The sequence below is a fragment of the Podarcis muralis genome, chromosome 7 (assembly GCF_964188315.1).
Source record: "Podarcis muralis chromosome 7, rPodMur119.hap1.1, whole genome shotgun sequence".
NCBI lineage: Eukaryota > Metazoa > Chordata > Lepidosauria > Squamata > Lacertidae > Podarcis > Podarcis muralis.
Window position 1 is genome coordinate 25,092,664 of NC_135661.1, and position 144,179 is coordinate 25,236,842.

Genomic DNA, 144,179 nt, shown 5'->3' on the forward strand with positions numbered 1-144,179 from the left:
ATGAAGGAGAGCCCACCCCCTCCAAAAGCATCCCTTCAACCATGGAAGATGCTCCTAGCATCTTCCTGGTGCTCTAGATTTGGGAGAGGGACCCACCCCCTTTAAACCCTTGAATTTAATAAATGGTAGGATTTTGATGATTTCGGGTGTGAAGGGAGAAATATAAGCTGCAGAGGAATTCCTAGGCTAGCCTATGCAAAAAGTAAAAGTAAAAAAGACCTAGGGCCATTAAGAAACAATACAGAGCCATTGGCAATGCAAGATAACTGTCCTCCCCCCTCTTACCCTGAGGTGTAAACAGAGACCTGAGATTTCGAAGGTTGCCAGGGTAACTGGGTGTGAGGTGACAGGAAAAGAGAGTCTTGAGCGAAGATTGCTGGGCAGAAGAAGGAAGGAAGGAAGATTGGGATCCGTCTTGGGAGGCTGGCTGCTGTGGCATACAAGCCCTTCTTGAAATGACTAGGCTTATGAGATCCGGACTCCCTCTATGTAGACTGAAGGTGCAAATAGGTGAATAAACCACATTTCTTAAAGCTACGACAGTCCCCGCTGTGTCTCAATTCTCCAAAGGTCCACACACCCTGGGTGAGTGCCTGGGTGCTGAAATGGCTAAAAAGACCAGAAGAATCAAAAATCAGGAAGACCAAATTTTTAATAAGGAATGGGGGAAATTTATAACTTATCTTAAAGACCATTGTAAACAGCTAAAACCGTTAGTAGGATTGGAATATCACTAGTAGTTCAAGGGTGAATTTTCGATACAATGGAGAAGTAAAAGATTTTGGGTTACAGTGGTACCTCGGGTTAAGAACTTAATTTGTTATGGAGGTCCATTCTTAACCTGAAACTGTTCTTAACCTGAGGTACCACTTTAGCTAATGGGGCCTCCCACTGCCGCCCCCTCCCCCTGCCGCCGTGCAATTTCTGTTCTCATCCTGAAGCGAAGTTCTTAACCCGAGGTACTATTTCTGGGTTAGCGGAGTCTGTAACCTGAAGCGTCTGTAACCTGAAGCGTCTGTAACCCGAGGTACCACTGTATTATAAAAGATGCAGGAGGAAATGATTAACAATAGGACCCACAGAGGGGAGGAGGGAGGTCCAAGAGATTCCTTGGAATCTTTTTCTTATGTTGTATGTTGGATATGTGACAGTAAAATATTAATCTGAAAAAACCGAATAAATAAATTTTATATATAAAAAAAGAGTGCCTTGAGCCCCATGGGCTCTTGCCATCACTCGGCAGATAGAGGGGAGGTACCCAACTTTTGTAAAACTAATGTTTACTTTGAGCCTCCTTTCTTATAACACTGTGGGTTAAACCACACAGCCCAGGGCTTGCCGATCGGAAGGTTGGCGGTTCAAATTCCTGTGACGGGGTGAGCTCCCATCACTTGGTCCCTGCTCCTGCCAACCTAGCAGTTCAAAAGCACATCAAAGTGCAAGTAGATAAATAGGTACCACTTCAGCGGGAAGGTAAACGGTGTTTCCATGCGTTGCTCTGGTTCGCCAAAAGCGGCTTAGTCATGTTGGCCACATGACCCGGAAGCTGTATGCCTGCTCCCTCGGCCAATAAAGCGAGATGAGCGCCGCAACCCCAGAGTCGGCCATGACTGGACCTACTGGTCAGGGGTCCCTTTACCTTTACCCAACTTTTGTAAAACTAATGTTTACTTTGAGCCTCCTTTCTTATAATTTGAATCCATTGGTTCAGGCAGGTCCTACCCTCTGGAGCAGTGGGAGGGGGGGAGGGGGGGAGGAAGCTTGCTTCATCTTCCTTGTAATAATCCTTCAGATATTGAGAGACGGCTATCATATACCACACCTTGAGGCCATAAGGAATTATCGTCCTTTGCTCTCCATCTCTGGCCTATGCAGTGTGCCATTCTGTTTCTGGTGTTACATCAGGGTGGGTATCCTGTGGGCCTGCAGGATATTGTGAGACTACAACTCCCATCATCCCTGGCCATTGGCCATGCTTGCTGGACCCCATGGGAGTTATGGTTCAGCAATAACTGGAGGGCACATGGTCCGCCCCGCTTCTGGCTTAGAGATCTATTTGCGCTTTTATTTATTTATGTATTTATTTTTAGTTAAAAGGTGTATAAGTTCTTTTGAATGAATGAATGAATGAATGAATCAATCAATCAATCAATCAATCAATCAGGGGTGGGGATCAGCCCAAGGGCCACAGAAGAAAGCTTCTGGGGGCCACATTCCAGTGGTGGGTGGAGCAAAAAGAAGAAGAAGAGTTTAGATTTGATATCCTGCTTTATCACTACCCGAAGGAGTCTCAAAGTGGCTAACATTCTCCTTTCCCTTTCTCCCCCACAACAAACACTCTGTGAGGTGAGTGGGGCTGAGAGACTTCAAAGAAGTGTGACTGGCCCAAGGTCACCCAGCAGCTGCATGTGGAGAAGCGGGGAATCAAACCCAGTTCACCAGATTACGAGTCCACCGCTCTTAACCACTACGCCACACTGGCTCTCAAAAGTAGCAGAGTAGATAATGCTAGTTTTACCGTTGTACCGTCAGCTTGTTTCCAAACGCCCACACCCCCTCCTCTCTATTCTCCATCCAGGCACACAAAAGGCATAATGCAGGTTCAAGGACAGATTCCAGCCTGGTGAAAACACTTAAGGGTGGTGTGAAGCAGGGCTCCCTGGATCTGCTTCTAGGCAGGTAAACATGTCAGAAGCAGTATGATTCTGAGAATCTCAACTGGGAAGATTTACTGTTGCACTGTGGTCCTGTGTGCTGGCTTCCCGCAGGTACCTGGTCAGCCACTCTGAGAACAGGATGCTAGACTAGATGGGGCTTTGGCCAGACCCAGCAGCAAAGCTTCACTTATGTTCCTATGCTATAAAAAGGTAAAGGACCCCTGGACGGGTAAGTCCAGTCAAAGGCGACTATGGGGTTGTGGCGCTCATCTCGCTTTCAGGCCAAGGGAGCCAATGTTTGTCCACAGACAGCTTTCTGGGTCATGTGGCCAGCAGGACTCAACCGCTTCTGGTGCAATGGGACACCATGATGGAAACCAGAGCGCACAGAAATGCTGTTTACCTTCCCGTCGCAGTAGTACCTATTTATCTTCTTGCACTGGTGTGCTTTCAAACTGCTAGGTTGGCAGGAGCTGGGACAGAGCAACGGGAGCTCACTCCATCGTGGGGATTCGAACCGCCAATCTTCTGATCGGCAAGCCCAAAAGGCTCAGTGGTTTAGACCACAGCACCACCCGCATCCCTAGTCCTATGCTATATTCTCCTAAACTCCAGTTTAAGACAAAAGGCAGATTATTTGGCTTGAACATGGTTTGGCTCAGGTGTTAGTCTCTGTGCTGCACATAGTTAAATTATGGAACTTGCTCCCACAGGTGGCAATGATGTCCACTCACTTGGATGGCTTTAAAAGACAATTGGACAAATTTGTGGAGGAGAAGATGGCTAGAGGCAGCACTGCTTCTGAACACCTTTCTGTGGGCAACCTCAGGAGGGTAGAGGGCTCCTGTGCACTTGGGTTCTGCTTGCGGGTTTTCCACAGGCATCTGGCTTGCCACTGTGAAAACAGGATGCTGGACTAGATGGGCCACTGGCCTGATCCATTATGTTCTAACACCATCACCCTTACCTGCTTTGCTTAACATCCAGTCTATTGAAGAACCCTAGAGAAATCGCTACTTTATACCCTCCAACATTTCTCTGATGAAAATAGGGACACAACAACAACAACAACAACAACAACAACAACAACCCGTTTCTAAGCACAATTCAAAGTTTTGGTGCTGACCTGTAAAGCCCTAATCGGCCTCGGTCCAGTATACCTGAAGGAGTGTCTCCACCTCCATCGTTCTGCCGGGACACTGAGGTCCAGCACCGAGGGCCTTCTGGCAGTTCCCTCACTATGAGAAGCCAAGTTACAGGGAACCTGCCCTGTGGAACACCCTCCCACCAGATGTCAAAGAGAAAAATAACTACCAAACTTTTAGAAGACATCTGAAGGCAGCCCTGTTTAGGGAAGCTTTTAATGTTTAATAGGTTATTGTATTTTAGTGTTTTGTTGGAAGCCGCCCAGAGTGGTTGGGGAAACCCAGCCGGATGGGCAGGGTATAAATAACAAATTATTATTATTATTATTATTATTATTATTATTATTATTATTATTATATTGACCTAGCCACTCTGGGTGGCTTCCATAGGTGCCAACTCCCTGGGGCACCCACACAATTCCTTTTGAATGGGCCGGACACCCACAAATTATGGTGCCAGGGCCATGCATGGTCCCGGGCACCCATGGTTGTGAGGCCAAGTTGGCACTCCTAGCGGCTTCCAACATATATAAAAACATAATACAACATTAAACCTTTTTTTAAAAAAAAACCCCTTCCCTATCCAGGTCTGCCTTCAGATGTCTTCTAAAGGTTGCATAGTTACTTACCTTCTTGGTTCGGGGGTCGCATGACACCATGCCCCAGGACGGCTTCTGTAAAATCCGGGTCTGACCCTGGGGAAAAGGGGACACTTGGGGGGTCTGCTACTTTGCAGCATTTCAGTGCATCAAAATAAACAGGCCAAAGGTATTATTTGACCGTGGATAGAGAAGAATGTCATCGTAGATATCGAGGTAAGAGACAACCAAAGCATAAAGCAGAGTTTGAGCAGAGCAGGGGTCAACGAGAATAGCGTGGATCTTTTGCCATGTGTTGCATGACATTGTATACAGGCAACCCATTTTGCGCAGGTCATTCCAGGTCATCATGTGTATCAGCAGAGCATGCATAGCCCTGCCCTCACCCACAGCACACCCCCACCTCACCCACTTCTGGGTCCGAAAACAGCCTGCACAGTTGCACGTTCTTTGAACGCATGCAAAACGATAGTTGCCTGTATTTATTTTGCCCGAATATCAGATGTGAAGCAAGTTCTGGGAGGAAAGCCCTTTATTTTAAACCTCTCGACCCCTGGCTCCCCCACCCTAGTAGGGCTTGGCAGGGAAGCTGCAGGCCTGCAGTGGAGACAGGGCACAAGTCATGTTTTGACTGGCAGCTCACAGCAGGTGGGGAACAACAGGAACTCATCCTGTGTTCTTGAAGCCCTGACTGTTTTATTAAAATACGTTGAAAAGCAGTGGGGGGTGGGGTGAGGGCTGGTTTCCTACCTGCAAACAAATTCAGCCTCACTTCCTGGAGAGAGATAATTGAGTACCATTCCACTGGAACAACCTCGGAAATTGACGGTTTCTCAAAATCCAGGGTTTTGTCTTCGGAATAGGCAGTCAGCTTTGGTTGAACTGACACCTGTTTCTTTTTTCACGGCTCAGAAACATCATGCAACATTGGTGAGCTGTAGCACTACGGCCCTCCAGACGTTGCTGAACTACAACTCCCATCAGCCCCAGCAGGCATGGCCAATGGTCAGGGATGATGGGCATTGTAGTCCCCTGCAACAATTTAGAGGGCCTCAGGTGACCCATCCCAGGACTGGTGATCTGAGTTTGAAAATGGAATAAAAAATCCTTGGGGGAAATAATAATAGTAATAATAATAATAATAATAATAATAATAATAATAATAATAAATAAATAAATTATTTACATATCCCGCCCTCCCCAGCCGAAGCCAGGCTCAGGGTGGCTAACAACAATAAAATAATACAACATTCTAAAATCATTTCATTATAAAATTAATTCAAATCAAATTGATGGCAACCATTGGGCTAGAATTCTGTGAAGATTGCCAAAGGAGGGAGTCAGGGTGTGCCCTGGCCAAAGGCCTGGTGGAACAGCTCTGTCTTGCAGGCCCTGCGGAAAGATGTCAAGTCCCGCAGGGCCCTAGTCTTTTGTGACAGAGCGTTCCACCAGATCGGAGCCACAGCTGAAAAAGCCCTGGCTCTAGTTGAGGCCAGCCTAACCTCTCTGTGGCCTGGGACCTTCAAGATGTTTTTGTTTGAAGACCGTAAGTTCCTCTGTGGGACATACCAGGACAGGCGGTCCCATAGGTACGAGGGTCCTAGGCCGTATAGGGCTTTAAAGGTTAAAACCAGCACCTTAAACCTGATCCTGTACTCCACCGGGAGCCAGTGCAGCTGGTATAGCACTGGGTGAATGTGATCTCAAGTGTATAACAGGCAGATAAAAGTTGAGGAGGGCACAGAGCAGGTAAGGTGAGAGTGTGGTCTGTGGAAAGGGGGTGTGGCCTGTTGAGGGGCATGGTCTAGGGCATTTCCTGAGGGCCACAAAGAGGCACGAAGCTTCCGCATCTCTGCCGCATGCCTTTGCTCTGATCCAGCAGGGCTCTTCTGATGTTTTCCAATTGTCAGCTGTGTTATATTACTGTTTATTTATACTGTGCCTTTCAGCCAAAAAGGCTTCCAAGGCTCTCCGCGAGAACAAACAGATGCAGCAATACAAATACAAAATAATGCCGGCGTACGAATGCAAATGCGACGGAATGAAAATCAAACAAAATCTTAACGTTTCAAAAGTGTTCAGATGATTCATTTATCTGCCGAAAAGACAGCAGATTGTTCCCCATAATGAAACAAGGAGAGCGAGAGAGAGCAAGACTAAGTACTTAAACAGCAGCTCCTCTGTTTAAAGGTCCCAAGGAAGCAGGGTGGGACAAGGCAGGTGGAATAGCTGGTGCCCCTGAGGCTCCAGCAGACTTTCCCCTCTAGCAACCTGCATGTCCACAACAGCTGCGCCAAAATAATCTGGTCCTAAGACTTCTATTTGCTCCTTTCTATGCAAGAGAGCCATGTTTGCTCTGACGCTGCAGGTGGCTAAGCCATCGTCGACCTACCAGCAGGTGGGTGGGTGGGGAGAATAACAGTGCTAGATTTTAATTTTTTTCTCCCCTCTTGCAAATAATTTGCCCAGTGCGCAGACTGCTATTAACAATGAATGACAGCTGCATTATTTATACATGCAAGTACATGGAAGAAATATCTCTTGCCGTTTGACAAACATTCAATTTGTTGCAGTGGCCATAAAAAATAAGAAAAGAAAAATCCTCCCCAAGTGTTTAAGTATTGCAGAGCAGAGTCGGAGAGACAGGGACAGAGAGAGAGAAATGTTTAGTTGTCATGTCTTCCACTGTTTCTTTGTGTCTAGAATGCAGTTACGCAGTGACTGGTATTTATTTTTCCCCCTCCAGCAAATGTTCCTGCAATGAAGGTTCCCTGCCTAACATTGGCCAGCGCTAATTGGTGCCTGTGGAATCACCATTTTGAAGCAAGCCATTCTGCAATTTCACATTTCCTTTCTCTTTTGCTTAATTAAATCATCTAAGCCTGTAGCTAAGCTATGGAACGCCCTCCCACAGGAGGCAGTGAGGACCACCCCCTTAGATGGCTTTAAGCAGAACTGGACAAATGCAAGGAGGACAGGGCTATCAATGACTGCCAGCCATGATGGCTGAGCTCTGCCTCCATGACGAGGGGCAGTGATGCTTCTGAAAGCCAGTTCCTAGATGCTGCAAGGGGGCAGAGTGCCCAGAATGCAGCAGCCAGACTGGTGACTGGGAGCAGCCACCGAGACTATATAATACCGGTCCTGAACCAGGCAGAGGGCCTTCTTGGTAGTGGTACCTGCCCTGTGGAACACCCTTCCATCAGATGTCAAGGAAATAAACAACTACAGTGGTACCTCGGGTTAAGAACTGTATTCGTAGCTCAAGGGTGAATTTTGGACACAATGGAGAGGTAAAAGATTTTGGATTACAATGGTACCTTGGGTTAAGAACTTAATTCGTTCTGGAGGTCCATTCTTAACCTGAAACTGTTCTTAACCTGAAACACCACTTTAGCTAATGGGGCCTCCTGCTGCCACCGCGCTGCTGGAGCACGATTTCTGTTCTCATCCTGAAGCAAAGTTCTTAACCTGAGGTACTATTTCTGGGTTAGCAGAGTCTGTAACCTGAAGCGTCTGTAACCTGAGGTACCACTGTATCTGACTTTTAGAAGACATCTGAAGGCAACCCTGTTTAGGGAAGTTTTTACTGTTTGATGTTTTATTGTGTTTTTAATATTCTGTTGGGAGCCGCACAGAGTGGCTGCGGAAACCCAGCTAGATGGGTGGGGTATAAATAATAAATTGATGTTGTTGTGCTCGGGTCCTGAATTCAAGCTTCCCAACAGGGACACCTGGTTGGCCACTGTGAGGGCAGGATGCTGGACTAGATAGGCCATTGGGCTGATTGACATGCTCCTCTTATGTTCTTAAGCGTTCCTAGTAGTTTAAGGAAAGCGACATTGTTTGGAAGGCTATCTGCCAAGGTTTGTGATTCCTGCACTGCAGTGGGTTGGACTTTCAACAGCACAGTTCTATGATTAACAATGACTTTTCTCTGGTAAGCAGTGTATAAATTTTGTGAAATAAATGAATCATGGGACACTTGCAAGAAGGACTGGTGCTCAACTGCAGATCTCCTCAGTTGTGATTCCCAGCATTCAGGAGTTGCTTCTTCTTTGGTGATCCCTCGTAGCCAAGTAAGATTGTCTTCCATAAACACGGTTTTAACAGTAAGTCCATAAGTGACTGTGGAGGGCAATTCTGGATCCACACGTCCTTCTGCAGTGGGGATGTAGATTTCTGGGCAGGAGTTGATCACGGTGAGAGTTTGCCAAGCGTGCCTTCCTCTTAGCACGGTTCTCCCTTTCATCCTGAGTCCAAGCGTCTCCAAAGCCCATGACACCTTTGCTAAAGGCAAACTCCAATTGTTCTCCAAATGGAGCGCTCACAGGCCAGTGATTCCCAGTTGTCGGTGTTCATGCTACTTTTTTTTTTTAGGAGCTCACTGCCTCCAACGAGGGAGGTATAACACGGCCTTCACAATTAGTATCCACAGGTAGCCCCAAAAGGAATCTAACTCAACCAGCAGGGGTCAGCAAACTTTGACCATGTGGTGGGCCGGACTATAATTTGAAAAAAAAACGAACAAATTCATATGCCCCACAAATAACCAAGAGATGCATTTTAAATAAAAGCACACATTCTACTCATGTAAAAACACCAGGCAGGCCCCAGAAATAACCAAGAGATGCATTTTAAATAAAAGGACACATTCTACTCATGCAAAAACATGCTGATTCCTGGACCATCCGCAGGCTGGATTTAGAAGGCGATTAGGCCACATCCTGCCCCCGGGCCTTAGGTTGCTTACCCCTGCTCAACCAGGGTTGTATTCATCCTACAAACACCCCCTGCCTGCTTTTACCCATCCCTATATTCAGGTTGCCAGTGAATATCTGGGTTGTCATATTTTTTCTTGTTTCTCTTGTTGATTTATTATTATTATTATAGGGTGTGTTGTTTTTTTACAAGTGAAGGCTCTGGAATGTTAATCGGTATTCACAGCATCAACATGTAGCAATAAGCACTGTGCAATTTTGCCAAGTGTTCCTTTCTGAGAACAGAGGAGAGAAGCCGAGGGGGAGGATTCCGATAGGAGAAGAGCCAGAAATGGGTGTTTGGGGAATGCAAATGAGCCTTGGGTGACAGAATCCCTTTTCAAGGCAGGGAGGGAGAAAAATATCTTAAGTGGGAGGAGGAAGGCATGCATGGCAAAAGGTGTATAATCTTGTCGCAGAAAGGTGGCTTGCAAAGGAAACAGTTGGGGATAATTGCTTCTGGATATTATATCCCCATTCGAATCTCTTGCAAGAATTGTGAATTAGAGCTGTAATGCTGGAAGGGACCTTGAATGCAGTGGTGACTGGTGCCCATAAGAACTGGTGGGGAGGAAGGCAAGGAGGTCAACAGTAGGGGGAGCCAGAGCCCAATGGCTGCCTATGGCTCAGCATTGGTGACAACTTTTATCATGAGGACCAGAGACTCTCCCCTAGGTGTCAGGCGTCCTCTCCCTTCGGTAACTTCACAGATAAGAATTAACGAGCAGTTGATCTATTTATAGTCCTTTTATCACAGCATCATGTTGTAAGCACAAATACACAGCTCTCCGCAAGGAGGGCAGTTGGCTACACTAAATCCTCCTTCCGATTTCTGCAGCATTTTAGACGCCAACATGAAGTTCCTCCCTCCCTCTGACTCCTTTGCTCTCTGATACATTCAGACCTCCAAGTCCATGGTGGGGGGGGGGGATCCCCCACACTCTCAAGTGACGTATCAACTAGTTGCACCCTCCTTTCTGGTTCCCTTGTCATTATCTCATAGCTGGGTAACTCCTCCCTAAGCTGTTCAGCTTCTGCCTCTCTCTCTCTGCTTCTGAACACGTTGTGGACAGGGGGGGGGAGACTCTTCCCCCCCCCCCAGCTCTCCATCAGAGAGAAGCTGGTCTGCCATAGAATGCACTCCCCAGTCCTCGTCTTCAGACCGTTCCCTGACACTAGGTCTTCTCATCTCTACACTGCTGTTACCTTCTTGTGCTGGCCTTTGATCGAGTTTGGAGATACTGGAATCAAGTATCCTCATAGATGAGATTAAAGTAAGCAAATTTAGAGAGCTGGAATTAAAATTCTTTCTAAAACGGTGCAGAACTCTGGCCCAGCTGGCTAATACGGTAGCAGGTTTGAATTCTAACTGTTGGTACTGTAAACTAGCCCAAGGATGGTTTCCCCATATATACTGGGAATGCCCAGAGGTAAAGGAATTCTGGAATAAAATCCTAAAGGTTATTAATGAAATTTTTAAAGTGAAGCTTTCAATAGACTTTGATTTCATGACAATGGGTATACTTGGAAACACGGCTATAGAGAAAGGTGACCAGCTTACCTTTAAAGCTATGATATTAGTGGGAAAGGCAACAATAGCTTTAGGTTGAAAGATAGAGAAAAATGGACAGTAGAGGCATGGAATAGTTATTTATTTGAATTTATTCAGTTGGACATTGTCACAGTCATGTCACAGGAAACAACATGGAAGGTCAAGTCCACCACGATAAGGAACAGATGGAACCCCTATCTTCAATGGATAAAAACTACTGGAACAAAAGACATTCAGTGGAAACTAAAGATCCTATGCCCGTGGCTGAGGATAATTGTTTGAACCCTTCCAATGGATATGGGTGGGGCGGGGTGGGAAGGGAGGGAAAGGAAAAAATTGTACGGGAAATTTAAAAATTGGAAGGAGATAATATAATGTATGTAAAAATTCCAAACTCAAAAAAAAGAAAGAAAAGAAAAGAAAAGAAAAGAAAAGAAAAGAAAAGAAAAGAAAAGAAAAGAAAAGAAAAGAATCAAGTATCCTCAACCTGCTGTTTTTTTTAACCTGACTGCCCCAGGGAGCTTCATGGCCAAAGGTATATTTATTTCTATATTAAGTTATGAAGGTTGCGCCTATGCCATTAAAGCAGTGAACTAAATTTTAGTTTGGTAAGTACTTATTGCCTGTATTTCAATCTTTCCAAACGATTTCTATTTGTGTGTGTGTCTGTGTAAAAATGGTAGGAAACACGCCCCGCCCAGTCTGTTTCTGAACGTGTTGCAACTCTAGAGTTGATCTTCACAAACATGAAAACCTCTGTTCTGCCTTGGTCAGACCCCACCTGAAGTCCTGAACTCTTTCTTCTTTCCATTGCACCAGAACCATTTACAAGCAGAGCTGACACATTCTAGTTTTGTCCCTGTCCTCCTCCTCCCTGCTGAGTCCTACAAGGACAAAACAATGGTACCTCGGGTTACAGACGCTTCAGGTTACAGATGCTTCAGGTTACAGACTCCACTAACCCAGCAATAGTACCTCGGGTTAAGAACTTTGCTTCAGGATGAGAACAGAAATTGCGTGGCAGCAGCGGGAGGCCCCATTAGCTCAAGTGGTACCTCTGGTTAAGAACAGTTTCAGGTTAAGAATGAACCTCCAGAATGAATTAAGTTCTTAATCGGAGGTACCACTGTACTGAGATTGAGGAGGAGGAAGCTAGCAGCCAGAGTCATTCCCTTGAACAAAAGCATCGCTCAAGTGCCAGTCTACTCAAGACCTCCATAATTCAAAATATGCATTTGGAGTTTGGTATTTGCCTTTTGCTCTTCGTTCTGCTTCGCTGGCTGGTGACAGCAGGCCAAGAACTCCAAAGCCTTTCAGACAATCAGGGAATAATAGACCTCGCGGAGGCTGGCTGTCCCCCAGACAGAATTTACAGGGCCCGAGAGAGTCTCCTTGGTGTTATTTAACACCCTGGTAATGAGCACCTGAACAGGGAAGATTGCTCAGGCGGTGTCACACAGCCTAGACAAACCACCAGGAGCTCCAAATGGAACCATAAATTTAAAAAACCACTGGGCTAGGTGGCCAACCAGATTTCATTCTGTCAGGAAAGATGAAGGTGAAGGCCATTGTGAGGATGATGATGAAGAAGTTGGCCAGGGATCATGGGAAATGGAGGAAGTTGGTGACAGAGAGCAACAATTATAAAAGTGGGGTGGGTGCAGGATCAATGGTCTTTTATTGGCAGCAAGAAAGATTGGGGGGAAAGGGACATGGGGTGGGGTGGGGGGAGGCAAAGTACATCTTTGCAGCTCAGTGGCTCCCAAACCTCCTTAGTTCCGTAAACTCATCCCCAGTGCTCCCTACCCTGTAAAAAGCTTTATTCAGAATAGTGCTTTGCACAACTCACTAAGGAAGATAATAACACAATATAATTCAAAACAGTAAGTTAATTGCACGTTTATTCAAAATCCAATAAGTTTCATTAATTGATGAACTTGATCCAGTGATGCCAGCTTTTCAAAGTCTGATAGTCTTTTGCAACTCCAGGGGTACCTGCAGCCCCCTTGTCCCTTAGTGCCTCCCCAGGGAATCCCACTTCCCCTCAGGGGGTGGTACTCCCCAGTTGGGAGCTGCTGTTCTAGCTGTTTTATCCTGAGTTCTCTGCTACAGATCAATAAATGATTTTTTTTCTTCCTATCCAAAATCCTAGTGCATTTCCTTTTTTAGATATTCATTAGGAATTGAGAACCTCGGGCTTTCTTGGCCTCTCAATCCAGCCCTTGGACCTCTCCCTAGACCATGTCCCATCCCCTGGGCACACCTCTTGCCATCTTTGTTCTAGGCCCATCCTCATCCATTGGCCGGGCTGGAATGTGCCCCTCATCCTGCATGCATGAACTCTGCTTTTTGTAAGTCTGAAACGGAGTCTACTGTGTAAAGGTAAGAGTCACATCCCTTGCTTCACCCACATTTTTCTCAGGCTCTGCCCACCACTGTCAAAAGGATGCTTGGAAATGTGATAGCCTAGGACTCGGACTTGGAGGCTGAACCTGAGGAATCCCAGCCTGCACAGGAGTCCCTGCCTCTAGGACCAGCTGAGCCACGGCTGGGGCTTGAGCCTGAAGGGTCCTCACCTGTGCCGGATCCTCAGGAGGAGACAGCAGCTGAGTCTGCTCTGGCTCCTGAGATGATGGAGGACCCATTGCCTGCAGGTGCTCCACTCTCTCTCTCTTTTTTTTTATTAAAATTTTTGGTTTTTCACAGTTTTTATTTTTGGTTTTTCACAGTTTTTATAAACACAAACAATACACAATACAAACAAACAAGCACACGAACAAACATATATAATTTCATATCCCTTTTTTCTTAAACCTTACTTCACTGACTTCCCCATACCTCCCCTTTCTACCTCCCAATTTCCAGAATTCTTTCAGCAAATCCTAACACTTGGTTTTATCAAATTTTTCCCTTATTCTTTTCTTTTACTTAATCTTTTACAGCTGTAGTCCCCTTTTTCCCCCCCTAAAACCTCGACATTTTAGCACTCATTAATTTTACAATGTTTCTTAAGATAAACTTTAAATTTCTTCCAATCTTCTTCCGCCGTCTCTTTCCCCTGACCACGGATTCTGCCAGTCATTTCAGCCAGCAGGTGCTCCACTCTCAGCCCCGTCAGGGGAAGCTGAGGTTGCCTCTGGGTCTGATAACCCTCCAGCCTCTCCTGAGCTGCAGAGGCTCAGGGCAGAGAGGCGGAGGGAACTACGTTCCTGCAGGAGGAGTGCTCACCTCCAGGCCAGGAGAGGCGAGTCACCTGTGGACCGGGGCCACCCTATGCCTCGGGGCAGATAAAAGCCAGTCAGCCCCAGTCCCAGGTTGCGGGAGCAACGTTGTTGCTAGCCTGTTCCTGCCCTGCACCCTGTCCTGCTCGTTTGCCAGAGTTCCTGACCCCACCCGACTCCCTGTCTTGGACCCAGCTACAGCCTTGATGGACAGCCTCCATACTGCACCATCGACCTCGGACTGGACTCGGACCTCGACTCTCGGTTAGCCCCCGGGACCATCACAGGAAAGTTCCTAACTAGAGAATGAAATTGTACTTCAATCTCCAGTTATCTTCAGATAGGACTAGGAAATGTATCACATTTGGAGCTGTTCCAGGTGCTGAAACTCAAACTATTGCCCACAGAACAGGGCTGGGCCCTTCAGAAGTTGTTGAACTCCAATTCCCATCAGCTCCACCCAGCATGGCCAATGGTCAAGAGTGATGGAAGTTGTAGTCCTGCAGCGGCTGGAGTTCCCACCATTGGCTGTCCTTGCTCTTCAGCATATCAGGGTCCACAATTCCTGGGATGCTGGGAACAGGACTTTGCCCCCAAATCTATTTTGACACAGCTGTGGAAGGAATGTCACTTTGCAGTAGAGTAGAGCATCTTCTCTGCATGCAGAATGCACCAGATTCAATCTCCAGGCAGGGATGGGAAAAGACTCCCTGCCTGAAATACTGGAGAGCTGCTGCTGGTCAGTGTGGACAATACTGAGCTAGATGGACCAATGATCAGAATCAATATAAGGCAGAGTTTCCTATGTTCATGCAATGTGATGGTGGGTTTTGTGTGTGTGTGTGTGTGTTTTATTACACAGGGTTCCAACAGATAATAATAATAATAATAATAATAATAATAATAATAATAATAATAATAATTTATTATTTGTACCCCACCCATCTGGCTGGGTTTCCCCAGCCACTCTGGACGGCTTCCATAAAAACCAAAGATACATTAAAATACGGTATCCAGTGAACAATTGGGCTCAAATAATGTAAATCTACAAGTATGGACTAAAAAGATGCAACAAATCACACATGCTTTGTATTGTCTTGCTTAATCCAGAACTCCAAATCCCAAGGAAATGGTCCAGGGATGAAAACTGAGGTATTCATATCTGGAACATGGTAGAAGATTGCAGGGCCACAGGTGAGGAGATGTCCTTCCTGGGGCGAGTTTGGGACATCTGTAAGGCTGCCTGAGGCTTTTTGCTGGAGTCATTACCAACAGCTGCATTGCAAGTGGAATATGGGGGCATTGTGGCGCATGCTAATTTAAGATTGTTTACTGGCCTCTCGGTTTGATTGATTGATCACTGTCCCTCACACCCACAGGGGTTCCACTCGCTTGACTGCACTGCCGCATTTTCCATTTGGCCCCTAAATGCTCTCTATATTTCCCTGTGTGGAGTTGAACATCAGAAGAGCCTGCTGGATCAGGCCCAAAGCGACCCATCACACCCAGCGTCCTGTTCTCACAGTGGCCAGCCAGATGTCCCTTATGGGAACCCTGCATGTAGGACCTAAGCACAAGAGCATTCTCCCCCTCTTGTGGTTTCCAGCTACTAGGATTCAGCACCTTGGTCAGAGAGAGAGAGAGAGAGAGATGGTGGTACTCACATCAAAGCCCTGGGTCTGGAGATGCAGGAGACTGAACCAGAGATCTTTTGCATGCAAAGTAGATACCACTGAGCTACAGCAAGTCTCCCTCACTACCAACGCCTCAATATCCAAGGATGTGTACCCAAACTCTGCCCTGAAGATGACATGTAATTCTCTGTACAACTGAAAGATAAATTCTGGGGAAAGTGAGGGTTTGCAGGTGGGAGCAGCCCCTTGCCTTCTGTAACAGCGGCCCCCAGGTCCTTGCTGCATCACATGCGTGCAGATTCTGTCTGCCCCTCCTTTCCTATTTCCCTCTGTTTTATGTATATTTTATCATTCAATATTTTATCAGCTCAATATTCACATGATCCCTGCACTGAGACCAGTCAGGTCCTAAGGGTGTTCAAGGGGATATTACAGTGCCAGGCCTCTCATGTGGCTAGTCCTGAGTGAGGTTCTGCCCCAACCCTTCCCTGTCTTTGAATCTTGCATTAGACTCCAAATTCACATTAGTTTAGCAACAAAAAAGACTGTATTTTGGTGGTTGGGGTGGTGGTTTAGACTTCCTTTAGCTCCATTATATCATTATTTTTATTTATTTATCACCTACCCTTTACACTTCCTGCCAACCTAGCAGTTTGAAAGCATGTCAAAGTGCAAGTAGATAAATAGGTACCACTCCGGCGGGAAGGTAAATGGTGTTTCCGTGCACTGCTGTGGTTCTCCAGAAGCCGCTTAGTCATGCTGGCCACATGACCCGGAAGCTGTACGCCGGCTCCCTTGGCCAATAAAGTGAGATGAGTGCCGCAACCACAGAGTTGGCCATGACTGGACCTAATGGTCAGGGGTCCCTTTACCTTTACCTTAAGGGGAAAGGGAGTCCTCAGGAAGGGGGTTGTTGAGCAAAATGAGGGGCATCAGCCTCACGTATGTCCAAGAGACAGGAAGCAGTTGGGACAAAATCTCACACAGGACTAGCAACACTGGAGGCCCTACAGAACCTCCCAGGTGCCAAGATAAGCAGAGGGAACCTTCTTGGCAGTTCCTCTGCTCTCAGAGGCTCAGGGAAGGGGATGGCCTTCTCTGGGGTAGCCCCTAATCTGTGGAACCCCCTCCAACAGAGATGCATCTGGCACCTTCATTATACAGTTTCTGGCAAATGCTGAAGACACACCTTTTCATCCTGGCTTTATGACACTTGAGGTTATGTTTTTGAGACCCACTTAATTTTTATGTTGTTTTAAATTGTTTTTAATATTGTGTTTTAATGGTGTAACCCACCCTGGTATCTTAGTGTGAAAGGTAAAAGTACCTATTTATCTACTTGCCCTTTGACGTGCTTTCAAACTGCTAGGTTGGCAGGAGCAGGGACCGAGCAACGGGAGCTCAGCCCGTCGAGGGGATTCGAACCGCCAACCTTCGGATTGGCAAGTCCTAGGCTCTATGGTTTAACGCACAGCACCACCTCTTTCCCCTTACTCCTTGTCAAAGCCCACTCCCCCTTATTCACTCCCCACACCCTCATGTCCCTAGGCCCCAGGGAATGTTTCTCACAATCGCCTTTCAGCCTTTTGTCGCCCTGCCACTTGTCTCTATATATTTAATCAAACATATGACTCAAGATTCACATGATTTCCAGAGCCAGAGCAAGTGGCGTCTGAGTCAGAGGACAGGCTGCATGCCGGCTGGTTTACCAGGAGGACTAAATGATGCAAGGATGCTGGGGGTGGGGGTGGGGGCTGCTCTCGCTCTCTCACCCTCCTCCGCTGCAGCTTAAAACTCATCCCCGTCTCATCTCTCTTCATTAAATTTCTCATTACTCAGCATTTGACACTGCGCAGCCCTGATACATCAGGCGATTATAGACTGCAGGCATCTCCTCACTGACTTCCCCAGGGAATGCACCCCCACCTCCCAAACCAGCAGGCGAGAGAAGGGAAGGCTGCCTCCAATGCTTGCCCTACTCGGAGTAAGCATGCTGAAATTGATGGCTCTCACGTAGTTTTACTTATTTCAATGGGTCGACGCCAAGTAAAACTTTGTGGGTGGCAACCCAGAGTTTTCTAAGTTCCCAAGGTCCGTGGCTGCAGATGCTTCTCTGGTCAGACCTCCACAGGAACAGTGTAGTGTAGTGGTTAGAGTGTCAGACCAGGACAAGCATGCTCGGTCTTTTGTGTGTTTCAGGGTTGTTTACATATGGGGAGGAAAGGGTTAAAAGCTCCAGCCAACAACAGCCCCATCTGCTGCATTTAGGCTTAACATCCCCTGTCACACACACCTGTTCCAATAGGAGGCTGTTTTTAAGCCTTATTGCAGCTGCCATTGACAAAGGGTTGTATCGAGAGAGTAGGCACATTCAAATTTATGAGCCTAAGTTTGTAAGGCCCATTGATTCAATGTGGCTCTCAACCTAACCTACCTCACAAGGTTGTTGTGGGGATTAAGTGAGGGGTGGGAGAAATACTTACACCGCCATAAATGCTCACCAGCAGCAGTCACTCTCCAGGGTTTTGAACCTGGAACATTCCTCTCCTACCTCTATGCCTACAGAACCTCTGGAGCAGCCTTTCTCAGCCATGGATCCCCAGATTTTGTTGGACTACAACTCCCATCATCCCTGACCACTGCTAGCTAGGGATGATGGGTGTTGCAGTCCAACAACACCTGCAGATCTAAGGTTGAGAAAGGCTGCTTTAGTGTGTTAATATCAGCAGAGAGGACTCCTATTCTGCCATCCTCAGAAGGGCTGGGTACGGTTGTTTGGGAAAGGGCTCTCTCTGTAGCAGCCACTAAGCTGCTTGTCTAGCATATTCGTTGCATAGCTTTCCCTGACTCATACAAAATCAAACTGTGCAATGCATAAACTTGCAGGTTGAGCCCTAAGCATGCCTACTTGGATGCAAGCCTTAGAGATCCATAAGGATTCTAAAGAAGCATGCAGAGCAGAGGTTGAGAACCTGTGTGGTCCTCCAGAATGGTGTCATTGGATTCCAACTCCCATCTGTCCCAAAAGCCAAGGATGATGGGAGTTGGAGTCCAGCGGCATTTGGAAGGCCACAGACTCCCCAGCATAGGAAAAAGATCTTCTTCTGAAGATCACAGGAGGTCTAGCATGAGTGGCAGAGCCCAGGTTCAATCGCCATACCCGGAAATGACCAGGAAAAGTGACGTGCTCGGAGCTGTCCCAGGTACTGAAACTCGAACTACCGAGCACAGAACAGGGTCGCGCAGGCATTCGTGGCCCTCCAGGTTGAACTCTAACTTCCATAGAAAGCGCGTGTGGTGTAGTGGTTAGAATGCCAGCCTAGGACCCGACCTGGTAGTCCAGAGTTCAAATCCCCACTCGGCCATGAGGCTCACTAGGTGACTTTGGGCTAGTCCCTGTCTCTCAGCCTAAAGTACGTCACAGGGTTGTTGCAGAGATTAAATGTGGGGCGAAGGATTGTTCAACTGCCCTGAGCTCCTTGGAAAACAAGGTGGAATAGAAAAGCAATAAATAAAACAATGAATCAGCCCCAGTGAGGGATGATGGGAATTGTAGTTCGGCAACATCTGTATGCCCACAGCCACTGTCGAAAAGCATTTTACCTCTACTATACAAAGACCGGTTCCCCCCGCCGCTTTCCCCCCTTCTTCTCCCCCCTGGTTAAAATCCCCCTTTCCCCCTCCACGCCGAGGGCTCCTCCTCCTCCCTCCCGCTCAAAAGGCTATACCATCGCGCCCGTCCTTGCAGGGGGAGGCGAGGGTCGTGCGTAAATGAAATACACCCCCACCTCCATCCCACTTACGCGCGAAGCTCTCCAATTTGGAGAAGCTGGAGGCGAGCCGGGCGCAGGAGGCGCACAATCCGGGAAGGGGTTCGGCGCCCCTTCTGCCTCCCCTCCTGCAGGCGACGCGTTGGTAGAGGCCAGGGTTCTCGGAAGCCAAGCAGCCGAGGCGGAGTATAAAAAGCTGCGGCAGGAGCCGGTGGAAGCTTGTGAGCTGGGCGCTACTTCCCGGCGTGGAGCCTGGAGAGAGGAGCGCGGGTGGATGGCTGCCTGACTTGCCTACGCGCGCCCTGGCCGTGCTGGGGGAAGGCGCCTTTGTCCCGTGGTGTCTCCCCACCTCTCCTTTTCATGAGGGAGTGGTCCCTTGAGCGCCCTCACACCAGCACTAAAGAGGTAGCGGTCTCTGGTCGTGCTCTGCAACGGAGTGCCTTCAGATTTATTATAATTAGTTTGTGGGAGGTGGGTGCTTTTTTATTTGTTGCCCGCTTCTGAGCCAGCGATTGTAGTGGAGATCGGTTTGCTGGTCGGGACGAAGAGGCAGATTTCCTTGGTTCAATTTATGCCCTATGTATTTTTTGGGGGGGGGGGCGGCGGCAGGCTAGGCTATATACCTGTTCCTAGAGAGTGAGCAAGCTTTCTGTATTTCAGCTGGGGAGAGAGAAGGGGTGTTTGTGTGTGCCCATTAGTGGTATCCATTGATTCCCAAGTGCTAACTGGCGTTCCTAAGTCTTCGCAGCTGGAGGGCGGGTGGTTTATCCTGAGTCTGCATTGGAGGTTATTATTATTTTGATATCATACTCCCAATGCTGTATAAGGAACCTTCAAGCGACTTACAAAAATTCAAAAGCATAATATGAAATCAGAGGTCTTGCCTCAAATCTGTGCCCAAGGTTTTTTTTGCCATTGTCTATGGGATTTTTTTTTGGGGGGGGGTGTCAATGTGTTTTCTACACTGTAGCTATGCTGGGAGTAGATAATTATAGCCTAATGCTTGTGAGGCATTAAGGTTATCCTGCTTTCTGTGATTCTAAGTGTCCCCATACTTTAAAAGGGAGTGTTTTGCTTGCTAAGGGTTTTGTTTGTTTATTAGTGGGGTGTGCCTTCTGGGATCCCCTTGAAACCTGCCTAGAGATTAAATTTCTCTGGCACCTTGACTCTGCTCTAGAGGAAGGGAGGAGGCTGGTGCCCTGATCCTGGCTCAAAAGAGTGTTGTTGGCGTGTGTGCTTTGTGGGAGGTTGTTTGCGGCACCCCCCACTACCCCAGCTTCTGCTGAGAAGAGAAGTTTTCCCCTTGCCATCTTCTGCCGGCTTCAGCTAAACAAAAGTGATCCTGTGTCCAACCAAGAGGTAGGAATCAAACTTGATATTTAAAAAACAACTTTTTGGAGTAAAGCGAGAGGTGGAGGAAAAATGAAGATGCGTGAAACAGCACTGGTGGGGAGAGGGTGTCCCAAGGGAGGCAAACGACCACTAATTCAAATCTTTCAGTAACATGAAGAACGGCACTCCTCAATTAGAAGCTCACTAAATGGGGGGGGGGGGTAAGTCACTTCCCCAGTTCCCAATAGGGCTCTCCTGCGGAAGAAGACCATAGCTCAGTGGTAGAGCATCTGCTTTGCATGCAGAAGGTTGCAGGTTCAATCCCTGAAATCTCCAGGTAGCACTGAGATTGTCCCCTCTCTGAAAACCTGGAGATCCATGGTCAGTCAGGGCAGACAGTCCTGAGCTAAATGGGCCAGTGGTCTGATCTGTTGTACTTCCTATGTGCCGACGCCGGGTAAAAGCTCTCACCTGCTTGCTTTATTTAAAGACTCTGAACCGAGCAAATATGTTTTATGAAGTGTGGACGTTTCAGTGGCATATGTTTGATGATGCGGAGCCTGGCTAGGAGATCGCTGTTGCCTTCACCTTCTGCTTAGTCTTCCCAGAAGCGTCTGGTTGGTAGCTGTGGATAGCGGGGAGGATATAAAGAGATAGGTGGCAAGTTAGCTTGATCCAGCCATGGCTCAGTGGGAGAGGAACCACTCTCTGTGCAGGATGTCCCCAGGTTTGATCCCTGGCATCTCCAGGTAGTTCTGGGGGAAACTGTTTGAAACTGGTCAGTGCAGAGCTCAATGGACCATTGGGTCTGACTCATTTATTATTATTATTATTATTATTATTATTATTATTATTATTATTATTATTTATTATTATGTATACCACTGATATGCCAAGACTATATAAGGCAGCCTCCTTTGTTTCTGATTTAAATCCAGTCGATGAGGACTAGAACCTTGTGTTATTTTGAAGGGAAAGGGTCTGAGCTCAGTGTTAGGAAAACGCGTTTTGCATGTAGGGGGGGAGGCCCCAGGTTCAGGTTCTGCGCAGGGCTGGGGGAGATTACAAAAAAGGCTAGAGAGCTTCTGCTGGTCAGTATTGACAGCATGGAACTAGAATCATAGGACTGTAGAGTTGGAAGGGACCCCGAGGGTCATCTAGTCCAACCCCCCTGAAATGCAGGGATCTCAGCTAAAGCATCCATGACAGGTGGCCATCCAACCTCTGCTTAAACCATGGAAGGAGAGTCCCCCGCCTCCTGAGGGAGTCCTTTCCACTGTCGAACAGCTCTTACTAGGCGGGCTAATAGTCTTGACTTGAGATAAGGCAGCATCCCTTGGGGACAGTGGGATTAGTTGTGGTTTCCCTTTCCACCCCAGCTCCCTCTAAGCATCGTCCTGCTTGGGTGTCTGGCTATGTTTGAGGTTTCCCACAGAGAAAGTGGAGTGGTAAGCGATGTGCAAGTTGTACGAACACAGAAAGCTGCCTGAAACCCTTGGAGAGCTGTTGCCAGTCAGTGTAGACAATACCAAGCTCTTTGGACCAGCGGTCCGATTCTGTATCAGGCAGCTAGCTTCATTTGCCCCCGTCTGAGTCATCCCATCAGAACCATGAATCTTATTTTCTTTCCGGTGGGGATCTCAGCAGAAGATCACCTGCTTCGCACGCAAAAGCTTGCAGGTTCCGTCCTTCACTAGGGCTGGGGAAGCCCCTGTCGGAACCTTGGTGTGCTGCTGCCAATCAGTGTGGACAGTACTGAGCTAGGTGGGACAGTGGTTTGATTTCGGTATAAGCTTCCCATGCTCTGTGTGGCAGCCATTCACCCATTTGAAAGCTACGGTTGGGTCTCCCCTTATCTTCCCTGCCATCGGAATCAAACTCGGCTAGCTTGCAGGAGTGTGTGTTTGTGTGCAACAAGAATTGACCATCTGGCCTATAAAGGCATTAAGATCAAGAAATGCAACCCAGTTACGTTTGCCAGTGCCTGGTGATTATCAGCTTGCAGTAACTTGAAAGCGGGCTTTTCCCCCTGGTAGTGCCAGTGTTGTGGATTGGCCTCCCCGTTGAAATATGAGCGGCCCCATCAGTGCCGGCGTGCTGCAAGGATACACCTGCTTTGACAAACCTTTCTCTGATCTGGTTTGAGTCTCCTGCTCTGATTGTTGTTTTGTTATTCTGTGTTCATAGGCTCGCCTATTACATATTTTAATTATGGGTGTTGCAATGCAGCTGTTTATGTTTAATAAGATCTCTTTCAATTACGGGCAGTTCTATTTTTGCAACTTGATTTTTATCCTTGTTATCTTGCTGCCGGCTTTTATCGGTTCCACAACCCACTTAGTATTCCTTCTTGAAAGGAAAGGTGGTGTGTGTTCTTCTCAGTTATCCTAATGAGCTCAGCATTGCAAATCTAACCACAGGTCCTTCACCCACAACACCTACCCATGTATGTTCCTGCACTCCCAGTTTAGAGCTTCCTAAAAGCTGTGACCATAGGATCAGCCCCCAACTCTTCCCAATATCCCCTTTCTTCATTAGGAAAATTCTCCCGTCCGGTTTTTCCTCCCGAAGCCTGTGCTTAATTACTCACCTTGCCCACCTCCCTGTTACGAGCCTGCATAAATCACAGGCAAATACCTGTGATTAAAAAGTGATCACCTCTGCTAATGTTGGAAGACTCGGGATGGATAAGAGAAAGTCCTCCTTCACACAGCGGATATTTAAACTGTGGTACTTGCTCCCACGGGAAGCAGGGATAGCTGCCAACTTGGATGGCTTTAAGAGAGGATTAGGCAAATTCCTGGAGGATTTATTTAGAATTTTATGTATTTATTTATAGTTCATAACTATATGGACTATAAATAGTTCATAAGTGGAAATAAAATTCCACGGGGGGTGGGGGTGGGAAGGAAATTCTGGGGGAGGGAATTCCCTAGAAAATTCCCTGTATCACTGACTCTGGGGTGGAATTTGCTGGTTGAGAGGTTGCCCTACTTAAAGTGAAATATGTGTAACTTGTTTTTTCTTGGCTATGTGGAAAGGAGCGCACATCAGGACTCCGGTGCTGTCTTCTCTCACTGCCTCTGTCAACCCTTCTCTGCCTCCCCCCCGGTAAGAATTCTAGTTTTTCAGTCCATCCATTTGTATTCCTCCGCTTCCGAGGCAGAAAGCCAGATTTGATGACAAGCTTCCCGGTATGATAAAAGACGGAGAAAATCAATCTCCCTTTTCTCACTCTCATTCTGTTTCTCCCGGCCTTTTCTAGGCAATAGTGACTTCAGTTGCTAGGCTTCCATCTAGGTTTGTGCTGTTATTTATTTAAATATGGCATAATCATCAGCATGTCTCAGCTGCGCCCGTAAATATGAACCCCGCAGAGAATAAAGGAAATAAAAAGTCGCGGTAAAACCAGACGCTACTTTAAAATGCCTGCTGGAATGAGAAAGCCTTTGTTGTGCGCTGAAAGCTAAGCAGAAGAGCGTGCCTGTCTAATCTCAAGTGGGAGGGAGTTCCACAGGCTTGAGCCCAATGTACCAAATGCACGGCTTCTGGTAGTTGCAAGTCATGCGGTTGACCCACAGGGGGGCAGAAACGGAGACCCCAGCTACATTACACCATACATTTAAAGTGCCATGATGACACTTTAAACAGGCATGTCTCCCCCAAAAGCGTTCTGGGAACTGTTTTTTTTAGGGGTGCTGAGAGTTGTTAGGAGACTCCCTGTTCCCTCCCCTGAGCTGCAATTCCCAGACCAATTTAACAAACAATCCCATCCAGAATGTTGTTTATAAGGCCCTGTCTGCACCATACATTTAAATCACTATCATACCACTTTAAATAGTCGTGACTTCTCCCCACCCCTCCAAACCACCCTGGGAACTGTAGCTTGTAAAGGGTCCTGAGGGTTGTTAGGAGGCATCTATTCCTCTCCCAGAGCTACAGTTCCCAGAGATCCCTGGGAAGATGGATTAATTGTTAAACCGTTCTGGGAATTCTAGCTCAGGGAGTGGGAGGGGTTCCTCCTAGCAGCTCTCAGCACCCTGAACAAAGGAGAGCACCCAGAATTATTTGGGCATGAGTGTTTGAAGTGGTATCATCGCACTTAAAATGTGTGGTGTGAATCTGGCCTCATTCAAAGACCTCACTGATTGTTCAAGGATATAAGGGATCAGGTGGTCCTTAAGCTATCCAGAATGACCCTTAAAATATGCATGGAGTTTTGGAACGCAGAGTTTGTGTCTCTCTATTGGCATTTGACCAGGAGGTGGAGGGTGAGCTAGGAAGAAGCTTGACTTCAGATAACTCTGAGCTGCAGAGGGGGAAGAACAAAGCAAGGCTTGGAACAATCTCCTTTGCTTTTGAAGACATGTCCAGAGTACAAATTTAGGAACATAAAAGAAGAACCTTCCTAGATCAAACACGCTCCGTTTCCCCGCTGCCGATCTAGGACCAGCATCTAATTTCCAATGGATGACTCCAGGAGGCTTTGAAGGAAAGCACGATGAGGATAGCTTTCTCTCCTTTGTCTGTGCAGGATCTGGCCTCCGGGGGTAGGCTGCCTTCAAGGTGGAGGTTCCATGAGGCTGTTAGTTGCGAGCTGTTAAATGAAACCATCCTTGCCGAGTCTGCCCAATCCACAGGGAGCTTCTGTGAGATATCATCCAGGTAGATAGCAATATAAGAGGCAGCGAGGGGCACAAACGTGGATGGCTTTAAAAATCATGAAAGAGGATAAGGCTATCAGTGTCTACCAGCCACAAGGGCTGGGTTGCCCCTCTACCATCGGAGGCAGTGAACTTCTGAATGCTGGTTGCTGAAAACCACAGGTGGGGTTTACTTGCCTTTTGCCCCCAGCAAGTACAGGTCTGCCCTTTAAAGCACCCTTTCCGAGCACTTTTTTTTTGCCCCAGTGCTTTCCCTGTGAAAACCTGCTCTTCGCTGCCAAATTGGAGCAAATGGCAATTCAGGGATTGCTGTTTGCTCCGATTCAGCAGCAAAGAGTGGATTTTGGCAGGAGCAAAAAATGTTTCAACTGAACGTTCAGACAGAAAGCTTTGAAGTGCAGACCTCTGCCTAGAAATGTGACACAAATTGAGGTCTGGATGAGCTCCAACTGTTGCACTAAGGTCTTGCTTGTGGGCTTCCCATTGGGGCAGCTGGTTGACAACGGAGAGACCAGGAAGCTGGACTAGATGGGCCTTTGGCTCGATCCAGCAGGATTCTGGATCAAGGTGGGGGACTCTCCATTGGGGGCTTTTAAACATAGATTGGATGGCTGGCTGCCCGCATTTCCAGGTAGGGTAGGAAACATTCCCTGCTTGAAACCCAGAAGACTTGCTGCCAGCCAGTGTGTTCAGTAATTTTAAAAACTTGTAGCTTGGAATTCTTGGCTAGAAAATATTAATGATAGATTCATTCTGTCAAAACAAGAAGCATGTAATTTCTTTTATTTGGCTGCTTAGGAAGGATCTGTGGGTAGGGGTTGCTTTTTCAAGAAAGAAAAAAAATTCCCCCTGCATAAGCAAGGCTAAATTAAGTACCGAAAATAGAAGTGGCTTTTACTGTGGAAGCTTCCCCGAAGTGTTTCAGCGAATGTAGGATGTATCGACAGCAAATGAGATCAAATAGATTTCACTGCCAGCATCTTAAAAAACAGAGAGAGAAATGTCCCTTTCAGATTAATTATCCATGTGCCTAAAATACTAGGGAACAATCGGAGCTGTTCTTTGGGGAGAAATGAAGTGGTATCTACATATTTATTTTCCTGGCTCTTGTAGAACTGTGGAATGCCAGTTTGGAGCCGAAGGCAGCTTGAATCGTTCTCCTCCTCTCTGTGAGGAGAGGTTTGTCCTCACAACAACTCTAGGAGGTAAACAGAGACAGATTAGCCAATGGCCATCCAGTGAGCTTCGTGGCTCAGAGCGAGATCTGAACGTGGGTTCTCTCAAACTCCTACACCGGTGGTGGAGAACACAAGGCCATGGGTCTAGTTAGGAGTGAGAGACCCTGATTTAGCCTATGAAATCATTTCCCACAAGCCCACCCACACACCTGGTATCATATATTACAGGTTGTAATGCTCACAGTAGACTGTTATAAGAATTTTAAGGTCTCAAATATAGAATAAATATTCATAGATGCACACATACCTAAATATATGAACCACGTGTCTGAAATAGGACGGGAGAGCAATCCTGAAGCCATTTTGACTCTCCCAATGACTTCAAATATTCCTCTGCAGTAAGGGAGGCAAATGGGGAAAGCCTTCCCATTGGCTTTTTGCTTGCAAATCCTGTCTTTAAGGGTGTATGAATAGGGTGAGCCTGTGTGTATGAATAGGGTGAGCCTGTGAACTAAAGTATTAACCATCACAGAAGAATGGCCAGACTGCCAATGGCAGAGCAAGCCGACCGGGGTCCTGGGGCGACACGTGTGCCCTGTGCCCAGGGGCAGGGCCAGCTGGGGCAGCACGCTCCATGGGGCCTCCAAGGAGTCTGCCTGCCTCCTCCCAGTCAGCCACCCTACAGCTTGGGGGGGGGGGGAGGCAGCTGGCAGACTGTTTGGGGCATCGCGGAGCCTGCAGGTGCCCCAGCTACCGCTTCACTCCCAGGAGAGACTTGTGGCTCGGGCGTGTTGCAGGCCCCACGGTGAGTACCGCCCGCCGTTTTGTCACCCCCTCAGTGGTTACACCTGGGGCAACCTGCCCCTACCGCACCCCCTTTCTCTGCCCCTGCAGACTGCCTAGGTATTGCAGTCAGTGACCATTGTCAGGTATCCTGGCAGGCAGGAATTCTGCTGGCGACTGCCTCCTTCTGTGATGTATGTATGATTTTTTTTTGGGGGGGGGGAGTGGTCGGGCTACAGGTTGGGCAATTTCAAAAGTGTGCATAAGGGCTTGCACACCATTGTTCAGGGTTCTCCTCCCTCCTGCATGTGGTGAGTGAGGACCCTGTTGCAACAGTTCCTTGAATAAAGATCAGGCTTACTAGTCGCTTTGCTTCTCAATATACTCTGGTTGGCCTCTGTTTCTTCCTACCGATAGGGAACCCACTTAAGGACTCTATACGTGCTCCAGAATACCCCATAAGTGAAGGGGAACAGTTTTTCTTATAACAAGACCATTGAAGTTAATTGGCATCCTTAACTTAGGCCCATCCTGCTCTCACAGGGGCCATGCAAATTCCTGTGGGAAACCCACAAGCGGGACATCAGCACAAATGCCCCCTTCCCTCCTGTGGCTTCCAGTAATAGGTATTCAGAAGCATCACTGTCTCCAAATGTGAAGGCAAAGCAATGTTCATCATAGCTAGTTTCCATTGATAGCCCTTTCCTCCATGAATTTGTCTAATGCTCTTTTAAAGCCATTGACAGTGGTCGCCGCTGCCTCTTGTGGCAGTGAGTTCCATAGTTTAATTGGATCTACCCCGGGCTTCCTCAACCTCAGCCCTCCAGATGTTTTTGGCCTGCAACTCCCATGATCCCTATCTAGCAGGACCAGTGGTCAGGGATGATGGGAACTGTAGTCTCAAAACATCTGGAGGGCTGAGGTTGAGGAAGCCTGATCTACCCAGTGCTTTTTTTCTAAAATAAAAATAAAAATGTTTAGAGGTACCTCGGGTTAAGAACTTAATTTGTTCCGGTGGTCTGTTTTTAACCTGAAACTGTTCTTAACCTGAGGTACCACTTTAGCTAATGGAGCCTCCCCCTGCCGCCACGCCACCGGCGTGTGATTTCTGTTCTCATCCTGAAGCAAAGTTCTTAACCCGAGGTACTATTTCTGGGTTAGCAGAGTCTGTAACCTGAAGCGTCTGTAACCCGAGGTACCACTGTACTCTCATTTTGACTCAAGAAAATCACCATTTTATAGTTCAAATTGGGGGAAATAAATACAGTAAAGGGACAAAACATTCACAAAATGTTTAGGGGTATGTGTACCCCTGCGTCCCCCCCAGAAAAAGCACTGGATCTACCATTAATTGGATACAACCACTTCCTTTTTTCTTTTCTTTTTAAAGAAAAAGGTGCCGTTACTCCACAGTTTCAGTAAATGCCACACTTTTGACATTGGGGGGTAGATAAGGCTTAGGAATAGCCTTCCATTGAAACAGTAGAAGGTGTGTCTGAATGTGTGTGTGTTGGGGGGGGGAGCCTAAATGGGTCTGGTTTTGAGTGGAGGTGTTAACCTTTCCCTCCTTGACCATAAACACCCCCCAAATCTTCACATATTTCAATCAGGCTGGCGGAAGCTCCTTTTGTTTTCGATGGCATGTTTTCTTCCAAGACTTATTCCAGTGCTGGATAATGAGTAGGAGCGGGCGAGCCAGGGAGGCCATGGGCCAGATGGGGAGACCCTGGGGGGGGGCACTGTTTTTTCACCCCTGCTCTGTTGGACGCTGAATAATGGGTTTTGATAGACGTTTGTTTGGGGTCCGGCAAGCCAATTAATGCTGAACAGCGGCCCTGGCATCCACTGCCCATGAATAGTTCATTGTATGGTTTTTTCACCTGATGCACCCCTTGCCTGGCTTTTACTCGGTAAGAGCCTTGTGAAGAGCAAAGGTCTTCATCCTGCCCACGGAATATGAGGCACTGCTTGCTGCATTATTATTATTCAGACTGATACGGCCAGCCCATCCATAAACATTCCCTGGGTGACTTACAGTGAAATATTAAAAACCGACTACCTCACACTGGGACATGGTCACACTGGCGGAGGCTGAAGTCCTACTCAGAGTAGACCCCTTTAACTTAATGAACCTAGGCTTGTCATGTTTGCTAGCATCAGTGGGTTTACTAGCATTACACACAGCCTCTAATATTTATTTATTACACACACACATATATAATTTTTATTAAATTTTCTGTTTTGCAATTTAAAATACTCATTTTACTCATCCTTAAAATATCAGTGACTTCCCTTCTCTTTCCGTGGTTCATTTTACATATCACAAATCCCTGCATATTTTACAAAAACTATACCAATCGGTATTCCATTATTGCATCCATCAAAACTTATTTACACTCTTGAATTTATCTTAATGCTGCCAGCGTTTTCAGCTGTAACAATTATTTCCCATATATTCAATAAACGCTTTCCAGTCTTCTTTAAACGTATGTTCTTCTTGTTCTCTTATTCTATATGTGAAGTCTGCAGGTTGTGCAGATTCCGTCAGCTTAAGTTGCCATTCTTCTTTGGTTGGGACCTCACTCGTTTTCCATTTTGGGGCTAACAGAACAAGGGCATACATAAATAACCTTTTTTGACACCTGGGAATTTCAGCTTGAATTATCCCCAACAGAAAGTACTCTGGTTTTTTGGGGGGGAAAGTACTTTGAAACATTTTTTTTCAATTCATTATGGATCATTTCCCAGTACAGTGGAACCTTGGTTTACATACCATCCTCCTTATGAATGCTTCAGGTAGCGAGCTCCGCTTACCTGGAAGTAGATGCCCCTAGTTGCAAACTTTGCCCCAGGATGAGAACGGAAATCACGCACCGGTGGAGCGGCAGCAGTGGGAGGCCCCATTAGCGAAAGCGCACCTCATGTTAAGAATGGTTTCGGCTTAAGAATGGACCTCCGGAACGAATTAAGTTCATAACCGGAGGTACCATCTGAAGGCAGCCCTGTTTAGGGAAGCTTGTAATGTTTGATGCATTACTGTATTTAAATATTTTGTTGGAAGCTGCCCAGAGTGGCTGGGGAAGCCCAGCCAGATGGGCGGGGTAGAAATAATAAAATTATTGTTATTGTTATTACCACTGTACTCTTTTACCCTTTTACAAGTCCACCACATGCGAAGGAACGTTCCCCCCACCTCTTTGCATCTCCAGCACTTATCTGATTCAGTCTTATGCATCTTAGCAAAGTCACTCGGAGTTAAATACCATCTGCAAATCATTTTCAGGTAGTTCACCTTCAAAGAATAGCACGCAGTAAACTTCAAGTCGCTTTTCCAGAGTTTTCCCCAGAGGTTAAAATCTATATTGTGTCCTATATCTATTGCACTTCTATCCCACTTTTTCCTCCAAGTTGCTGAGCTCCTGTGTAATGCGCTTCCACAGGAGGCAGTGACCAACACCAAAGCTATCAATGGCTGCTAGTCAGAATGGCTACGCTCTTCCTCCACGGTCAGAGGCAGCAATGCTTCTGAACACCAGTTGCTGGAAACCTCAGGAGGGAAAAGAGAGCCCAGATCCTGCTTACAGGTTTCCCAGAAGAGGCATCTGGTTGGCCACTGTAAGAACAGGATGCTAGACTAGTCCATAGGCTGGATCCAGCAGGCTCGTCTCAGGTTCTTATGCCTTCCCCCTTGAACACCTGGTCATATGTGGGTTGTGGTGTGTGTTTGTGCATTTTAAAAGCAAAACCACTTTGCTAAGCACACAGTGGCTCCACACCTTTCCCCTGCCATCTGCCCGGGGGCCGCACGCTCTGTGAGCTGGCACAACGAAGGCCTTGAACTTTGCCAGGCCTTGTTAATGGAGAACATTCCTTGCAGCCAAAAAGGTGGGGTGATCTCTCTGCTGAAGCATTGTTGGAAGAGGACTGCAGGCGTGCCGAGGCTGGGCGAGAAGGAGCAATGTTCTCTGGCCATCTGGATGCTCCAGAAGCATCAAGGCTGGCGTTTGACACACCTGATGTTGAGGGCGAGGAGGAAGGGAGAGGAATACCCGGCCGAGCTTCTGAGGATGTGAGTTCAAGCAGATCTAGGCTGCAAAACCAGAGAGGCTTTCAGGCTAGTTCAGCTGTCTGCGGGCATTGGGGGACATCCGATAAAGCTGAACGTTGGAAGATTCAGGATAGTTAAAAGGAAGTCCTTCTTCATGCAGTGCAGATGCGGGTTGGCGCTGTGGTCTAAACCACTAAGCCTCGGGCTTGCTGATCAGAAGGTCAGCGGTTCGAATCCCCATGACAGAGTGAGCTCCCGTTGCTCTGTCCCAGCTCCTGCCAACCTAGCAGTTCGAAAGCACATTGGTGCAAGTAGATAAATAGGTACCTCTGTGGCGGGAAGGTAAATGGCATTTTCGTGCACTCTGGTTTCCATCACGGTGTTCCATTGTGCCACAAGTGGTTTCGTCATGCTGGCCACATGCCCTGGAAAGCTGTCTGTGGACAAATGCTGGCTCCCTTGGCTTGAAAGCGAGATGCACACCACAACTCCATAGTCGCCTTTGACTGGACTTAACCATCCAGGGGTCCTTTACTTTTGCCTTTCACCTGGTTAAACTATGGAACTAACTCTCACAGGAGGCAGTGATGGCAACCAGGTTGGATGCCTTTAAAAGAGGATTAGACAAATTCACAGAGGAGAAAGCTATCACTGGCTGCTGTCCGAGGTGCTACGCTTCTGAATACCAGTTGCTGGAAACCACAGAAGGGGAGAGTGCTCTTGTGCTTGGGTTCTGTCTAGGGCAGGGGTTGGCAACGTGCAGCCCATGGGCTGGATGTGGCCCATGAAGACCATTTTACCAGCCTACAAGCCACCTCCGAACTGAGCTGCCCGCTCAACAAGTCCCACTGCGTGCTGCTCTAAACTGGCACAGCGCGGCACGGGGACTTGCCGAGCAGTGCCGGAAATTGTGTCTGCACACACGAAGATACAGGAAATCACTTCTGTGCATGCCCAGATGCCAAAAATCGCACCTGCTCAGGGGCGATTTTCGGCATCTGGGCATGTGCAGAAGCGATTTCCAGCACCGCAGACATGCGCAGACTCAATTTTCGGCGTCGCGCTGCACCGGCCCAGCCCACGGATGATCTCCATGGGAGTGATCTGGCCCATGGCTGGTAAGCCTTGCCGACCCCTGGTCTAGGGGTTTCCCACAAGCCTCTGGGGGCCCACTGGGAGAACAGGATGCCAGACAAGATGGGCCAATAGCCTGATCCAGGAGGCTCTTCTTACGTTGTGGTGCCTACCTAAATAGCAACACCCTAGTGGTCCCGGGCCCTAAGGAAGTTAGATTAGCTTCAACCAGAGCCAGGGCTTTCTCAACACTGGCTCCAGCCTGGTGGAACGCTCTGCCTCATGAGACCAGGGCCCTGCAGGATCTGATCTCTTTCCACAGGGCCTGTAAGACAGAATTGTTCCGCCTGGCCTTTGGCTTGGAGCCAGTTTGATTCCCTCCCCCTCTTTCTTTTCCCTTTTCCCTTTTTCCTCCTGTGATGAGGCTGCATTTTAATATTTTGATGTTTCAATATTTTAATGCTGTATTTTAATCTTGTTTTTAAGTTGTATTCATTCAACTTGTTTTTATTATTGCTTGTTAGCTGCCCTGAGCTTGGCCTTGGCTGGGGAGGGCGGGGTATAAATAAAAATTATTATTATTATTACCTTTTGAATTTCCCTCCTCCTGGTAAATATTACACAGTCTGTTGTCATTTCAGCACCTACCAAAGACCTTCCTCTTTTGGAGTCGGGGACACAAAACCCTTTTAAGTTGAGATCTTCCTGGTCGACATCTGTACTGGAATTCTTTTTCAAATATTTTATCGCTTGTTGCTTGCCGCCCCAGGCTCTTTTGGAAGGAAGGGTGGGGTAGAGATTTGACACAGAAAGAAATAACACTAGGCAAATTCATAGAGGGCAAGGCTGTGAATGGCTGCTGGTGTTGACAGATGTGTGCTACCCACAGTATCAGAAGCAGTAAACATCTTGAAGGTCCCAGGCCACAGAGAGGTTAGGCTGGCCTCAACTAGAGCCAGAGCTTTTTTGGTTGCGGCTCCAACCTGGTGGAACGCTCTGTTGCAAGAGACAAGGGCCCTGCAGGACTTGACATCTTTCCGCAGGGCCTGCAAGACAGAGCTGTTCCACCAGGCCTTTGGTCAGGGCGCAGCCTGACTCCCTCCTTTGGCAATCTTTAGAAAACTTTAGTTTATGGTTGCCATCAATTTGTATTTTAATTAATTTTTATAATGTTTTTATAATGTTGCATTGTTTTAGTGTTGTTAGCCGCCCTGAGCCCAGCTTCGGCTGGGGAGGGTGGGATATAAATAAAATTTATTATTATTATTATTATTATTATTATTATTATTATTATTATTATTTCTATTTCATCTTACTAGATTTATAACCTACTGTCCAATTCCATGGTTCCCAACTCTGATAGCCTTGAAGCACTTTGAATGCTCCACTAGATATCACAAACTCGCTGGCCACTTACGGGAGCGGGATGCTGGTAAGGTGCTCTGGTCCAGCATCCTCCTCACAGGGGCCACCTGGAAACCCTCAAGCCCAAGAGCCCTCTCCCCTTATGCAGCTTCCAGCAACTGATATCCAGAAGCATTACTGTCTTTGTCCGTGGAGGCAAACCATAGCCAGGATGACTAGGATATATCAGTATATCATGCAAAACCATTTTGAAGTCGTGATATCTGTTTCATAATTTTTGACCTGGCAATATATCGTGAATCATGCATGATTTTGTGTGTGTTTGTGTGTGTGAACGCTACGCAAAAAAATCACAATGTGGGAAAAACCACAAAGCCAGACAATGCCTCTCCATAGCTCCATCCTTTTCTTCTTTTTTCCTCTTGCCAATTATTTTTTTCCCATTTTCAAATTTATAACACATCCAAACCAAATCAAAATTAGCGTAATCCAATTTTTCTTCAAAAACTGGCTTCCCACTCTCAGATATATTCAAATTCATTCCCTTTTGCATGCTGCTTATTTTGCAGATTTATCTCTAATTAACATCCATTTCCTAGCAAATCGCTCATCCTTCAGCTGTCCCTTTACCGACTCCTGCATATAGATACAACAAAATTACATAGCTCCATCCTTATTTCAGGCATTGTGATATATCACTATCCCATGATGTTTTGTTGGTGATCTATCACAATGTTAAAAACCAGACGTCAGCCATCACTAGTAGTAACCATTGATAGCTTTATCCTGACTGATCCTCTTTCTGATCCATGGAGGCTCCTCTTAAATTAAAGCCCGCAGCCCAGTATACCTGAAGGAGTGTCTTCACCCCCATCGTTCAGCCCAGACACCGAGGTCCAGCTCAGAGGGCCTTCTGGCAGTTCCCTCACTGCGAGAAGTGAGGTTACAGGGAACCAGGCAGAGGGCCTTCTCTGTAGTAGCGCCCTCCCATCAGATGTCAAGGAAATAAACAACTACCTGACTTTTAGAAAACATCTGAAGGCAGCCCTGTTTAGGGAAGTTTTTAATGTGTGATGTTTTATTGTGTTTTTAATATTCTGTTGGGAGCCACAAAGAGTGGCTGGGTAAACCCAGCCAGATGGGTGCAGTATAAATAATGCTGTATTTTTGCTCCATAAGACGCACTTATAGAGCAAATGTGTGGTCGGTTGCTGGCTCCCTTTTTGGCCACACCCCCTTGCCCAGGCCTCCATTGTTGAATGTTCTGCAGATGGAGGCCATTTGTTTCCCCAGTGATATGTGACTGGCTGATTAGATTATCTGTCTTGAAACTGTAGAAATGGCTCCCTTTCCTTTCCTAAAGAAGCTGCAGAACTGTGAGTTGAACCCCATAAAACCAGGATTTTTTCCCTTTGCAAAGTAAGCTCAACAACTTTGAGCTTATCCTCAAAAAAGGGGCTTTTCCCCCTTTGCAAAAGAAGCTGCACAACTGTGAGCTGATCCCCTCCAAAACAGGGCTTTCCCCTCCTCTAAAAATTAGGTGCGTCTTATGGAGCGAAAAATACTGTAACTGATGATGATGATGAATACTTAAAAACATGAAAGTCTTTTTGGATCAGGCCAGTGATCTGTCTAGCATCCTGTTTTCACAGTGGCTAACCAGATGCCTCAATGGTTAGCCTCCAAGCACAACAACCCTCTCCCTTCCTGTGGTTTCCAGCAACTGGTATTCAGAACCCTTTACTGCCTCTAACTGTAGAGGCAGAGCACAACCATCATGACCAGTAGCCACTGATGCTGTGTGTGTTTGTATGTGTGTGTGTGTTGATCTGGTCTTCCTTTATGGAAAACACATGTCACTCAAGTATAATTGGATAGACTGGGAGGGGGATTAAGAGCTTTCTGCTCAAAGGCAGGCAGCATCAATTGGAGCCCGTTATTGACTCTGATAGAGATCAGGAGGCTGTTATTCAATTGTCTCGCCTCCTTCCCACCTCTGAAAGAAATTCTCTCTCCTCCTTTGTAGTTAAGCCCCTTCTTTTTTCTGAAAAGTCTCTGGCAATTTCCAGTCTTTCCGAGTGCCAAAGATGCCTCCTGCAATCAAAGGAATATCTCTATGTGCTCTTGTGTGTGTGCGCGCGCTGTGCTTTTTTAAAACAAGTCCCACAGCTTCCCTGACCAAGAGAGAACTGTAGCTTTAAAAAGGTGAACCTGGAAGGTCTCTATGCGTGGGAAGAAACCCTCCAAGCCCATACTGGGAAATGGAAAGCAGCCTAAAATGCGGTGCTCTTGAAATGTTCTCCTCACTTCCTCCAACTCTCCGTTGCTCTTAAGCTCCTGGCTCGGCACGCCAAGTCGAATCTGACAGCCAATTTTTACAGCTGAATTGAAACGGAAAGATGGGCAGACTCGGGAGAGCATGGAAAAAGACTCAGTAAAAAGTGAGTTTCCCACCCACCCCCCTTTAAAATGAAGCCTGTTTTGTTTTGTCTTTTTTTAAAAAACCATCCACCATAAACCTTTTTAAAATCGCTATCCTGCAATAGGAAGCTGCTCTTTGGTCCATCTGGCTCAGTACAGTACTGTTTACACTGGCTGGCAGAGGCTCTCAAGTAGCTCCGTCCGTAGAGCATAGAATCATAGAATTGTAGAGTTGGAAGGGACCCCATGGGTCATCTAGTCCAACCCCCTGCAATGCAGGAATCTCATCCAGACCTCTGCTTAAAAACCTCCAAGGAAGGAGAGCCCACAGCCTCCCAAATGAGCCCGCTCCACTGTCAAACAGCTCTTACTGTCAGAGAGTTCTTCCTGAGGTTTAGTCGGAATCTCCTTTCCCATAACTTGAAGCCATTGGTTCGAGTCCTACCCTCTGGAGAAGGAGAAAACAAGCTGGCTCCATCCTCCATGTGACACCCCTTGAGATATATATATATGTGTGTGTGTGTGTGTAATTTTAATTTGATTTTACAAATATAGAATTATGACAATCCAAATTACATATCCATATTTAGAGATATCTTCAAATCTCTGGACTTCCCACCTTCCCCTCCATGAGTCCTATTGTATACCTTCTCAACTGGATATTATTTCATAATACATATCTTATATCTCTATATTGTCCATAATATTTGCTACATTGCAAGCGTTATTAGAATCCTACAAATGTTTTCATCAGCTTACAGTAGTCTCCTAGATAAATTATAAATTTTCCCCATTGTTTAGTGAAGTTTTGATCCTCTTGGTTCCTGAGCTTTCTGGTTAGTTTTGATATTTTGGCATAGTCCAACAGCTTGGTTTGCCCATTCCTCTCTTGTCAAGATGTTGTCTTCTTTCCATCTCTGGGCTAGTAGCATCTTTCCACCTCTGGACTAGTAGCATTTTATGTGGCTGTTGTCACATGAAACATATGGGGGGGGGACTTTCTGACAGTAAGAGCTGTTTGACAGTGGAATGGTCTGCCTCGGGAGGTGGTGTACTCTCCTTTCTTGGGGGCTTTTAAGTAAAGGTTGGATGGCCATCTGTCAGGGATGCTGTAGCTGAGTTTCCTGAATTGCAGAGGGTTGGACTAGATGACCCATCGGCCCCTTCCAACTCTTTGGGTCTATGATTATATGAATCCAGCCAGGCAAAAGCACTTGAGACTGATGAGAGTGTGGTCGGGAGAGAGTCCCAAGGACCAGATATAGAGGTCTGGGAGCCACATTCATCCCCTGGGGCTGAGGTTAGGGCATCCCTGACTTAGGTCATTTATCAAGGTCTCCATCTGACCCTACAAGTTCGTTCTCTCTCTCTCTCTCTTAATTATTATTAAATTGTTCTAATTTACATTTCAAAATATTCATTTAAACAACCTTAAATTAATGACATCCCTTCTTCTCTTTCTGTGGTTCATTTTGCATACCATACATCCCTGCATATTTTGTATAAACTAAACCATTCAGTATTCCATTATTACATCCATCAAAACTTATTTACACTCTTGAATTTATCTTAATGCTACCAGCATTTTCAAATGTACAAATTTTTCACCTATATATTCAATAAACATTTTCCAGTCTTCTTTAAACGTATGTTCTTCTTGTTCTCTTTTTCTATAAGTCCGCAAGTTGTGCGTATTCTGTCAACTTAAGTTGCTATTCTTCTTTGGTTGGGACCTCGCTTGTTTTCCATTTGGGGGCTAGCAAAACACAGGCTGCAGTAGTGGCATACATAAATAATCTTTTTTGACACCTGGGAATTTCCCTCTGAATTATTCCCAACAGAAAGGACTCTGGGTGTGTGTGTGTGTGTTTCGAATGTGCTTTTAAACATTTTTTTCAGTTCATTATATCATTTCCCAATACTCTTTTACAAGTCTGCCACATACAAAAGAACGTTCCCTCCACCTCTTTACATCCCCAGCAATTATCTGATTCGGACTTATACATTTTAGCAAGTCTACTCAGAGTTGAATATCATCTATAAATCATTTCCAGGTACAGATATTGGTGCTCCTTATAGCTTGTAAACCATCGTTGTGTGGGATGTTGGTATACAGAGATTCCACATCCATAGTAGCTAGTATCTCCTGGACAATTGACATTGTCTCCTGGACAATGACAGTTCTCTTTCTCAAGCTCTGGGAGGAAGACCTTTCATTGCCTACAGACAGCCACCCAATCTTAAACAACTCCTAACCCACAATAATACTACAACCAGACTTAACACGGACACTGGCACCAGAGCCTGCAATAAACCCAGATGCCAACTTTGCTGCCACATACACCCGGACAACACCATTACTGGCCCCAACAACATCACACATACCATCTCGGGACTATTTAATTGCTCATCGTCTAACATTGTGTATGCCATCAAATGCCAACAGTGTCCTTCAGCTCTCTATATTGGACAAACAGGCCAAACCTTACGCCAAAGAATAAACGGACATAAATCTGACATCAAGAATCACAAGACAGAGAAACCAGTAGGAGAACACTTCAATCTCCCAGGACATTCTATACAAGATCTCAAAGTAGCTGTTTTACTACAAAGGAATTTCAGAAATAGACTGGAAAGAGAAGCTGCTGAATTGCAACTCATTACCAAACTTAAAACCATGGAGAGACCTGGTCTGAACAAAGACATTGGATTCTTATCTCATTATACATGACAAAGCCATTTTTCACCTTCTCACCCCTTGCTTTTTCCTGTAAGACCTATTGCAGTCGTTAAGAGTCGTCAACAGGCTCATCACAGCAATCTGCCAATCACCCATTTCCACCACCCTTCTGAGTAATACCCCTCCCCACCCTCTCACTATATAGAAGGATCTGGCAACTTCTGTTTCAGTGTATCTGAAGAAGTGTGCATGCACACGAAAGCTCATACCAAGAACTAACTTAGTTGGTCTTTAAGGTGCTACTGGAAGGAATTTTTTTTGTTTTCATTTCCAGGTAGTTCTTCTTCAAGGAATAACGTGCTGTGAACTTCAAATTGCTCTTCCAAAGTTTCCCCCAGAGATTCAAATCTGTATTATGTCCTGTGTCTATGGCAGGGGTAGGCAACCTAAGGCCCGGGGGCGGGATGCGGCCCAATCGCCTTCTCAATCCGGCCCGCGGACAGTCCGGGAATCAGTGTGTTTTTACATGAGTAGAATGTGTCCTTTTATTTAAAATGCATCTGTGGGTTATTTGTGAGGCATAGGAATTCGTTCATTATTTTTTTCAAAATATGGGATTTGGGTGGCGCTGTGGGTTAAACCACAGAGCCTAGGACTTGCCGATCAGAAGGTTGGCGGTTCGAATCCCCACGACGGGGTGAGCTCCCGTTGCTCGGTCCCAGCTCCTGCCAACCTAGCAGTTCGAAAGCATGTCAAAGTGCAAGTAGATAAATAGGTACCGCTCTGGCGGGAAGGTAAATGGCGTTTCCATGTGCTGCTCTGGTTCGCCAGAAGTGGCTTAGTCATGCTGGCCACATGACCCGGAAGCTGTACGCCGGCTCCCTCGGCCAATAAAGCGAGATGAGCGCCGCAACCCCAGAGTCGGCCACGACTGGACCTAACGGTCAGGGGTCCCTTTACCTTTACCCTTTACCACATGGTCTGAGGGACGGTGGACCGGCCCCCTGCTGAAAAAGGTTGCTGACTCCTCTGGTCTATGGTATTGCGCGCGCTCTCTCTCTCTCTCACTCACACACACACACACACACACACACACACCCCTCCAGGGCCAAGATGGGACCTGCATCTGTTACCTGCCTTTCTCTATTTGTGTACCCTGCATAACAGGTAGCTTGAAGGCTGCTTCTCCTCTGTCCTTTCCCTGCCCCTTCTAAACCCTGCCACACGTCATTCTTTGAAGGGAGCCGCAATCTTTAATGTGTTGTGTTTTCTTCCTCCCTCTTTCCCCCCCACTGCCGCCTCCCCAATTGTCAACAACCTGCCCGGGATGCTTAGGGAGACAGACTTTCCTCTGTATCAGACCTGGCAGCGTTCAATGACAGCTAAGGAGCAAGATCATCAGCAGGTGAACGCTTTATTCCCAGACGATCCACTTAGAGCAAAGATAAGATGTTCGCTCCTCCGAAATTTGATGCCTTCCATGTACAGAACCAATTCCTCAGTTAAGCCAGCTGCCAGTTAGCCTAGGAGTTCGTTAACTCACTTCCTCCCAACTATGTACTGTGGAAGTAGGTCTGTCACAAGCATTTTGGTCTTATTTTAGGGGTCAACGGTGGAGGGTTGTGTGAAGGCGGTGGTGAAAAAGAGGCTTTTCCCTCCCAAGGGCCACAAACCCTTGGGGAGACAATCCTTTGAGGATTCAGTGGAATCCTAGAATTGTAAAGTTGGAAGGGACCCTGAGGATCATCTAGTCCAACCCCATGTTATGCAGGAATATGCACTTGCCTCATACGGGAACCGAACCACAATCTTGGTGTTATCGGCCCCATGCTCTAACCAACTCAGCCATCAAGGGAAAGCTGCAAAAGATTAACCCCTGACATCTTTCTTTCTTTCTTTCTTTCTTTCTTTCTTTCTTTCTTTCTTTCTTCTTTTTTGAGTTTATGCATTTCACTAATTTTGCAATCATTTTAACATTTCCAAACTTGACTTCCTTCCCCCTCTTTCTGCGGTTCCTTAAATTTCTTTTTAATATCTTCGGCATATCCAAATTAACTCGCTCATTTATTCACCTTCTTTAAATATATACTCTTTCGAAGCTGCAGGTTATTACGAAAATCCTGCCAATGTTTTTATCTGTTTACAATTTATCTGTAAATATTCAATAAACCATTTCCGTTCTTTTATTTAAAAATTGTTATCTTGATTTCTTATTCTCCCCGTAAGTTTTGCCATTTCTGCATATTCCATAAGTTTTTGTATGCATCCTTCCTTTGCTGGGACTTCTCCTTCTTTCCATATTTAGGCGAGTAACATTCTTTCCGCTGTGGTCACATACATGAATAAGTTTCTATATAGTTTAGGTAGTTCTGTCCCTACAATTCCCAAAAGAAAAGCTTCTGGGTTCTTTTGTTTGTTTTTAAACAAAGGTTATTTTAAACATCCTTTTCATTTCATTGTATATCATTTCTCTGGCATCTTCAGATAAGTCTGGGAATATATCCAATCTTGAATCCTGGAAAGCTGCCGCCAGAGAATGTAGACAATATGTAAACCAGGCATAGGCAAACTCGGCCCTCCAGATGTTTTGGGACTACAACTCCCATGATCCCTAGCTAACAGGACCGGTGGTCAGGGATGATGGGAATTGTAGTCCCAAAACATCTGGAGGGCCGAGTTTGCCTATGCCTGACGTAAACAATATGAGATGCTGAGATTCCTGCATTGCAGAAGGTTGGACTGAATGATCCTTGGGGGGGGGGGTCCCTTCAAACTCTGCAATTCTATGATTGTGTGACCAGTTTCTGGCTTGGTATAAGGATGGGGGAAGATGGACTTGAAGATCCCATGAGGCCCCTTTCAGCGGTGTCTTTTCTGGCACCTACTGGCACCTTGGCCCAGTAGGAAGGCCTGGGGTCACCAAGACCTCAGCCACAAAATTGAATTTGCCAGTCAGGCGTGTTTTGCTCAGGGAAGCCATCCTCCTCCTCTCCCCCACTCCTTTTCCTTTTTTTAAAAAAATTATTAACAATTTCAACATCCAAACTATCAAGACATATCACATTCGTTATTTTTTCCCCTTCCCCCCTTCAAACCCTCCCCCCCCCCGACTTCCCTCAGCTCCTCTCTCTGATTTCTCAGCACATATTGTTCTCTGCGTGTTATAAAATTGTGCATATCCTTACGTTCTCTATCATGTTATCAAACCAATAAATTTGTGTATGTTTATTCAAACCCTGCCAAGGAGTCCAGTTCATTTTGTTGTCTTTTTAGATCATTTGTAAAAAGCTCCCATTCTTCCTTAAAGTCACAGTTGTCCTTGTCCCGCAGTTTGTATGCCAATTTAGCCAGTTCTGCATAACTCATCAATTTTGATTGCCACTGTTCTTTCTTTGGGATTTCCTCATTCTTCCATTCTTGTGCTATCAAGACTCTTACCGCTGTTGTAGCATACATAAATAAGTGCTTTATTTTTCTTGGCAGGTCTTGTCCTAGAATCCCTAACAGAAATGCTTCTGGTTTTTGGTTTTTTTTACTCCTTTTCCAGCCTAATGCCTGCTTTTTTTCCCTCCCTGGCATGGCGCAGGCTTTTGCTCAGCGAGGCGAGCTAATGTTTTAATGCTTTTCCCCTGTTCTTGCTTGGCTGATGCCCCTTGCAAGAAGCACGAAGCCAGAATCCTCCGCTTTAGATCAGACAACATTCTCATCTTCCAACCTCTTTTTCTCTCCTTCCCCTAAAACACACACCTGCCTAACCTCCTTGACTGTTTTGGGAATAAGAGAGATAGAAGGAGGAAATCCATCCATTTGCTTTCCTGATTCTTCCTCGGGAGCAGTAGCAGCCTCAAAACCTCCTCTTTCTCTTTGGGTTTCCCCCCCGATCCCTTCCAGAGCTCAGGTGTTGTTGTTGTTGTTTAGTCGTTTAGTCGTGTCTGACTCTTCGTGACCCCATGGACCAGAGCACGCCAGGCACTCCTGTCTTCCACTGCCTCCCACAGTTTGGTCAGACTCATGTTCGTAGCTTCGAGAACACTGTCCAACCATCTCATCCTCTGTCGTCCCCTTCTCCTTGTGCCCTCAATCTTTCCTAACATCAGGGTCTTTTCCAGGGAGTCTTCTCTTCTCATGAGGTGGCCAAAGTATTGGAGCCTCAGCTTCACGATCTGTCCTTCCAGTGAGCACTCAGGGCTGATTTCCTTCAGAATGGAGAGGTTTGATCTTCTTGCAGTCCATGGGACTCTCAAGAGTCTCCTCCAGCACCATAATTCAAAAGCATCAGTTCTTCGGCGATCAGCCTTCTTTATGGTCCAGCTCTCACTTCCATACATCACTACTGGGAAAACCATGGCTGAACCATGGGGAAGGGGCATGGCTCAGCCGGAGAGCAGCTGCTTTGAATGCAGAAGGTCCCTGGTTTGCTTCCAATACATTTTAAAAAAATTTTTTTCAGGGGGTTGGACTAGATAGTAGAGACACAGGTGGCGCTGTAAACCACGAGCCTTGGGCTTGCCAATCAGAAGGTCAGCAGTTCGAATCCCAGAGACAGAGTGAGCTCCCATTGCTCTGCCCCAGATCCTGCCAACCCAGCAGTTTGAAAGCACACCAGTGCAAGTAGATAAATAGGCACCACTGCGGCAGGAAGGTAAACGGTGTTTCTGTGCGCTCTGGTTTCCATCACGGTGTCCTGTTGCACCAGAAACGATTGAGTCCTGCTGGCCACATGACCTGGAAAGCTGTCTGTGAACAAACTCCAGCTATCCTTGAGCTGAAAGCAAAATGAGCACTGCAACCCCATAGTCTCCTTTGACTGGACTTAACCGTCCAGGGGTCCTTTACCTTTACCTTACCAGATGGTCATATGGGTCCCTTCCAACACTACAATTATTTGATTCATGTTCTACCTAGACGCGGGTTGCGCTGTGGGTTAAACCACAGAGCCTAGGACTTGCCAATCAGAAGGTTGGTGGTTTGAATCCCCGCGAGGGGGTGAGCTCCCGTTGCTCGGTCCCTGCTCCTGCCAACCTAGCAGTTCAAAAGCACGTCAAAAGTGGAAGTACATAAATAGGTACCGCTCTGGCGGGAAGGTAAACGGCGTTTCTGTGCGCTGCTCTGGTTCGCCAGAAGCGGCTTAGTCATGTTGGCCACATGACCCGGGAGCTATACACCGGCTCCCTTGGCCAATAAAGTGAGATGAGCACCGCAACCCCAGATTTGACCATGACTGGACCTAATGGTCATGGGTCCCTTTACCTTTATGTTCTACCTTGAAGACAGGAGTGCCTGGCATGCTCTGCTCCATGGGGTCACGAAGAGTCGGACTTGACTAAATGACTAAACAACAACATGTTCTACCTCGGCTGTCTGGGGTGGTCTGGTCCTGGGAGGAATCAGAAGTTGAGAGAGCTGTTGCTTCTACTGCATTTAGGTCCTGCTTTCTGGCTTCCCACTGAGGGGCTTGTGACTGGTCACTGATAAAATAGGATACTGGACTAGATGGGCCTTTGGCTGATCCAGCTGCAGCCCTCTTCCTACAATCTTATGAGTATCAGAGAAGGAGGGCTATTACCTTCGCGGAACGACTTTTCTGATTGGCCACTGGACTAAATGACCCAGCAGGGTAGTCCCTATGACGGAGGAGAAATCCGTTTTTTAAAAAAAGAATTTACTGTATACATGGAATTTGGTGGTTCTGACACAATTGATGTTTGCCCGCATTAGACCGTTTCTTTCTTCTGTCTGAGCTACTGTGCCTTTTTTGCTTCTGGAAAGCCCTACTAACAAAATTACAAGCAAAAAAAAAGAAAAAAGCCTATAAAGAGAGTCAAGCTCCGTGCAACACCATATTTCTGCAGCATAATTTTATAAATATTAATGCATAGGTGTTTTTACATGGCTGTGTGCACTGCCAATGCAGGCAATGATTCAGATAATGTGTGAGAATTGGTCATATTTTCAGCGGAACTGGTGGAAATTGTTTTTATCTATATAATTGTTATATATACACCCACACCCCTACCTGTGTGTTTTTATTGTATTGTGAAATTGCTTTGAGATGCTCTCTATAGGAAGCAATTCAGAGTTGAAATAAATACATAACTCACTTCTCATTGAGCTCAAGGAATGAGCTGGGCATTAGGGAAGGGGGGGGGAAACCCATTTGACATTGGGATTTTCAGGCTTGTATGCTGTGTTGGCCTTGCTCAGAGTAGACCCACTGAAATTCATGGACCATAGTTATGTCAAGGGATGGGGCAAATTTGATTTGGTGCGCATTTAAAGGCAAACCCCATCCAGTCCACACTTTCCAAAATGATAGGAGATTCAGAATAACCATCCTTCAAAATCCACACATTTCCGAATTTTGCAATGCAGTTCTCCAACGAAGCAAAATCCACAAAACTGAATATCTTTGGGGGCAAAGTGTCTGTTAAATGCGTATTTTAGTGAAAGGGAACATGCAAAGATGTGCTCTTTTAATGCAATTAGTTTGCTAAAAGAAATGAAAAGAAAAGTATCTTAAGCAAAAATTGCATATGAATGTGTATATGGTGGATTTCCATAAGGATTTTGAAACAAAAATTTCACAAACTGCTAACAGCCTGGATAGCTCAGTTGGTTAGAGTGTGGTGCTGATAATGTCAAGGTTGCAGGTTCAATCCCTGTACGGGACAACTGCATAGTCCTGCATTGCAGGGGGTTGGATCTGATGATCCACAGGGTCCCTTCCAGCTGTACAACTCTAGGATTCTATGATGTGGAAATACAGGGAGCTGAATTCATGATTTGGGGGACTAGAAACTGAAATGGACAGATTCACTCATCCCTAGCTGTGTATGTTAATTTCAATGGGTCTGCTCTAAGTAGGGTTGGAACCTCAAGCTTTGAAATAATTCCCCCTGCCCCAATGAGGCCACCAGTTGTTGGAAAGCACAGGAAGTTATCATGCTATTATCCTGCTCTGGTCCTTGTTGCCGGTTTCGTATTAGATGTCTGGTCGTCGACTGTGAGAAAAGGTTATTGGACCAAGTGGGTCATTGGAAGAGCAGGGCTCTTCATACAAATACAAACACACACACACACACACACACACACACACACACACACACACTTTTTTAAAATTACTTTTTCTGTTTTACAAGTTAAAATACTCATTTTACATCCTTAAGATTGGATGAACTCATGGAGGAAAGGGCTATTGATGGCTACTAGCCAGGATTGCAATCCTCTATGCTTCTGGATACCAGTTGCTGGAAACCACAGGAAGGAAGAGTGCTCTTGAACTCAGGTCCTGCTTGCAGATATCCCATAATGGTCATCTGCTTGGCCACTGCGAGAACAGGATGCTGGACTAGATGAGCCATTGGGTGGATCCAGCAGGCTCTTCTTATGTTCTTATGCCAGGCTTCCTCGCTTTGGGGTTTTCTTCTTCTCCCTTTTCTTTTCTTCTCTTCTCTTCTCTTCTCTTCTCTTCTCTTCTCTTCTCTCTTTTAAATATGATCTTTATTCAATTTTCCGTTCTACAATTTCAGATAAACAATCTACATACTTAAGGTATCAGTGACTCCCCTTCTCTTTCCATGGTTCATTTTACATATGAATCCCTGCATATTTTACAAAAACGGTACCAATCAGTATTCCATTATTGCATCCATCAAAATTTATTTATCTTAATGCTGCCAGCGTTTTCAGCCGTACACAATTATTTCTCATATATTCAGTAAATGTTTTCCAATCATCTTTTAAACATATGTTCTTCTTGCTCTCTTGTTCTATATGTTAAATCTGCAAGTTTTACATATTCTGTCAGGTTACCATATTTTTCGCTCTATAGGACGCACCCGACCATAGGACGCACCTTGTTTTAGAGGGGGAGAACAAGAAAAAAAATTATCCCCCTCTCTGCTCAGCGCCCCTTCAGTGAAGTGGCAGGAGAAAAGGAGCCCCTTCCATTTCTCCTCCCGCTTGGCTGAAGGGGCGCTGCGCAGCTCTCCCTCTCTGCTGAAGCCAGGAGAGTCTTGCTCTCCTGGCTTCAGCAAAAGGAACCCGAACCCTCCAGAACGCAGTGGGAGCTCAAGCTGTGCTCCGAAGGCTTCAGGCGGCTATCCCCAATACTCTTTCACCCTTTTACAGGTCCACCACATATGAAAGAATGTTCCCTCAACCTCTTTGCATCTTCAGCACTTATTTGATTCAGTCTTTTACATCTTAGCAAGAGCAAGGCTCTTTTTAGGTTCTTATGATGCTGTTTGCCTGGAGGTCCATCAAAAGACCTTGCAATGATCCCTTGCAATGCATCAGCTGGGTCTCAAGAAAATGTCTAAGAAATTTCTTGAGCATGATTCTTTCAGAAGTCTCACTTGGCCAGCAGCGTTCAGCTGCTGAACTTGGATGCCGCACTTGTGATTTTACAAAACAGAAGGATCCTCTTTAGTAGTAAACACTTGAGCTAGGTAGGGCATGGTGCTGCCGCTGCTTCTAGAAAGATTTCATGAACCCTATCAGATGTGCGTCTCCATCCGAAGAAGGCTGGCGGATGCTTCTCCCTGTCTGGCAAGGAGCCATCCATCTTCGTTACCAGCTGGAACGGAAGAGTTGTTGTTGTTTATTTAAAGCCATTTAGAAATCTCTTCTCATAAAGTATTTCAAAAGCAATTTCACAATAAATGCATCAGCCATGGGGGGAGAGGGAACAATTACATATAAGAAAAACAATCCTAACTTTTCTGCTAAGAAACCCAATTAAAAATTGGGTTTTGAATAAACATACACAAATTTATTGATTGTTAACATAGTAAAGGTAAAGGGACCCCTGACCATTAGGTCCAGTCGTGGCTGACTCTGGGGTTGCGGTGCTCATCTCGCTTTATTGGCTGAGGGAGCCGGCGTACAGCTTCCGGGTCATGTGGCCAGCATGACTAAGCCGCTTCTGGCGAACCAGAGCAGTGCACGGAAACGTTGTTTACCTTCCCACCGGAGCGGTACCTATTTATCTACTTGCACTTTGATGTGCTTCTGAACTACTAGGTTGGCAGGAGCGGGGACCAAACAACGGGAGCTCACCCCGTCGCAGGGATTCGAACCACCAACCTTCTGATTGGCAAGTCCTAGACTCTGTGGTTTAACCCACAGTGCCACCCACGTCCCTGTTAACATAGTAGATAGATAATATAAGGATTTATACAATTTTACAGTATGCAGAGAACAATATTAGTTGAGAAATCAGAGAGAGGAGCTGAGGGAAGTCTCGGGGGGGGGGAGGGTTTGATGGGGAGGTGGGGTGAAAAATGGGGAAAAATAATGAATATGAGATTTTCTGATATTTTGATATGTTGAAATTTTTAATTAAAAAAAATTATAAAAAAGAAGAAATCTGACTTGGCAGGTAGCTCTGTTGGTAGAGCATGAGACTTTTCATCTCAGGGTCAGCGGTTCAAGCCTCATGTTGGGCAAAAGATTCCTGCACTTTGGGGGATTGGACTAGATGATCCTCAGGGTCCCTTCCAACTCTGCAATGCTATGATTCTATGAAATGTGGATTAGACAAATTCATAGGCAGAAGCCTATCAAGGGATAGTAGCCTGGCTATACTCTGCATCCATTTTGTTGTTGTTGTTTAGTCGTTTAGTCGTGTCCAACTCTTCATGACCCCATGGACCAGAGCACGCCAGGCACTCCTGTCTTCCACTGCCTCCCGCAGTTTGGTCAAACTCATGCTGGCAGCTTCGAGAACACTATCCAACCACCTCGTCCTCTGCCATCTCCTTCTCCTTGTGCCGTCTATCTTTCCCGACATCAGGGTCTTTTCCAGGGAGTCTTCTCTTCTCATGAGGTGGCCAAAGTATTGGAGCCTCAGCTTCAGGATCTGTCTTTCCAGTGAGCACCCAGGGCTGATTTCCTTAAGAATGGAGAGGTTTGATCTTCTTGCAGTCCATGGGACTCTCAAGAGTCTCCTCCAGCACCACAATTCAAAAGCATCAATTCTTTGGCAATCAGCCTTCTTTGTGGTCCAACTCTCACTTCCATACATCACTACTGGGAAAACCATAGCTTTAACTATACAGGCCTTTGTTGGCAAGGTGATGTCTCTGCTTTTTAAGATGCTTTCTAGGTTTGTCATTGCTTTTCTCCCAAGAAGCAGGCGCCTTTTAATTTCGTGGCTGCTGTCACCATCTGCAGTGATCATGGAGCCCAAGAAAGTAAAATCTCTCACTGCCTCCATTTCTTCCCCTTCTATTTGCCAGGAGGTGATGGGACCAGTGGCCATGATCTTCGTTTTTTTGATGTTGAGCTTCAAACCATATTTTGCGCTCTCCTGCATCCATTTCTGCATCCATAGTTGGAAGCTTCTGAATATCATTTGCTGGAAACCACAGGAGGGGAGATGGCTCTTGTGCTTGGGTGCTCTTTGCAGGTTTCCCATCGGGGCATCTGGTTGGCCACTGGGAGAACAGGATGCTGGACTAGATGGGCCATTGGCCTGATCCAGCCGTGAACAACTTGGCTGGCTTTAAAAGAGAATTAATCCGAAAGACACTTTATTTAGGGAGCGGTTGAGCTCTATTACACTCACAAACGTTCCAGAAAGATGCCTATATAATGAGACATTCTAAATAGATGAAGAGAACATGGACACATTTTCAAAACAAAAAAATTTCCTTCCAGTAGCACCTTAAAGACCAACTAAGTTAGTTCTTGGTATGAGCTTTCGTGTGCATGCACACTTCTTCAGATACACAGTGCATGAAAGCTCATACCAAGAACTAACTTAGTTGGTCTTTAAGGTGCTACTGGAAGGAATTTTTTTTGTTTTGACTATGGCAGACCAACACGGCTACCTATCTGTAAATGGACACATTTTGTTAGACACCCGCAGTTCTATTGACTGATTGCATTCGAATCATAGCATTGTAGAGTTGGAAAGGGACCCCAAGAGTCATCTAGTCCAGCTCCTTGCAATACAGCAGCATCTGAATCTGAAGCAAGTGTCTCTGGAGCAGGGTTGGAGAGCTCAGAACTGGCCAGAAGCACGTTGACATTAGCAAATGCACAATTGTAAAATACAGAAGAAGAATAAAAATTAACTGGTTAGAATCAATCAATCAAAATATTTTGGAGCACATTTAGAACCAGCATAATTAAAGGCCTTTCTGGATGGGAAAGTCTCTGCCTGTACAGTGGTAGCTCAGGTTAAGAACTTCATTTGTTCTGGAGGTCCGTTCTTAACCTGAAACTGTTCTTAACCTGAGGCACCACTTTAGCTAATGGGGCCTCCTGCTGCCACCGTGCCACTGGAGCACGATTTCTGTTCTCATCCTGAAGCGAAGTTCTTAACCCGAGGTAATATTTCTGGGTTAGCAGAGTCTGTAACCTGAAGGGTCTGTAACCTGAGGTACCACTGTAAATGGAAAGATAGCAAAGAGTGATTCAATGTAACCTCTCTCAGGAGGGAATCCCATGATATGGTTGCAGCCACAGAAGAGGCTCTCTTTCCTCTTTCCTCTTTCCTCTTCCCTCTTCCCTCTTTCCTCTTCCCTCTTCCCCTTTCCTCTTTCCTCTCTCTCTCTCTCCCTCACCAACGGTGCCTCTCATGCTGAGAGGACCAAGACAAGGTGCTCACCTGAGGATCTTAGCACTCAGACAGATTTGCAGAGGGATATACGATCTTTCAGGCAGCATGGATAATAATGATAGTTATTAGTAATAATGGATGTAGATAGGGTATATAGGGTAAAGGACAACTGAGAAAATGGGGAAAGAGGTGGAGAGGACAGAGAAGGGGGGGAGGGGTGGCATTTTTCTCTCTGTGTGGCTTTCTTTTCTCTGTGAGGTTAAGTTGTAGAGATGCGGGGGGGAGCAGTGAAAGCTCAATCTTCTGGATTTTCTACAGCTGGTGTGCCACCCCCTCCTCAGACCCAGTTGCCTTCCAGGTCTGCACAAATAATTTCTCTTAGTGTGTGTGCGCACGTGTAAGATGCTTTTCCCTGGCTCTGCAGAGCCTTAAAAACAACTAATGAAGCAATTATTCCAATCAGTCTGGGAAATTGCAACAAGGCTGCAGGGATGATGGCTTAGTCAATTTTGCCAGCGAAGAGGAGGAGGAGGAGGGGTGGGTGAGTGGGTGGGTTTATTTAAAGTCTCCAAGGACTCAGGCGCCTGCAAGGCCAGGAGGGGTTGTGAACAGTCACGGTGCTGATTTTCGGGTGGGGATGAGGGAGGCGTTTGCCCAGGCTACTCATAATAATAATACTAATAATAATAATTTTATTTATACCCCGCCCTCCCTGGCCAAAACCAGGCTCAGAGCGGCTAACATCAAATATATAACATATTAACATAAAATCAGGCAATCAAGTAAAATACATCCTAAAATCAGATCAGAATCAAAGTGAAATCCAATCAGACGGCAACCCACAGATTAGGGCTGGGGACCTTAAATGCTCACTAGCCTAACTGTTTCTACTGGTCTTATATAAGCCTGTGAGAAAAGTTGGAGGGCCACTTTCATACAAGTTCTTATAAGGAGAGAGGGGAAGTCAGGCTGAGCCCTGACCAAAGGCCTGGCGTAACAGCTCCGTCTTGCAGGCCCTGCGGAAAGATATCAGATCCTGCAGGACCCTGCTCTCTTGTGGCAGAGCATTCCACCAGGTCGGGGCCATGGCCAAAAAGGCCTTGGCTCTGGTCAAGGCCAGTCTAATCTCCTGGAGGCCTGGGACCTCCAAGATGTTATTATTTGGGGACTGTAAGGTCTTCCATGGGGCATACCAGGAGAGGCGGTCCTGTAGTTATGGTGGTGGCTCGGACTGGTGGGGCAGAATTGACTGAGCCAGAACCCAATGATAAGCAGAGATAACTCATTCTTGTTTTTTGTCCCCATACTTCACCCTGCCAAGTTCTACAAGGGGCAACAGGAGGAGGAAGCTGGTCACGCTATTGGCAGCTGCATAATCTGCAGCATGACGACAGTCTTACCTTTTTATGTATATAGGCGGATATGTATATACAGTGATGTATATGCAGTGAGACCAGTAGGACAGAAGGCAGAGAGGCCAGCAGGAGGTGAAACCAGAGCAGGTGACAAGCAGAGCAGATTCTTCCTTTCTCCTGGCTGAGTTCTATGAGGGGCAACATTGAGAATGAGGAGGAGGATGCTGATAGGCAGGGCCACCCCCATTCCCCCAGGGGTGGCTGTAAGTAAGAAGGCAGGCAGGCAGGCGGGGGCTGACTGAGGGCAGGCTTAGTTTTGGCGGAAGCACAGGGCCCCATTCATCCTAATGGACTAGCCTCCACTATATTGCCTGGATCAGCATGCTGTGGCATTCCCAAACCTATTTGACAGCACCTACCTATGGCGCTGTGGGTTAAACCACAGAGCCTAGGACTTGCCGATCAGAAGGTTGGCAGTTTGAATCCCCGCAACGGGGTGAGCTCCCGTTGCTCAGTCCCTGCTCCTGCCAACCTAGCAGTTCGAAAGCACGTCAAAGTGCAAGTAGATAAATAGGTACCACTCCGGCGGGAAGGTAAATGGCGTTTCCGTGCACTGCTCTGGTTCGCCAGAAGTGGCTTAGTCATGCTAGCCACATGACCCGGAAGCTGTACACCGGCTCCCTTGGCCAATAAAGCGAGATGAGCGCCGCAACCCCAGAGTTGTCTGTGACTGGGAGCTGACAACACCTCTGCTCCCTAGAGTTGGCGCGCCTGCGGGGACCCAAAGTTGAAGGAGGCTGTGCTCTAAATGTTCACCACTCTCAACATAGCTGGACTCCAACTCCAATTGGTCCCAGCAGGGTCAGAGATTATGGGAGTGGTAGTCTGAATGTCAGCAGATTCAAGGCAGATGAAAGAAAGGACTTCTTCATGCTGCTGCTTCTTCGACGATCCCTCAAAGCCGAGTAAGATTGCCTTCCATGAACACGGTCTTAACAGTGACTCCGATAGTGACTGTGGAGGCCAGTTCTGGATCCACACGTCCTTCCACAGTGGCAACATAGGTTTCTGGGTGGGAGTTGATCATGGTAAGGGCTTGCCAAGTGTGCCTTCCTCTTAGCACATTTCCCACTTTCGTCTTGAGTTCGAGCGTCTTCAAAGCCCATGACACCTTTGCTAAAGGCTATAGGGACATGCTCTTGTGCTTGGATCCTGTTTGCAGGCTTCTCATAGGCATTTATTTGGCCACTGGGAAAACAGAATTCTGGACTAGATGGGTCTTTGGGCTGATCCAGCAGAGCGCTTCTAATTTATTTGTGTTCTTAAGCATTCCTAATAATTTTAAGAGGAGCCTCACTAGATCAGAGAGAGAAACACAGGAGGGGATAAAGCGATCAATGGCTCCTAGCTGCAATCACCATATCTGCCTCCACGTTCAGAGGCAACCAGGTTCGTGCATTCCAGTTGCTGGAAAGGAGCAGAGAGTGCTCTTGAATTCTGCTTGCGAGTTTCCTAGACAATGGACCCTCAAGGTTCCTTCCAACACTACAGTTCTGATTCCAAGATTTGATGAATCCAATGAAGGGCTCCAAGGAGAAAATTGGAGCGTTCTATTGTGTTTTAGTTTTGCTAAGCCTGCCTCTTGGAAGTGTTCAGTCCGGTGCCCTTGAGCAGGATCTGGCGGAAGCTTTTCCTTTTTTGAGTCTCATCCAAACTGGAGGCTCCCCCCCCCTCCTCCCCCAACGCCTTACATGCACAGGCACTTCTGCCGAGGGGGTAAAAAAAGAGGTGAAACTCCAAATTGCTTCTTGGCTGTGTTTCGAAATTGCTTGTGACTTTCAGGGTCAAGCTACAAAGCAGGCTTCTCCGGCACGGAAATTGTTGGGGGTTGGAGCAGATAAAGGATTTTGCTCGGGGGGGGGGGGGAAGGAAGGCTTTCGGAGGATGGAAGAAGTTCTTCCATTTTCAAGCTTGGAGGGACGGAGGCTGCAGGACTCGGGATATGTGGTCATAGGCTTGCAGAGCTGGATTTCTGCAAAGGCAGGTGCGTGGGGGAAGAGCACAAGGTGGCACAGTGGTTAGAGTGCTGTCTCTCGGTCTGGTCTACAAATGCAGGAGAATACAGTGGACAATCGGGTTGCGAACGTGATCCGTGCGGGAGGCACGTTCGCAACCCACAGCGCTGCATCTGTGCACACACGGGTTGCGATTTGGCGCTTCTGTGCATGCGTAAAGCGCCATTTAGCGCATCTGTGTATGTGCGAGTGCCGAAACCCGGAAGTAACTCATTCTGGTACTTCCTGGTTTCAGTGCATCCGTAACCCAAAAAGATGCAACCTGAAGCGTCTGTAACCCAAGGTATGTATGACTGTAATAAGGTGCTGGGAGTCCTGAGCTGTTTGTTTAGAGAAAGGGTAGGGAGCCTCTGGCCTGTGGGTCTAATCAGGACCACTAAGCCTGTCCTTTTGGCCCATGGGGCTATTTTGCCCAAACTTGCACTCACCTGCCGTATGCCTGGCAGACATGCTTTGGGGCAGGAGTCTCTCTTACTGGGAAATGATATACAATGAATTGAAAAGGATGTTCAAAATAACTTTTGTAAAAAACCAACCAACCAGAAGCTTTTGTTTTGGGAACTATAGGGACAGAACTACCTAAACTGAATAGAAATTTATTTATGTATAACTTAGTCATGCTGGCCACATGACCCGGAAGCTGTACGCTGGCTCCCTCGGCCAATAAAGCGAGATGAGCGCCGCAACCCCAGAGTTGGTCACGACTGGACCTAATGATCAGGGGTCCTTTACCTTTACAGCAGAAAGGACGGGACAGAGGACGAGTTGGTTGGACAGTGTTCTCGAAGCTACAAACATGAGTATGACCAAACTGCGGGAGGCAGTGGAAGACAGAAGTGCCTGGCGTGCTCTGGTCCATGGGGTCAGACACGACTAAATGACTAAACAACAACACAGCAGAGAGAATGCTACTTGCCCCAAAGTGGAAAGAACCAGAAGAAGTCCCAGCAAAGGAAGAATGGATATAAAAACTTATGGAATATGCAGAAATGGCGGAACTTACCAGAAGAATAAGAAATCAAGATAACAAACTTTTGATAAAAGAATGGAAATGGTTTATTGAATATTTACAGACAAATTGCAAACCGACAAAAACATTGGCAGGATTATTGTAAAAACTTGCAGTTTCATAACAGTACATATTTCAAGTACATAATGAAATGAGCAAATTAAATGAATTTGGATATGCAGGCCTTCGCGGGCATTTCCCCAACAATCTTTGTGAATACCTGGCTTCAAGAAACTCCATCAACAGACATCTGTCTGGTCCATTGATTATGGAGGCAGGGGGAGGCCTGGATTCCCCTCTTCTAGAGTGGAATCATTAGCCACTGGAACCAAGGAAATCTTTGGCATTATTTGAAGTTTCTACAGTTTTCTATATTGGATAGTCAGAGGAAACAGTACTATACATGGTGTTATAGGAATTCTAAGGTCTCATATATATATAAATAATATGTTCATAAATTTACAAGGCAAACACATGCATAGGTATATAAACCATGTGTCTGAAATAGTACAGGAGAGCAATCCTGAAACCATTTTGACTCTCCCAAATTGACCTCAAATATTTCTCTGCAAGGAGGAAGGAAATGGGAAAGCCTCTCTGTTGTATTTTGCTTGCAAATCCTGTCTTAAGGGCGTATATGTGTATGAATAGGGTGCGCCTGTGACCTGGATTCAGGAATTAAAGCATTTACTATCACAAAAGAATGGGCAGGCTGCCCAGGTAGAGCAATCACTGGCCATTATCAGGTGTAATAATAAAATTTAAGGTCTTATATATATAATCAATGTTCATAAATGTACCAACCAAGCACGTACATAGATCAGCAAAGGAAGACCGTCCTGAAACCATTTTGACTCCCAAGCTGACCAAATGTTTCTCTGCAAGGAGGAAGGAGGAGGTGAAAAAAACCTTCCTTGTTACAGGAATTTAGAAATCACCATCGCAAAGGAATGGGCAGACTACCAGAAAAGGCAATCAGATAAGGACTGATCAGATAACCTGACAGACAGGAAAAACAACAACATTCAAATTTCTGTTGTAGACCACCTTTTCTGTGATGTACGTATGATGTTTGTGGGGGGTGGTCTTGGGTTACACCCCTTCTGTGATGTATGTATGATGTATGGAGGGGTGGTCTTGAGCTCCAGGGCAGGGAATTTAAAATGTCCATATAAGGGCAGGCACACCTTTGTTCTGGGTCCTCCTCCTTTCTCCTGCGTGTTGCAACCCTGTTGCAACAGCTTTAATAAAGATCAGGCTTACTAGCCACTTTGCTTCTCAATATTCTCTGGTTGGCCTCTGTTATTTTCTCCTACCAATAGGGAACCCATGTAAGGACTCTATACGGGCTCTTGGATACCCCATAAGGGAAAAAGGGCAGATTTTGTTTACGAAAGAGGTATCCTGACAAACAGGATTTTTGTTGGAGATTTCCCCCTTCTGTGATGTATGTATGATGTTTTTTGGGGGGGTCTCTGGCTACAGGGTGGACAGTTTCAAAAGTCTATATAAGAGCTTGCACACCATTGTTCTGGGTTCCTCTCTTCGTGGGGGGAGTGGGGGACCCTGTTGCGACACTTTAATAAAAATCAGGCTTACTAGCTGCTTGGCTTCTCAATATTCTCTGGTTGGCCTCTGTTATTTTCTCTTTCCAATAGGGAACCTGCTTAAGGACTCTGTACAGGCTCTTGGATACCCCATAAGGGAAAGGGACCCCTGACCATTAGGTCCAGTCATGACCGACTCTGGGTTGCGGTGCTCATCTTGCTTTATTGGCTGAGGGAGCCGGCGTACAGCTTCCGGGTCATGTGGCCAGCATGACTAAGCCGCTTCTGGTGAACCAGAGCAGCGCACGGAAACGCCATTTACCTTCCCACTGGAGTGGTACCTATTTATCTACTTGCACTTTGATGTGCTTTCGAACTGCTAGGTTGGCAGGAGCAAGGACCGAGCAATGGGAGCTCACCCCGTTGCGGGGATTCGAACCGCCAACCTTCTGATCGGCAAGTCCTAGGCTCTGTGGTTTAACCCACAGCGCCACCCGCATCCCACATAAGGGAAATGGGAGCAGTCCCCTCCCCCTTATAATAATGGTATCTGCTTATTGCTACAATTTTATGGACTGTTTTTCTGAGCCTTTTTGCTATTGTGTATGTATGGTGCCTGTGTCAACGGTCATTGTCCTGGCCTTAGTTATAGGCTGTGGTGGGGACTTGGGATTTTGGGGGGGTGTCATTAAACTGCCCCCCCCATTCCTGGTTTTAACAGGCGAGACCCATCCCTTGCCGCCTGTCAAGAGCATTGCTCTCCACCCAGTGACAAGCCATGGCGGGGCAGCTGGTGGAGGAAGGAGAAAGCAGTGGTCTTTGTCTGTGTGTGTTTGTTCCAGCATGGAGAATAAATAACAAGGTTATAAATACCGGAGGGGAGTGTGGGGAGGGGATGAGGAGAGGAAGATCCTCTCTCAGCCTTAATGAGAGGGAGAAAGGAGCCTTGATATATTTCATCCTGCAGCGTAAAAAATAAATTAAAAAAATCTCTTCCGTGCCAGACAGTCTGGACAAGGCCACTAAACTAGATGCCTCGATGGGATAGTGATCCAAGCCGTGAAGCGCAGGGGAGAAAGGATTCACTTCGGTGCCTGTAGGGATGGTCAAGTGAATGATTGAGGGCTCCCTCTGGAAAGGGCTTGGAAAAGGAGTCAAATAAAAAAAAGGGCAGAGAACAGAAGAGTCAAGGCTGCTGTCTGGATCTGGCAGCTTGCCACTTTGTGGTACTGAGACAGTTTGTAGAGGAGCATAGCGAGGGTACCTGTGATGGGATGATGAGCTGCTTGTGCGTAAAATGCAAGTCCCTCAGAGTTTGGTCAAGTCCGCAAACCTCTGCCTACGAAGGAGCCCCTCCAGCATGGCTCCGTCAGTCGCTAGCAGAATCCGAAAGTGGTCTCTTACGGAATCTCTTCCAGCATAAAAGCTCCTTAACAGAAACACGTCTTCTGGACTCTCGGCGCGACAGTTTCCGGCGAGGAGTGGGTGTCCCTATAGGAGGTCTTGAAACCTCCCCACTGTTTTCGCTGGAAGTGTCTCTGAGCCATCCCTCCGACTCACTTTCCCCTGGAGCCCCTCCTCTCCCCCTGCTGGTTTTCAGCTGCTAAGTCTGTCTCAACCTCAGTGAGCCCTTCCACCTCCTGTCCTTCCGATGGCAGTTCCCTGACAGTACCTTTTTAAAATTAAATTAAATTAAATTATTTATTTAATTTAGGTATATACAACCCTTCATCCAAGGATCACAGTGGTTTACTGTGAGTGTTGGAAATGTAAAGAAAAAGAAGGTTCTTTTTATCATAACTGGTGGTCTTGTAGTAAGGTTGATGCTTACTGGGAAATGATATATACAGTGGTACCTCGGGTTACATATGCTTCAGGTTACAGACTCCGCTAACCCAGAAATAGTACCTTGGGTTAAGAACTTTGCTTCAGGATGAGAACAGAAATCGTGCAGCGGTGGCTCGCTAGCAGTGGGAGGCCCCATTAGCTAAAGTGGTGCTTCAGGTTAAGAACAGTTTCAGGTTAAGAACGGACCTCCGGAACGAATTAAGTACGTAACCAGAGGTACCACTGTATAATGAATTGAAAAGGATGTTTAAAATAATGTTTGTAAAAAAACAACAACCAGAAGCTTTCCTTTTGGGAATTATAGGAACAGAACTACCCAAACTGTACAGAAATTATTCATGTACAGTCATACCTCAGGTTACGAACGCTGCGGGTTGCAGGTTTTTTGGTTGCGGACCGTGCCAAACCCGGAAGTACCGGAACAGGTTACTTCCGGGTTTTGGCACTCGTGCATGCACAGAAGCACAAAATGACATCATGCGCATGTGCAGAAGTGCTGAATCGCGTCACGTGCATGCTCAGATGCAGCGCTTCAGGTTGTGAACATGCCTCCCGCACCAATCACGTTCACAATCCGAGGTATGACTGTATGCGGCTATAGCGGCAAGAATGTTACTTGCCCCCAAATGTGAAGAATCAGAAGTCCTAGCAAAAGAAGAATGGATACAAAAACTTGTGGAACTGCAGTTTTATAAGCGTATATATTTAAAGTAGTTAAATAAATGAGAAAGTCAAGTTAATCTGGATATGCAGAAAATATTAAAATTTTACAGAACTGCAGAAAGAGGAGGAAGGAAGTCAAATTTTGAAATGTTAAAATGACTGTAAAATTATTGAAGTGTGTAAAACTGAAAATCATAAATAAAATAAAAAATACAGTATAGAATGCCACCCAACATTTCTCCAATGAATATATTATTATTATTATTATTATTATTATTATTATTATTATTATTATTATTATTATATTTATATTTATACCCTGCCCATCTGACTGGGTCGCCCTAGCCACAATGGGTGGCTTCTAACATATATAAAACATAATAAAACACAAAACATAAAAAACCTTTGTATAGTTGTATAGTTCCTTATCTCCTTGGCTTGGGGGTCACATAATTCCATACATGCCAACATTGCTTCAGTAAAAATAGGGATGGCCTAAGGAAAAGCAGGACATTCCGGGATCAAATCAGAAACCAGGACGGCCTCTGTAAATCCGGGACTGTCCCTGGAAAATAGAGACACTTGGAGGTTCTGACATATGAGGATTGCCTTTGAGGAGCAGTTTGATTATTTCAGAGATCTGGGGCCCTAAGTTGTTGATGGAACCCCAGCTCCCATCAGCACAAGCTGGCATTACCAAGAGTCGTCGTTGTCTTCTTCTTCGCCGATCATGTAACTGATGACAGCAGTTGCAGTCTTTGATATTCATTTCGTTTCTTTCAGGGACAGGAAACCTCTGCCCCTCCAGATATTGTTTGACCCCCCAGCTGCCTTGACCCCCAGCCAGCATGGCCAATAGTAGAAGAAAATGTGCGCTATGGTCCAGCAACTTTCAGAAAGGCTCCCAGGTTCTTGTTTATTTGTTGCTGTTGTTTTAAATTGGTCTACCACCCACACCAAATTGGAACTTCAAGGTGGTTTACACAAATGGAAAAAGAACTGTTTGACAATGATGCAGAAATATACCCCCGAAAGCAGCAGATAAAAGCATGATTGCAGATTTAGAATCATATCACATTTGGCCGTGGGAGATGCGCCAACTGCAATTTGAAGACTCAATTAAGAAGACAATTTTGGACACTTTTGCAGAGTTATTTATGTATAATGCACAGCTTTTGACACGACACTCTCCTCTCCTTGTGCTATTTCTATAGCTGAGTAATATTTTTTACTGGTGATGAGGTTATTAAGGCTATAATCTGGTATATATTGCCATTGCCCTCAGTAGGGTTTTTATTGGGTTCTACCGAAGGGACACGGGTGGCGCTGTGGGTTAAACCACAGAGCCTAGAACTTGCCGATCAGAAGGTCGGTGGTTCGAAACCCCATGATGGGGTGAGCTCCCATTGCTCGGTCCCTGCTCCTGCTAACCTAACAGTTCGAAAGTACACCAAAAAGTGCAAGTAGATAAATAGGTACCACTCCGGCGGGAAGGTAAACGGCATTTCCGTGTGCTGCTCTGGTTCGCCAGAAGCGGCTTAGTCATGCTGGCCACATGACCCGGAAGCTGTACGCCGGCTCCCTCGGCCAATAAAGCGAGATGAGCGCCTCAACCCCAGAGTCGGACACGACTGGACCTAATGGTCAGGGGTCCCTTTACCTTTACTGAGGATACCGTACCTGAGAGACATCAAAGATTTGGAGTTCTAGTCCTGGGATTGATGGGAGTTGTAGTCCGACAACATCTGGAGGGCCGCTGTTTCTGCATCCCTGATTTAAAAATGGTTTCTCCACCAGACTATGGAACAAACCATGGCTTGTTTCTCCAAAGTTTGCTTTGTTTTCCAGCTGTTCTTGCCTCATTCCTTACTAGTTTGGTGTCTGAGGCAGGATGGTCAGGCACACCACAGTTAAGAATGGGTATTAGGTTCACATGAGTCATGATTAAAGTAACCCAAGGCTCATAAACCAGAAACAAACCATGGTTTCAGATTGTTGTTTGTCAGCAGGAGACAACCCTTGCTTAAGCTGCTGGGCAATGCTCACACATAATGCTAAGCTACATTTGAATGCAGCACGGTTTAATAAGCTATGGTCTTGCATTAGAATAATAGAATTGCCGAGTTAGAAGGGACCCTGAGGATCACCTAGTCAAGGAGAACTACTTGAAAATGATTTACAGATGGTATTTAACTCTGAGTAGGCTTGCTGATGTATAAGACTGAATCAGATAAGTGCTGGAAATTGGAAGAGCTGAAGGGAACATTCTTTGATATGTGGTGGACCTGAAGATGGGTAAAAGAATATTGGGAAATACAGCGGTACCTCGGGTTACAAATACTTCAGGTCACAAATGCTTCAGGTTACAGACTCTGCTAACCCAGAAGTAGTACCTCAGGTTAATAACTTTACCTCAGAATGAGAACAGAAATTGTGTGGCGGCAGCGCGGCGGCACTGGGAGGCCCCATTAGCTAAAGTGGTACCTCAGGTTAAGAACAGTTTCAGGTTAAGAACGGACCTCCGGAACGAATTAAGTTCTTAACCAGAGGTACCACAGTAATCCATAATGAATTGAAAAAAATGTTTAAAAGTACAGTGGTACCTCGGTTTACGAATTTACTACGTTCCGGAAGTCCATTCTTAAACCAAAGCAGTTCTTAAACAGAGGTGTGCTTTCCCTAATGAGGCCTCCCGTCACCGGTGCCCTTCCACTGTTTGGTTTCCGTTTGTAGACCAAGGTAAAGTTCGCAAACCTGGGCACTATTTCTGGTTTTGTGGAGTTCATAAACTGAATAGTTAGTAAGCAGGGCTGTTCTTAAACTGAGGTACCACTGTACTTCCTCCAAAAAACACTGAGCCCTTCCCGTGGGGGATAATTGGAAATTCCCAGGTGTCAAAGTTTTTTTATGTATTCCACTACGGTGGCCCATGTTTTGTTAGCCCCAAAATGGAAAATGAGCAACTTAAACTGATGGAATATGCACAGCTTGTGAACCTAACATATAGAATAAGAGAAGGGGAGAACATACGTTTAAAGAAGATTGGAAAACATTTATTGAATATTTTTTTGAGGGGGGAATTGTGTACACTTGAAAACATTGGCAGCATTAAGATAAATTCAACAGTGTAAACAAGTTTTGATGGCTGTAAATACTGGAATACTGAATGGTTTAGTTTATGTAAAATATGCCGGGATTTATGATATGTAAAATGAACCATGGAAAGAGAAGAAGGGAAGTCATTGATATTTTAAGATTGCTTAAATGAGTATTTTAAATTGTAAAACAGAAAATTTAAGTGTGTGTGTGTGTGTGTGTGTGTGTGTGTGTGTGTAAAAAGATTATCTAGTTCAATGCCCTGCATTGCAGGAATATGCAGCTGTCCCATGCAACCTTGGAGTTATCAGTCCCTCGCTCTAACCAACTCAGGTATCCAGTTATGTGTGTTCTAAACAGAGGGAGGGGGGGGGGTTGACCTTTTGGAATTTTATATGGTAATGTTCGGTTATGCCACCAGAAGAACAGTTGCACTATGGTCCAAGGTCCTATTTTATTGCAGGGAATCAAATCCATAGATTCTAAAGTGTTCTATAGCCATGCCTGTACTCCTTAACATTGTTTCTGTTGTAAGGGCTACACACGGGAGACAAAATAACTACCCGCAGGACAGTGATAAGGAAGGGCACACATTTTATTCACACATGCTATCAGCAAGGATGTGGGCTCAAGCCTGACAGAAATGGTTATGCAAAACACTAGGATGTGCCCAGACTTGTTCCGAACAGGAAAAGCAATTAGTGCCTCTAGCAATGTCACACCTGTGGGGAAGTAAGCAGATGGAAAACTATTAGCACGAGTGGCATAGTGGGTTAAACCACAGAGCCTAGGACTTGCCAATCAGAAGGTCGGCGGTTCGAATCCCCATGATGGGGTGAGCTCCTGTTGCTCGGTCCCTGCTCCTGCCAACCTAGCAGTTCGAAAGCACGCCAGTGCAAATAGATAAATAGGTACCGCTCCAGCAGGAAGGTAAATGGCGTTTCCTTGCGCTGCTCTGGTTTGCCAGACGCGGTTTAGTCATGCTGGCCACATGACCCGGAAGCTGTACGCCGGCTCCCATGGCCAATAAAGCGAGATGAGTGCCGCAACCCCAGAGTCGTCCGTGACTGGACCTAATGGTCAGGGGTCCCTTTACCTGTTAATCCCATCCAAAACAGAATGCCAACCTCTTAAGCTCACACCCTTTTCTCTTTCCTTTTGGCCTCCAGGTATCAAGGATGGATGCTGAGGATGACCCGTTGTTGCAAGATGCTTGGGTGAATGAGGAAGAGGAGGTAACCACCGGCCCCCGCAAGAGAACAGAAGGGCTCCAGCTCTGTGGGAAGTGCCAGTGGAATCCCAGGCCACGGACTCCGGCCACAGCTCTGCCTACCTCTAGTTTTTGGAATGCTGTGGGTTGGATCTTCACCAACCCCTACTCGGCCAGCCTCATCCTCTTCTTGGGCTGTGCCATCCCAACCACCCTAGCCATTGTCATGTTCCTGCATTACCCAGCTCTGGATATCGACATCTCGTACAATGCCTTCGAGATCCGCAACCACGAGTCCTCGCAGCGCTTTGATGCCCTGGCCTTGGCCCTCAAGTCCCAATTTGGCTCCTGGGGCCGCAACCGCCGGGACCTGACGGACTTCAACTCAGAGACTTTGCAGAAGCTGATCTTCGAGCAGCTGCAGCACCTTCACCGCAATGCCTCGCGGCCGGCTGGCGCTGCCAGGCGGAAGCGCAGAAGCCTAAACCAAGAGAGGACTAGCCCCTCACTCCAGGGTCAATCCGGTTTGGCCAACCAAACCTCCCGCCAGCCACGGAGCGCCCTGTCCCACTGGGAATACTCAAATGCAGTTGTGAGCACCAACACACAAACCCATGCACACTGGCGCATCGAGCTCATTTTCCTGGCCCGTGGAGACGCTGAGAACAACATCTTCACCTCTGAGCGCCTGGTCACCATCCACGAGATTGAGCGCAAAATCATGGACCACCCTCACTTCCGGGACTTTTGCTGGAAGCCCCATGAGGTCCTCAAGGATCTCCCGCTGGGTTCCTACTCCTACTGTTCCCCTCCTAGTTCTCTCATGACTTACTTCTTCCCCACGGAGCGGGGTGGAAAGATCTACTACGATGGCCTAGGGCAGGATCTGGCTGACATTCAAGGTGAGAATTGTTGGGTCAGGGCACCGGCCCAACCATCGGGCAGACAAAATGCTTTGCTTTGAGATATCCGGCCAGTTGTTGGTGCTCTTGGGATCTCATATGGCCTTGCAAATAAGTTCATAAAAGCTCTCCAGGCTATCGGTTCCTGCTGTGTTTATGCCCTGATTAAAATCTTTCCTGGTGAGGAAACTGTGGTATTCCAAGTGACTGTGTTCTGCCACTATGTGTCGCTAAAATGCACTTGGCACAGCTAGCATATCTCTTTTTCCCTGCAGACACAAGGGTTGGATTTTTGCCCTACAGCAGGGGGTGGGGGAACATCTGTGACCCTCCAGGTGTTGTTGGACTCTATCAGCACCAGCCTCAATGAGGGAGCCTGTTGTGGGCACGCCTGGTTGTGCCTCCTCAGAAATGTGTGTCTGGCACCATAAGCCCCTGGAAGCTACCCTAGACCAAACTAGAGCATTGGTTCAGTATTGTCCACACTGACTGGCAGTGGCTCTGGGGGCAGGTCTCTTTTCCAACCCTACCTGGAGTTGCCGGAGACCTTCTGTAATGGTTGGTTCTCTCCCGCTGAAGTGAAACAACTCCGGCACTAATCAACTCAGGTTTATTGCTCAAAACACACAAATGACTCTGAAGCTCAGTCACTCAGCATCTGCTTCCAAATTAGCTGTTGCCGAGTCTGAGTTCTGCCCCTTCCTCTTCCCACATTTAAAGCCCCACTTTCGCTTCCTTTCCTGTTCACACCTCTTATTAATTCTTGTGCCCCTACGCATCATGGGATGGGCTATTTCCCGTGGCCCTCCCTCTGAGTCTGAGCTTAAACTGTCATTCTGCGTCTTCCCCCTTGAACTTCCCCCTTCCTTCTCCATGTTCTCGGAGCTCAGGCTTCTACTGCAATGCGCTCTATGTGGGGCTACCATTGAAGGTGACCCGGAAACTACAGCTAATCTAGAATGTGGCAGCTAGACTGGGGACTGGGAGCGGCCACAGAGACCGCATAACACCGGTCTTGAAAGACCTACACTGGCTCCCAGTACATTTCTGAGCACAATTCAAAGTGTTGGTGCTGAGCTTTAAAGCCCTAAATGGCCTCAGTCCAGTATACCTGAAGGAGCGTCTCCACCCCCATCATTCTGCCTGGACACTGAGGTCCAGTGCCGAGGGCCTTCTGGCGGTTCCCTCACTGTGAGAAGCAAAGCTACAGGGAACCAGGCAGAGGGCCTTCTTGGTAGTGGCGCCCACCCTGTGGAATGCCCTCCCACCAGATGTCAAAGAGAAAAACAGCTACCACACTTTTAGAAGACATCTGAGGGCAGCCCTGTTTAGGGAAGCTTTTAATGTTTAATAGACTATTGTATTTTAATATTCTGTTGGAAGCCGCCCAGAGTGGCTGGGGAAACCCAGCCAGATGGGCGGGGTATAAATAATAAATTATTATTGTATTATTATTATTAACTAGGCTGCTCCTCCCTCGTTCCGCATTCTTGCCTAATTACCTCCTCCTGTCTCTCCATGCTCTCCCTCTCCGTCAGCAATGGGACGCAGCTGACACTTTCTGTTCTACCCCTGAGCCAGGGTCTCATACAGAGGCCTCCTCCATCACTTGCCACTTGGTACTTGGTCCTTTTAACTGGACATGCCAGGGGTTGAACCCAGGACCCTCCAGCATGCAAAGCTGGTGCTCTAACATTGAGCCACAGTCTCCCCCTGAAAACCTCTGATCTCTCTCTACCTGCCCCAAGGTTCCCTGGAGCTTGCAATGACCCACCCAGAGTTCTACTGGTATGTGGATGAGGGTCTGTCGGTGGAGAACCGGAAGAGCTCCCTCTTGCGCAGTGAGATCCTCTTTGGCGCTCCGCTGCCAAGCTACTACTCGGTGGAGGACCGGTGGGAAGAACAACGGAGGAAGTTCCAGAGCTTCGTGGTCACCTACGTGGCTTTGCTGGCCAAACAATCCACCAGGTGAGCAAGGAAGGTATTTCGCTCGCGGGTACAAAGCACTTCCAAGCTTGCCCCAACCCACTTTGCTTTTTTGCTGGAAGGAACCATAATACCCGAAAGAGCGTCTACACCCCCATCGTTCAGCCCGAACACTGAGGTCCAGCCCCAAGGGCCTTCTGGAGGGTCCCTCACTGCAAGAAGTGAGGTTACAGGGAACCAGGCAGAGGGCCTTCTCAGTAGTGGTGCCTGCCCTGTGGAATGCCCTCCCACCAGATGTCAAGGAAATAAATAACTGCCTGACTTTTAGAAGACATCTGAAGGCAGCCATGTTTAAGGAAGTTTTTAATGTTTGATGTTTCATCGTGTTTTTAATATTCTGTTGGGAGCTGCCCAGACTGGCTGGGGAAACCCAGCCAGATGGGCAGGGTATAAATAATAAATTATGATGATGATGTTGCTGCAGCCCTTTGTGTGGTAGAGGAGGGTCCATTAAGTCTTCCAAGTTCCAAAAACTAAAGTGTCTAGTCCACATGGAGACAAACAGACTCCAAATTTAAGGACACAGAGCCTCTCTTGTGGGTGCTCTTGAGATGAGGTTGTTTTGACTTTCTGAGACTAGCAGGCAGTGTTAGCTGCTCCATTGGGGAGGGTGCCAGCCACCGCTGCATTTGACGTTCCTTTCTCCTTTGTCTGGACGCGGGTGGCGCTGTGGGTTAAACCACAAAACCTAGGACTTGCCGATCAGAAGGTCGGCAGTTCAAATCCCCGCGGCGGGTTGAGCTCCCGTTGCTTGGTCCCTGCTCCCGCCAACCTAGCAGTTCGAAAGCACACCAGTGCAAGTAGATAAATAGGTACCGCTCCGGCGGGAAGGTAAACAGCATTTCCATGCACTGCTCTGGTTCACCAGAAGCAGCTTAGTCATGCTGGCCACATGACCCGGAAGCTGTACGCCGGTTACCTTGGCCAATAAAGCAAGATGAGCACCGCAATCCCAGAGTCGGCCACGACTGGACCTAATGGTCAGGGGTCCCTTTACCTTACCTCTCCTTTGTCTGGATAGGGTAGGCCACTCGTCTCGCCCACCTCCTGCCCCATCAGGATGGGCCTTGCCTTTTGGCAGCTGCTGGAGGGCAGGCAGCATGACCCTAGACTGACCCGCTGCCCTTGGTGGGCAAGGAGATTTGATTTCCAGCAGCTGGTATTCAGAAGCATTGTTACTGGCAGGAATTGGCAGGACACAGACGAGTGTGCATTGGGGTAAGGGGGTGGGGGCTGGAGTGTGACTTGGGAGAGGTGGGGCAGTGATTTGGGGGGACCTTTACCAGCCAGGAGGCAAGAACTGGAGACAGAGAGTGGAGCACGGAGCTGCAGGATGGAGCGCAGGAAGGGTCGGAAGAAGAGGAGGAAGAGGCAGAGCTAGGAAATGAATGGTCAGGGACTCCCCCAGCCTCTCCTGCACCACTGTCTCCCAGAGCCAGGAGGGGTGTGAAGAGAGAAGAGCAGAGGCAGCTTCCACAGGGGCGCAGTCTCCACTGGGTACATTCAGCATGTTGCGGGGGGAGGTACTTAAACAGGGGGAGGGGGAGCAGTGCCTTGTTGCTGCAACTGCTGCAGAGAATTCAGACTTGGGAATAGCTGTTTTGTGGGTGGTTATTCGGAGCCGTAGAACTCCAAAGTGTCTGCTTTTGACACTGAACAGCTAACTATCTGTCGTGGGCATTCCTTTGGCTGGGGAGTGCCTTTGACAGTTGCCCCTGACTAGGGAGGAAGAGCAATGTCACCATGGGTAGCAGCCACGGAGAGCCTCCTGCTTCGTGATGGCCGGGGAGGGCAGTGGGAACGAGCGCGACAGTTGAGAGGCAGATAACCTCAAACCTGCTGGCTCAGTGTGGCCCTCCAGGGTTCTCTGCCTGGCCCACAGGACACTCCCCAGCCATACCTCTCACTGGCCCTGTTTTGGCCCTTCCTTGAGGGTTTTTGGGTGCCTGCGATGCACCCTTGAACTCTGCTAATGCTTCTTCCTTGCACAAATGGAGGATTGAGAGGGATGGAAGAAAGAGGATTGAAGCTGGGCACAGTGCTTGAGGCAGATCTGGCAAGGGAACAGGCGAGGGAACAGGCTCTTTTTTCTCTCCTGCGGTTCAGACTTTATCAGCTCTCTCATTTTAATTATCTGGGATTAGCTTTGCTTGAAGACTCTTTTTGCAGGCGAGCTGGGCAGTCGGGGGGGGGGGTGTATCACAGCTCTCCACGTCAGCCACTCCATCTCCTGAATCCTCTCACTTATTTTCCTCCCCCGTGCGGTTTAATAGAATGAAAATACCGATTAGGATTCCAGGTGGGATCCATGGCTTTGGGAGTCAGCAAGCTAAGCTCCAGAGGGAAGTGGGGGAAAGAAGCAATAAGACTCTGCTCTCAGCAATCACTCTCTTGAGAGCATAATCCTGCTGCTCTCAGCTGGGAAGGGATGCTCTCTGCAACGGGGCGGAAGGCAGAGAGGGCCGGCAGGGAGCGGAGATAGAGCCATCGACAGGACTCCTTGCTGGATTCTCCAAGGGCAACATTGAAACTGAGGAGGGAGAGGAATCTGAGGAAGGCAACCACGCTGGGCTGCGTGTAAGTAGGAAGACCAGCAGCTGGGGGCCAGCTGAGATCCAACTGAGGGTGGTGGGGCAGTTTTTAATAAATAAATGGACTAGTTTGGTGGTGTAATAAATGAAAATCTGCCCTTATTCCCTTATGGGGGACACAAGAGCCCTTATAGAGTCCTTTGTAGGTTCTCCATCGGTCAGAGAAAATAACAGAGGCCAACCAGAGAATATTGAGAAGCAAAGCAGCTAGTAAGCCTGATCTTTATTGAACTGTTGCAACAGGGTGCCCACTTCACACGCAGGAGAAGGAGGAGGACCCCAAACCAAGGTGTGTCTGCTCTTATATAGACATTTTAAATTGCCTGCCTTGGAGTCCAAGACCACCCCCAAACACATCATACCTACATCACAGAAAGGGGTGGTCTACAACAGAAATCTGAGTGCGTTGTTTACCAGAAATCTGTTGTTTACCTCCTGTCTGGCAGGTTACCTGTTAATGCTTACTTGATTGGATACCCTGGGGAGTCAGGCCAGTCTTTTGTAATGATAAATACTTAGTTCCTGAGCCAGGTCACAGGCTCACCCTATTCATACACTTAAGACAGGATTTGTGAATGAAAAGACAATGGGGAGGCTTTTCCATTTTCCTTCGACCTTGCAGAGAAATCATTTGGTCAGTTTGGGAGTCAAAATGGTTCCTGGGCTGTTTTCCTGTGCTGCTTCAGACATGTGGTTTATATATTTATGTACGTGTTTGCTTGGTACATTGATGAACATTTATTATATATATGACCTTAATTTTTTTATTTCAGTGGGTTGAAATAAAAGGCAGACGTGAGATGGGAAAGGCAGTGCTGTATTTGCCACAAGGGGGGGGGGGCAACCTCCCACAGTTTTTCTCTTGCTAACTGACATCTTCCTCTGACCCACCAGTCAAGAGTCTAGTCAGGGTTAGCTGCGGAAGGTAGAGAAATGGGTGACGAGAGCAACAGCCCCTGTATTTAGCACTTGTAGGCTGACTAGAGATGAAGACGTGGGGTTGGTGTTATAAGAAAAAGCTGCTCCCTTTCCCTTATGGGGTATTCCAGAGCCCGTATAGAGTCCTTGAGGGTTCCCTCTCGGTAAGAGGAAACAACAGAGGCCAACCAGAGTATATTTGAGAAGCAAAGTGGCTAAGAAGCCTGATCTTTATTCAAGGAACTGTTGCAACAGGGCCCCCACTCACCACACGTAGGATGGAGGAGAACCCTGAACAATGGTGCGCAAGCCTTTATGCGCACTTTTGAAATTGCCCACCCTGTAGCCCGACCACCCCCCCAAAAAAAATCATACATACATCACAGAAGGAGGCAGTCTCCAGCATAAATCCTGCCTTCCAGGATTCCTGATAATGGTCACTGATGCATTACCTGGGCAGTCTGGCTATTTTTTTTGTGATGGGTTAATACTTTTGTTCCTGCCAACCTAGCAGTTCAAAAGCACGTCAAAGTGCAAGTAGATAAATAGGTACCGCTCCGGCGGGAAGGTAAACGGCATTTCCGTGTGCTGCTCTGGTTTGCCAGAAGTGGCTTAGTCATGCTGGCCACATGACCCGGAAGCTATACACCGGATCCCTCGGCCAATAAAGCGAGATGAGTGCTGCAACCTCAGAGTCGGTCATGACTGGACCTAATAAGTCAGGGGGGTCTTTACCTCTTTAATACTTTTGTTCCTGACTCCAGGTCACAGGCTCACCCTAAAGGTAAAGGTAAAGGTACCCCTGCCCGTACGGGCCAGTCTTGACAGACTCTAGGGTTGTGCGCCCATCTCACTCAAGAGGCCAGGGGCCAGCGCTGTCTGGAGACACTTCCGGGTCATGTGGCCAGCGTGACATCGCTGCTCTGGCGAGCCAGAGCCGCACACGGAAACGCCGTTTACCTTCCCGCTAGTAAGCGGTCCCTATTTATCTACTTGCACTCGGAGGTGCTTTTGAACTGCTAGGTTGGCAGGCGCTGGGACCGAGCAACGGGAGCGCACCCCGCCACGGGGATTCGAACCGCCAACCTTTCGATCGGCAAGCCCTAGGCGCTGAGACTTTTACCCACAGCGCCAGGCTCACCCTATTCATACACAAATGTGCCCTTGAGACAGGATTTGCAAGCAAAAAGGCAATGGGAAGGCTTTCCCCATTTGCCTCCCTTACTGCAGAGGAATATCTGAGGTCACTAGGAGAGTCAAAATGGCTTCAGGATTGCTCTCCCATACTATTACAGACACATGGTTCATATATTTAGATATGTGTGCATCTATGAATATTTATTCTGTATTTGGAACCTTAAATTCTTAGAACAGTATTCAAAAGTGAAGATGGTAATCATAACTCTCCCCCTCCCCGGTTTCTTCTTAGCAAAGTCCAGGTGCTGTATGGTGGGACGGATTTGTTTGACTACGAAGTGAGGAAGACGTTCAACAATGACATGTTGCTGGCTTTCATCAGCAGCAGCTGCATTGCAGTGTTGGTCTACATCCTGGCTTCCTGCTCAGGTAAGCTATGTCAGGAGCAAGGATAACCTAGAACACAAAACAAAAAAAAATCCTTCCAGTAGCACCTTAAAGACCAACTAAGTTACCGTATTTTTTGCTCTATAAGACTCACTTTTTCCCTCCTAAAAAGTAAGGGGAAATGTGTGTGCGTCTTATGGAGCGAATGCAGGCTGCGCAGCTATCCCAGAAGCCAGAACAGCAAGAGGGATCGCTGCTTCCACTGCGCAGCGATCCCTCTTGCTGTTCTGGCTTCTGAGATTCAGAATTTATTTTTTCTTGTTTTCCTCCTCCAAAAACTAGGTGCGTCTTGTGGTCTGGTGCGTCTTATAGAGCGAAAAATACGGTAGTTCTTGGTATGAGCTTTCGTGTGCATGCACACTGTATCTGAAGAAGTGTGCATGCACACGAAAGCTCATACCAAGAACTAACTTAGTTGGTCTTTAAGGTGCTACTGGAAGGATTTTTTTTTGTTTTGACTATGGCAGACCAACACGGCTACCTATCTGTAACTAGAACACAAAGAGAGCCAATGACTCACCTCATCCACAAACAGGACCCTGGGGCTCCAGAGCACTTTCTCCCTTCCTGTGGCATAGCCGGCATGCCTAGTAGCCATTAGTAGTCTTCTCCTGCATGAATCAGCCCAGTCCCAGAACAACCCCGTGGAACGATGGTCAGCATAGCCAATGGTCAGAGACGATGGGGCTTGTAGCTTTGACTTAACACATCTGCCTCCTCTGCTGAGCTGGTGGTGTGTCCGCTGCTCCAGCTTTTGATGGGTGACACATTCTAAAACCCAGAGAGAGCCTAAGCAATTGTATGGTCAATCTATCCAGAAGAGAAATTGTATATCGAGGAGTTAGTGATCTGACACTGGTTGCCCTTCCTGCCCCTGTTCCTTCCCTCTCTCCTTGTCTCTTAAGTTCTTTGATGGCGTTAGAACAGCCTACAATGTCCTAATCAGTTAGGAGGAAGAGATAGTGATGAGTACCTTCTTTGATGTTGGACATTGTTTTGAGAAAGTGAGGCATTGGGAATAATACTTGCAATAATCTGCAAGTAGCCAGTAATGAATGATCTGCACATAGCCAGTCAGGCAAGCCACAGGCTAGCTATCTAGCTATTTATTGGATGGTTTGGGCACAGTTTCTCAGAAGCTTGTGCATGGACTGATCGGCTGTGGGACCATGCAAACTAAAGGCTACCTGGGGGAGTCACTTTGCTACTTCTTGAGGGCTCCCAAGTGCTTGCTTGGTATGTATATATTGCTTGCTCTTTAGAATGAAATCTTTAATCTCACTCACTTGTGTTTTGCATTGCTTCTGAATCTAATTTCAAAGGAACCACCTTGCATTTGGCAAGACAGCAATCAGGAGACCATCTCCTAACATTAGCTTCTGTGGATGAAGCTGGCAATTTCTGGACTGTTAACCAGCAACTGGGGAGACAGAGAAACGCTTGGCCAGCAGCTGTAACAATATAGTTCCCCATCACCTGAGACACAAGACTTTCCAGCTGGTTCACAGAACCAACTGTGACACTTGTGGGCATGCATGTGTTAATCCGTTTTTTGGGCGTTCTCTGTGCAAAGTGGTTTGCTTGATCTTTCGCTCTCTCTTCCTCCTCTTCCAGTGTTCCTCTCATTCTTTGGGATCGCTAGCATCGGGCTCAGTTGCCTTGTGGCGCTTTTCCTCTACCACGTCGTCTTTGGGATCCAGTACCTAGGAATCCTGAATGGAGTGGCTGCTTTTGTGATTGTGGGGATTGGTAAGTGGCTTAAACCTACCCAGATGTCAAAAATCAGGCTGTGGCTCAATGGCAGAGCATTTCCATTGCATGGAGAAGGTCCTGGGTTCAATCCTCAGGATCTCCAGGGATCCCCTTGCCTGAAACCCTAGAGAGCTGCTGCCATGGGTAGGCAAACTAAGGCCTGGGGGCCGGATCTGGCCCAATTGCCTTCTAAATCCGGCCCACAGACGGTCCGGGAATCAGCATGTTTTTACATGAGTAGAATGTGTCCTTTTATTTAAAATGCATCTCTGGGTTATTTGGGGGCCTGCCTGGTGCTTAAAGTTTGCTGACCCCTGGTGTAGACCATACTGAGTTAGATGGACCAATTGGCCTGACTCAGGATAAGGCAGCTTCATATGTCCCAGTGTCTTAAGAGGATGGCTGTAGGTCACCGGCAGAGCACCTGCTTTGCATGCAGAAGGAGGTCCCATGTTCAATCCCCAGCATCCTCAGGTAGGGTTGGGAAAGACCCCTGCCAGAAGAGCTGCTGCCAGCCAGTGTGGACAGTACTGAACTAGATGTCTAACTTGGCATCAGGTCACTCAACTCAGGCACAGCTTTAACCATCAATACACAGAAAACTTTATCTTGGAACAGACCTGAGCAACAGCTCACTTGGGAGATAGACATTCATAGTGGGGTAGGTTTTAATATTGTGGAGCCTGACATCAGCTGAAGACCATGCTGGTTGATTCCGATCAGGTTCTGATTGATCCCTTCTTCTCTGTGTGATCTCAGGTGTGGATGACGTGTTTGTTTTCATAAACACCTACCGTCAGGCCACACACTTGAAAGATCTCCATCTCCGCATGGTCCACACCATCCAGACAGCTGGCAAAGCCACTTTCTTTACCTCCTTGACCACAGCTGCGGCGTACGCAGCCAACATTTTCTCCCAGGTAAGCATTTTCAGGAGAGCTTTGCTTATAACTTTGAAGGACGTGGAGCTTGCCCGTGGCATTGCCACAATGAGGAAATAATACAACACAAGCATCACCGCCCCTCGCATAAAGGATAAAACAATAATCTCCAAGGTTGTAAAGACTGTGGAGAGAATAATTGGGTGCACTCTTCCCACTTTGGATCAAATCTATGCTTCCAGGAGCCATAAGAAAGCTGCAGAGATAGCGCAGGATAGTGCGCACCCCGGAAATGATCTCTTTCAGCTTCTGCCTTCTGGAAGAAGATACAGGGTTATAAAGAATAGGACTAGCCGCCTGAGAAACAGTTTTTATCCAAATGCAATTTTGGTTTTAAACGCAGTGTAAGGTAATCTCTGTGGGAGTATATTGTATTTAATTATGGGGTATCAGAGTTTTTAGGGGGTTAACCAGACTGGAATAGCTAGGATAGCAGGCTTGTTGGTTTTTGAATGTCTGATGTAGATTTTTTTCAGTTTTGTTGTTCTTTATGGGACAATGACAATAAAGATTATCGTATCGTATCATAATGGTTTAAGGAATCAACATTTAGTCTGAAGTCAACAGCCTGTGTTTTGTTCAGGCGGCTGCTTTCCTTTCCCTTCTTTTCTTCATCTAGCTCTCCTGCAAATGCACTGAGGCATTGGTCTGCCTCCTCAGTTCTGGCACATTTAAAATGAGCTTCGTTCTCCCCCGGCCCCCTTTTCAACTCCAGATCCTCCAGTTCTGCCTTTCCTTTCCCTCTGCTCTGCTCTGCCCACCTGCTTTCCCTAGCCAGATCCTTCTAATCTATTTCTTCCTTAACTTTTGTCTCTCCTCCCCAGCCCCCTTTTCCCTTTCCAGATCCTTTGCATTGAGCCTTTCCCCTTTCCTGCTCCACCATATCCAACCTTTACTGTGTCCTTTTACCAAACAACAACAATCATCGCTTCTATTTCCCCTCTCCTTCCTTTCTCTCTCTCTCTCTCTCTTTCTCTCTGTGTGTGTGTGAGAGAGAGAGAGGGGGGAGCAGCCTTTAAGAAACTATGACTCTTGGGAAGGTCTCGCTCCTGTCAATTAATTAGGTAAAAAAGGTAAAGGAACCCCTGACAGTTAAGTCCAGACACGAACGACTCTGGCGCTCATCTCGCTCTATAGGCCGAGGGAGCCGGCGTTTGCCCACAGACAGTTTTTCCAGGTCATGTGGCCAGCATGACTAAGCCGCTTCTGGTGAAACCAGAGCAGCGCACAGAAACGCTGTTTCCCTTCCCACCGGAGAGGTACCTATTTATCTACTTGCACTTTGATTGCTTTCGAACTGCTAGGTGGGCAGGAGCAGGGACTGAGCAACGGGAGCTCATCCCGTCGCAGAGGTTCAAACTGCCAACCTTCCGATCGGCAAGTCCTAGGCTCACAGGTTTAGACCACAGCGCCACCTGTGACCCCAATTAATTAGACTCACCCCTAAATGCAAACAGAATTGAAATCTGCCTCCATCTCTCCTTTTTCCTGCAGATCCCCGCTGTCCACGATTTTGGCCTCTTCATGTCCCTGATCATTTCCTGCTGCTGGGTGGCAGTCCTCTTCATCATGCCTGCAGCCCTTGGGGTCTGGTCCCTCTACTTGTCACCCTTGGAGAATGCCTGCCAAGCCAGGTGAGGTTCATTGCCTGAGCTGTCAGAGGGGAGCTTGCAGAAGGGAGCTGGTCGCATGGCCTAATGGCTGAACAATTGTGATATCTGAGAGCCAGTATGGCATAGTGGTTAGGGTGTTGGGCTAGGACCTGGGAGACCAGGGTTCAGATCCCCACTCTGGAGGGGAGCTCACTGGGCGACTAGGAGCCATTCGCCGCCTCTCAGCTTAACCCTGTGGAAGAGGCATGGTGACAAAAGGGACCCCAGGTTGGTTTTCACCAAGACCACATAACACCGGTCCTGAAAGACCTACATTGGCTCCCTGTACATTTCCGAGCACAATTCAAAGTGTTGGCGCTGACCTTGAAAACCCTAAACGGCCTCGGCCCAGTAGACCTAAAGGAGCACCTCCACCCCTATTGTCCAACCCAGACACTGAGGTCCAGCTCTGAGGGTCTTCTGGCGGTTCCCTCACTGCGAGAAGTGAGATTACAGGGAACCAGGCAGAGGGCCTTCTCGGTAGTGGCGCCTACTCTGTGGAACGCCCTCCCTTCAGATGTCAAGGAAATAAACAGCAATCTGACTTTTAGAAGACATCTGAAGGCAGCCCTGTTTAGGGAGGTTTTAATGTTTGATGTTTTATTTTGTTTTTAATATTCTGTTGGGAGCTGCCCAGAGTGGCTGGGGAAACCCAGCCAGGTGGGTGGGGTATAAATAATAAATAATAAATTATTATTATTATTATTATTATTATTATTATTATTATTATTATTGATGCCTAAGGAAAGCACACCTATTCAGCCTCAAAAACCTGTCTTAAAAAGAGGATGCAATAATATTGGCCTTCCCTGCAAGGTCGTTGTAAGGCAGGGGTTGGGAGCTTGTGGCACTCCATATGTTTGTCAGGGATTGGTTGGACACAGAGGGATGGTTGGTGAAACCAGATGGGGAACCACCAAGGGAAAGAAGTTCAGAGGCCGGGGAGTGGTACTGGGATGATGCTGAGTAGTCAGATGGAGAAGACTAGGGAGAGGACGTGTCGGAAGATGAAGAGGTGGCAGAGCTCAGTGAGCTGGGAGAGTCTGTAGCAGGAAAACTCCAGGATCGGAGGTGGAAGCTGAAGCAGGGGAGGTGGGAGGTCAACAGGCAGCAATGAGCTCCCCTCCCTCCTTGTCTCCCAGAACTAGAAGAGGCATGAAAAGGGCGGAGCAGAGGTTGGCTGCCTGCAGGTGTAGTCCTCAATTGCTTGGGGAAAGCCCTGGAGTGGAGGGGACTTAAAGGGCTGCAGGGAGGCAGGGATTTTTAATCTCGGCAACTGATCCATGGGGCAAAACCTACCAGGCTGTGCTCATTAGGCCTGACACTCCACCAAGTCGGTGCAGATCGTGTTCTTGCTAATAAAGAGTTAACTCCAACTTGCACAGTGTGATTTGCTGCCGGCTCACCCCAGACAACCGTTGCTGGACTGCAACGCCTTTCATCCCTGAATATTGGCACTGCCAGCTGGGGTTAATGAGACATCCACGGTCAGAGGCAGTGATGCTTCTGAATACCAGTTGTTGTACCCTCAGGAGGGGAGGGTGCTTTTGTGTTCTAATCCTGCTTGCAGGTTTCACATAGGTTGGCCACTGTGAGAACAGGATGCTGGACTAGATGGGCGATTGGCCTGATTCAGCACTTCATATGCTCTTAGTTGGAGTCCAACAACATGAGGAAGGCTGCAGGTTCTCCAACCCTGCCTTCCAACCGGCTGGACTCCAGCTCCAATTAGCCCCGGCTGGGGACCCCGTGCCACTTCAGGTGTTGCTAGACTACAACTTTTCCCCATCCCCCTTGGCTCTTGGCCAGACTGGCTGCAGGCTGGGGGGTGACTTGAAAGAAGCTGGAGTCCAGCAACATCTCGAGAGCATCACAGATTCCCCATCGGTGCTGCAAGGATCCAGCGAGGATGTGTGAGTTTTTGCACGTCTCTTTCTCAAACCCTCTGGCGCAACAGCAGGGGAAATTGTTTGCACACCAAGCGCACCTGATGCCCAGCTCTGAGCACAGCCCTTTCCCGATCCGCTCAATCTGCCCTTTGCTGTGTCGACAATGACGACCCACAGATGCTTTGCAAGGGGCAAAGTGCTCTGAGATGCTCACTCAGCACCCATCCTTCCCTCTCCTGCAGCTGCAGCCAGAAATGTGTGAAGCCGAATTCCCTGCATGTTTCAGACGGGCTGTTCATCTCCTCGGAGGCTGCAGGTGGTCCAGGGCCAGGCGGCCTTCCTTACCTGGACGACGACATCCCCTTGCTCAGTGTGGAAGACGAGCCAGGTAGGCAGTCCTTGAGAGGCAGGGCTGAGCTCAGTGTCCTTTTTACAAAATAAATAAAAAATCCGTACAATACATGATCATACAAAAGAGCTGTAACATAACCGTAACAATGAACGGTTTCCTTGCGATATGATAACCTTTATTATCGTATCGTAAGGAACGATAGATGGCTATCGTTGACCCTGGACTTAATGAAGCACAGTGGACCAACACCAGCTGATGACATGGCTCCCCAAATCTCTTTTCTGATGAGAGCAGCTTTTGCATCTCATTTGGAAACCAAGGACCCAGAGTCTGGAGGAAGAATGGGGAGGCACACAATGCCAGATGCTTGAAGTCCAATGTGAAGTTTCCACAGTCTGTGTTGATTTGGGGAGCCATGTCATCAGCTGGTGTTGATCCACTGTGCTTCATTAAGTTCAGGGTCAACGCAACCATCTACCAAGAATGCTATTGAAGCTTCCTGGTCTTCCATAACACCTCAGCAGTGCCACAGGCTGATAGCATCCATGTCATGCTGCATTGAGGCAGTAATTGATGCAAAAGGGGCCCAAACCAAGTACTGAGTACATATGCATGCTTCTACTTCTCAGAGGTCCAATATTGCTCTATTTGCAGTCCTTGTTTTGCTGATTTCATTTAATATTCTAATTTTCTGAGATTGTTAATTTGGGGTTTTCATCAGCTGTACGTCATAAACATCACAATTATAACAAATAGAGGCTTGACATATCTCGCTTTGCATGTCATGAGTCTATCTCATATATTAGTTTCACCTTTTAACTTGAATTACTGAAATAAATGAACCTTTCCACAATATTCTAATTTTCCGAGTTTCACCTGTAGATCACTGTCCTAACCTACAAGCTCTTCTCATATCATTGTTGCTACTGTAATTATTTTATTTATTGTCCATCCTCCCATCATAAGGTCCTTGCAAATTTGTGAAAATGACATGCAGAAATGTGTTATAATTAGGGGAAATGCTTTGCAAAATGTTATATCAATCATTCAGTTTACTTGTCTGCTGCCTTCCCAAAGCAAAACCATGCTCAAGGAGCCGGCAACATATAAAAAAACTGCATAACTACAAACACATACCCTCCGACATTTCTCTGGTGAAAATAGGGACGTCCTAAGGTGAAGAGGGACAATTACGGGTTCAAATCAGAAACTTCTGTAAATCCGGGACCGTCCCTGGAAAATAGGGACACTTGGAGGGGTCTGCAAGCATAACAAAAGTCAAAAGTGTGTAGAAAAAGATGTAAGTATGAGGAGAAACCAGCACTAAAATGCTGAAGAATTTGCATAAGAATTTATTCTCTTTTGCTGGAGAAAAGAGTGGAAAACCGAATTTAAGGCTGGAGATGCAGAGGATTGGGAGTGTCAGATTCTTCCATGCCAATAGCTCAGTCGGTAGAGAGTGAGACTGAATCTCGGGGTTGTGGGTTTGAGACCCTTCTGGGGCAAAAAGATTCCTGCATTGCAGGGGGTTGGACTAGATGACCCTCGGGGTCCCTTCCAACTCTGCAATTCTACCCTTAACCCAGAGAATAGGATGCTGGACTAGACAGGCCATTGGCTCGATCCAGACGGGCTCTCCTTAAATTTTTATTCCTATGATCTTCCCACCCACCATCCCCTGAAACCCCCAGAGCTGACTTGGGATACCTGCTTCCTCACCAAGAGCATTTGCTCAGATGGAGAGTTTGTTTTCCTGCAGAAACCTTTCCTCCCGCAAAGCGCTCCTTTGCAATCCAGGGTCGGGTGCCTCTCAGGAAACAGCCCCGGGTGCTCGAAATTCCTGCTTCGCCAGGCGCTTCGCCTCGTTGATATGCCATCCCTGCCCTGCATGGTAATTTATGGAAATGGCTTCTTTGCAGCGTTTCTGGAATAATATGAGACAGGAGGGCAATTTCCTCCGGGGACCCCCTCAGGTCAGCAGGGCAGGGAAGGTGGTTCAGTGTATGCATGCATGAGACTGTCATTATAATGAAGGAAGAGAGTGTTTCTCTCCAACATGCTAAACCGAGGAGGAACCATACTTTGAGGCACGGGCATAGCCAGGATTTATGTTTTTTGGGGAGCCAGAATACCCACCTCTCATCATCCTCTGTCTGGCTCTCTCTAGCAGATTCTGAATGAAATGTCTCCACAACAGTTGTCTTAATTACCTTCTTTTGACCCCAAGTGCTCAGAAAAATCTGTCAGAATTTTTCTACGATTTCTGTGCGCATATATATTTCTGTTTTACAGTGTAAGATAAACATTTTACATCCTTAAGACATCAATGACTTCCCTTCTTCTCTTTCCATGGTTCAGTTTACATATCATAAAATCCCTGCATATTTTACAAAAACTATACCATTCAGTATTCCATTACACTGTTGAATTTATCTTAATGCTGCCAGCGTTTTTCAGCTGTACGCAATTATTCCCCATCTATTCAATAAATGTTTTCCAATCTTCTTAAACGTATGTTCTTCTTGTTCTCTTATTCTATATGTGAAGTCTGCCACTTGTACGTATTCTGTCAGTTTAAGTTGCCGTTCTTCTTTGGTTGGGACCTTTAGTTGTGACATTGATATTGACAATTTCTACTTTTAGCTAAGTATTTTTCTTTATTTACTTGATTTTGGGGTAGCAGCTGACCCCCCAACCCCCTGGCTACACCCATGCTTTCAGGATATATATTTTTTTTGGGGGGGTAACAAGACTAACAATAGGGAGGTGCTAAATGGAGGGGTAAGGGACACGTGTGGCGCTGTGGGTTAAACCACAGAGCTTAGGACTTGCTGATCAGAAGTTCGGCTGTTCAAATCCCTACGACGGGGTGAGCTCCCGTTGTTCGGTCCCTGCTCCTGCGAACCTAGCAGTTCGGAAGCACATCAGAGTGCAAGTAGATAAATAGGTACCGCTCCAGCGGCAAGGTATACGGCGTTTCTGTGCGCTGCTCTGCTTCGCCAGAAGCGGCTTAGTCATGCTGGCCACATGACCCGGAAGCTGTACGCCGGCTCCCTCAGCCAATAAAGCAAGATGAGTGCTGCAATCCCAGAGTCGGCCACGACTGGCCTAATGGTCAGGGGTCCCTTTACCTGTAAATGGAGGGGTTATCATTTCAGAATTTTTGGGGGACGGAGAGGATTATCGTAAAGCTTTGCAAATTTCACCCCTGGTATTGGTGGGAGAGAGAGATTGAAAATAAAGCTGCAGATATGCTATTGCTCATTGGCACAAACCTAGGGTGCAACTGCAATGGGCAATCTGTGTACGGGTCTGGTTGCTTCAGAAAAGATAGAGTCCGTTTGGTGTAGTGATTAGAGACCCGGGTTCAAATCTCCCCACTCAGTCATGAAGCTCACTGGGTCTGACCTTGGGCCAGTCGCAGTGAGCACAACCTACCTCACAGGATTGTTGTCAGAATAAAAAGGGAAAGCGGAGGACTCTGTGCACCCCCATGAGCTTCTTAGAGGAATAGGTGGGATGTGAAGAAAAGGAATGAATGATAAATATTGGTGGCTCGTCGGCACTGACAGCAAACCTATCCGTCTCAATGAACTTGCCCAACCTTCTTTTAAAGCCATCTGGGTTGGTGGCCCTCACTGGCTCCTGTGGGAGAGAGTTCTGCAGACTAACTTATTCACTGTGTGAAGGAGGACTTTCCTCCCTCTCATTATCAGAGGTTAACCCAGTGAAGGTGAATGCTGGAAGATTTGGGACAGATGGAAAGGAAGGGAAAGGAGCCTTTGTCCTTAAAAGTGTTCTTTGCTCCTCTGCTAGTGACTCTGGAAATGGGAGATGTTCCCTTGGTCTCAGTGCTGCCTGAGAGTCTTCAACTTCCCACCAAGAATTACAGCCAGGGGCATCTCATCACTCACCTTCAAGAGCTCCTCCAGGTCTGGGTTTTGTGGTCAGCCGTGAAGAGCAGATGGGTGATTGTCGGTAAGCATTCCTGGATCTGTTTTGTGGAGATCCAATATTTATTGCTATATGATTATCTATTATATTCTGTTCAATGCCCAATTAGGTTCCTAAGCAGTTTGCAAACTGTAGAAACCAGTTGCACAACCACTGAAATTTAGAAGGACTTTTGTATTTCAGATCAAATGAAATATGATCAAAATGCACAAAGGAAACTATATTATTATTAATATAATCAAAATGCACAAAGGTAACTATATTGTTATTAATATAATCAAAATGCACAAAGGAAACTATATTATTATTAATATAATCAAAATGCACAAAGGAAACTATATTGTTATTAATATAATCAAAATGCACAAAGGAAACTATATTATTATTAATATAATCAAAATGCACAAAATAAACTGTATTATTATTATTAATCATAATCAGTGTATTCTTATCCTGGCTTTTCCCCAAACCAGGACTTGAGGCAGCTTAAAACTACACAGATAAAATAAAAAGAGCTGAAAGCATGTAAAAGATAATTATTAAAAAGTAATTAAACGCTAATAAAATTAAAGCATTATAAAAAACAAATCTATTGGATTACAGATAAGAGCAATTCCATTGAAAGGTTTGAATGTAAACTTCTGTTATTACAATTTGTAGAACAAGAGACTCAAGTATGCTATGCTTAGCTGCCCTCCCCCCACCTGCCAAAAGTGGCTTATGTGGTTTTCCAAAACAGAAATCACTACTCAAAGCTCGGATAACATCAGAGGTGGGAGACTCCAGACCAGATGGCCATATGGCTGGCACCTGGCAGGTCTCTCTGACTTGGCTTCAGGAATCTCCCCAGGCCATGCCCACATCCTTAGGCCACGCCTATCCACCCCAGACCACACCCACCTCCCCTAAGCCACACCCACATACACCCTGGCCACACCCCTCTGACAGGACTGTGAACTGTGAGAATGCCTCCTCCTTGCTTGGAAGGAGAATGGAAAGCTCTCTGTGTGTGTCCTGTGTGCATAGAAACCTCTGTTTTGCAGGATTGGAACAAAATTGAGAGCCCTAGCTGTTTCCCTGCCAGCTCTTCCATCTGGCTCCCTCCGCCCCACTGGCATGTTGCCCCCCAGAAGCCTGTCCAGGGTGCGAATGTGGCCCTCACGGTGGAAACTGTTTCCCTTCCTTGCATCGAGCGAGTCATGATTATCCTGAGCACCTGGGATTGGATCCAGTGCAGAGCAGAGCCATCAAGATAAATGGGGCCGAAGTTAGTCATGTCTAACACGTTAGTTGGGTCTACTCTGAGTCAGGATCCAACCTGCTGTGCCTCATCTCCTTATTCCCTGCTGGGTCCACAATGCTCAATAAACACACAAGACGTAACCGGCTGAATAAATAAGATATACTATTCATTGTATCAAATTATAGATTTCAACGGAAGTCTCATAAAGTTCAACGAAAAAAGCAGAAGACCCAGTGGATCAGTTCATTCTGTAGTCAGTTCATGCATAAGGTCCATACATGTACAGTGGGTGGTACCTCAGGTTAAGTACTTAATTCGTTCCGTAGATCCGTACTTAACCTGAAACTGTTCTTAACCTGAAGCAGCACTTTAGCTAATGGGGCCTCCTGCTACCGCCATGCCGCCGGAGCACGATTTCTGTTCTCATTCTGAAGCAAAGTTCTTAACCTGAAGCACTATTTCTGGGTTAGCGGAGTCTGTAACCTGAAGCGTATGTAACGTGAAGTGTATGTAAGCCGAGGTACCACTGTATAAGTATCTATTCCACCTGTCTGTTCAAAGAGTCCAATAATCCACATGAAGAGTTGTTACAGTTCCACAGAATACTTTCACAGAGTCTAAGACAAGGATTTCTGGAATATTAGCCTTGTTTCGCCATCCTAGGCTTCATCAGTAGAACAGGCTCTAGGTAATGCAAATAAATACAATATTGAAATCGCTCACATTTTTTACAGCAAAATTAATATAAAAAACCATAAACAACTGTACATACCATATGTAATATTACAGGATAGTGGATCTTATAGCATAGTAAGTTGCAGTAAGAAAGTGGTTGCAGTAAGAAACGACTGTTACAAAGCAGGAATATATGGACAAGCACAATATTGGTTTGAGTAACAGGTGTTGGCAATCCACACATACAAAATTTCTTTCTTAAAGTGACCCATATGGCACAACAGAGGTAAAGCAATCCATGCTCAGATGTAATACATGTAAGGTAAAGGTAAAGGGACCCCTGACCTGACCATTAGGTACAGTCGTGGCCGACTCTGGGATTGCGGCGCTCATCTCGCTTTATTAGCCGAGGGAGCTGGCGTACAGCTTCCGGGTCATGTGGCCAGCATGACTAAGCCGCTTCTGGCGAAGCAGAGCAGCGCACAGAAATGCTGTTTACCTTCCCGCCGGAGCGGTACCTATTTATCTAATTGCACTTTGACCTGCTTTCGAACTGCTAGGTTGGCAGGAGCAGGGACCGAGCAACGGGAGCTCACCCCATCGCAGGGATTTGAACCTCCGACCTTCTGATCAGCAAGCCCTAGGCTCTGTGGTTTAACCCACAGTGCCACCCGCATCCCTCTTAATATATGTAAACTCATACAGAAATGTAATCCGTTTTCAGTTCTAAAGTAATAGCAGTCCACCGACACAAAATTTGTTTTTCAAAGTAATCCACTCAGCCCACAGAGGTAAAACAAACTTAGCCCATGCTCAGGTGTTCTACATATAAACATTAGTTACACATTCACAAAAAGCAACTATAATGCTGACATTGTTCCTGTGCGGAAGTGGGATGCGAGGTGAGAAGATGCTGGCACGGTCCATCTTTGATCCTCTCCCTCTTTCTTCCTTCAGGCCTCTTTCTCTCCGTTCTCCTTCTGTCCGTCTTCTTTGCCAGCCGCCTCCGCCCAGCAAGCCGGGCTCCCCTTCTCTTCAGGCCCGACACCAACATCCAGGTCCTGCTGGACCTCAAGTACAACCTGAGCGCTGAGGGCATCTCCTGCGTCACCTGCTCAGGTGAGTTGGGCTAGAGACCCAGCTGTGTTCAGAGATTGCTGGTCAACAGAGAGCCATCCTTCCTGGAGATCCCAGGACGGCTGCTTCCATGTTGAAGCAAAATAGTACCACTCTGCTTTTCCATTCAGTGTTTTTATTTTTTATTTATGTTTTCCCCCCTTTTTTATTTCCATGCTTATTACATACAAAAAAAAAGGGGAACAATACTGAAAAGGGGGTACAACTTAAGAGGGGAGGAAAAAGGAAAGAAAATGAAATTTACACAATCTGTTATTAAGACAAAAATTATGACAAAAAATTGTGATTACAATTTCATGTTACAATAAAAAAAGTCTCGTCATCTTTTATACCCGACTTCCCATTTATTTCTTAATTCTTTTTACATAAATTTACTGCCATATCAAAATACTATTTTTATGTTAATATTTTCACAATTTATAAATGTTTATATAAGCAATTAATAAAAACTGCTGAGATCACTCAAAAGCTGCTACAGATTTTAACATGGTATAATTTTAAGATATGTTCTGAAGGCCTCCCATTTTGATACAAATTCAGTTCTCGGTTTATTTTTTTTATTCCATTCAGTGTTTTTAAGGGGGCTTGGGAAGGGGGGCTGCATGGGTTGGAGAGCACAGCCTTGCACCCGAAGCTGGATTTTATGGGGCAAGATTGTGTTTTGGAGCTGGCTGTGGTGCAGAACTCACATCAAATTGTGGGAGAAGTCACTATGACTTAGGCTCCCATCAGCCTCTCCCAAGATCATGACCAAAGGGTGAAAGAAACTCCTCCCGAGTGTGATGTAATGGTTAGAGCAGTCTTTCCCAAACTGGGGTCTCTGGCTGTTTTTGGAATACAACTCCCACTGGGTTGGAGTGTCAGGCAAAGGAGTGGGAGACCAAGGTTCGAATTCATGCTCACTTGTGAAGCTGCCTGGGTGACCTTGGGCCAGTCACCGCCTCTCAGCCTAACAGGGTTGATTAAATGAGTTGGGAAGAGCCACCTTGAGCTCCTTGGAGAAATAAATAAGTACCGTGTTTTTTGCTCTATAAGACTCACTTTTTCCCTCCTAAAAAGTAAGGGGAAATGTGTGTGCGTCTTATGGAGCGAATGCAGGCTGCGCAGCCATCCCAGAAGCCAGAACACAAGAGGGATCGCTGCTTTTGCTGCACAGTGATCCCTCTTGTTGTTCTGGCTTCTGAGATTCAGAATGTTTTTTTTCTTGTTTTTCTCCTCCAAAAACTAGGTGCGTCTTATGGTCTGGTGCGTCTTATAGAGCGAAAAATACAGTACATAAGAAGGGGAAGGGCCATAGCTACCCTCTGCTTCTCAATGTGTATTGTATTGTTTTATGTACTGTGGCTTGCCGTTTTATTGATTACAGTTTAGATATTATTGTAACTGTTGAGTGGATATAATGATTGTTGATTGTTACTTTTTTGATGTAGGTTGCCTATTTTAAAGTTATGTTTTACTGTCACATTTTTTGTATTGCATTAGATTGTTATACGATGTACATTTTTTGTTTCTTCAGCTTGTAAACCGCCTTGAGTATTGTAAGATAGAAAGGCAGTATACAAATTAATAATAATAATAAATAAATAGTTCAGTGGTTAGAACATCTGCTCTGCATGCAGAAGTTTAAAGCCCTGTGTCTCCAGAATTGGGATAAGGCTCCCTGTCTGAAGCCCCAAAGAGTCACTGCCAGTCAGAGTAGACAATACTGAAGGGCCAGTGGACGCACTTTGTATAGGGCAGCTTCGGATGTTCCTATGTCTTAAGGGAAGGGCTGTCGCTCAGTGGCAGAGTACAAGGTACCCATGCAAATGGCCCCAGGTTTCATCCCTGTGACTTCCAGGTAGGATTGGGGTAAGAGTCCAAGATGGTGGGGGGCTGGCCAGCCTAGCTGTCCTCCTCTTGATGCTGGAGATCCCTGACTAACGTTGTGTGACAGGCTTGTTTCAGGAAAAACCCCGCAATTTGCAGAATAACATCCGCACCTCTCTGGAGAAGAAGAAGCGGGGATCTGGCCTTGTGTGGGGTAGCCGAGGAAGCGCTGCAGGGGATGGAATCGTACAAGGTGAGTTAACCCTGCTCTTCAGCCACAAAGGTGCCCAAAGCAGCTCACATAAGATTAATAGAAACAGGGCAATCTAAAAGTCACCACACAAAAGGAAAGATAGGGGAGGAGGGAAGAGGAAAAAGATGCAAACATAGACACCATTTCTTTATCTCAGGTTGTTCTCTCGCTGGGTACATCTTGGATTGAGAAATGTAGTACAGTGGTACCTCGGGTTAAGAACTTAATTCGTTCTGGAGGTCCGTTCTTAACCTGAAACTGTTCTTAACCTGAGATACCACTTTAGCTAATGGGGCCTCCCACTGCCGCTGGAGCACGATTTCTGTTCTCATCCTGAAGCAAAGTTCTTAACCCAAGGTACTATATCTGGGTTTGTGGAGTCTGTAACCTGAAGCGTCTGTAACCCAAGGTACCACTGTAGTCTTTTCATACCTCTGGTTGCGGCTGATAAGGACTTGTAGTTCAAAACATGTGGAAGACACTAGGTTGGTGAAGTTTGTATAAGCCTTCTGTTTTTCTGCATGTGTCACTGAGTTAGGCTTGGGTGAAGGCAAGCTCAGAACAAATATTCATACAGAGATGGGACAGGCAGCCTCTTCCTCTTGCCGGTGTTGCACCTCTGCATGTGGAATGATTTGAACCATTCAATCGCAGATCACACCCACACATACATTTAAAGCATGATGCTTCCTCCAAAGACTGATGGGAACCGTAGTCGACCCCTCACAGAGCTGCAACTTAACAAAATACAGTTCCTAGGATTCTTGGGGGGGGGGGTGAGCCATGTGATTTAAATGTGTTTTGGATACATGACGTGGCTAAGATATTCCACATGAAAAAGGAACGGATTTGACAATCCACCCCACCCAGTGGCAGAATGTGATCAATAGCAGTGACTCATACAGAGAGGCGGAAGTCAGCCTATTCTGTGAATACGCTGCCTTTAGAGAACTTTTAACCCCCCAACATAGGGATGCGGGTGGCGCTGTGGGTTAAACCGCAGAGCCTAGGACTTGCCGATCAGAAGGTTGGTGGTTCGAATCCCCACGATGGGGTGAGCTCCCGTTGCTCCGTCCCTGCTCCTGCCAACCTAGCAGTTCGAAAGCACACCAGTGCAAGTAGATAAATAGGTACCGCTCCAGCGAGAAGGTAAACGGCGTTTCCGTGCGCTGCTCTGGTTCGCCGGAAGCAGCTTAGTCATGCTGGCCACATGATCCGGAAGCTGTACGCCGGCTCCCTCGGCCAATAAAGCGAGATGAGCGCTGCAACCCCAGAGTCAGTCACGACTGGACCTAATGGTCAGGGGTACCTTTACCTTTACATTTAACCCCGAAAAAACAATGGTTTTCTCTTAGTCCTCTGCTGGCACCCAGGTCTGGGAAGGCCTGGAAGGGTCCTCTAGCCCAATTGTTTGTGGTGATGTTGAGGGCGAAGTCTGGCTGGTGGGTGGATTTTTCAGGGCTCCCTCAGGCTGACTGTACCATGTTCTGCAGCAGATCCCCAGGGAACAGTCTACATCTTCAAATCCAAAGGCAAAGGGCGGCCAGTGGTCTACAGATTCTCTCTCAATGCCACCGTCCCAGCGCCATGGCAGACAGTGTCAGCAGGAGACGGGGACATCCCCTCTTTCCTGGTGAGTTTCTAGAGCACCTATCAATTAACCGTGTGTCTGAGACGCAATGCTTTCATTAATGCATCTCCATGCAGGGCAGGGAAGGCCAAGATATGAGGAACGTCTCTGGGGTAAACGCATTGGATTTCCTTTCACCCCAGAGTCCTGTTGCACAATGTGGGACTAGTTTTATTTGTATATTATTAGTAATTGTCTGATAGCGCTCAAGATTCCCTGTTTAGGGCAGGAGAGGGGAACAGTTGTCCCTCCCGATGTCACTAAACTACACTTGGCCTCACCCACTGCTATCTCCTGGAATTTGCAGGGAATTTTTCCCTGTTTAGGGAAGTTTTTAATGTATTTATTATTTATTTATTTATTTATTTATTTATTTATTTATTTATTTATTTATTTATTTATTTTCTGTTGGGAGCTGCCCAGAGTGGCTGGGGAAACCCAGCCAGATGGGTGGGGGTATAAATATTATTATTATTACTATTATTATCATTATTATTAATTGAATTGTAGAGTTGGAAGGGATCCAGTGGGTCATCATGCCAACCCCCTGTCATGCAGGAATCTCCGCAAAAGAATCTCCAACAGATGGCCCGACCAGCCTCTGTTTAAAAGGAAAGGGAGTCTATCCCTTTGCGAGGGAGTCTGTTCCATGGTCGAATAGCTCTTGCCATTCAAAAGTCATTCCTAATGTCTAGTCCTTGAATTTGCATCCATTGGTTACTGGTTAGAGGAAGCTGGGCTTGTGCAATAGTTTTAGAACACAATCTGGTGTACACAGCAAGCCTAAAAGCCCTTATCTCCTGGTATGCCCCGCGGAGGACCTTAAGGTCCACAAATGACAACACCTTGGCGGTCCCAGGTTGCAAGGTGGTTAGATTGGTCTCAACTAGGGCCAGGGCCTTTTCAGTACTGGCCCCGACTTGGTGGAATGCTCTGTCGCAAGAGACTAGGGCCCTGCGGGACGTGACATCTTTCCGCAGGGCCTGCAAGACAGAGCTGTTCCGCCTGGCCTTTGGTTTGGACTCAGTCTGACCCTTATGTTTCCCTCCCCTTATGGTTTTGATCTATGGGCTATTTTTAAAATAAGGCTGCAATTTAAATTGCATTTTAACCTGTATTTTAAATTGGTTTTATTATTAATATTATTATTAGTAGTAGTAGTAGTACTATGTTTTTACTCTAATTTTAATGGTGTTAGCCGCCCTGAGCCCGGCTCTGGCCGGGGAGGGTGGGGTATAAATAAAATTTATTATTATCATCTAGTTGCCACTTCATGCAGGGGAAAGTGTGCGATGCTAATATCTCTCTCTCTCTCTTTTTTACGTCCCATTTTACTCGGCTCCGAGACATGTGTTAGTGAAGTCTTCTGTTTTCATTAATCCATTGCTTAGGTGTATAGAGTTCCTTACGGTAACTTCACCAAGAGGCTGACCGCTTGTATGTCCACAGTAGGGCATGTCCAACAGACGGGCCCCAAGAAGTGGATGGTGACCACCTTGTCGTGCGACGCCAAGAGAGGGTGGAAATTCGACTTCAATTTCTACGTGGCTGCAAAGGAACAGCAGCGCACGAGGTAAACACCCGGTGACTAAATTCTGACATGGGTTAGAACAGACCAGGAGGGTCATCTAGTCCATTGGTAGGCAAACTAAGGCCCAGGGGCCAGATACAGCCCAATCTAAATCCGGCCCACGGATGGTCTGGGAATCAGTGTGTTTTTACATGAGTAGAATGTGTCCTTTTATTTAAAATGCATCTCTGGGTTATTTGTGGGGCATAGGAATTCGTTCATATTTTTTTTCCAAAATATAGTCTACAAGGTCTGAAGGACAGTGGACCAGCCCTCTGCTGGAAAAGTTTGCTGACCCCTATTTTTTATTAATTTTTCCATTACAATCCAATAATAACCTCATTATAACAACACCAAATTATAATATAGCTACTAACACCCAGTGCTTTTTTTCTGGGGGGGACGCAGGGGGACGGATACCCTTTCACATTTTGTGAATCTTTGTACTTTTGTCCGTTTACTGTGTTTATTTTTCCCTGTTTGAACTATAACGTGGTGATTTTCTTGAGTCAAAACGAGAGTACCCCTAAACATTATTTTAGAAAAAGAGCACTGCTAATACCAGTCATCCAAATACTGAATTATATGATTTAGGTGCCCCTGCCCCCATGTGCTAGAATTGATAGTTTGATGCTTTTCTTTATTTCTGCATTCCAAAATCTTATTAATTTCAATTGCTTTCCCATCAAAATAATAATCCCTTATACAACAGCTGCAACACAGTTGTACCTCTTGTTACGTCAGTCTCCGGCTGCGTTTCTTCAGGATACGAACATGGCCAACCTGGAAGTGTATACTGCAAAAACAGACAGACCTCAGTGTAACACTCAAAACGGAAGTGTGCCACTCAAATTGGAAGCGTATCACTCAAAATGGAGCACGTTCGGCTTCCGGAAAATGTTCGCAAACTGGAACACTTACTTCCGGGTTTGCAGTGTTTGGGTTCCAAGTTGTTTGAGTTCCAATGCATTTGAGAACCAGGGTACCACTGTATAATCCCATAGAATCCCATAGAAAAGTGGCAAAATATGAGTGGCAAAATATTGACAAGTCAGGACATTCACCATCCTTTGTTGTCCTATTGGCAGACGATTTACCTGCTGTCAAAGCTGCAAAATCTGGGTCAACTCTCTGGGAGGAGGAGATCCAGACATTGAAACTGTTCTGGCACGTCCCTAAATCCCCAAGGGATGAGAGTGATGTTCTGTAGCGCTCGTATTGATTGTCCAGCTTCATTACTCTCTTTCCTTCTTCTAGGAAGCTCTACTTTGCCCAGTCCCACAAGCCCCCTTACCACGGCCGAGTCTGCATGGCTCCACCTGGCTGTCTCCTTAGCTCCAGCCCCGATGGACCAAACAAAGGCTTCTTGTACGTGCCGAGCGAGAAAGGTGAGATGAAGTGGGATTTGTGTGGCTTCGATAAGAACGTCAGAAAAAGCCCCATTGGAGCAGGTCAGTGGGTCATCTAGTCTAGCATCTTCTCAGATGTCTGTGGAAAAGCTGCAAGCAGAATACAAACACATGAGCCCTCTCCCCTCTGACCCTGGAGGCAGAGCTGCTGCTTCTTCCTTCTTTGGCGATCCCTCGTAGCCGAGTAAGATTGTCTTCCCTAAACACGGTCTTAACAGTGAGTCCGTAAGTGACTGTAGAGGCCAATTCTGGAACCACATGTCCTTCTACAGTGGGGACATAGGTTTCTGGGCGGGAGTTGATCACGGTGAGGATTTGCCAAGCGTGCCTTCCTCTTAGCACGTTTCTCCCTTGCGTCCTGAGTTTGAGTGTCTTCAAAGTCCATGACACTTTGGGTAAAGGCTGTTCTCCAATTAGAGCGCTCACAGGCAAGTGTTTCCCAGTTGTCCATGTTTATACCACATTTTAGATTTGCCTTGAGAGAGTCTATAAACCTCTTTTGTTGACCACCAGCATTACGCTTTCCATTTTAAAGTTCGGAATAGAGCAGTTGCTTTGGAAGATGATAATCAGGCATCCGCACAACATGACCAGTCCAATGAAGTTGATGTTGAAGAATTATTGCTTCAACACTGGGGATCTTTGCTTCTTCCAATTCCAGCAGTTCTTCTGTCTTCCCAAGTGATGTGTAAATAGTCTCCTCCTCCTATAGATTTACTTAATCCTATTTTAATGCCATCTACACTGGTAGCATCAGTTCCCTCAAAGGATCAGCATGTTTCTTGGTCACAGCTCTGGCTTATCAGCCAGCTACAAAACCTCCCCTTCCCTCTTTCCTGACTCCTGCTTCCCATCCTGAGCAGGCAAGGAGTAGCAGGGCCATGATCCATCAAGGGCAATTCAGCAAATGCCTTAAATCACCTTTGTGCAATTGACACAGCCTCAATTTGTTGCCAGAGTCGAGCCACAATAGATTATCAAAATAACCTGCAGTTTCATAAGAGTATATATTTAAAGCAGGGGGTTAAATGAGTAAATTAAGTTAATTTGGATAGGTGGAAAATATTAAAAATAAATTTAAGGAACCGCAGAAAGAGGGGGAAGGAAGTCAAGTTCTGAAATGTTAAAATGATTGGGAAATTATTGAAATGTATACAACTGAAAATCATAAATAAAAAATGTGCCAAGCCACATTGGATTGACTCAGAAATGAAACAGAACTCTCTCTCTTTTTTTAAAGACCTCACCAGAGGTCTTTAGCCTGGTTATTTTTCTGAAGCCCAATCTCACGGTTGCAAAGGCCACATTTCAAAGTGTTTCTCCTGACCTTTTGAAAGTGCTAAGTGGTTTGGGACTTGGTTATCCGAAGGAACACCTATGTTCCTGTAAACCTGTGTAGACCTTCAGATTGGTCCCGGGAGCTGTGCCCTTTTCCTCCCATCATGTTTTGCAAAAGCATCAGACGGATAGCTACCAGACTGGCCTTTTTGGGGGTGGCCCCCATGCCGGTGGAATTCCCTCCCGTGGGATCTGCTTCATGTCGCTGCTGCTCTGGATGTTTTTTAAATGGGCCTCGAAGATTCACTTGCTTCCAGGGCAAACCTAACAAGGGATTGGTGGAGTATCAGATTCACTGGCACCTCCAAAGTCTTGCTGACTCCTACCTCAGGAAGAAGTTGGAAGGCATATTTTATTTCCTTTTTCTGCTGCATCAGATCCATGCTGTTGCAAGTGAGGGAGCTGAGGATCAGGCCCCTCAGGGGAGCCTCAAAACGTTGCACCCAGCAAAACCCTGCTTCTGCATATTGAGGGGCTTTCCGCTGGCTACCCTCTGTGAGAGAACCCCTGGCAGTAGCATCTCACCTGCCAGGCTGGTGTCTGAGATTTCCACCACCCCCAGTTCTACTTATCTCTGCTGTGCAGCATTTGAAGGATGGTGGAGAAACTACACCCTGGAAAGAGAGACAGATAAAGAGTTTGTTTTCATTCGACTCAGGACAAATAGCCCTTGCAGTGAAGCTGTCATTGGCTTCGAATCCTGACGGCTGTCCACTGTCGGAGGCAGGAAATGCTTCTGAATACAGTGGTACCTTGGTTTAAGAACAGCTTAGTTTCTTAGCACCTTATAGACCAAGTAAGGTTGTTCTGGTATAAGCTTTCGCGTGCATGCACACTTCTTCAGATGCACACGAAAGCTTGTTGTTGTTGTTGTTGTTTAGTCGTTTAGTCGTGTCTGACTCTTCGTGACCCGATGGACCAGAGCACGCCAGGCACTCCTGTCTTCCACTGCCTCCCGCAGTTTGGTCAGACTCATGTTTGTAGCTTCGAGAACACTGTCCAACCATCTCGTCCTCTGTCGTCCCCTTCTCCTTGTGCCCTCCATCTTTCCCAACACCAGGGTCTTTTCCAGGGAGTCTTCTCTTCTCATGAGGTGGCCAAAGTCTTGGAGCCTCAGCTTCAGGATCTGTCCTTCCAGTGAGCACTCAGGGCTGATTTCCTTAAGAATGGATAGGTTTGATCTTCTTGCAGTCCATGGGACTCTCAAGAGTCTCCTCCAGCACCAGAATTCAAAAGCATCAATTCTTCGGCGATCAGCTTCTTGATGGTCCAGCTCTCACTTCCATACATCACTACTGGGAAAACCGTAGCTTTAAATATACGGACCTTTGTTGGCAAGGTGATGTCTCTGCTTTTTACCAGAACAAACCTACTTGGTCTTACGGGTAGTCAACCTAAGGCCCAATTGCCACAAGCGGCCCACAGGGGTCGTTTAACCGGCCCCTGAACCAAGCTACCTGCTCGGTGAGTCCTCATGCGCTGTTCTAAACCGGCACAGCACGGGGACTTGCTTCCACGGTGCCGGAAATTGCATCTGTGCAGACACAGAAGCCGGAAATTGTGGCTGTGAGCGTGCAATCTGGCCCATGAAGGGATCTCCACTGGAGTGAACCGGCCCAGGTGAGGTAAACCTTGCTGACCCCTGGTCTATACGGTGCTACTGGATAATTCTTTTTTATTTATTTATTTTGACTGCGTCAGACCATCACAGCTACCTACCTGAGCTTATTTTATGAACAACTTGGATTAAGAACACCGCAAACCCAGAAGTAGGTGTTTTGGTTTGTGAACTTTACCTTGGAAGCAGAACATGTTTCTCTTCCTGTTGAGTGTGTGTGTAAATTGACTCCCTCGCTGCTATGGGGAAGCACATTTTGGTTTAAGAACACTTTGGTTTAAGAACGGACTTCTGGAACAGATTAAGTTCATAAACCAAGGTACCACTGTATTAGTTGCTGGAAACTGCAGCAGGGGGGAGGGTTCTTGTGCTTGGATCCTGCAAACAGGCATCTGGTTGGCCACTGTGAGAACAGGCTACATGAGGCTACCTTTGAAGGTGACCCAGAAATTGCAACTAATCCAGAATGCGGCAGCTAGACTGGTGACTGGGAGTGGCTGCCGAGACCACATAACATTGGTTCTGAAAGACCTACACTGGCTCCCAGTATGTTTCCGAGCACAATTCAAAGTGTTGGTGCTGACCTTGAAAGCCCTAAACGGCCTTGGCCCAGTATACCTGAAGGATCGTCTCCACCCCCATTATTCAGCCCAGACACTGAGGTCCAGCTCTGAGGGCCTTCTGGCGATTCCCTCACTGCGAGAAGTGAAGTTACAGGGAACCAGGCAGAGGGCCTTCTTGGTAGTGGTGCCCGCCCTGTGGAACGCCCTCCCATTAGATGTCAAGGAAATAAACATCTCTCTGAATTTTAGAAAACGCCTGAAGGCAACCCTGTTTAGGGATGTTCTTAATGTTTGATATTTTATCGTGTTTTTAATATTCTGTTGGGAGCTGCCCAGAGTGGCTGGGGAAACCCAGCCAGATGGGCAGGGTATAAATAACAAATTATTATTATTATTATTATTATTATTATTATTATTATTATTATTAGGATGCTAGACCAGATGGGTCTTTGGTCTGGCCCAGCTACCAGGCTCTTCATAAGTTCTTAAGTTTAAACAAAGCAAACAATCCTCAACAAGATCCTAATCTCAGCCTTTCTCCTGTACATCTTCTCCTCCAGCCTCCCCTAAAGTCAAGTTGTCCGTCACTTCTGGATTCAACCCTTGCGGGAACGCTAGCTGCGGGAAACCGGCGGTGCGCCCCCTAGTGGACACGGGAGCCATGGTCTTTGTGGTGTTCGGGATCCTAGGGGTGAACCGCTCCCGGCGCATGGACAACCACGTCATCGGAGACATGGTACACCTGCCTTCTTGCTCAGGGTGGGAGGGTTTGGAGGCATGCAAGACCCTTTCTGATCTCCCTAGATTAGTTGTCTGCTGCTACAAGGGACCAGGCTAGAACAAGTGGGTTGCAAATGCAGAGAAGAAGATGAACCAGGGTAGCGAGGGATGGTGGGAATCGCAGTCCAATATGCCTGCAGAGCTTCTGAAGCTGCCTGGCGACGCCGCAGGGGATGGAAACTGGGAACTGCTGCATGCAAAACAGATACTCTTAAAGAAGAAAATACAGTGATAAATGGGGAAACCAGTGAAATTTCTAAAATCTTACTAGAAACAGAGGATCAAGAAGATCAGTTAAAAGAGATGTGGGAAAAGGAGACAACAGGGCAAATAGATCAAAGCTGAGGGGAAATATGGGAGAAACATACATTGAAAATTTTTATAAGACTAAAAGAAAATTATTATAAATTAATTTGGAGGTGGTATTTAACGCCAGTCAAATAAACAAGGAATATTCGGTGTTATGTTGGAGGGGGTGCCGGGAAACAGGGAATTACGTTCACATGTGGTAGAGGTGTAAATATGTACAATATTTTTGGGGGCAAAGGGTATTTAAGGACCTAACAGAAATCACTGGGTTAAAACTGACCGAAAGTCCAGAAGCAGCATTATTATCAATTTACGATGGGGTGGAAGATTCACAGGCTAGGAAGGACTTGCTCGCAAATTTATTGATGGCTGCACGAATTATGATAGCCAGGAAGTGGAAGGGGCAAACAGAATATAAAATGGAAGGGTGGTATAAAGAGGTGTGGGATATAGCTGTTAATGATCAATTAACATGTGCCATTAATGTAAGACAAGGAATATGCTGGAGAAATGATTTCTAGGACATGTGGAAGGTGTTTGTAGAATTTGTACTGTTAAAACAGAAAGGGGTCAAACCATCGCAAGAGGTGTTGAAATTTTGGGAGGTTGGATAGTTCCAATGGAATAGTCTCGGTGGTGGGGTGCCCATTTTGATTCTTATTTATTTATGGTTATTACTTTGTCCAAAAAAACCAGATTCTCTGCCCCTGAGCTCACCAGCCATTTTGCATGGGATGCTGCCATCGTACCATTACCTGCACTGCAGGTCCCGTACAAGGCTGAGGGTCAGTTTGGATGACACGCACCCCCCAGGGTGCCCTTTCCAGCAGCGTCTCTGTTTTCCCGACTTGATCCCGTTGCCTCATGTGTTTGTCTCTTTCTGTTTGTGTCTCCTTGTGAAAGGGCAGCGTCATCTATGATGATGGCTTCGACCTCTTCAAAGAGATTGGCAACCTGTGCAGGATCTGCAAAGCTATCGCCGGCAACGTGGAGCTGGTCAAGCCGGGAGGAGCCCAGTGCCTGCCCTCGGGTATGTCGACTCCTCTTCCAGTCTTGTGGCCCACCATTTGGAGTAGGGGGGTCTTTGTTATCACAGAGGTATGCAGGACCGACAGGAAAGGGGAGGGAGCCAGTGGAAACTACTGGGGTCCAGGGTCCGGCTACCTTGCCTCTGCTTCTGTCCTTCTCGTTAGTCTCAAGTGAGGATAGCTCAGTCAGTAGAGCAGGAAACTCTTAAACTCGGGGTTGTGAGTTTGATCCCCACGCTGAGCAAAAAGATTCATGCTTTTCAGGGGGTTGGACTAAATTTAGACCCTTGTGGTCCCTTCCAATTCTACCATTCTATGATTGTTTGCCCAATTGCTTGTGACATCCACTGTAAAATTGGTGAATTTCAAAGAAAATAATAATGCATACTGTCAGCAGGGAACTGCCATCGGCTCAGGGGGGAGAGGGGAAAAGCCGGATGGATTACAGAGAACCCCCAAAGATCATGGGAAGCAGCTCCTCCTCAGCGGAGGAAAGTAACCATGCCTCCAGTGGAGAGGAGCTTCAGGGCTCGGAGGAGGCAAGGCGGTGCCAGGACACCTTGCCTGGGCAAAGCGGGGAGGAGAGAGGTCCTCCGTTACCCACGCCCTCCTTGCGCAGTAGGTTTCCACGCCAAGAGGGGAGGCGCAGACTGGGCATCAAGAAACTACTATGCTGGGGAAGGTTTAAGGACTGCCCACTCACGGATTCTGCCAGTGAATGAGCCAGCCACGGGAGAGTGGCGCTCTGGACAGATAAAGTTTATTTTGGCATCAAAAGCAAGGCTTCACAGCTGAGCAGGAAGGCATTTACCTGCTTGCTCTCGAGCAACCCCTTGGAAACCTAACACATACATATCATTTTATTACCAAATGTTTATTCCTAGGTAGATAAATAGATAGATAGATAGATAGATAGATATTTATAATGCTCAGTGCATGCACAGTTCTGAGTAACGCCTTGCTAACATGCCACAAGCCAGGATCAGGCCAATGACCCATCTAGTTCCGGCATCCTGTTCTCACAGTGGCCAACCGGATGCCTGTGGGAAACCCACAAGCAGGATTCAAACACAAGAGCAACTCTCCACTCCTGCAGTTTCCAGGAACTGGTATTTACTGCCTCCAGTGTTCAAGTTAGAAAACAGCCAAACAGGGTTAGCAGCCATCGAAAGCCTTACCATGATGGTTATGTATTCTGGGTTGCACAAAAAGGAACCGTACACCTATCTATCCCCCTGTCTTTCTAGGATACAGTATCTCCACTGTCCTTCAGATGCTGCACCCAGAATGCAAGAATCTTCCCGAGCCAAACCTCCTTCCTGGACAGCTCTCCCACGGGGCAGTGGGGGTGAAGGAAGGCAAAGTCCTATGGATCTCCATGGCCTTCGAGTCGGTGAGGACTCCCCACCCGAATTCTGTCACCCCCATTGCAGCTGCTTTGGATTTTGACCCATCTGTGCCAATTACTCAGAGTAGACTCCTTGAAATAAATGAACCTGAATTCAGCCTGTCTGTGAACTTCAGTTGGGTCTATTCTGAGCAGGACAAGCACTGATGACAACCTTCTTGTTCTTTCTACTCAATATCGAATCAGAGCAGAATTGCAATGTATAGTTAGCCAAATAAAAACTTAAACATGTTGCAGGATCCCCCCCCCCAAATAGACCAGAGGCAATTGTATTTCATCCAGCAGAGCTTTACTGCTACAGAAGGCAAATGAGCATAATGGTCACAAACCCAATACATTCAGGATTGGCACTGTCCATAAGAAATCCAGTTGCAGCAGACTTAAACTTATAATAACTTATAATAAGTCTAAACCTTAACACTAAGTATGTACAGAACACCACATAAGAAGGAAGAGAGATAGAAAGAGAAAGGGAAACCCAGGCTCCTTCTGGCCTTACTTTTATAGTCAGCATGACTTTGACAGAAGAAATAAGAGAATCAGTTTAAGCCAGCTGTACTCAGTCTCTCTAAGTCTAAATAACCCAAACATCAGGGACCTTTCAGAACCGTCTTGAATTAGGTAGAATAGGAAAGATCTCTACACACCAGATCAATACTTTCTGCACTAAGAAAGTTACCCCCAACTGCTTCATCTTTTGAGTTCTACAAGTTTCTAGCCCTCATTGGGTAAGGGAGACATAGTCATCAGATTTCAGGGCACAGAGCCACTCTGTGCCTCATGGGTGCCTTGAACAAAGAAAAGGAAGGAAGGAAGACTATATGAACAGCACAAAATATGTGAGTAATGAAAAACCCCTCCACCATCATTGCAGACACAGTCACCAATAGTGCATGCATCTTAAGCCAAACATCTAAGCCCTTCAGATGTCCAGATAGATCCCCACAGGAAACTGGCATCCATTAGGAAGGAGTTCACAGTTGCAAAATTGATGCAACTTCAGACCAAAAGGAATATATCGCAGGCTCACAGCATGTACCTCAGCGGGGCGTCCTTAGCATCATTGGACAGTGACTTCTATAAAAATATTGTCCAGTATACCATATTTTTCACTCTATAGGACGCACTTTTTCCCCTTCATAAATTAAGGGGAAATGTATGTGCGTCCTATGGAGCAAATGCAGGCTCCTTGGCTTCAGCAATAGCAACGCGAAGCCTCCAAAGCGCAGAGGGAGCGCTCCCTCTGCGCTCCTCGGCTTCGCGTTGCTTTCACTGAAGCCTGGAGAGCAAGAGGGGTCGGTGCGCACCGACCCCTCTCACTCTCCAGGCTTCAGGGATAGCCGCCTGAAGCCTCCGGAGCACAGCAGGAGGTCCCGCTGCGCTCCGGAGGCTTCGGGTTCCTTTTGCTTAAGCCGGGAGAGCAAGACTCTCCTGGCTTCAGCAGAGAGGGAGAGCTGCACAGCGCCCCTTCAGCGAAGTGGGAGGAGAAATGGAAGGGGCTCCATTTCTCCTGCCGCTTTGCTGAAGGGGTGCTGAGCAGAGGGGGGGAGATTTTTTTTCCCTTGTTCTCCCCCTCTAAAACAAGGTGTGTCCTATGGTCGGGTGCATCCTATAGAGCGAAAAATACGGCATTTGAAATGTTGATTTCTGCTGGATCGATCTCAGTTCGGAGTCTAACAAGGCAGACCCTGAGGACTGAAGTGGGAACCACTTTCTGTCTCTCTCAGACTACCTACAAAGGGAAGTCGTCCTTTCAAACCTACTCTGACTATCTCAAGTGGGAAACTTTCCTCCAGGATCAGCTCCAGCAGTTCCCCGAAGGCTCAGCTCTACGCCGGGGCTTCCAGACCTGTGAGCACTGGAAACAGATCTTCATGGAGATCATAGGTAAGTGGCTTTTTTTGCCTCCGTCTCCTGTTCAAGGGGCCATTTGGAGAACCAGGGATGGCTGTGAATGGGGTCAATGGCAGCAAATTGGGAGCATCCATTTGCTGCAGACACTGTGAATTGAGAGTGACTTGCATGTCCCAGTACGTTTCCGAGCACAATTCAAAGTGTTGGTGCTGGCCTTTAAAGCCCTAAATGGCCTCGGTCCAGTATACCTGAAGGAGCGTCTCCACCTCCATCGTTCTGCCCGGACACTGAGGTCCAGCACCGAGGGCCTTCTGGCGGTTCCCTCGCTGCAAGAAGCCAAGTTACAGGGAACCAGGCAGAGGGCCTTCTCGGGAAAATAACTACCAAACTTTTAGAAGACATCTGAAGGCAGCTCTGTTTAGGGAAGCTTTTAATGTTTAACAGACCACTGTATTTTAATACTTTGTTGGAAGTCGCCCAAAGTGGCTGAGGAAACCCAGCCAGATGGGTGGGGTATAAATAATAAATTATTATTAATATTATTATTAAGCAGATACTCTGCCACTTGAGCTACAGCCCTCCCTGCACTTGTTTGGACAAACAGTTTGTGTGCATGTTCTAAACATAATAAATAAAATCTCTTCCCCCCCTCCCCTTTCCAGGTGTGCAGAGTGCCCTGTATGGTCTCATCCTCTCCCTCGTGATTTGTGTTGCTGCTGTTGCAATCTTTACCACACACGTGCTCCTCCTGCTTTCTGTGCTGCTCACTATTTTAGGTAGGTACCTAGTTGTGATTTTGAAACTTTGGATTCCTGAGAATGTGGGAACCTGCCTGATTGGACTATCTGTCCATTTGACCCAGTATTGTCTGCTCTGACTGGCAGCAGCTCTCCAGCTAGACCTTCCTAATGTTCATAGTAAACTTTCATTTCATTACCTCTGTGTGTGTGTGTCCTCCCTGCAGGGGTCGTATGCTTAGTAGTGACCATCATGTATTTGTCCGGCTGGGAAATGGGCGCAGTGGAGGCCATCTCCCTCTCCATCCTCGTCGGCTCCTCTGTGGACTATTGCGTCCATCTTGTGGAAGGGTTCCTTCTGGCAGGAGAGAACCTGCCGCTTCACCTGGCGGAGGTAGGCCAGCTGTCCTTTTTTTAATAAATAAATAAATATTTTTTCTTGATTTGATGACAACAAATAGTGCAAATCTCAAGACTATAGATTACAGTGGTACCTCGGGTTACATACGCTTCAAGTTACATACGCTTCAGGTTACACACTCCGCTAACCTAGAAATAGTGCTTCAGATTAAGAACTTTGCTTCAGGATAAGAACAGAAATTGGGCTCCGGTGGTGCAGCGGCAGCAGCAGGCCCCATTAGCTAAAGTAGTGCTTCAGGTTAAGAACAGTTTCAGGTTAAGTACAGACCTTCGGAATGAATTAAGTACTTAACCCGAGGTACCACTGTACTCCAATGTGCTCTGTGTGGGGCTTCCCTCGCACTTGGTCCAGAAGCTGCAGTTGGTGCAAAATGCTAAAGGAGTGAGACCCTCTTGCCCTGGTTCACTACTGGGACAAATTCAATGTTTGGGTATTAGTATAAGGTAAAGGTAAAGGCACCCCTGACCATTAGGTCCAGTCGTGGCCAACTCTGGGGTTGCGGCGCTCATCTCGCTTTATTGGCCGAGGGAGCCGGCGTACAGCTTCCAGGTCATGTGGCCAGCATGACTAAGCCGCTTCTGGCAAACCAGAGCAGCGCACGGGAACACCGTTTACCTTCCCACCGGAGTGGTACCTATTTATCTACTTGCACTTTGACGTGCTTTCGAACTGCTAGGTTTAAAATGGAGTTTTAAACTTTGGAACTCCCTGCCCCTTGATACACAAGTAGGTACCTGCTCCAAAAAGCGTTATCGTTTGGACAAACCTATCCAGATGTTTAGCTGGGACTACTGCCATGCACTCTACGTGGGGCTACCTTTGAAGGTGACGTAGAAACTACAACTGATACAGAATGAGGCAACTAGAGTGGTGACTGGGAGCAGCTGCCGAGACCACATAACACTGGTCCTCAAATACCTGCCTTGGCTCTCAATATGTTTCCGAGCACAATTCAAAGTGTTGGTGCTTACCTTTAAAGCCCTAAACGGCCCCGGCCCAGTATACCTGAAGGAGCGTCTCTACCCCCATCGTTCAGCCCGGACACTGAGGTCCAGCACCAAGGGCCTTCTGGCGGTTCCCTCCCTGTGAGAAGCAACATTACAGAGAACCAGGCAAAGGGGCTTCTCAGTAATGGCACCCGCCCTGTGGAACACCCTCCCATCAGATGTCAAGGAAACAAACAACTATTTGACTTTTAGAAGACATCTGAAGGCAGCCCTGTTTTTAATACTTGATGTTTTATCGTGTTTTTAGTATTCTGTTGGGAGCTGCCCAGAGTGGCTGGGGAAACCCAGCCAAATGGGTGGGGTATAAATAATAAATTGTTGTTGTCGTTGTCTTCGATGCAATTTGACAGCAAGTTTAAATCTGGCTTTGGTCTGCCGTTGTTTTAGCTTTAGCTCAATGTTGACACTTTTATCTTCTTTTGTAACACACTTCTCTCCCTCCCCCCCCCCCGCCCCCTTGTGTTTCCTCCTTTCAGGACCCCAACTCCAGCCGCCAGTGGAGGACGATCGAGGCGGTCAGCCACGTGGGCGTAGCTATCGTTTCCAGCGCCATCACCACTGTCATGGCCACCGTCCCCCTCTTCTTCTGCATCATCGCCCCCTTTGCCAAGTTCGGCAAGATCGTGGCCCTCAACACGGGGGTCTCCATTGTGTACACGCTGACTGTGAGCACCGCCCTGCTGAGCATCATGGGGCCCCCCTCTTTCACCCGCAGCCGGACTTCCTTCCTGAAGGCCCTGGCAGGGGTGCTGGTGGCCATCGGGGTGGGGCTGTGCCTTTGCCTGGTCCTGCTCAGAAGCGGATTCAAGATCCCCCTGCCCAATGGGACAGTCCTATAGTTCCATGTTTCCCCAATGGCCTCTTTGTATATTGTTTCTTCTTCTCCCCCCCAAACTGGATTTTCCCGCAGGAGTCCTGGAAGATGTCCAGGGATGCTTTCAATTGCAGTCCTCACTTGCCGTTTCTGGGATGTCTCTTCTGTCCCCAAGAGTCTTGCTCTTACTGTGGGTTAAGGGTGCAGGGATGGTGGGCAGCACCCGGGTCAGATTTCTCCAACCCTGCAGGACTCCGACTCCCATCAGCACCAGCGATGGCTTCCCTGACAGCCAGGGCTGGTGGGCGTTTGCTTCGATTTGTGGCATTTGTGCCCCACCTTTTCTCCAAAAAGCTCAGGGTGGCATACACAGTTCTCCTCCTCATCATTTAATCCTCACAATGACCCTGCGAGGTAGGTAGATTAGGCCAAGAGGGAGCAACTGGCCCAAGGCCACCCAGCGAGCTTCGTAGCCGAGGAGTTGGGGGCGGGGACCACAAATTTCATTTTATAATGTACAGTGGTACCTCTAGATACGAACGGGATCCGTTCTGGAGCCCTGTTCACATCTAGAGGTAAACGTAATTAGCGATGGCACGTCTGCGCACGTGTGCGTCGCTTTTTGCCGTGTCTGCGCATACGCGTGACGTCATTTTGAGCATCTGTGCATGCGCAAGCAGCGAAACCCTGAAGTAATGCGCTCCATGACTTCTGGGTTGCCGCGGAGCGCAACTCGAACACGCTCAACTCAGAGCGTCTTCAACCCGAGGTATGACTGTATATAAAACAGAGAGAGCAGCTGCAACAACAGATGGGAATCAAAGGACAAAAAGCGAAACTATGAAACAGACACTTAGGATGAGTGCAGTTGTACAAGGGTTAAAATAACAACTCCAAATAAAGTGGTATCTCGGGTTACAGACGCTTCAGGTTACAGACTCCGCTAACCCAGAAATAGTACCTCAGGTTAAGAACTTAGCTTCAGGATGAGAACAGAGATCGTGCGGTGGTGGTGCGGCAGCAGCAGGAGGCCCCATTAGCTAAAGTGGTAGCTCAGGTTAAGAACGGACCTCCAGAACGAATTAAGTTCTTAACCCGAAGTACCACTGTATTCAGATAATCAGCATTACCTGATTATCAAGTCCAATTCTGGGTTTGCCAGGCTTGGGAAGAGCCTTGAAAAGGATGGTTCTGTTGTATGGCTGAGTGGAACTTGAACCCAGGTCTCCCAGGTCTTAGTCTGACACTCTAACCACTTCACCACTCCCAAGTCTGATGGCATATTGAGGCTGGGGAAGGATGGCCGGGAGTGTAAGGTCCAGAGTAAGGAAGGTGATCGGAACCCCTGGCTCAGCCTTCCCCAAGTTAGCACCCTCCATAGCTGTCAAGCGTCCCTTATTTGGCGGGGCAGTCCCTTATCCCAGTGCCATGTCCCACTGTTGTCCCTTATTGATGAGGCTTTGTTTGGCTGCTGGCTGGGCTTTCTGCCTTTGGCTCGGAGGGGCTCAGAAGTTGAACATACCTGTGCCTGGAAAATCCCTTATTTTGGCTGCTGATCCCTTATTTTCGAGGCTGCTGGTCCCTTATTTTCAAATCTGTAAGTTGACAGCTATGGCACCCTCCAGATTTTGGGGACTCCCAACTCCTATCAGCCCCGACCATTGGACCAAGCCATTGCTGGAACTGATGGAATTCGGAGTCCAGGAACAGCCGCAGGGTACGAGATTGGAGGAGGCTGCTCTGGGTCTTGCCTGTCATCACCTTGATAGCAGAGTCAGTAAAGCATGGGACTCTTAACCCACATGGGTTGTGGGTTCGAGCCCACATTTGGGTGAAAGATTCCTGCATTACAGGGGGTTGGGCTAGATGACCCTCGCACCCCCTTCCAGCACCACACTACTATGATTCTGTCTAAGGGCAGGACTCTTGAGTTCACAAATGACACCCAGGAAATGGCGAGTGAGGGCCATGAAATTGCAACTCCCAGCAGCCACCTCTTGTAGTCCAAAACATCTGAAGGCCACCAAGCCTGTCCTATCCTGTGACAGACCCCAGCAGGATAGGTCTTCCCCCATGGATATGGGGGTAGGAGAGGCAGGGGATAGAATGATGCCGATCCCCTTTCCTGTGGGGTTTAGGGGACAGGGGTCTCCTTTTCCAGCTCTGAACCAGTTTTGTACTCCAGCCCGACTTGCTGGATTTCTGTGTCTAGTTTTATAAGAATATTTTTTTGTATGTCCGGAAGAAAATCGATTCCACTTTCCTCTCCTTGCTATCCCCCTGCTCCCAAGTTTGAGCTGCGCTTTACCTGCTCTTACCTTTGCTCTGAACCTGCTTGTGTTTTAATTTTATCAGGAAGGATGTGGGAGAGTCGTACGCGGTGTCTGGTGGTGGGAGAATTGCCAGTTTGGGGGTGCCCTTGGCCACATCCACACCAAGCATGCTCTCTATAAACAGCCAGGGTTTCCCCCAAAGAATCCTGGGAGTTGTAGTTTTTTTTAAAAAGGGGTGCTCAGAGTTATTAGGAAGATCCCACAATTCCCCTCCCAGACCTACAGTTCCCAGAGCGATTGGTTGTTAAACTAAGGTTACCAAATTTTTTTCAATGATTCCGGGGACACTTTTCAACTTCAATGGATTTTGTATGGGGACTGATTTGTAAAATCCGGGGACTGTCCCTGGGAAACGGGGACATCTGGCAACCTTATGCTAAACCGCTGTAAGAACGATAGAACTGGGGTCTCCTAACGACTCTCTTTTTTAAAAAAATAATTTTTTTATTGGTTTTCCAAACACAAAAAATAATAACAAACAATACACAATACACAGACATACAAACATATAAACATGTATAACTTCATAATCTTATTTTCATACACCTTACTTCCCGGACTTCCCCATACCTCCCCTTTTCTGCATCCTTGTTTTACATTTCTTCAGCAACTCCTCCAATTAACTAATTATTCAATTCAATTTCTTTTAAATTCTTCCTTAACTTATTGATTACAGCTGCAATTCTCTATTTCCCAATTCCTTGACATCTTAACACTCCTCAATTTTACAACAATTTTTAAGATATATTTTGAATTTCTTCCAGTCTTCTTCCACTGTCTCTTTCCCCTGGTCACGGATTCTGCCAGTCATCTCCGCCAGTCCCATGTAGTCAATCACCTTTGTCTGCCATTCTTCCAGCGTGGGTAGTTCTTGTGTCTTCCAATACTTTGCTAAAAGAGTCCTTGCTGCTGTAGTAGCATACATAAAAAACGTCCTATCCTTCTTTAACACCAATTGGCCTACCATGCCCAAGAGAAAAGCCTCAGGTTTCTTAGGGAAGGTCCTTTTAAGGACTTTCTTAATTTCATTATAGATCATTTCCCAAAAGGCTTTAATCTTCGGGCAGGTCCACCAAAGGTGGTAGAAAGTACCTTCAGCCTCATTACACTCTTCTAACGACTCTCAGCACCCAGAACAAACTACAGTTCCCAGGATTTTCTGTAGGAAGTGGTCCTGACTGACTAAAGTGGAGTCATAGTGTGAATGTGGCCATGGTTGAAGGAAGATGTGCATAGTTTCTTATTTTTGCTGCCTCTGGTTCCCCTCAGGCACACAGCAGAGGCTGGCCCATTAGGGCAAAAGGGGCTGTGCCCCGCCCATCTCAATCTGCCCTTATCCAGTCTCGGTTTGTCTGCCACCCAGTCCAGGGGGTGGCTCTGCCAGCTTCGGTCCCAGAGCTGCCCTTTGTAGAACTCAGCAGAGGGCAGAGGATGGGGGCAAACCTGGAATGAATTGGTTCTGCCTCTCATTGGCTCTGTCTCAGCCAGTCTCTGGCTCTGCCTACTGTTGGTGCCAGTCTCAATGGGCACCAGCTGCCAATGCACACCCTTCACAAAATCCCCATGACGTGAAAACCTGGAAGCTAGGCTCTGCATTTCCAAGCCCATGGAGACAGAAGCTGAGGTTGTTGCCTGAGATATGGAATATGTCTGTCTCTGGTTCACATTGGATCTACATGTGCATCCCCCCCCCCCGAGTTTCTAGTCCTCATGATATATTTGAGCCATAGGTAGTCACTACCAACCTGGGAACCTCCTAGGATGGTGGTATAAATGTAATGTAGGTCAAAAAGATAAAGGACCCCTGGATGCTTAAGTCCAGTCAAAGGCAACTATGGGGTTGTGGTCTCATCTCCCTTTCAGGCCGAGGGAGCTGGTGTTTGTCCACAGACAGCTTTCTGGATCATGTGACCAGCAGGACTAAACTGCTTCTGGCGCAATGAAACACTGTGACAGAAACCAGAGCACACAGAAATGCTGTTTACCTTCCCGCCACAGTGATACCTATTTATCTACTTGCACTGGTGTGGTTTCGAACTGCTCAGTTGGCAGGAACTGGGACAGAGCAAAGGGAGCTCACCCCGCTGCGGGGATTCAAACCGCTTACTTTCTGATTGGCAAGCCCAAGGGGCTCGGTGGTTTAGACCACAGCGCCACCCACGTCCCAAATGTAATATATAAATATTACAAACCAGAGGCAGGGATAGGATCTTTGGAGCACAACTGAGCATTGAGTGCAGAGCAGAACAGACACCCTTACATTTTGACATTTTTACTTCTGGGAGGATAGAATCCATTGGTTTGGGTGGAGGTTGGTGGTGGGAGATGGAGCTCAGAAACAAGCGAAGAGTCAGAGAAAGCCATACTTTCTCTGGGATGGCTATATTTGTCCAACCTGAATGGGAAGCTTCTTAAACTCATACTGTCGAAGTCAGTCAGGAGCCAGCCAGGGTGGGGAGAAGTATTCTGGTACCCTGCATATGATCCCACCAGTTTGGTCACCCATACATTTCCCAATTCATAGGCTCATAGAGTTGGTTTCTCCCAGGTCCTAGTCTGACACTCTTAACCACATGGACTCCTTTCCCATTAGCTTGCCTTCTGTGATGTCATGGAATGCTCACTTCAAACATATGGAGGCGACCTCTCTTTTTAATTTAATTGCATTCATAGCTCACCTTTTTCTCCAAAGATCTCAAGGCAGTGTATCTGATTCTCCCCCTCCTCAACAACCCTGTGAGGTAGTGACTGGCCCCAAAGTCACACCCAGTGACCGAGTGAGAATTTGAACCATGGTTTCCCAGGTTTGATGCTCTAACCACTACTCCACACCTGCCACAGCAGCTTGCTTCTTTCTTTCTTTTTAAAGCCCCTCTCCAAAAAAAAAAGTCATTATTTTCATGCTCAGTTCTCCTAAGATCCAGTGGGCCCAGTGGTTAGAGTGACTCAGACCTGGAAGACCTGAGTTCAAATCCCAACATGGTCATCAAGCTGGCTTGGTGACCTTGAGCCAGTCACTGGTGCTCTCAGCTAAACCTACCACACAGGGATGTTGTGGGAATTAAAGGGGGGGGGGAGTACCAGGTACTTAAGGTCATTAGAGAAAGCGGCTGGGATATAGGAGCAGTAAATAACTAAGATAATAAAATGCACTGGTTTTGTGTGCAAGTGTTTCCCCGCATAGACATTTTTGCAGACAATTTTTGTTCCCCTAATAGGGTGCTTTTTTGTATGGCGGAGTGTGCAAATTTGTGGGGGAGGTTGCACACGCTTCCTCCTATTAATGTTGTTTGAAGAGGACCCCCCCCCCCCGCTGAAGACGGAGGAGTGCGGGTTTCCAAAGCGCAGCTGCGCTTTCAGTTCCCATATCGTCTTGGGAGACATAGAGTCAGATACGTTAAAAATGCCAAACAAAAAGATTTTCCCTCTGCCCTCCCGCCCCTCTGCCCTGCCCTACAGCCCCCGTGGGCTGCCTGTTCCGAGCAGACAGTTTGCATTAAGCCCCAGATGAAACCACAAACCGACTCCATTAACAAGTACATTTGAAGCATCGCTGATTCCCATCAGTCTTACGGATGGCATAACTAAGCAGCGGACTTGGTATGCATAGCAGCTTGTTTTACTAAAAAAAAAAGGTGAGGAATTTCTCATTAAGGGCTGCTTAGAATCACAGAACTGAGGAGTTGAAAGGACCCAAAGGATCGTCCAGTCCAGCTCCTTGCAATGCTTCTTAAAACATTTTACTTAACAGGGATGCAGACAGAGGGGGAGTGCACCCATACATGGATTCTAGCTTTGCTTAGGCAGGCTGAGAACTGACCCTGTTCACATATGGTTGTGCGGACATACAGAGGTCAAGCTTGCACTTCTGCCTTTGTCCCACACAGTTTAGGTTTTTTTTTTAATTGCTTGCTTTGTTTATACATTGCTTTTTGACACCGAGGTGTCTCTCTCTCTCTTTAAAAAATAATCGTTATTAATTTAAATTACACACATATACAAAGCATTTACAATCTCATTGTAGAAAATAAAAGAAAAAAACAATTAAGAAAAAAGAAAAGAAGAAAATACAGGAAAAAAAGAAGAAAAAGAAAAAGCAGATTTACGTGCATAAAAAAACTTAACCTTCCTAATTAATACTTAAATAAACAAATAAAAAAAGACTTCTAACAAAATGAGACACCGAGGTGTCCTAAAGCGACTTAACAAAGCAGGAACAGAAATGACGAGCAGCTGTGATTGCAGGGCGTTGAATTGCATGACCCTTGTTGACTCTTCCAACTCCTTGGAGAAAAGAGTGGGATATAAATGCAATTAATTCATTGATTAAATTCCCCATATGAAAACATTGAGAGGTGGTAGGAGTACAAATGAAGACAGGAATAACCAGCTTAAGGCCAAATGTAAGAAGGACCTAAAATTCTCATAGATAGATAGATATGTGGATCTTACCAACCCACTAATAGGATGAACGTGGGGTGGGGAGGCCAGGAGCATATCAGATTTCTTTACTCTGGCTTTTGCCACGCGAGTTATGTGTTTCCAGGACCCACCCTAGCCCTGTGACAGTCATTTGTCTTAACCTTTTTTTAATTCTGAATTCTAAACTGGTGTTTCTAGCCCTTGTGGGCATGGCAAAATCTCAGAGGTCAGTGTGGTTCTTGCTCCAAGAATGAGGCATCTTTTGTGATGTTCTACATGCTTGGATCCTTGTGTTCTTTGCTGGAAAACAGCTCTATGTAACAACTGGAACTGTTTGTCTGATTTCTGAAATGCTCTTCTGCCCTAAGAAAGGAAATATGGGGGTTCTCTGGAAGCCTACCAGGTCCAACCCTGAGCTCCTCTTAAGTGCTGGCTCTTGTCAGTCTTTTTGAAGGTAGTTTCCTCTCCCTGGCTGGACCCCATGGAGGTTACTGAAGTAAAGCATGGCAAACTGCAGATCAGACAGTGGAAGTTCAGGACCATGGAGAGCTCTCTGCAGAAGACAAGATTCAGGATCTGGTGAGATAATAGACGATAGGGAGCTAGACAAAGACTGTTGCTTCAGCACTGGTCTGGACCCATGGAGGTACTGAAAGTATGTATGATGAAGCACAGATCAGATGGTGGAAGGTCAGGACTACAGAGAGTTCCTTGCAGAACAAGTGGTCCTAGGCAGTAAGGAGCTAGGCTAGGGCTGTTGCTTCAGCACTGGTCTGGACCTATCTGAAGCTTTATTTAGCCCTTGGTTGAAATCCTCTTTCATTTTTCTTGGTTGAAGGAAGGCACAGCTTCCTCATTCTTTTGATCATAATTTGTGTGCCATGAATTTTCCTTATGAGAGAAGCTGCTTCTCCCGGGAAGGTAATAAAGTGCCTGTTATTTACCACGGTGACTGATATAAATCCTCTGATGGTCTCCACCAACAGAGATGGCACGGACTGATTTACAGACAAACTGGGAAAACTCAAGGCAGGCAGGGTCCTCTGCTTGTTGCTTTTGTAAATCATCGTTGCTGCAGAGAGCGTTTCAAGCATGGGAGCCTCATGGAATTTTCCTCCTTGGAGGTCCTGCGGATCCACTGTGGCAGGAATTCTTACTGGATTCTCATGGAGACTGGAATTGGTGGGACTTCTGCATTCCCAGTGGTGTATTTAAATCCACATTGACGCTTAGATTAAATATATATCCCCAATCCATTTTCCCCATTATTATTATTATTCAAACAAAACCTTCCTACAGGAGCATAGTTGCGATGCTTTGGGGAGCAAAATTAAAACCCCAGATTTCAGCATATTCTAACCAAAGAGGATGCAGCAGGGAGGGTGATTTATCTGTGCTGTTCTTCTGCTTTAAAATAGGTCCCAGAAACAACGATTCCCTCTCTAGAAACAAGAACCTTTCCTGATGTTATATCTGTTCCACCAGAACACAATGAGAAATCAATAAAAATCACCATTAAAATGAAAAGAAACGGTCCCCTGCCGTCAAGTAAGCTAGTTAGACTCTGCCGTTAAAACGAAACAAAAAAAGTTCTATGGTTGCTCACTGACGGATGAGATCCCCAACTGATTCAACTACCAGAGCTTTGAATATTGGGTCCACTTTTTCATCACCTATCCCAGCCACCCCTGATGAAACCTGAAGTCACAGATCATTTTTACTCAAAATTGCCTGGATATATCGTCTCGGTCATCCCCCCGGAAACTTAGGCAGTGCAATCTATTGCTCGGGTGTAAGTCCTACCATGCTCAATGGGGTTTGCTCCCTTGTAGGGTGTTTTTAGAAGCACAACTGGCTCAGACAGGGGTGGGGAACCTCCGGTCCTAATTTGGCCCACCAGTCTTTCCTGTTTGGCCCACAAGGCTGAGCTGCAAGGGGGTTTACATTTCGAACCCTGGCAATCAGCTGTGCAGGCAAACATGGGTAAGGCAATTGACAGGTTGGTATCCTTGCCCATTGGGAAACTTTTCCCAGGGAGGTAGGGTGGAGCAGAAAAGTTCTCCATCCCTGTGGTTTAATAATAATAATAATAATAATATTTTTATTATTATTTATTATTATTATTATTATTATTATTATTATTATTATTATTATTATTTATTATTATTATTGCAGTGGTACCTCGGATTACATACACTTCAGGTTACAGACTCCGCTAACCCAGAAATAGTGCTTCAGGTTAAGAACTTTGCTTCAGGATGAGAACAGAAATTGTGCTCTGGCGGCGCAGCAGCAGGAGGCCCCATTGGCTAAAGTGGTGCTTCAGGTTAAGAACAGTTTCAGGGTAAGAACGGACCTCCAGAACAAATTAAGTACTTAACCCGAGGTGCCACTGTATTATTATTTATTTATACCCTGCCCATCTGGCTGAGTTTTCCCAGCCACTCTGGGCGGCTCCCAATCGAGTGTTAAAAACAATACAGCATTAAATATTAAAAACTTCCCTAAACAGGGCTGCCTTCAGATGTCTTTTAAAAATAAGACAGCTGCTTATTTCCTTGACATCTGGTGGGAGGGCATTCCACAGGGCGGGCGCCACTACCAAGAAGGCCCTCTTCCTGGTTCCCTGTAACCTCACTTCTCACAGGGAGGGAACCACCAGCAGGCCCTCGGAGCTGGACCTCAGTGTCCGGGTAGAATGATGGGGGTGGAGACCTCCTTCAGGCATACAGGACTGAGGCTGTTTAAGGCTTTAAAGGTCAGCACCAACACTTTGAATTGTGCTCGGAGAATGTATTGATTGATTTACTTATCTATTTTATTGCATTTATATCCCATCTTTCCCCCGCCCTCCGAGGAGCTGAAGGTGGCACACCTGGCTCCCCCACTACTCATTTATTCCCCACAACCACCCTGGGAGGCAGGTTAGACTGAGAGGCAGTGACTAGCCCAAAGTCGCACTCCATGAGCTTCATAACCAAATGGGGGAGGGGATTTGAACCCTGGTCACTCAGGTCCTAGTCCCAACACTCTAACCACTAGGCCACACTGTCTCTCTTTTGGTCTGCTTTAGGCGAGCTGGCCCAATTGGTACATCTTGGGCTATAACTGAATATCCAGTTTTCAGCTGCAGTTTTCAGTGTTGCAGTAAGTCAAGATTTTTCCGTGTGACTGTTCTGGGCCAGATTTGACTTGCATTCTAAATATAGAGCTATGCAAAAAAATATTTAAAAAGCAAAAAGGTGGGGGAGGCATTGGGTGAGAAACCAGGAAGGTACTGAAAAGCAGAATATCTCTGGCTTAAATGAGGATCTCCTCCTTGCATGTGGATTTATTTTATAGTGTTGGTTTCCTATCCCCTCTCCACCCACGAAGGTTACATAGCACAATTTTCTCATGTAATGTACCTGTTCTTAACTTTTGTGTTCATTCTTTCTCTCTTAACTTCTGATTTCCCCCAACATTCCTATGTTGTTGATTTATTTTTTTTGAGACTGTTGTAAATAAATAAAGGTTTTGACATTTGCCTGTCTTGGAACCCTTTTGAGCAAATTTGTTTCCACCTGTTTGGCTGGACCTTCAACGGCTGGTTGAGCATTGAAGATTTGGTGAGTTAAGGAAAATCCTTCCGAATCTGGTCCAAGCGTTATAGCGTTACACTTGAGCGTATAGCTGATAAAATTAATAGACACGTGCTAGTCCTGCTCACTCATTTCAGCGAGTTTATGCAGCATTGGTTACAACCCCAAATGCCCATGGGGGGGATCCATCTTCACACATCACATAGTTAAATTACGGAATTTTTGTTATTAGCAAACCAATTTGATATACAGGTATTGAGGGAGGATTGGAAACAAGAATTAGAGATCTCAGTTTCGACCACACAGTGAGAAACTGTTTTAAGTGCTATAACAAGGGTGTCTCTGGATCTTAAATTGAGGCTCACACATTAAAAAATAATATTTAGAATATTTGATGTTGTTTAGTCGGTTAGTCATGTCCGACTCTTCGTGACCCCATGGACCAGAGCACGCCAGGCACTCCTGTCTTCCACTGCCTCCCGCAGTTTAGTCAGACTCATGCTGGTAGCTTCGAGAACACTTTCCAACCATCTCGTCTTCTGTCGTCCCCTTCTCCTTGTGCCCTCAATCTTTTCCAACATCAGGGTCTTTTCCAGGGAGTCTTCTCTTCTCATGAAGTGGCCAAAGTATTGGAGCCTCAGCTTCAGGATCTGTCCTTCCAGTGAGCACTCAGGGCTGATTTCCTTCAGAATGGATAGGTTTGACCTTCTTTCAGTCCATGGGACTCTCAAGAGTCTCCTCCAACACCATACTTCAAAAGCATCAATTCTTTGGCGATCAGTCTTCTTTATGGTCCAGCTCTCACTTCCATACATCACTACTGGGAAAACTATAGCTTTAACTATACGGACTTTTGTTGGCCAGGTGATGTCTCTGCTTTTTAAGATTCTGTCTAGGTTTGTCATTGTTTTTCTCCCAAGAAGGAGGCGTCTTTTAATTTTGTGGCTGCTGTCACCATCTGCAGTGATCATGGAGCCCAAGAAAGTAAAATCTCTCACTGCCTCCATTTCTTCCCCTTCTATTTGCCAGGAAGTGATGGGCCCAGTGGCCATGATTTAGAATATACTGGACCCCATTATGTTTGTTTTTTTTTAAAAAAAAGGTCTAACTAGGGTATCTAACTGTTGGAGATGCTGTAGGGATAATGCTTCTCTAAAGCATATGTGTTTTTTCATTGTCCTATATTGAAAGATTTCTGGCAGAAGGTAACTGAAACTGTCAACAGAACTGTACAGAACAACCTTACATTTGCAGAGCAAAAATATCCTCTTGAATTATATACCCAGCACATGGAACCTTGCAAAAGGACAGTACGAGTGGACTCTCTGTGCCCTTACCACAGCAAAAAGACTGATGCTGATGAATTGGAAAAATAAAAAGGCGGCTCCCTTCTACGATTGGATTGAAGACTTCAGCAAACTCGCAACATAGGAACAACTAGCATATAAACGCAGATTTGCCATGCACAAATTCCATCATATTTGGAATCCATTCTTACAAATACTGCAATGGGTTAAGATTGGGTGAAGTACAATAACAACCTTGTAAAATAAAAATAATACAGAATTTGCTCCCACAAGAGGCAGTGACAGGCATCCACTTCCATGGCTGTAAAAGGGGGTAGGCCATTACATGGGGGGGGGGGGAGGCTATCAATTGCTGCTAACCACAATGGCCATACTCTGCCTCCACTGTTGGAGGCAGGGGACTAAGGTCCTGCTTGTGTGTTTCCCACTGGAGCAGGCTTTCTCAACCTGTGGGTCTCCAGATGTTGTTGAACTACAGCTCCCATCACCCCTAGCTAGCAAGGCCAGAGCTCAGGGATGATGGGAGTTGTAGTCCAACAACATCTGGGGACCCACAGGTTGAGAACCCCTGCACTGGAGCATCTAGTTGGCCACAGTGAGAACAGAACACTAGACTATATGTGTGTGTTTGTCTGCAATGAGCTAAGCTTTTCCTATATTCCTGTGTTACATCTTACTACCAGGGAGGATGCAGGTGGCGTTGTGATCTAAACCACTGAGCCTCTTGGGCTTGCTGATCAGAAGGTCAGCAGTTTGAATCCCCGCAATGGGATGAGCTCCCGTTGCTCTGTCCCAGCTCCTGCCAACCTAGCAGTTTGAAAGTACGCCAGTGCAAGTAGATAAATAGGTACCACTATGGCGGGAAAGTAAACGGCGTTTTCATGCACTCTGGTTTCTGTCACGGTTTTTCGTTGTGCCAGAAGTGGTGTAGTCAGCTTCCTCAGCCTGAAAGCAAGAAGAGCGCCGCAACCCCATAGTCACCTTTGACTGGACTTAACTGTCCAGGGGTCCTTTACCTTTACCTAGGTAAAGGTAAAGGGACCCCTGACCATTAGGTCCAGTCGTGGCCGACTCCGGGGTTGCAGCGCTCATCTCGCTTTATTGGCCGAGGGAGCCTGCATACAGCTTCCGGGTCATGTGGCCAGCATGACTAAGCTGCTTCTGGCGAATCAGAGCAGTGCACGGAAACGCTGTTTACCTTCCCACCGGTGCAGTACCTATTTATCTACTTGCACTTTGACGTGCTTTCGAACTGCTAGGTTGGCAGGAGTTACCTTTACCTACTGATGAGTAAATTTATACACTCTCAGGCTGACTCTATCACACATATGGCCTCTCTGTGTCTTTCCCTCACTCAAACATGCACACCCACCCGCTCCACTTAACTTTGAAAAACTCATCTCCAAGTCCTTCGCACTGCTTATCCCTTCAATGGGCAATTTATGCAGAGAAATGCAGAGTCCTTAAATCTTAACGTGTCTGCAATTTAGCAGGCTCTTCTCTTCTCTCTCTCTCTCTCTCTCTCTCTCTGTGCCATGATAGCAATGGATGTCGGTGTGCATGAATTTCTGATGGGTGAAATTGCACGCACGCACACACATACACAGCAAAGCTTATACTGACCTTGGGTTACCCCCATACACCCTACCGTGCTATTTTTCTAGAAAAAGTGGTGCCGGAACTCACCATGAATGTTTCCCTTGTTCTTTTATAAAGGTAAAGGGACCCCTGACCATTAGGTCCAGTCGTGGCCGACTCTGGGGTTGCGGTGCTCATCTCACTTTATTGGCCAAGGGAGCCGGCGTACAGCTTCCAGGTCATGTGGCCAGCATGACTAAGCCGCTTCTGGCAAACCAGAGCAGCGCACGGAAACACTGTTTACCTTCCCGCCAAAGCGGTACCTATTTATCTACTTGCACTTTTGTGGCACTCATCTTGCTTTTAGGCCAAGGGAGCCGGCGTTTGTCCACAGACAGCTTTCTGGGTCATGTGGTCAGCAGGACTAAACCGCTTCTGGCACAAAGCAGAGCTCACGGAAACGCTGTTTACCTTCCCGCTGCAGCGTTACCTATTTATCTACTTGTACTGGTGTGCTTTTGAACTGCTGGGTTGGCAATAACTCTTTTATAAGGGCAATGGCACCCACATGAGAGGTGCCGAAACTGAGTTGCAGCAAGATCCAGCAGGAAAAATAGCCCCTTGAAATGAGGGCTACAGATGCAGGAAGCCTCTGAGGGTTTCGTCGCTTGTCAGAGGTGTGGCAGGAAGTTTGCTGCAAGGATGGGGAATGTGGAAGCATAGCAAGACCATCGCTTAATCTAGCTCAGTATTGTCAACACTGACTGGCAGCAGCTCTCCAGGCAGTCAAGCAGGGAGTCTTTTCCCAGGTGCTGGGGTCATGTTGTTCATGTTGCCTGATTATGTTGTTCATGTTGCCTGATTATTGTCTTCCAAATCAGCTGCTCTATTCTGAATTTTAAAAAGGAAAGCGTAATGCTGGTGGTCAACAAAAGAGGTTTAAAGACCCTCTCAAGGCAAATCTTAAAAAAAAATGTAGGATAAACACCGACAACCGGGAAACACTTGCATGCGAGCGCTCCAACTAGAGAACAGCCTTTACCAAAGGTGCTGTGGGTTTTGAAGACACTCGAACTCAGGATGAAAGGGAGAAACATGCTAAGAGGAAGGCACACTTGGCAAACCCTCATTGTGATTAACTACCACCAGGAAACCTATGTCACGACTGTGGAAAGACGTGTGGATCCAGAATTGGGCTCCACAGTCACTTAAGGACTCACTGTTAAAACCATGTTTTTGGAAAACAATCTTACTCGGCTGCGAGTGATTGCCAAAGAAGAAGAGGGTGTTGGGAGATCTGCAAATAAGCAGGTGTGTGTGTGTGTGTGTGTGTGTGTGTGTGTGTGTGTGTGTGTGAGAGAGAGAGAGAGAGAGAGAGAGAGAGAGAGAGAAATAGGTCATAATTTATTTACAGCTAGGGAAGGTTCTTTTCTATTTCAAAGCTGCTAATAGATTTTTTTGTCTTCTTCACCCCGCCTGGCTTCTGCAGAAGTGGGTGGCGAAGGGAGGCAGCACTTCTTTCCTGAGATCCTGTCTCAAGAAAGCCCTCGCTGTACCTGTGAAATTCCGCAGGTTCCTAAATCTGGAGCGAGCCCTGCTAGGGGAGAACAGAGAAAGCAGCCTGGCAAAAAGGACAGCTTCTGAACTGCTCAAAAGGCTCTCATGCGGCGGGGGGGGGGGGGAGAGAAGACTGTATTGGGAACTGATTATGGCCCCAGTGCACAAGACGGTTGTTTAAGAGCATCAGAAGAGTCCTGCAGGATCAGACCAGTGATCCAACTGGTCCAACACCCTGCAAGGCTTCCCAGAGACATCTGGTTTGTTGTCCATTGTGAGGCTGGACAAATTGAGCTTGGAGGCTGAACTAACTAGGTGTGCTCTTCCTAGTTCCCTGTGTCATAAGGGATGGGACCTTAGCTTAGTGGTTAGAGCATCTCCTTTGTGTGCAGAAGTCCTCATGTTCAGTCCCTAAGGTAGAGCTGGGATAGAGGCTCCACATCTGAAGAATTGGATGACACCTACCAATCAGTGTGGGCAACCCAGAGCTAGATGGACACAGCTTTCTGTGTTCCTATGTTCCCCTATTTTGTCTTCACAACAACCCTCTGAGGTAGGCTATACTGAGAGGTAGTGGCTGGGCCCTAGGTTCCCCAGTGAGCATTGTGATTGAGGAGAAAGAGAGAGAGAGAATAATTAGATATTCTGCTGCTGCTCAGGTATATCTAATTGGTCATAATATAGACATGGAAGCATGGGAACGATTGTGGAATAGGGATATAAAATTTACAGCGTGCTATGATCTAAGAGAAAATTATATGAAAATGATATATCAATGGTACCTAATACCGAGTAAACTGGCAAAAATGTATAAAACTAAATCAAATAAGTGTTGGAAATGTAAAGAGAAAGAAGGTGCTTTTTATCATATGTAGTAAGGTTAAGGCCTACTGGGAAATGATATATAATGAAATGAAAAGGATGTTTAAAATAACCTTTGTAAAAACAAAAACAAAACAACAACCCCAAAGCAGAAGATTTTCTTTTGGGAATTATAGGGGTAGAACTACCTAAACTGTATAGAAACTTATTCATGTATGCTGCTACAGTGGCAAGAATGTTACTTGCCCAAAAATGGAAAGAAGAAGAAGTCCCAGCAAAGGAAGAATGGATGCAAAAACTTATGGAGTATGCAGAAATGGAGAAACTTACCGGAAGAATAAGAAATCAAGATAACAAACTTTTTTATATAAAAGAATGGAAATGGTTTATTGAATATTATAAATCATTTCCCAATACTCTTTTACTTTTTTACATGTCCACCACATATGGAAGAATGTTCCCTCCACCTCTTTGCATCTCCAGCACTTCTCTGAATCAGTCTTAATACATCTTAGCAAGCCTACTCGGAGTTAAATACCATCTGTAAATTATTTTCAAGTAGTTTTCCTTCAAAAAATAATACGATGTGAACTTCAAGTCACTTTTCCATAGTTTTCCCTAGAGCTTAAAATCTATATTGTGACCTATAGCTCAGGATTGTCTACACTGATTGGCAGGTGTCATCCAGTTCTTCAAATGGGGAGCGTCTCTCCCAGCCCTCCCTGGGGATGCCCTTAGGGACTGAAAATTGGGAGTTCTGCACACAAAACAGATGCTCTAACCACTAAGCTAAGGTCTCCTCCCTTATGACACAGGTCACTAGGAAGAGCCCACCTAGCTGGTTTTAAAAATTTGAATTGAATTGAATTGAAATTGAAATGCTTTATTGTCACTTGTACAACTTGTATACAGTGAGATTACACGAGCATCCCCCACTCAGCTCTCTTAGTCTTAATTCCCCTCGTTTACTGACGCACACCCACCAAACCCGAAAGTCAGTTGCCGTGCCATTCAGCAGCCTAACAGCCCACAGATAGAAGCTGTTCTGTTGGTGCGACTAATCATGCTTCTATATCTTCTGCCTGAGGGCAGGAGATCAAGAAAGTGCCGGCTAGGGTGTGAATCATCCCTGAGAATTTTCCTCACTCTCCTGAGGCAACGTTCTTCTGCTATTTCATCCAGCAGATTCACGGGACAACCCATAATATCTTGTGCTGTATTCACCACCCTCTGTAGGCACTTCCTATCAGATCATGTCAAACCAGCGTACCACACCGTGATGCAGTATGAAAGGACACTTTCTATTGCTCTATTGTTGACCGGTAGAAGGAGATCACCAGATGTTGATTGACATCGTTCTTCCACAATACTCTGAGGAGATGGAGTCTCTGTTGGGCTTTCTTAACCACCTGGGTTGTATTTATTTTCCAAGTAAGGTCAACACTGAGGTCTTCCAAGTAAGGTCTTCCTAGAAATTTAAAGGAAGAGACTCTCTCCACACAGCCCCCCCCCCCCGGATGTACAGCGGGGCTAGTTCTCCTCTCTTCCTCCGAAAGTCCAACACCATCTCCTTTGTCTTGCTGATATTAAGGTGCAAGTTGTTCCCTAGGCACCATGTAGATATTTTTTGGACCTCCCCTCTATAGGCTGATTCGTCTCCACCTGTTATTAAACCTATTATGGTGGTGTCATCTGCAAACTTAATAATTTCAGTAGACGAGTCAGATGATACACAATCGTATGTATACAATGAATACAGGTAGGGACTTAGCACACATTAACAAACAAATCAGAAACAAAAGGGACTTAACAAACAACAATTCCCCCCCCCCAAATGCATTATAAATCATTTCTCCCTTATCTTCTCCACTCTGTGCTTCTCTCTTCTCCTGTCCCTCATCCTGCACCCATCTCTCGCCTCCTGCCAGCTCTCCAGGAGGCATGTGGGAGTGTTGCCACTGGGCGTCTGAGGTGTGTCACCCAGGGTGTGGGAAATGACTATAAAAAAGAGCTGAGCCACTCCAGTCAGCGCATGAGCCCAGCTGTCAAAAAGTGAGAAGCCACGTTGCCCTGGGTTTTACTCAGTTGCTTGCAAAGCCCACGCTAAGTTTTGCCATCCCCACATGATGGATGGCTTCTCCCAAACAGTTAATGATGGGAGACGCAGCACCATGGTTGGGTCAGCATCCTGATGAAGATTGCCAATTTGCTCCTCCACAGACCTTGGATTGATCTTGAAAGACCTACATTGGCTCCCAGTACATTTGTGAGCACAATTCAAAGTGTTGGTGATGACCTTGAAAGCCCTAAACGGCCTCTGCCCAGTATACCTGAAGGAGTGTCTCCACCCCCATCATTCAGCCCGGACACTGAGGTCCAGTGCCGAGGGCCTTCTGGAGGTTCCCTCACTGCGAGAAGCAAAGCTACAGGGAACCAGGCAGAGGGCCTTCTTGGTAGTGGCGCCTGCCCTGTGGAAATGTCAAGGAAATAAACAACTATCTGATGTTTAGAAGACATCTGAAGGCAGCCCTGTTTAGGGAAGTTTTTAATGACTGATGTCTTGATGTATTTTTAATCTTTTGTTGGAAGCTGTCCAAAGCGGCTGGGAAACCCAGCTGGATGGGCAGGGTATAAATAATAAATAATAATTGTTATTGTTATTGTTATTATGTGCTTGCAGAAGGGGGCAAATGTTGGGAGCTAAGCAACAACGCTTGCAATAAGTTTCCTGACCCTGGGGAAGGTGGCAATAGACAGAAACGCCACCCTTCGCTGATTCCCTCTTGAGTAACTACCTACAATTGCTCTCTTTCTGGATTTACTTCCTTCCTGCTGCTTCTTCTGTTACGTACCCTCCAACATTTCTCTGATGAAAATAGGGGTGTCCCCCTCCCTTTAAATCCATATCAGCAAAAAGAAAAGAACTCACTATGAAACACACTTACAGCTGGTACTTAACACCACATAAACTAACGCTAATACGCCGAGGAACCTCACCAAATTGCTGGAGAGGGTACACCTCCACAGGAACATACCTCCACATGTGGTGGGAATGTCCTAAAATCCAACTCTTCTGGACATCAATCATACAAGAAATATGCAAAATAACTAAGCAAGTATTAGAAGTCACCCCAGAACTGGCCTTACTAAACAACTTCCAAGATAATAAAATAGGGATGTCCCATTCCATAATAATAATTTTTCTATTTATACCCCACCCATCTACCTGGGTTGCCCCAGCCACTCTGGGCAGCTTCCAACATACAGTGGTGCCCCGCAAGACAAATGCCTCGCAAGACGGAAAACCCACTAGACGAAAGGGTTTTCCGTTTGCGATGCGCTTCGCAAGACGAATTTCCCTATGGGCTTGCTTCGCAAGACGAAAACGTCTTGCGAGTCTCGCCATGTATTTTTTTTGCTCCCCCCCCTTTTTTTCAAAGGCGCTAAGCCACTAATAGCCTTTTAGCAGCTTAGCCGCTAATCCTTTAATAGCCGCTAAGCCGCTAAATCGCTAATAGCGCTAATCCTCTTAGCCGCTAATGGGGTTGCTTCGCAAGACGAAAAAACCGCTAGATGAAGAGAATCGCGGAACGGATTCTTTTCGTCTTGCGAGGCACCACTGTATATAAAAACACAATAAAACATGAAACTTTTTTTTAAAAAAAACCTTCCCTATGCAGGGCTGCCTTAAGACAGCTTGTGGGGGCAGATAACTCCGTACCCTCTAACTTTTCTCCAGTGACAATAGAGACGTCCTAAGGAAAAGCGGGACATTTCGGGATCAAATCAGAAACTGTGACGGCTTCTGTAAATCAGGAACTGTCCCTGGAAAATAGGGACACTTGGAGGGTCTGCAGTTCGTCTTGGGGGGGGGGCATAAATCTTGCCTGGGTGCAGATCAGGTCCATATATCAGGATTTAATCACCCCTCCTTTTAAATGAATGGGGTGTGGTGGTGGATGGGGGTCAAGGGGGCGGGAGAGACTTTCCTACGTCCGCTGCTAAAAATGGCTGGAGTAGAAATGAAAGAAAACAATGTAATTTTCTTCCCATTGTTCAACAACAACCACCCCGCTGTTGTTTTTATTGAATGGATAGTGCAACTGGCAACAATAAATCAAGTTATTTCTTTTGTTTCCCTTTTTTGCTGCTGGCACATTTTCAAGCCTACGAAAGAAGCCGATGCTGGGGGGGGGGCTGCCCCTCCCCTGTTGTAATGCAGAAACATGGATCAGGTTAAGGACGGGGTTTTTGCAGGAGAATCTCTCTATCGAGTTTATCTGCACGGATGTGCTTTTGCTGTTGCAATTTCTGTCTCGCTCCTTCATTGTATGCCACCCTATATGCAGAAACAAGGCAAGCTGAGTTTATGATAGGAAAATGAGAAACCCTTATACATTTATTTATGTTCACCTCTTGGCATACTGCTTCATTGCGGGAGTTTCTAAGCTGTGTGCATGAAGATTTCAAAAAGCATAGGTAAAGGTAAAGGGACCCCTGACCATTAGGTCCAGTTGTGGCCGACTCTGGGGTTGCGGTACTCATCTTGCTTTATTGGCCGAGGGAGCCGGCATACAGCTTCCGGGTCATGTGGCCAGCATGACTAAGCTGCTTCTGGCGAACCAGAGCAGCGCACAGAAACACCGTTTACCTTCCCGCCAAAGCGGTACCTATTTATCTACTTGCACTTTGACGTGCTTTCGAACTGCTAGGTTGGCAGGAGTAGGCGGGGATTTGAACTGCCAACCTTCTGCAAGTCCTAGGCTCTGTGGTTTAACCCACAGCGCCACCCGCGTCCCTTCAAAAAGCATCAAAATGGATCAAAATATATTAAAATGAATTGTAAAAAAAACAGAAAACTTCCTTAAAATGCTATCTTGATTGCTGTTTTTGTTGACAAGACGGCATTTTAAGGACGTTTTCCCCCTCCTAAGGGTTTCTCCTAAGGGTTTTTTATTTGTTTTCTTTTCTCCTAATGGATAATTATTATTACAATTTATTATCCACACTTTACCCTAAGGTCCCAGGATGGGCTGCATCAATAAATACACAATATTTAAAACAGTATAAGGCAAGCTGAATTTGCCAAAATGAGATAGGTCCTAAAACACACACACATATGAAGTGCCTGAAGTTTAATAGGGAGAGGGGGCCTTTCTTATCTCAGTTGTGAAGAGAGATGATCAAGGGACTGGAAAGCAAGCCTTGTGGGAAACAGTTGAAGGACTTAGGTATGTTTAGCCTGGAAAAGAGGTGACAGCCCTTTAGATATTTGAAGATGGCTATCATGAGCCTAGGGCTTGCCGATCAGAAGGTTGGCGGTTCGAATCCCCGCAACGGGGTGAGCTTCTGTTGCTCTGTCCCAACTCCTGCCCACCTAGCAGTTCAAAAGAACGTCAAAGTGTAAGTAGATAAATAGGTACCGCTTCAGCAGGAAGGCAAATAGCGTTTCTGTGCGCTGCTCTGGTTCGCCAGAAGCGGCTTAGTCCTGCTGGCCACATGACCCAGAAGCTGTATGCCGGCTCCCTCAGCCAATAAAGCGAGATGAGCTCCGCAACCCCAGAGTCGTTCGCGACTGGACCTAATGGTCAGGGGTACCTTTACCTTTACCTTTATCATGTCTCCTCTCAAAGGGCTGTCACATAGAGGATGGAGCAAGCTTGTTTTCTCCTGCTCCAGAGGGTAGGACCCTGACCAATGGATTCAAGCTACAAGAAAGGGGATTCCAACGAAATATCAGGAATAATGATGTAAGAGCTGTTCGATAGCAGAACGGTCTCCCTCGGGAGGCTTTGGGTTCTCTTTCCTTGGAGGTTTTTGAGCAGAGGGTGGATGGTCATCTGTCGTGGATATTTCAGTTGTGATTCCTGCATTTGGACTAGAGGACCCTCAGAGTCCCTTCCAACTCTACCATTCTATGATTCTATGAGAGTCAGACCCCCTATATTGAATGAATTGGTGGATACAAGCAGTGCATCTGAGCCGCCAGGGGTGGTGTCACTAACAGAGACTCCCCTGAAGATCTCAGTGATTGGACAGGGGTATAATGAGGCAGTCCTGGTTCTTTTTATCATATGTGGTGGTCTTGTAGCAAGGGTGAGGTTTACTGGGAAATGATATACAGTGGTACCTCGGGTTACATACGCTTCAGGTTACTGACTCCGCTAACCCAGAAATAGTGCTTCAGGTTAAGAACTTTGCTTCAGGATGAGAACAGAAATCATGCTCTGGCGGCGCAGCAGCAGCAGGAGGCCCCATTAGCTAAAGTGGTGCTTCAGGTTAAGAACAGTTTCAGGTTAAGTACGGACCTCCGGAACGAATAAAGTACATAACCCGAGGTACCACAGTATAATGAAATAAAAAGGATGTTTAAAATAACGCTTGTAAAAAAAAAAACAACCAGAAGCTTTTCTTCTGGGAATTATAGGGACAGAACTACCTAAATTGAATAAAAATTTATTCATGTATGCAACTACAGCGGCAATAATGTTACTTGCCCAAAAGCTCAGGAACCAAGAAGACAAAAACTTGAATAAAGAATGGGGGAAATGTACAGTTTATTTAGGAGACCACTGTAAGCAGATGAAAGCATTAGCAGGATTTTAATAGCACTTGTAAAATAACAAATAACATGGATAATATGGAGAGATTGAAAATATGGGTTATGAAATAATATGCATTTGAAAAGGTTGACAGTAGGACCCATGGAGGGGAGGGTGGATCTTGAGAAGACTTGAGAAATCTCTAAAGATGGATATCTATTCTGTATTGTTATAACTTTGCACTTGTAAAATCAAATAAAAATTATTTCCCAAAAAAGAAGAAGTTTTGAAGTGGTGGATGCAATGCAAAGCGGATAGATTGGTCCTTCCTCATTCCAAGGTTGGGAGCTGGCCTTGAAAACAGAGTCTGAGGTTCAGACCGCAGCACCCCTCCACCCTTCCTAGCATAAAATAAGGCTTGTAATTTTGCCTCCAAATAGAATATTTTCCAACCAGATGTGTACAGCTGTCTCAATCAGCTGGATTATAACAAATGAGGTTTCCAAATGGAACGTTGCTTTTCTGTGAGGGCATAATACATCTTTTCACTATCTGCTGGAGCCCTTTGATGGATGAGGTTAGGTCTTCCCGCCCCGCCCCCCCCTCCTTCCCTCCCATGGTTACGTAGCAAAAGCCAAACAGAGCTGCAAGATGTTCCTGAATTTGAAGCAATAGTCAAACGTTCCGTCTCAAGCCATCTTTGATCAGCACTTTTGCCAAATCGGTTCTTAGCGGGGGCAATTAGAATAAGATCTACTATTGGATTATTGATGTAAACCCCCCAAATGTATTTTCTATGGTTACATTTTTGCCTCTGTCTTCAGTACATTTTTTTCTTTTTTCTTCTTTCTTTCTTTCTTTCTTTCTTTTGCCATGGCTAGTGGCTGATGCAAATAAAGATTCTTCTTCACTTTTGCCAGACGTAAGCCGAGCAACCCGTTTGGCGGCCTTTCCCTCTCAGGATCGCTGCCAAGGTGGCAATTCTTGTCATCTAAAGTCACTAGACCTTCCTTACAAATTGCATACATCTCTGCTTCAGCACAGTTTTTTAATTAATTAATTAATTAATTAATTAATAAGTCTGCTGCTGCCTGTGGGCTTTCTGTGACATCATGGAATGTTTCAACCAACCAACTCAAATGAGCTCAGGGACAAGCAAAGGAGGACAACTTCGCTGCAGAGTGTGGCTCCCCTTTATCACATCCGCTGCACAACAAGACAATAACCTATCCCCAAATTGATATGGTTAATCTGACTCAACAACACTAGCACACACACATACCTCTGACATATAAACAAGCCACACTGCAAACAACGGACCACAACCAACTAAGCCCTGGCCCCTATTTTATTTTATTTCATTTAAACTTTTCAAAGTTATACATTTCATTAATTTTGCAATCATTTTAACATTTCAAGGTTTGACTTCCTTCCCCCTCTTTCTGCGGTTCCTTACATTAACTTTTTTACTATCTTCTGCATATCCAAATTCAAGCATGTGTACAAATTCAACAGGGCTTTGTTTGTTTGTTTGTTTGTTTGTTTGTTTGTTTGTTTGTTTGTTTTGTTGCTATCTTATTAATGATGTTAATATTGTTTTATGGATATGAATGTTATAGTATTCTGTGAATCCTATAATATGATTTTTGGTGTACCTGTGATGTTTAGCTTATTTTTCAGTTGTTTTGTTAATTGTGTTACATAGATGGCAATTCTTTTGTTTTTATTTGTGATTGTTTTGCTGTTGATTTGTTAAGTGTTCTGTGTGATTTATTGTCAGGAGTCCAGGTTCCCAGCTTGATAAGACAGGGAGTGTAGATAATTAAAAAGGAGAATTTATTGCAAAAACAAACAGATAGCTCTGGATGGCTCTAACACAGCCTCCGGCACCATTACTCATGATGACCCTTCTGAAGATTCCTTCCGGTATTTACAGAATATATTGAAATGTTGCCCCTTGCGTCTTTTGTTTTGATTCCTATCTAGAAGCCCTCCCATTTGCTGACTCCTTGGAGAGATTTGATTAGTGCCCACCTCTTCCTTGTCCATTCACGCCCATTTGAGCTTCCAGCAAGCTTTGGCTGAGTTCTAGCCTGCTCTCAGCTACTGTCTTATCAGCCTGCCCGTCAGGAAGAGCTGAAGTCTGCAGCTGCCTGCTCTCCCCTGTCTGACTAACATCAAAGCCTCCCTGTTCCTGGCTGCTTTCTGCATTTGGCTACAACCCTTCACTTTGAGCTGGCTCATTCCTGACTTTTATGCTGTATTTAGGATGTTCCATTATGTTATTTTTATCTTTTGTTTGTAAGCCGCTTTGGGATTCGTTTGAATAAAAAGCGGCATAGAAATAGAATACAGTGGTACCTCGGGTTACAGATGCTTCAGGTTACAGATGCTTCAGGTTACAGACTCCGCTAGCCCAGAAATAGTACCTCGGGTTAAGAACTTTGCTTCAGGATGAGAACAGAAATCGTGTGGTGGTGGCATGGCAGCAGTGGGAGGCCCCATTAGCGAAAGTGGTACCTCAGGTTAAGAACAGTTTCAGGTTAAGAATGGACCTCCAGGACGAATTAAGTTCTTAATCCGAGGTACCACTGTACTCTTATGAAACTGTGGGTTATTACAATAATCTTGCCAATGTGCCCCCTCCAATCTCTCGCAATGCCCACTGTGTGTATGTGTGTAGGACCTCCCTATGTGGTAATGACAGAAAAACCCTGCACAATCACCATGCTATAGAAATAGAGATTATTATCCCCCCATCTCTCTCTACCCCATCTCTCTTTCCCCCCAACCACATAATGTACAGTATATGACAACAGTGTCTCAAACCAAATGCAAACAAACTGTGAAGAAAAAGTCTATGAACTGAAAGTGGAGGCACTATATGTAATTTCCTTTGTTTGTTTGTTACACAGGATTTTGATTTATTTTAAAGAAAGGAGGCAGGGAGGTGCCAGCAGTGGAATGTTGACAAATGCTTCAGTTTCCGCTGAGAAGGGAAAAGATCGATATGAGTGGAGAGGGGTGATGCTCACATAGGGGGCCTAGGAATGGTGTATCTATTGGCCAGATGAAGGACATGAAGCAGGGGAGTGAGTTGGAATGAGGAGATCAGGATCCCAGATGTTGGATGATGAAGAAAGAGAAGCGTCTGGTCTTTCAAATTCTGCAATTGTCTGGCTGCCAACTGCTCCAGCATTTCACTCGTATGGTGGTTGACATTTCAGCGTTGCCAATGAGTACACGCTCCCATCTGCATCTTTCCAGAGCATCATCAGCCAAAGCAGCCCTCTCACTGCAAAACAAACAAATAACAATAAGTAAAAAATGAGGCTGCTTCTAATTCTGTCCAACCCCAGAGGAGGATGAGCTACAAGGAAGCTAAGCCAGATACAGGGTGTTTAACCCCAAACTACTGCCACCTCCAAAGTCAATCTTTTTTTAGAGTTGTCTTATATACACCTCTTTTGAATTATGGTGCTGGAGGAGACTCTTGAGAGTCCCATGGACTGCAGGAAGATCAAACCTATCCATTCTGAAGGAAATCAGCCCTGAGTGCTCACTGGAAGGACATATCCTGAAGCTGAGGCTCCAAGACTTTGGCCACCTCATGAGAAGAGAAGACTCCCTGGAAAAGATCCTGATGTTGGAAAAGATGGAGGGCACAAGGAGAAGGGGATGACAGAGGACGAGATGGTTGGATAGTGTTCTCGAAGCTACCAGCATGAGTTTGACCAAACTGCGGGAGGCAGTGGAAGACAGGAGTGCCTGGCGTGCTCTGGTCCATGGAGTCACAAAGAGTCGGACACGACTAAACGACTAAACAACAACATATACACCTCTGCAGTGCAGTCTGGGTCCAGCTTGTCATGTGTGGGCAGAGTAGGAATATTTGAACTCTCTAGAGAGGGCCTGTTCTGTAGGGTCTCATGAGAATCCGAACCCTTCTTATGGGCCAATAGCCTTGAGAGATATGTTCTGACCACCCTCCAGTTGGAGGAAATAATGCTTCTGGGTTAAGGCGCAAAGGCTCATTTTATGGCCTACCGATAAACATGGGGTTTACACTACCAAACATTTCAGGGGGCATTTTACACATGTTTTGCACCATTTTTGAGTGAATTGGAAGACGTCGGGTTTTTGGCGAAAGCAGTGACCCCGTGGGACAGGGCGCCGAGGGCTCATTTTGGAAATGTGGTATTTGCACGGCCAGGACGCAGGCCAGGATGGTCTTCCAGTTACAAGCTTTATGAGGCATCTGACCCTCACCTGAGCCTACTCCAGCTGAGGCATCACACACCTACTTCCCAAGCCATCGAGCCCCACCTGGGCTAATTCACTATTCAGGTCAACTTTCAAGGTTTCAATTTCTTTCCTCTCACCAAACCCTTTTTTAACAGGTCTGCTATAATCCAGAGCAAAGCACACAAGCCCCCGCCCCACAACAGATCCATTATTTTCAAAATCTTGTGCATACAAAACACCATCTTTGGCAACTGCACATTTGTTGTGATTCAAATTTACATTAAAACCATGCTTAGTCAGGGTTGGTGCACTCAGCAAACTGTCTTTTTATTGGGGCAAGTTAACTACTTGCAACAAACTTGAGAAAACCTGCTCATTATCCTTGCACAGATGTTTTGTTGCCATTTGCAACTGTAACTGTCTCTGATCAGTTTTCATTTAACTCTGACACCATCCAATTCACTCCAGAGTCTGCAAACATCGACACAAGTCCCACTGTAATGTTTGGCAGTTAAAACAACACATTTCACAGCGCCCCACAAAATGATTCCCTTGGCGCCCTAATACACAGCTTCAAGATTTAACCAGAAATGACATTGTTCAATTCACATGAAAGTATTAATAATAATAATAATAATAGTAACAATAATAATAATTTATTTATACCCCGCCATCTGGCTGGGCTTCCCCAGCCACTCTGGGCGGCTTCCAACAAAATGTTAAAATACAGTACAGTGGTGCCTCGCAAGACGAAATTAATTCGTTCAGCAAGTTTTTTCTTCTTGCGAGTTTTTCGTCTTGCGAAGCACGGTTTCCCATAGGAATGCATTGAAAACCAATTAATGCGTTCCTAATGCGTTCAAAAGCCCTCCGGGACAGGCAGGCAGGGGGGAGCAAAGACTTTCGCCCCCCGCCCGCCTTCAGAAGAGGTCCAGGACCTCTTCTGAAGGCGGGCGGGGGGCGAAAGTCTTTGCTCCCCCCGCCTGCCTTCAAAAGCCCTCCTGGACAGCGGAGAAACGCGCCGCCCGGGGCGATTTTAAACCTGCTGTCCCAGGTTTTTTTAAATGCTGCCGGGCGGCAGCGCTGCCGCCCGGCAGCATTTTAAAATCACCCCGGACAGCGGAGAAGTCCCCCGCTGTCCCGGGGTTTTTAAAAAACCTCTCCGCCCCCCCGCCCGGCTTCGGAGCATCCTTCCGAAGCCGGGCGGCGGGAGGCGGTGTCCCCGCCCCACCGCCCGGCTTCGGAGCAGCCTTCCGAAGCCGGGCGGTGGGAGGAGGTGTTCCCCCCCCCACCGCCCGGCTTCAGAGCATCCTTCCGAAGCCGGGCGGCGGGAGGCGGTGTCCGTGCCCCACCGCCCGGCTTCGGAGCAGCCTTCCGAAGCCGGGCGGCGGGAGGAGGTGTTCCCCCCCCCCCGCCGCCCGGCTTCGGAGCAGCCTTCCGAAGCCGGGAGGCGGGAGGCGGTGTCCCTGCCCCACCGCCCGGCTTCGGAGCAGCCTTCCGAAGCCGGGCGGCGGGAGGAGGTGTCCCCGCCCCACCGCCAGGCTTTGGAGGAGGTCCGAGGACAGTGGGGAAGACGCGCTGCGCTTCCCCGCTGTCCCGGAGATTTCCCTATGGGCTTTCGTCTTGCGAAGGAAGCCCATAGGGAAATTCGTTTTGCGAAGCGCCTCCAAAACGGAAAACCCTTTCGTCTAGCGGGTTTTCCGTCTTGCGAGGCGTTCGTCTTGCGGGGCACCACTGTAATGCATCAAACATTAAAAGCTTCCCTAAACAGGGCTGCCTTTAGATGTCTTCTAAAAGTCTGGTAGTTGCTGTTGTCTTTGACATCTGGTGGGAGGGTGTTCCACAGGGCAGATGCCACTACCGAGAAGGCCCTCTGCCTGGTTCCCTGTAGCTTTGCTTCTCGCAATGAGGGAACTGCCAGAAGGCCCTTGGCACTGGAACTCAGTGTCCGGGCAGAATGAAGGGGGTGGAGACACTCCTTCAGGTTTACTGGGCTGAGGCCATTTAGGGCTTTAAAGGTCAGCACCAAGACACTTTGGCTGTATAGTGCAGATGGGGCACTGAGTGCATTGATAGGTATGCTCTCCTTATAATGTCATGTCCGTGGTGGGACATGCACTTGCACAACTGAGAATGACTGCCCATCGCTCTGCAGTGAAGCGTATGCAGTAGGTTCCAGGTTCAACTCCCAAATGGCATCTCCAGGTATGGCTGGGAAGGTCTCCTACTGCTGGCCCATCTAATCCAGCATTCTGTTCTCACAGTGGCTAGCTGGAAGTCCAACAAGCAGGCCCTGAGGATAGCTCAGTCAGTAGCACATTACACTCTTAATCTCACAGTCATGGGTTTGAGCCTGTCAGGGACAGACCTGAGAAGGAATGGTGATAGCCCCCCTCCCTTTTCTGAACCTTCCCAAGGTCAGGAGGACAGTATTGTGGTTTGCAGAAGTGGTTTGCAGTATTGTGGTTTGCAAACAGTGGTTTGCAGAAAGGCATAGTCCAGAGGGGGAAAGCTGAGAAATACTGGGTGAGGAACAGCTAGAAGAGGAAACACCAGGAAAGAGACAGCTGGCAGACTCAGTGTCCTTGGACAGCATTCCTGACTCCCCTTTGCCTAAGACTAGACGGGCTTGGAAAGTGATGGAACAGAAATTGCAATGGCAATTACTCAAAGTAGGAGTGGCGTAGATTAATGGGGACGGAGGGGGTAAACCTTTACTGGGAGCAACGCCATATTTTAGAGAGATATGCAATTCCTTTGTCACTTGCCGTTATTATTAAATAACTTATCTGGTAAGAATGCTCCTTTCGTTTGATCTGCTTAATTACTGCCACCAGGGGAGGGATCCGATTCCCCGAAGCCTGACAGAGCCCCACGCTGGGCAAAAGATTCCTGCATCGCAGGGGTTTGGACTAAATGACCCTCGTGGTCCGTTCCAACTCACCAATTCTGTGATTCTATTATTCCCCTCTTTTGATTCCCAGCAAAAGAGGCATGCAGTCTCTAACAGTGGAGGCAGAACACAGCCACGGATAGCCCAGTCCAAGTTGGTAGGCCATCATTGCATTGCAGAACATAAAACCATGAGTCTTGCAGGGTCAGGCCAGTGGTCCATCTAGTTCAGCATTTTGTTCTCGGGGTGGCCAATCAGATGCCTCTTTTGCAAAGCCCTCAAGCAGGACCTGAGTGCAACAGCACTCTCCTCATCTGAGATTCCCTGCACCCGGTATTCAGTCACATTACTGACTCCAGCAGTAGTGGTCAAACATCACCATCATTGCTGGTAGCCTTTGACATCCTTACCCTCCTCCCTGAATTTGTCTAATCCTTTCATTATAGGACCTTTCACATGAATAAACAGAGGTTGGCTGGCCACCTGTCAGAAATTCTTTAGATGTGATTTCTGAATTGCAGGGGACACCTTGCAACTGTACAATTCCACGAATCTATGAATACAGTTGCAGCCCTTATTTAAAACTTGCACCTTGCCATTTCGCCACTAACGTCTCTGGCTGATTTGCATTTCTCTTCTTGGCTGAAGAAACACCTTGTTCAGAAGTGGGAACATTTTCTTGCAGATTAGGAGGGAGCGTGCTAATGAAATTTCCTAATAAACAACACACATCTGGGAAAAGCCAGTTAATAACAGACGGAGAGAGAGAGAGAGAGAGAGAGAGAGAGAGAGAGAGAGAGAGAGAGAGAGATGGGGGCGAATGCAACCAAAACAGCCCCTCTTTTTAATGTTTTTGTGCATGGTGCTCCTGAATTAAACAATTTCTGGATAATTGACAAGGCTCATGCCATTAAGCAAATTGACTTTAAATTGATTTCAAATTAGTGGATTAATGATTCTCCCCACCTCTGGGCTGTCATTTCCAAAATGGACAATACAGAGAAGGGTGCATTCTTTCATAAAGGGTGTCCATTAAAAAGCTGTTTTGTCCTAGAACCAAACTCATAATTGGACTGGTTTGGTCACACTTGGTGGATGTATTATTGATCTACATAAAAAGTGTATGTGTGCGGGGAGTTAAACCTGCTGACTTGCCATCATCTCCGAGGGAACGAAAGCGGGAGAAAGAAAAATCTCGCTGCGTCTGCATTTTTTTTCTTTTTTAAATAGCTTCCTTTTCTCCGTTTTCCCCGTGAACTCCTAGTAAATGCGCTTTAATGCGGCCAAATTGATTCGCTATTGTTAAATAACCTTGCGATTTATGACAGCATTAAAAGTTTATTCATCACATTGAGGTGCTCGCCTTGAGGTGTAGACAATGCAACCCTGGCCTTCGCAAAAAGCAAAGCACCCAGATCTGACAGTTCACAGCTCTGGAGTGTCAAGAGATGTTAGTGAGTGTGGGAAGAAGTGCTTGGGTGGGTAGGTTGGTGGGGGAGGCAGAAGCGAAGCAGGAAAAGTGAAGTCCTTGAACAATATTCAGTGCAGCATATTAAAAAAAAAAAAATGTCAGCAAAAAGGAAGTTTGATGTTAGCTTATATATTCCTGAATAACATTGGTGATGTTTAGCCCATGAGAAGCCGCCAGTGCTGTTCTTACTCAGAGTAGATCCCATTGAAATGAATGAACCTCAGTCGTTTAGACCACAGTGCCACCCGTGTCCCTAGAGGAGCCCAACTGAACCACCAGGGCATGAGGAACCACCAAAAGTGCTTCACCAGCAGTGAACAGATCAGATGTTCCTTAAGGTACTTTGGACCCAAAGCATGCCAGCCCAACCACTGAGAAGACCCTGTCCCTTGTCCCCAGCACATGTGCCCGTGAGGGTAGCGGGACTGAGAGAAGGGCCTGGGCCTCCTACTGATCCTGTTAGCTAGGGATGACAGGAGTTGCAGTCCCAAAATATCTGGAGGGCTGAGTTTGCCTATGCCTGGTTTAGAGCCTTGTGAATTAGTTCAAGTAGAAGAATTAGTAGTAAGAGCTGTTCCAGCTGTTGAAATCCTAGCTGCTATAGAACAAGAGCAGGGTGGCTATGGGATGCGGGTGTTGTTGTTGTCTAAACCACTGAGTGTCTTGGGCTTGCTGATCGGAAGGTCGGCGGTTCGAATCCCCATGACCGGGTGAGCTCCCGTTGCTCAGTCCCAGCTTCTGCCAACCTAGCATTTCGAAAGCATGCCAGTGCAAGTAGATAAATGAGTACCGCTGCGGCGGGAAGGTAAATGGCATTTCCGCACTCTCTGGCTTCCATCATGGTGTCCCGTTGTGCCAGAAGAGGTTTAGTCATGCTGGCCACATAACCCAGAAAGCTGTCTGTGGACAAATGCTGGCTCCCTCGGCCTGAAAGCGAGATGAGCATTGCAACCCTATAGTCATCTTTGATTGGACTTAACCGTCCAGGGGTCCTTTACCTTTTACCTTAGGGACTGAGTCTTTAGCGTGGCAGGCCCTGCCCTGTGGAACTCCCTGCCAGTAGAGATTCAGGAGGAACCCTCTCTGCCTTCTTTCAGATGCCTCCTGAAAACTGCTTTTTGGACAGGTCTTCACAATGTGATTTAAAAGAAGAAAAATCCAGTCACTACCTACCAATGTTTTACTGATGTTTAAAATTACACCTTGAATATATTTATAGACTGTCTTTATTGCATTCTGTATGTCATCGTCTGCCTTGTTATAGGGTGGAATTATAAATTCCCAAATAAATAAATATGAAAGTGTAGAACTGCGGGCGGTAGGGTATAGGGGGAGCCATTCTCAAATCTGCCCGCATCCCTCATAGACAGTATGGAAAAGGACTGGGTACAGATTGACTGCTGAGAAACGATCTCACAATATGTTAGTTGAGCTTGAAGGACTCTTGAGAAATTCTGTCATTGTTGGTGCTTCATGCGGCCAATAATTATGGTCCATCTCATTAGCACGTTCAAGAGGATTCTAGGACGAGTTTTGTCCAAACATTATTCCATTTATTAAGTGCCTTCTCTCTCTCTCTCTCTCTCTCTCTCTCTCTCTCTCTCTCTCTCTCTCTCTCCCTCTCTCCATAGATTGCAACTTTATCTATGAGACACACTCCATCATGCTGTGTCTCCATAGTGCTCTGGGTTCATCCACTGTTGGGAGCAGAACACTGGGTTAGATCAGGCATAGGCAAACTTGGCCCTCCAGATGTTTTGGGACTACAACTCCCATCATCCCTAGCTAACAGGACCAGTGGTCAGGGATGATGGGAGTTGTAGTCCCAAAACATCTGGAGGGCTGAGTTTGCCTATGCCTGGGTTAGATGGACTTTTGCTCCAATTTAGCAGGGCTTCTTTTTTTTTTTTTTTTTGTTTTGAGGGGGCAGTTACGAAAAGACTGAGAAACCCTGGCTTAAGCTGCAGCTCTAGCTGTTCTGCAGCTGTTTATAGAGAGAGAGGAATTTATTTTAACGCAAGGGAGAAATACATCTGCTGACTTGCAGAGCTGAGATATGTGGGAGAAGAGAACCAGCTCAGAGTGCACATGGCTAACGCTTCATAAGTCGATTGCTCCATAGCAAAATAAAAATAAAACCTTGAGCAAGGGCAGAGTAAGTTTCAGAGCTGGCCATAAAACCTGATGGATGACTTCCTGAAAATGAGAGTTTTTCTAATCCAAAAATGCCAGCCCGCCAGCTGGTCTCCTTCGGAGAAGAGGGACAGCAACTCATTACCAGATTTGCCACTTTGTTCTCCTCTCTCTCTCTCTCTCTCTCTCTCTCTCTCTCTCTCTCTCTCTCTCTCTCTCTCGGATGCGGGTGGTGCCCTTTGCAGGCTGGAGAGATAGCAGCAATAGGAGGAGAGTGAAAAGATTGTATTGGCAAGGCAGGAATTGGCCTGTTGTCTCCCACAGTGGAGATGATTTTGCAAACCTCTTCCTTGGCTTCCCTCTAAACTGAAAAGTCCCAAACTCTGCAAACGTTCCTCAGGTAATCATACACACATTCATTGACCTGCCCACTTTTGCCTCTGGCCCCCAGTAGGCTGCTCTGAGGGGAATGTGTTCCTCGGATGAGAAATGGTTCCCCACTCGTGTTTCCCAAAGTGTCTGCTGCTGCAACATTGCAAATCCTAGGATCTTCAGGGTCTGCCCTCTGCAGGCAAGGCCAAATGACTACCGCCAATGGTTTCCTGCAGGGCAAAACTGACAGTCATCACACCCTCATCCCTGCAAAATGGCAAAAGAACCCGTGGCGCTCACCATGCCAGCTCACTGGAAAGGCACAAACAATTACCCTTGCACAAAAGCTGGAGAGACGGCAGGCCTTAATGGCGGTGGAAATTAAGCTCGTAAATTGGAGAGAGCGGCTAATTGTTGTTTTATGGAGTTGATGTTCTCCTTTTTTAAAAAAAATAAAACTAATAAACAGAAGTCATTGTAAGTACTCATAAGGCCTGCTGGTTCTCTTTTGATGGCATAGCATAGGCACAGCTGGAGATGGAGGGTGAGGAGTTGGGTGCAGCTGGCAGCTCAAGGTCGCCGGAAACATCTGAGTTGCATCGCTCAGGTCAACGCCGTCTCCCAGGAGGAATTCTGAGAGCAAGGGAGAAGCTGTCCCATCTGATTGCACCAGACCCGAGGCAGCTGCTTTTGCAAATTGGGTTGTGATGAAGCAGGCAGACTTCGGCACTGGGTAGCATCTGCTCAAATCTAACCTCCGAAGGGAGGGAGCTCAGAAGCCGGCGCTGTCTTTCACCAGGCTATTTGTCCATCTTTGAATGCAGTGATGTGGACCTTCAGATGTCGCTGGACTCCATCGGCCCCAGACAACATGACCAGTGGTCCCCATCCTTGTATTAAAAGGTAACTAGAAAGGGACACAGGTGGCACCGTGGGTTAAACCACAGAGCCCAGGACTTGCCGATCAGAAGGTCAGCAGTTCGAATCCCCGCAAAGGGGTGAGCTCCCGTTGCTCGGTCCCTGCTCCTGCCAACCTAGCAGTTCGAAAGCACTTCAAAGTGCAAGTAGATAACTAGGTACCGCTCCAGCGGGAAGGTAAATGGCGTTTCCGTGCGCTGCTCTGGTTCGCCAGAAGCGGCTTAGTCATGCTGGCCACATGACCCAGAAGCTGTACACCGGCTCCCTCAGCCAATAAAGCGAAATGAGCGCCACAACCCCAGAGTTGGCCACAACTGGACCTAATGGTCAGGGGTCCCTTTACCCTTTACCTTTAGAGGTCAGTAAAGCCAAATGATTCAGAGACAGGGAACATGATGTCCTTTATATATTGTTAGAGTCCAACTCCCATCAGTCTCAGCTAAAGTGACTAATTGTCAAGGAGGATGGAAGTTAGTGTCAAATCAAATACCTTTATTGGCATCACAGTATAAAACATTTCAAGTCATTGGGATAATTAAAAGGACAAGGGTGAAGCTGTCAAGGGTCATAAGGTCACACTGTGATCATGTGCCCTTTGATATTCTGCTACGCCCCGTCTGTTCCCCAAAAGGATGGATCGCTGGAAAACCTTTTGGGTAAGATTGTGGCTAAAAAGGAGGCTACTAAGGCAGTGATATCTTTGTCCCGATCTGCCAGGAGAAACCTCATTCGACTTCTTCTCAGAGTTATAGGCCAGAAGCCCAACATTTTGCTCAGCATCAGCTGATGAGGTTTACTGTGTAAAGAGCAATCTAAGAGGATGTAGTCCATTGAATCAGGTACTATGGTACCTCAGGTTACATACGCTTCAGGTTACAGACTCCGCTAACCCAGAAATAGTGCTTCAGGTTAAGAACTTTGCTTCAGGATGAGAACAGAAATTGAGCTCCGGCAGCGCGGCAGCAGCAGGAGGCCCCATTAGCTAAAGTGGTGCTTCAGGTTAAGAACAGTTTCAGGTTAAGTACGGACCTCCGGAACGAATTAAGTACTTAACCCGAGGTACCACTGTACTCCTTGGTTGCAGGCACACAAACGGGCTTGATATGGAGTATGTGAGAATCTGCCTTTGGTCGCTGCAGAAGGGAAAGCATTTAATCTTGCAAGCATAAAGGCTCTGCAATGGGCAGGGAGTAGTAGATCCCTTAGATATTTGGCACAGATTCTGTATTGTGTTAGTGTCCAGAGGGCCAGAGGTCCCAAAGGGTCATGCATCCATACTAATGTGCAGAGCAATATCTTGTACCTTTGCACTTCCGTCAGCTGCCCACCTCTGTGCCCTCCCCCTCATGCACATAAACATACAGAGAGAGAGAGACAAACCAACCATAATGATGAACTTCTTGATAGTATTTATTAGCTCCCACCTCTGCCTCTAATTGGACTTCCTGGGTCTCCCTTCCAGCCCCACTGTTGTTCGCTTCTCTGCTGAATTTTAATGTGGGTGGCTTTTAAGATGATTTATTGTGTTTTAATTCAGTTTGTTTTTTTTAGTACGCATTAACTCAGTAGGGTTGGGAGGGGATGTAATAAATAACTATAACTACGTGTGTGCAATGGAGAAAGTCAGAGTAGTGCAGAGGTTAGAGTGTCAAACCAGGACTGGGAGAGGCCAGGGTTCAAATCCCCACTCAGCCATGAAGCTCACTGCCTCTCAGCCTAACCTACCTCACAGGGTTGTTGTGGAGATTGAAAGAGGGGGAGAACCACATATGCCGCCTTGAGCTCCTGGGAGAATAGGGATATAAATAAAAATTAATGCAAAAGAGAGCGAGAGCAGATGGTTTGCCTGAGATAATTCTGGCAACTGTAATTTGTGAATGATGTTGGGAACTGTAGCTCTGGGAGGAGCGAACTACAGTTCCCAGAATTCCTTGAGGGAAGCCATGCTTGTTAAAGTGATATAAAGATGCTTTAAATGTCTGGCGTGAATGCAGCCAGAGAGATTGAAGCAGAGGTGTTTTCAGCACCACGGCAGTGTGGACAGCAACTGTAGTGGTAAAATTTTACCCTAGGTATTGCACTGGGCTTTCCCAGGCACAATTCCACGATTTCAAACCCCGTGTATTGTTGTTGCTGTTTGTACCAGCAGTTCCCCGGGGAAACCTGCGTTTTACCGCTGATCCTGCGGAAAACCAATCTGCGGGAAACCAATTGCCGTTTTGCTCCGATTGGGCGGTAAAACGCAGGCACTAAACCGCCTGGGCACGGAGCTTTAAATCGCAGACTTGTGCTTAGAAACATGGTACAAACACGTACAAACCAAGGCTGGGTGAGCGCGCAGTCTTTTCAACACCACATGCTGCAACCACGGTGGTTCTCCATATTACATAGGATTGGGGGGGGGGATTTGTCCATGGGCTGTTTCCTGATCATCCACGATCCAGCACTAAGCATCTGAAGGCAGCAGAAGCGGATCTCTCGAGAGTGCCTCGATACTACCAAGAGAGTACATCTCCGCTCCGTGGAGTCAGCCACACCTTTCAGGAAGTTAAATGGGTTGACATGCACGCATTTGAATAATGGGAGCCTCTGCCACTTGTGCAATTTGTGCTGAGCCGGCACAAATTTATTCCACATTACCAACTTCGGGGAAGGTTGCCGGTGGCCCAGTGATTTACTGTTTATTTAGCAGCTGCTACGTTTTCTGCTGCTTTGCAGGAATGCTGAGCAGCAGCGGGGGGGGGGGGGAGTTAAAGTGTGTGGTGAGAAAAAGTACTTTTTAAAAACGGGGGGGGGGGCTATTGGTAAAACCTATTTAGTGTTTCGCAACTTTCTGACTAGTTGCAGGACCTTAGCCAGACCTAGCAGAGTAAACACAGAATCCACGGGAGCAATTGGCAACTTGGCTGCAGACAGGATAGACGAAGCAGGAACCAGGAACTTGTAGTTAGATGTTTATTATATACAGTGGACTATTTACAGGAACAGAACATGGATCTTATGCTAGCTCTCTCTGATACGACTCACAACTCCTACACTGACAGATAACTCTGAACCTAGGAACTCTGAACGAACACATTCCAGTTAGTAGGCCATTAATTATCACTCCCTAGAGAGAGCTTGATCAATCAGGGAGCGGTCTCCATGTCTCTGTTATCACCAGGCAGACTTACTCCTTCAGATTGCCTTCTGGCTGTCTGCCAAACCTTAATTGACTCTGTGTGAGTAGCTGCACGTACACAGTTTCCCAGCTCGCTGTGGGGCCTGCGGGGGCGGGCAGGCTTCTTTTGTTTGGCCCTTGACACTCTCCACAGGCCATGCCTCTTGCAGAAGTAAAAGTTCCTTGCGGGAAATGATTGATTGTTAAAACTCTATGACAGGTATGTCCAAAGTCCACTTCATCAAATCTGGCCCTCTTTGAAAAAAGTTTGGATACTACTGCTCTATGGGAACTGTAGCTCTGGGGTGGGGGAATGGAAGGGGTCTCCTAAGAATTCTCAGCACCCTTAGCAAACTATAGTTCCAAGCTTTCTCTTTTTGGGGTGGGGGGTGGGGAAGGAACCCTGACTGTTGAAAGTGGTATCCTAGTGCTTTCAATGTATGTTGATGTCATGATGCAGAAATTAACAGTTAGGGGGATATCAGGGAAATGGAACAAACTGTTGTGTAAATGCAGCCAAAGGAAGCTCAGCCCAGCACCCAGTGAAATCACAAGAGCACCCTGTGAACTGGGCAGGAAAGCGGGAGCCTCTGTCAGAGGGGCGAAAAACTTGCAAGAAATTGGAGGGCTGTTTTCGACAGCGCTAATCAAAGGTCAGGACAAAGCACTCTTTCAGCTCCCCCACCCTCCCCAAAAATAACAAATGCCAAACACTTTCAGCATTAAAAAACAACAACAACCTGTAAGAGGAGCCTATCAAGCTCAAACACCAGAAAGGTTTCAAGTAATTGCTATCAATATTCTGAATGGGAAATGGATCTGATCTGCTTTGACAGCAGGGAGATAAACCCCCGCTTCTCTGTCTAAGCAGCAGCAGGAGGAGAATGCTGGCAAATAAATGAAAACCTCTGGAGGCCTGACATTTGCTCCCCTTTCTTGGCTTTTTAGAATCATAGACTCATACAACTCTAGCGATGGAAGGGATCCACCAAAGGTCATCTGGTCTGACCCCCTGCAGGGCATGAATCACAGCTGTCACTGACCTCATGGGTTGAGAGGCTGGCATGTCTACTACACCTGCAAGGCCGTGCAATCAGGTCCAGATTTAGCAAAGGCTGCTCTGTTAAGGTGACTGGGGTCACTGCTCCACCAATTTCAGGCTGTCCTCAACCAGCCCTCACCCGCCTGCCTTCTTATGTGTTGTCTTGTGCTGTGTGTGTGTGTGTGTGTGTGTGTGTGTGTGTGTGTGTGTGTTTCCGAACAACTTCACCTTTTGAATTCAAAAAGCGGAGCTTCTAGTCCTCATGGGTACCTGAGACACAAAGTTTCCAAATTTCAGGGCACAGAGCCTTAACTAGCTATTGTGAATGCCTCGAGATGGGCCTCTTTTGACTTTCTGAGACTAGGGACTCATTCACACTCCACACTCCTTTCCCGGGGGAAATCTGCTCTTTGGTGCTAAATTGGAGCAAATGCAATCTGGAGGAAGCCCAAATTGCCATTTGCTCCTATTGTGCGCTAAAGAGCAGTTTTCCCTACGGATGTCGGAGACATGGCCTGCAGAGAGGAATCGGCAGAGGGGGAGAAAGAAGGAGAGGAAAACAGAAGGCTGCACCAGAGTCTCCCAGAAGTAGGAGGTGGAGCAAGAGATTACAGCAAAGGAAGAACAGCTGGAAGCGGGGGCAGGTTTGGCATATATCTTGCCTTGGAAGGGGTCGGAGGCCAGTCGAGTCAACAGACTCCGAAAGTGAAGAATGAGCTGTGGGAGGCTTTGTTTGCTGTAAGCCTGTAATTGCCCAAATAAAGCTAAGAAGTTAAACTGCCAGCTTGCTATGTTGTATGCGAGAGATGTACTAAACCTAACGACAGGGAAGCAGCAGGACAAGAGAAATTGTGGATGAGAGCCCTAATATTCATATATATATAATTATATTTATAATTTTTCAACAAATAAACAACATTTCAAATTTAGCCATCAAACATTCCACCTATGACTTCCCCTTCCTTACTCTATGGTTCCCTCAAAATTTCAATTTGTGCTGCGTATTATATACCTTCACCTTATCTCACAATAAAAACAAAAAGCCACCCCCCCCCCGCTGCTGTTCTTACTCAAATCCAGTTTGCATTCTTGCATTTTTACAATGAGTTTTTAAGTATTCTGCAAACATTTCCCAATCTTCTTTCAAATCAATCTCTTTCTGATCTTTCTGATCAAACTGGTCAGTTCTACACATTCTGTCAATTTCAGCTGCCATTCTTCATGAGACCCCTAATATTCAGTGGGTGCTACTCCTCAGGGGGGAGGAGCCCTGCCCCACCAATGTCTGTCTGCCCCCACCTGCCTGCCTTCTTACATACAACAAGTCCAGGTGGTGGCCCCTGCCTGTCAACATCCTCCTCCCTAGTCTCAATTTTGCCAGGGTAAAAGTCAACAGGGAGAAAGCAGAACGCAATGAGAGTTACTCTGCTCAGCCTGTCATTGGCTGTAGCGCCCTCTACTGTTGGGCTCCCTGCCTTCTACCCTACCAGTGGATACCAGACACCAGTGCTTTTCAGTGTCCCCTCCCGACAATGACCCTTTGAATCTTGGGAAAGTGCTGCCCTTGTAAAACGCAGCAGAGAGGAAAACTGGGACAAAAGCTAGGATTAGCTAGTTCTGTCTGTCATTGGCTCTGGTTCTACTCCCTGCCTTTTGCCCTACCTTCTCCACCAGCTTCCAAGATCCCACCTGCCTGTGGGGCAAACAAGACTAACCCCACTCACCCTCTCCCAAGCCTGGCACAAATTGATGGTGTCATCAGTGTGCACCTGCTTAGCTTGGCACAGACGACAGCAGCAGCCGAAGATGACAAAAGAAAGCAGTGAGTGGATTTGTCATGATTTAGAGGACTCCGATTCAGACTGGGTGGAAGAGGCACCTAAGAAAGAAGACTACAAGTGGGAGATGATGCCCCACCAGTTGTAGACATAACTGAAGCTACTGATAAAGCAGGAGACCCAAACCCTGCTTTTTCTGTACCCATGGGCTTGGGGGCCCAGTCTGCTCTTCACAGGGTGAGAAGGTTCAGAAACGGAGTCAGGTCCAACACTGCCTTTTCCTATACATGTAGCTTCTGAATGACACTCACAAACTACCGGTGGTCCACAAACCACACTTTGAAAACCACTGAGTTGGAATGTCCATCAACATTCCAAGCCATCACATCAGCTCATTTCCAACCAGTACTGATCTGTGGAACCCAGACAGGTGCTGTTCTTTGACTCCTCTCCTGGGCTGCCCCAAAATTTCCATCTGACGGCTTTAAGCAGCAGGGAGCTTTCTTGTTGGCATTTCAAATTGCAGGTGACATTTTCAATTAACTTTCTCTGCCTCACAAGATGTTCATTCAGATGTCGAGTTCGGTATTCTGCGTTGTTTTGGGTTTTTTTTAAAAAAAAGCTCTTGAATTCTTTAAACAATTAA

At 46.6% G+C, this 144,179-nt stretch overlaps 1 protein-coding gene across 3 annotated transcripts; it reads left to right on the forward strand.

Moving 5' to 3' along the window:
• Window positions 1–19,462: 19,462 nt before the first annotated feature.
• On the forward strand, window positions 19,463–103,517 carry DISP3 (dispatched RND transporter family member 3). Of its 3 annotated transcripts, none has more exons than XM_028740645.2 (21): window positions 19,463–19,743; window positions 63,215–64,157; window positions 65,906–66,125; window positions 71,082–71,218; window positions 72,851–72,985; window positions 73,748–73,908; window positions 75,424–75,563; window positions 77,713–77,858; window positions 81,639–81,800; window positions 84,652–84,813; window positions 86,768–86,893; window positions 88,387–88,526; window positions 89,915–90,096; window positions 91,351–91,481; window positions 95,582–95,757; window positions 97,014–97,140; window positions 98,386–98,531; window positions 100,274–100,433; window positions 101,063–101,176; window positions 101,365–101,531; window positions 103,042–103,517. In XM_028740645.2, the coding sequence occupies exons 1-21, from the start codon at window positions 19,699–19,701 to the stop codon at window positions 103,402–103,404; spliced, it is 4,083 nt and encodes a 1,360-aa protein (XP_028596478.2). In that variant the 5' UTR covers window positions 19,463–19,698; the 3' UTR covers window positions 103,405–103,517. The 3 variants fall into 3 exon arrangements, with proteins under 3 accessions (XP_028596478.2, XP_028596480.2, XP_028596481.2); XM_028740647.2 differs by having other exon boundaries at window positions 88,390–88,526; XM_028740648.2 differs by lacking the exon at window positions 19,463–19,743 and adding an exon at window positions 20,389–20,697.
• Window positions 103,518–144,179: the final 40,662 nt, after the last annotated feature.

Bases quoted from the DNA above. Each gene is read 5' to 3' on its own strand.
- DISP3 (XM_028740645.2), top strand. From the start codon at position 19,699: ATGAGGGAGTGGTCCCTTGAGCGCCCTCACACCAGCACTAAAGAG. The intron at 77,859-81,638 runs GTAGGCAGTCCT...CTCCTCTGCTAG, and splicing joins CAGTGTGGAAGACGAGCCAG to TGACTCTGGAAATGGGAGAT. The intron at 95,758-97,013 runs GTACACCTGCCT...TCCTTGTGAAAG, and splicing joins ACCACGTCATCGGAGACATG to GGCAGCGTCATCTATGATGA.